The 144,179-nt window shown below is 38.7% G+C and overlaps 1 protein-coding gene across 1 annotated transcript; it reads left to right on the top strand.

Moving 5' to 3' along the window:
- The first annotated feature begins 51,606 nt into the window (after window positions 1–51,606).
- Window positions 51,607–101,397, top strand: vstm2b (V-set and transmembrane domain containing 2B). The gene is made up of 5 exons (XM_020927471.2): window positions 51,607–51,688; window positions 52,082–52,269; window positions 54,514–54,543; window positions 56,633–57,092; window positions 101,309–101,397. Exons 1-5 carry the CDS (start codon window positions 51,619–51,621, stop codon window positions 101,395–101,397), a joined length of 837 nt encoding a protein of 278 aa, XP_020783130.1. The 5' UTR covers window positions 51,607–51,618.
- Window positions 101,398–144,179: the final 42,782 nt, after the last annotated feature.

Here is a 144,179-nt window from a genome sequence, read left to right as displayed (position 1 = left end):
CAATATGTCCCTGCATACGTATCACCCGGCTTCTATTACACTTACCAGCAGAAGAGAGGAGCAACGGCGCTATAAGATGTCTGTCAATACACATATCCGCGATGGTGCTTAAGGGGTGGATTTTTAGATTAGCATTTAGCCTCAGATTACAGTGCCGGCAAGTGAGTTAGCGCTAGCGTTGACCCCGCGAGCACTCTTTAAAAATTCTGTCAGCCAGCACCTCCGTCTTCATGATTCAAACTGTCAAGCTCATCCGTTTTCTGTGTAACTCAAACTCGCGCGCGGTAACAGAGCGGGTCTCAAGTTACCGTAGGAAAAAAAGAACAGAACGCCGGTGATGGGAAAGCAGTGACACGTACGAGATGATTACGATCTCAATCTGTGTGTCCTTTACTACAATTTTCTGCTTTAGTGGAAGTGGAATTTATGTCAGGTTGACATGTGGGAGTGTGAGCAACTGTTGATTATCTTCTCCGGGAAATAGCAGTAACCGTTTTATACAGTGTCATTTAAGGAAACAATGGTATGGACCAGTTATGCTAATTTGACACTTTTGTTTTATTTAACGCAATTCACTTCTTTATCATTATTTAAAGGGCCCATATTACACTAGTTTCTGATCTGTTACAATGACATTTTCTCACCAAAAACAGACCTGGAGTTGCATTTTGGTTCATTCACATGTTTAACACACAGACCCTACATATTTAGGCTGAGTTCTTCTCTCTAACAGAAAACACTTGTTCTACCTTCTGATGTCATGTAGTAATATAGGAAGTACTCCAGTGTGTTTTTAAACTCCATACACCTTCACTAGAATAATTTGTATAATTTCAACCCATTCTCTGCTGAACTAAAAGGTAGCTGTTTACTTGAAAACTATCACTACATGACATCACAAAGTAGAACAGACTGTTTTTGAGCTTTGGAGATATAGACAGACTAATAAACCAGGGTAACTCAAACATGTGTAAACTGCAACTGCAAGTAAAAGCTCACAATACATTCTGTGTACTATAGCAGCAGTCCCCTAGACTGATTGATCAGCTGGTTTCACTTCGTGGAAACTGTCTGACCTCACAGCATTAGGATTCGTTTGCTCAACAGTAGGTGGGTACTTTTAAAAAAAATTTAACCAGTCACTGCTATTTGGTCGTGACGTATGTAATGTGCCGGTAACGGGGCTAACTGGTATATTAAGCTTTTCCCAAATCACGTAGAAAGAAGGACAATAACGTCTTTCCCCTTGATAAAATTCACCAAACATTCTCTTTGTTCCACCTCCTCGATCTCGGGAATCGTTGCCAACACAGAATGTATATCTCTTTGCTGATTGGCTGGTGCTCAAACTCGCACTTCCAGGGTTCTTGCAAACCGTCTAGTGTATTTCGATTCCTGACCTAGTCACTGGAGAGAAACGAAATTGAGCGGAGGCACTATGTGGCACCAGCCTGGCTAGATCGTGACAAGGCAACCCCAAAAAAATCTCTTGCAACCCACCTGACGGTAGTGACCCAGTCTTTGGGAAACAATGGACTAAAAAACTAGGGTGACTCAAACATGTGTAAAATAAACTCAACTCCAAGCTGTTTTTGAGGAGGCAACATTATAACAGGGCTAAAAGCTCACAGTTGAATGTTGTGTACTATTGGTCTGGTGGAAAACCTGTATTTTTTTCTCAAGTATCTGAGCTAAATTTGTCTTGAACCAGTATAGACATAAGCAGCTTATGAGGTCAAAATAAGACTGCTGTGTGCTGTTTGCATCTGCTGTAATAAAAAAAAAAAAGATTTTAATGTCTGATAAGTTAGGCTACTTGTTTGCATTAATGTCATAGTAAAATGCTCTGTTTGTGAAAAGCGTTGAGAAATTCTTCATGGTGAATAATTAGGAATACACCTGGTAAGTCAGAAATTACTTTGGACCTCTGCAAATAGTTTAAAGTTCAGGTTTTTGTGTTTTTTTGTTTTGTTTTGTTTTGTTTTTTTAAACAGTAAATCATCATAACTTTTTACTTCACAATATTTGTATGACTTGAGGTGTCTTCCCCAGAACAACAATGTTACTTCCTTTATTTTACAGTAACTGTGCCAACAGTGAACACAGTTTTTTGATATGCCAACAGTAACCTCTTTGCATTGGCTACGCTATGATCATTTTTTACAATATATAATTCAGGTTAAAGTAAGGATTTGGGTTAGGTTTAAGAACAGCCTTTTATTTTGGGGGACCTGAGCGATCAACTGACACTTGGGAGAATTGTGTGAAGATAGCAAATCCTGTATATAGTGTGTATGCTTTTTGCTGAAAATAATCCCTCTTCACCATATACAAAGATCATAGGGATTGTATCACCATTTTGTCTTTAGTTTTATCAGTCTAGACCTTCCCTTCGAATAGATGAAGCAAACACTTGAGCTTGCTGATTGGACTACAGATAATCTATAGTAGGAAGCGGGTGGCAGAGTGGTTAGTGCTCCTGTCTCACAGCAAGCGGACCGTGGTTTTGATAATGATCTCTCTGTGTGGAGTCTGCATGTCCTCCCTGCATTTGCGGACCCTCCCCAGGAAAGGTGGTGAAGCAAGATGAATAAGTAATTCTACCTTAAAAGCACAAAAAAGCAAGAATAAAAGCTAGTGTTTTCTTAAATGTAGCACATGTTGGTCCAGGGCTAAACTGGTCTAATTTCTAATGAAAGAAAATAGCTTGATATTGTACTTGCCAGGTATCTTTCTTGTATGAGACAAAGAACGACCTTTCATTCATTAATACTGTGAGTGCCACCTGTTTGTCTCCATGAAGATATTTTTGTCAATGTATATGTAAGTTTAATTCCATATTGTGGAACATTCTATGCAAACCCTTCACCAGAATTTACTTAGTCTATTTTTTAAGAGCATGCATTCAATGTCTAGTTATTCAGTATTGCAATTTTAATGGACAATTATGCATTATTTGTGTTGTCTGCGTTTGAACACACTTTTGATTATCTTTGCTTTGGCATTTCATGTTTTATCTTCTGACGATCAGCACCAGATGCGCTCCCTGTGGAGAAAGAGAAGGAATTACAGTTCCCAACAACTACTAGGGTTAGCGATTTGACAGCAGAAATGCTAGAAATAGTCTGCCGATTATTTATTTACTTTAAAACTTTTAAAGCTTTTACCTGTGATGTAAAAATTCTGAGAAAATTTTAAGTTGTTACTCAGAGGATATGTTTTTTTAGATATAGGTGACTCACTAGGGATGAATGATAGTAATCTGATTCATCAGCTGGTTTCACTTCATGGAAACCGTCTGACCTCACAGCATTAGGGTTCGTTCGCTCAATGTTAGGCAGGTACTTTTTTTATTTAACCAATCGCTGCAATTTGGTAGTCACGTATGTAATGTGCCTCCAAGCTTTTCTCAAATCCTGCAGAACGAAGGGTAATAACATCTTTCTCCTTGATAAAATTCACCAAAACATTCTCTTTATTCCGGCTTTAAATCCTCGATCTTGGGAATCGCTGCCAACACAGAATGTTCGGCTCTTCGTTGACTGCCTGGTGCTCGAACTCCCATTTCCAGGGTTCTTGCAAATCGTCTAGTCTAGTGTATTCCGATTCCTGACCTAGTTGCTGGAGAGAAATTAAATTGAGCAGAGGCATTCGGTGGCATCAGCCTGGTTAGGTGATTACTATTCTTTTTGGAAAATAAATTCTGACCGTTTGACACCAGCTTTTTTCAGTCAGGTCTTGGTCAGGGTACATAGCTGAAGTGCAGTTTAAACGCCCAGGAACCATGTGCTGTGAAAAAAAAAAGTTCTAAAGTTCTAACCCCCTTATAACTCTTTTTGCTAATTGGGACTGAAAAAAGGTTGAGCTCTGAGCTTTCCAGATGAGAGGGGTTAGGTAATTTAGTGAGCCGAACTTGCTCAGAGTTGCAATGTGCTATTTAACAAAGTGTCACCCTATGATTTGCTGACCCTTATCCAGGATGAACCTTGCCTTAAGACCAAAGCGGCTTTCACCAAAACAGCCAGTAAGTGGAAGCAAATAGGTGCACACATATTATTACGACTGCATATTGAGTTTGCTTCAAATGGCCTTGAACAAATCATCTTGTTTTATTGCTGAACAGAGATCTCTACTGTAGCAACAGAGCAGCTGTGTTATGAACCCAGCCAGTGCGAAAATAATTACATTTGATGGAGCAGTCTTAAGAAAATAAAGGTGACAAATGTCAAAATACATAGTGCTGAAGTTGCGCGTGGCTCGGTGAGTGTGTTGACGGCTGTGTTTCTTATTTGCATGGCATTCAGCAGCTGCCAAGGCGAAGACACCTCTAGACCTTTTCACTGTAATGCCTGCTGTAATTATGTTTAACAGTCTTCGGAGTCTGCAGGCATCACAGCTTAATCGCCACGGAGACAAGTGCTAGGTATTTATATAAGAATTCTGCACACCAACGCAAATTCAAACAGACAACTGGCTGAACAATGACAATTTAGGTCCTATATTACGAGTTATCCCGAATTATTCACTTTTCACATTTAATAACTTGTATTTAACCATGTAAAAAAATTATTATAATGCAGCCCATAAATAAAAACTCAACATTGTTGCCAGCAGTGAGTGCATGGACCTAATCACCATAGAGTCAAGGGCTCGATTTTTATAAAAGACTCACTTATATATGACTCATGTGGTAACTGTCAATAGCACTAGACTAGATCTGCACACCAAGACAGATTCAAACAGTGGATATCTCACTGGACAATGATCATTTAGACCCTATACTGCAAACGATCCGGGTCTTTGATTACACAACCTAATACTTGTATGTAATAAAAAGTAGTTATTGTATTATATATTTCACAAAAGCCACCACTAGAGAAAGTAAACATATTGATGTTGGCGGCACAGGGGCTCAGGGGATAACACTCTCACCTCACAGTAAGAAGATTTCAGATTTCTGTGCAGAGTTGGCATGTTCTTCCCGTGTCTGGCTGGATCTTTGTAATTAGATAATTAGACAATTAGACCACTGTATTGTGTTTTTTAGTCTAATAAGACAAACAGTGTAACTGCTGGTCAGCTGATGCCTCTGATGTCCTACCACTGAAACATGTCAATTAAATAAGAAATATCTTTTGACATTATTTCTGTTTGATACAAAAATAAGATACATGTTTTAAATTTAAAATGATGTGTATTTCATTAATAGAATGTGCATGTAATGGTTTAAGAAAGAATTGTGATATCATAAAAACAGAATAGCGATTTACTTAATATTGCACCACTCAATACAAGACAATTCAGTTATTCTGAGTAATAAAAGCGATTCCATTTTAAATGACAATTGTGTAGGAGGAGGAAAATTTCATGCTGCAGATTTTGACAATGTTGACTTTGCTAATCGTATACAGAATTGGTTTGAAAGTCGGACCAATAATAGTCCAATTAATGTACTAGGCTGAAACTACGCTTTCAAAATGTGCTAAAAGGGACTACCTGCCGAGCAAGTGTACAAATGACTACAATTTCCTACAACAATTTTTCAAAAGTGACAAAGATTTCAATGTTATTAGACCAAATTCATAAGATGGAACTGGAAAAGGGCATTCAGTCCACCCATGTGTTAACACAATGTTAGGCGGCGAACAATAAGTGTTCATTTTCAATGCTTTTATATTGTTCACTGTGTGTCTAAATGGCCTTGGGAAACAGCACAAAGACACATGCTTCTGTAATAAAATGGTGCACCTATAGAGCTGTAATAATGAGAAATCACGGCATCAGCTGCAATGTAATAACCAACAAGTCCTACTGCATACAACTTATAATTTAAGCACTGCAAGTGCTTTGACAAAAAGAACACACTAACTCTATGGGCTCAGTGCTACAAATGCTCCGTCAAATGCTTTTCTCCGTAAAGATGATATTGCTTTGTCTCGAAATGTTTCACAGTATGATATTACATTTTTCTGTCTTCATAGAGACCAAAACAGACCAAGTTACAGGTCAGATCTGTGGAGAGGCAACCATGCACAGAGTCAGAAAGTCTGTTTTATCTTGGTATTTTTTGGAGCTTTTTAAACACAGATAATTTAATAAATGTAATGTAGAGCTGTTTAATGCCATACTGTGGAACATTCCAAGCAGAGCAGTCACATAACCATAGAAACAAGCAGGTGATGGACGATGATGTGATGTGTATTGTGTGTGTGTGTGTGTGTGTGTGTGAATCGATATTGAGTATCAAGTCTATTCTTTAGTATCAAAATCGAGTATACAAATATTTTGTGAAGAAGCTTGATTTTTTTTTTCTTAATTTTTACATTTTATTGTATATATGTCACAGGTAGCATTACAATTTAGGGATGTAACAATTTCCAAATCTCTCGATACAATATTCTCTCAATATGCATCTTAAAGTACGATATTTATTACAATATTTTGTGGAGGTCAAAAAAACTAAACAAAAGTGTGAATATGGTACTTTTTTCTTGTCGTAATCCAAAAAAATGTAGATTTAAAAGTGCTTAATAACAGCTATTCCAGCATGTGAATTGGACTGAAACAGAGCAAAGGATCATGGTCTATGTAGTTCTCACTGTTTTTTTAGCTGTTGCTGCATTATAACAGCGATTTTAAGCAAAGAGACTTGAGATTCGATATATTGTGATGGCCCACGATATTATTATGAGACTCTTGATGATACGATATTGCGATATTTGGATTACTGTTACATCCCTATTACAATTTAATACTGAGGACTACATTACCTGTTTCTCTCCAGGTACAACGTTAGATTATTTTAGAATTACTGTTTTAATTTCACAAACCACAGTTCTTTTATTCTTCTTCATCAAGTCTGTTTTGGATCAACAAATTCAGGTTGTGTCTAATAGTGTAATAGAATTTTTATTTCTTTGTGTATTTTTATTAAGTAATGAGTGTCTTTTAGCTGGCTGTCTGGAATGTCCTGATGCATTAAGCAGTGTCAACAATTATCCCATTGTCATTTTAATTTTAGTCAGTGGTTATAGCAATGATGGCAAACAACATTAGTATTATTAGTGAGTAAACAAGCAAAACAGAATGGCCCTTTTCATGTTTAAACCAGCAGCCCTCCCCTGGATCTATAAAGCAAACAAAGCTCCATTCATCCGTCACATAGCAACACCAGCCATACGCCATTGTTTTGGTGGTGTCTTGAACTCATTGGAATTATTAATAAAGCTGTTTCTGTCATTGGCATGCAAATTACAACCTGTGCCTAAGTGGTCTGCAGACCTCACAGCAGGAATTACTCTGCACTTTTTGACATTTCTGCCCTGGGAAAGACTGCATATGCTCATTTGAGAGTCTATACGGTGAGATTTTTTGAAACAAGTTTTCTGTTTTGGAAAATTGGTATGTAGTGGAAAAGGTTTTTGCGTGCGTATCTCTCAACCTAATTAAAGATGTCAGGCTTTTTAAACTGGGCTACATTTTATACCTTAGCCGTGGTGTTTCGCCTTGTATAAAAAGGAGAAATATTATGCATTCATGTGGCTTTAATTCCCATTTAAACATTCTCTTCATCACCTTGAGATTAGTAGTTTAGATTTTCTAATTAAAAATGTCATCTGCATTTGGAAAATTACATTTTGATAAATTTCATGTCCATCTCCAACATAGACTGTAAGTATAAAATGGGCACAGTTAACTCGTTAGCCACAGTGATCCAAATAGGAAGTGAGCATGGTGGCACATTCGACGCCATTGACTGTTTCCAATTGACTTTACATTGAAAAATCGTTGCCCCTCTCTCTGTAACTGCTCCTCATCATTTTGGTCTTAAAATATTTGTATTAACTTGCTACTTTTGGTATTTTCGTATTTTGTCCTTAAATAAATTACTAATATGGAATATTAATATGGAACTAGACTCCAAATTTGCCCATATAACCGCTAGCATCGTGAGCTTTAAGCTACATTTACACACAGCCGGGTATGTTGAGAAACGAATATTTCCCTCCCTTCATTTTCCAAAATAACATCGTGCACATGGCATCGTTTCAAAAAAGTTTTCGTTTTGCCATCAAGTGCCATCATAACTACACCAAGCCTCTGGGCATGCCTGGATTAGATTCAAACCTGTAGCATTTATTTCATTACAGTTTTAAGTATTACTCAAAAATACTTTGAAAACATTACTAAGCGGGGTTGCCTCTCCACAGATATGTCAAAGAAGTGGCAAATGGCTGACCTCCAAGCCTCATTTGTCTCTGGTCATGGATATGATACATCAGCTGTGTGTGCAAACGCAAACACATGAAGAAATGTGACTTCTACTACTACCATGATCATCATCAGAGTAAAAGGGAAACACTGGTTGCACTTTTAGTGCATCAGCTCCTAAAACTGTGTTTACCTCACTTTACACACAAACACAAAAGCATAGTTTTTCCAGAATCTCCACTCTAGTCAGAGTTTTTAGAAAGATTCTTTGTCAGAGGTAAATTCACCGTGTGCGTGTAAAAGATTTGTACAAACAAAGGGAAATGTCTCTCTTTTTAAAAATACCTGTGTACGTGTAAACATGGCCTCATTTGACTGGAGCTGAACGCTTTGGCTGATGTCACACTCACTCAGTCTACATCTTTATAAAAGTTTATGGTCTCCAATGAGGCATTTAGGCATTAGAGCTCCCCCTGCTGTCCTGAGAATGGACAATAAGAAAATAAGCAAGTGAAGCACACATGCCTCATGAATACTATGATGGCTTATGGTCTTAAAAACTGAGTCAAAGTCTAGATTTTTACCTATGATGCAACAATTCCAGCAAAATACAACATATCATATATTTTTCATTCCTCACAGGTTTCCTACAGAGTGCCCTGTAATTCAGTTAACCTTCTTTTCTAATGTGAAATTAATCCGAATACTGCCTGATAAGTGGTCTCTGTACCAAAGGGCTGTTTCTTGTAAGACAGAAATAAAGTCAGGCGGATTACCAATAGACAATGTCAACCAGTCAGGAGCGAGCGTTTCGATCTTCCCAGACAGAGATTATCTAAATAATGCTGGATTAGGCAAAACACAAATCCAGTTGTGTTTATCCAATATAAATTACATTATTATATTATTGTTGTCCAGAGCATTCAAATATTTTACATATCTGACTTCGCATGCCTATGGTTTACTCACCAGTTCACTGTCTTTTTTACAAGTCCAATCCATTCTGACCTCTCTGATTTATCTACACAACATCAAACATGCACTGTCCTTGTCTGTACATCTCACAATAATGTCCCTGTCTCTAAATCAAAACATACTTCTGCTCTATCCCCTCGTGTGCTTCTGGTTTTAAGATCAACATCACAACATTGGTCTGTGGGTTTGACTGAGATGGAGGCAAGATGGCTGTCCATTTGGTAGATTTCCTTGTATGGTTGGGATGTAATTGTTGCATAATGGACCTTGACACTAATAGGTCAGATATTTGTAGATTTTTTATTATTTATTCTTAAACCCAATTCTTTTTCCCATTTATTTGAGCACATTTTTTCTTACCCCAGTACAGATATATTGCATAAGCAGCCCTCAAGGTCGAAATAAGTCTGCGGTGTTTTATTGACTGATAATCAATCTGACAAATGTTATGAAAATGCTATATAGAAAATGATGTTTAATGGGTTTTTGAGTCTTCCCTTATTTTGCTGTCTATGCTAAGTTGCTGCCCCTTCAGAGCGCTGTCAGGACACAAACAGCATGCTTTAAACTGTCCACAATAACAGACAGAAGTTAAGTTACGTGAGGGAAGTATGAGTCACTGTGACCTTTAACAACAAGTAGAAATAGAGTTTGTTCATAATTTTGTGTCAAATGGCAAGGAACAAAATAACTAGATGAGTCAAGTCTGAGGAACAACAGTTTTGTTATAAGATTCAATTATACCACCGCTTTGTGACATTGAAGTACAAAAATAATGAAACACCATTTTTGACATAAAACACAGTGAGTATAGTTTTCACGATTTCATGACGCTCTCTACTCCCCTTGCGTCACTCCCCCTTCAGAGCGCTATCACAACACAATCAGTGTGCATTCCACTAATGGAACTACACCATTTTTATTTCTTTTTAGCTTTTTATCCAGTTGTTTCTGTCACTAACATCATTCAGAAAGCTAATCTGTTAGACTATGTGAATTGGTTTCAATAACCGTGGCTAATCATCAAATTGTTACACAATAATCAACACTAAAATTTTATATTCTGACATTCCTATTTTCAATATTATTTGATTTATTACGTAATCTTTTAAGATGTATATTTTCGCTCTTTGTGTATTTATTGACATATAGTTCAAGTGCATGCCACTATTTATGGTGCAATAAACGCATACTGCATTAAGTACTAAAAACTGATTTATACCCCACCAATATACCTAATAAAACTAGCCAAGCTACTTCTAACAATTCTTAATCATAGACGCAAAATTAGTACCATAACCGTAAACCTATACCGCTGAGTTTAATTGACTTATTGATGAGTCTCTATCCAAGAGAAACAATACAGATGGAGTGCACGGAGATGAACAGGCTTCTAGTGTACGGCTCCCATGATTCATAGATGTGAACACAATGAATTAAAGTACAAGCCCCAGCTGTCGGCGGGGAATTGGATCTCACTGAATCACAGCTCATAAATGAAATGCATGTCAGGTGCACTGCCGCGGCAAACACTCAGAGCAATAATCACGACTGTGACGCCAGGACAGCGGGACACACGGCAACGTGGGTGAGAGGGAAGGGCTTACTGGGGCAGGAGACGAGGCGCTCACAGTGAGGGGAGTGAAAAGAACAAGTCATGAACTGGGAGGAAGCAGTATTAGTGATGTCATGGACTAAAGGCATTAAAATGTACTGTCGGTTTGGAGTGATACGGTAACAGGGTAGTGACGACATAAGGGCTTATATTATGCAAATATCACTTTTAACCATGTGATAATGATGCACTGTCACAGAAAATATCTGTATTGTTGTGTTTTTTCACACATATATCAGTAAATGGTTCATACACACATATGCACATTCAAAGAGCTTCAAGGAACTACTAACCCATTTACACACATTCATACACAATAAAAGCAACAGCATATATAGCATAATAACTCTACGATATATACATATATATATATATATATATATATATATATATATATATATATATATATATATATATATATATATATATATATATATATATATATATATATATATATATATATATATATATATATATCATCAAACATCATTTGTTCATTGGTTGAGGGTCACTGGTGTGTGTGCGTGTGAATGGATGAGTAGTTCCGTGTTTGTGTGTGTTTGTATTTGTACATTGAATGAGACGTGTGTCGGTGTGTCCAAACCTTTGACTGTTGTGTATATGTGTATGATGTGCTTGTAGACATGGCTGTCTCTGTCAAATGGAATTGGTAAAAAGAGCATTTGTTCTTTATCAGTAAGACTGAATGTGTACAGCTGTAGCAGCTGATGTATGGACTATTGTATTAGTTTTAGAATATGCCAGTGGGATGTAAAATACTGTTTGTTGTTAAATATAGCACCTCGCTCACACCTTGGGGATAGTGCTTTGGGTAAACAAAAACAAACATTAAGTCATTAAGAAGGTATACAGTAGATTGCCATTTATATCAAAGCTGTGTAAAAATAGAATTTAATGAGCCTCAAAAACAACATGATGCAGAGAGCAGCCAATTAGGGTTTGGGTCTGGATGTGAACCTTCTTTTGAGGAGTTGAACTAGATAGGATTTGGTTATGACATGTTTCACTGGGAGAATAACACAAGCATGTAGCTAGCCTGCTGTGCGCTGACCCTCCCCTGCCCTCACTATCGATTTGTCTGGCAGGCATATGAGGGTTGTTAGCTAAGAGCAGTCACCTGCGGCTCCACAACCTTCACTCAGGACACCAGGACTTCACAGTCGTTTTAGCCTGTACAAAAACTAAACTGATGAGAGGTTTTCATGCTCAGAAGGAAGGGAGTGCATGGTCAGTGCTCATGCACCCACTGTGGCAGACAGTATATACAAAATGCTGTCAGGACTAATTGAAAAGTTAAAGTAACAGTGGCTCAGGTGTTTGAACTGTCATAGTATAACTATATATTGACAATTCGTGTTCCAATCCAGCGCTTTTATTTCAACCAGTTGTGTCCTTGGGCAAAACACTTACACCTACCCTGCACATGAGAGTGTGAAGCGTATAAATGACTGATGGTGGTCGAAAGAGCTGTCGGTGCATAGTGACAGTGCTGTTTCCTTCAGTGAGCACTGGAGCAGCTGTGACTGCACCAGCTTAATAACTGTACTAGCTTACTACCACAGTGTGGAATGAGAGCCAAGCTTTCAAAGCAATATAAATCAGTGTCATAATTACATCTATAGTACATTTATTATAACATATTCTCAAGAGTAAAAGAGAGAGAGAATCTATTAACAAGACTTATCAGATACTGTATAGTTTTATTATCTGAATGTATCTGAATTACAACCTTTTTGCCTTAAATGCTATGCAGCTGCAATATTTATGTGATTTAGGAAAATATTATTACTCTATTTTCTGGTGTTATAATGTTGTTTCCTCATAAAAAATGTACCTGGAGTTGTGTTTTGTTTCATTCACACATGTCACATATAATCTCATGTCTAGACCATGTTCTTTTCTCAAACTAAAATACTGTCATGTGGTAACAGGCATACAGGTATTTCTCCACTGTTTTAAAACTCCAGCCCTGGAATTGCCAGTCTCTACAGAACTAAAGGTAAAAGTTAGCTGTTACTTACTTCTAACATGGCTTAAAGCTCACAAAAGATTTTGCATAATTTAGAACTTATAGTGTCCAGGAGGAGAGCTCTTTTCTGCATTAAGGTGCATTGTGTTTCTTTTCAGGTGGGGAGTCTGTTTAATGCTTTTCTTCATGGAGATGTTATTGCTTTGTCTGGAATGTTTCACAGTAGGGCATTAAACCTTTCTATCTTCATGGAGACAAAACAAGACTAAGTTACAGGTCAGCTCTGTGGAGGGGCAAGCCGACTGGCAGTCAGAATGCTTGTTTTTCTAGGTATTTTTGAGTTATAAAATTGAATTGAATAATTGTAAGATAGATCTGTTTAATGTCATACTCTGGAACATTCTAGGCAGAGCAATGACATATCCATTCAAAACAAGCAGGTGAGGGACGCCCAACCAAAAAGTTACATCGCACAATCCGTATATCAATCATTCATTAGTTTTTCAGTATAAAACCAAAGTAAAAAATAACAGTTTTCTTCATTATTTGTCTCCAAAACCAAAATGAAAAAATGGATAACGATTAGTTTTTTCAGTTTTCGATTTTGTGTTTAAATGAAGAATGGCCGTTTCCTGTTTTAATGACTTCCGTGACTGCGATGCCAGACTTTTGCGCCGCATACAGACTGAACCAGGACTGAATCAGGACTAAAACAGTACTAAAACTGTTTCTAGTCCTGGTCTGGACCCGGCCTCAGTCTTGGTCTGGTCCCAGTCTGGTCCCGGTCCCAGTCCTGTTCCCGGTCTCATTCCTGGTCTCAGTTCTGGTCTGATCCCGGTCTCAGTCCCAGTCTCAGTCAAGGTCTCAGTCCCAGTCCTGGTCCTGGTATAAGTCCTGGTCTCAGTCCCAGTCTCAGGCCCAGTCTCAGGCCTGGTCTCAGTCCCAGTCTCAGTCCCAGTCTCAGTCCCAGTCTCAGGCCCGGTCTCAGTCCCAGTCTCAGGCCCGGTCTCAGTCCCAGTCTGGTCCCGGACCTGGTTTAGTCCGGGTTTAGTCCTTATTCAGTCCGTATGCGGCGCAAAAGTCCAGCATCGCAGTCACCGACGTCAAGCCATTCTTCATTTAAAAGCAAAATTGAAAACTGAAAAAACTGAATCGTTATCTGTTTTTTCATTTTAGTTTTGGAGACAAATAATGAAGAAAATAGCTGTTTTTTCCTTTTCTTATTTTTGGTTTTATACTGAAAAACGAATGAACGATTGATACACGGACTTCGCGCTTTCAGTTTTAATCAAGTTTCTCCCATCACATTACAGTATTGTTGTTACAGAATGATAAAATTAGTGCTGTCATGCGATTAAAAAAATTGAGAGATTAATTAATTATGATCTGTAATTAATTAATCTAATTAATTTCATTTTAATCTCACCTAAAAATTGCTGAGAAAAGCCTTCAATTTGAGGTATTTTCATTTAAATTCATTATTACATTATTGTGGCAGATCAAAAGACTGATACAGATTTAAAAAAAGTGACTTTATAAAGTCATTTATTGTTTAACAAATCTCTCCAAATTGGCTGTTGAGCCCAAGTCTCCATGAATAAGAAACTGTTTGTTGTAAAGTAGCAAAGACGAGGAAATCTGAACATAATAACTTTTGTCTACTTAAAGACAATAAAAAGTCCAGTCTTTCCTTAACCATATTAAAAATATTATTGATAGAGAAATGCTTTATATATGAGATCACTGGTTTTAGTCCTGGTTTAGACCTACTTTAGTCCTAGTTTAGTCCTGGAATGGATTAATCCTGGTTTTAGTCCTGGTGTTAGTTCTGGTTTAGTCCTGGTTTAGACCTGGTTTAGTCCTGGTGTTAGTCCTGGTGTTAGTCCTGGTTTAGTCCTGGTTTAGTCCTGGTTTAGTCCTGGTTTAGACCTGGTTTAGACCTGGTTTAGACCTGGTTTTAGTTCTGGTTTTAGTTCTGGTTTAGTCCTGGTTTAGTCCTGGACTGGGTTAGTCCTGGTTTTAGTCTTGGTGTTAGTTCTGGTTTAGAGGCGCACAGGAGGAAGTGCGGTTTACGCCGCGTACGCGAGAAAACACGATCCACACGCGGCTCACGGGAGGACAGCGATGTCCGTGCAGTGTCTACGGAAGGAAACGTGGTCCGCGCGTTCTCAGGTTGATGACGATGATGAAGGTGTGTGTTTGTGTGTGTTTGTGTGTGTTTGTGTGTGTGTGTGTTTGTGTGCGTGTCCCCTCATGTGGCAGGTCACTATAGGACAGTAGTGCAGACATCATGAGTCTATGCAGGTTGTTTTCAGGCGATATTATATTTGTTATTTTCTTTTATATTTCACGTCGGGAGAATAATTTCCAAGACACGAATGTGTTTTTACCTGTGCGCTGCTGCCTCTGTTCTACTGGCTCTTCGACCTCGTCCATTGTGACTGACGCCGCCAACGTGAACATGACGTTTACATCGCTCTTACTGCGCGCGTTTTGTGTGGGTTTCCGGCAATGAGTGGAAATTACCGAAATAAAAAAATGTATAAATGTGTTTTGTGTGTGTGTGTTGTTGTCCCAACAACACATAAAAACAGGTTTTATAATAAAGAAACTCACATACAGAAACACTAAAGTTAGAGATTAAAAATGAGATTAACGCGATTAAAAAACATAACGCGCTAAATATGACTGTAATTAATTAATCGCAATTAACGCGATAATTTGACACCCCTAGATAAAATATCTCATAAACTTCAATTGCTTATTTCATATTTACATTATATCGAGGACAACACTTTCTAGTATCTTCAAATCCCTACCTTGTCTCCTTCACTTTCCACCATAGTGTCCTCAGTTCTTCCCTTGGCCTCCATTCAAACAGAGCGTCTGGTGAAAGGGGTTTGTCTGGAGCTCTCCACCAAACAGCTTGTGGCTGAGGAGACGTCCCCTGATCATTACCATCAGCACCAAGCCTCACCTTTTCCGAGCAGCCCTGTTGAACCGAATACTTGTCTGTTCTGAGAGTATACTAGACTGTGGTGCTGTAGTGAGGATTGTAGAGGTCAACCGGCAGCTCTGACTCTTAAGAACGATGCTTGTGTTTGTCCTCTTGGAAGGCCAATACTAGTAATCAGGAACTGTTTGCACAAAACAAACAGAGCCTAGACTGGAATCTGGCAGCCCGCACATCCAATTGGATTACATTTGAAAATAGAAATACAATAGAAGTAGGCTATAGTAGTTTTATGTTTTGAAAAGATAAGAAAGCTTAAAAGGCCCATATTACGATGTTTTCTGACCTTTTTTTAAATGTTAAATACTTGGAGTTGTGTTTTGTTTTATTCACACGTTTAACACACAAACCCTTCATATTTATCCTGAGTTCTTCTCCCAAACAGAAAATGCCCTGCTCCACCATGATGAAGCACGTCATGTGGTAATACCAGAAATGCTCCACTGTGTTTTTAAACTCTACACACCTTCACCAGAATCATTTGGATAATTTCGGACCTGGAATTGCCAATCTCTGCTCAACAAAAGATAAAAAATAGCTGTTATATTAAAAACTACAGCTTCACAAGGTGGAACAGAGTAATTTGAGTTTTGAAGATATAGACAGACAAATAATAAAAGGTTATTCAAACATATGTGAATGAAACAAAACACAACTCTACTTATGTTTTTGATAAAGCAACAATTTTGTGTAATTTGGGACCTTTAAAGTATTTGACAGATATACATATTTTTCTAATCATTATTTGGTTTAGTGGCATAGTACCCAAGGTAAAAACTACAGTCAAGAGGCAATTTGTGAAGAAAAGTAGAAAACAAAAAGTTGGAAAGTGCAGGAAGAAGCAGCGAGTTTTTAACTGGAATCACTCTTACTGATATCATCATTTACAACCAAAATGCAGACAGTTTTTCCACAAAGAAAGTATTTTTCTGACTGTTTAAACACAGATTTAACAGAATTAAGAAATTTTATAAAGAGTTTTAATGGAATCGAATGATGTTAACTATGGTTGTGTGAACTGAGTAGTATAAGTTCAGACAAACATTACGAGAATTCAATCAGTTAATCAAACTTTATTGATAAAGCGCTTTTCATACAAAAATGTAACACCACATGCTTTACAGTGATTAAAAACAATGCCACATTTCCCTCCAACCACTCACCCAGACCCGACAGCTGCCTGACCCCACACAACCAAATAACCCAGACAGTCACACACAATAACATGATAAAATACAGGAAACCACACTTAGTAAAAAGTGAGACTGAATACAGGGGAACCAGTTGAGAAAGCACCATCAGAGGAGCCGTCTACACCAGGAGCAGAGAGTTGTCCACCACCACCAGGAACCATCACGGGGCCCAGGGGAGAGATGAAGCCCAAGCACCACCCCTCCATCAGAACACAGGGCCCAGGGGAGAGATGAGGCCCAACTACCATCCCCCCACCAGGAGCCCAACGGACAGACCCTGTCAGCCACAGCCGATCACCGCTCCTGGTGCAGAGGAAACACTGGAAATCCTAAAAATGAAAAAGGAATATGAGTTAAAATTAACAGTGCCTAAAATAAATAAATACAGTAAAATGTGTTTAATAAAAACAAGTCAAAGTATAAAATTTAAATTAAAAGCTAAGATAAAAAGCTGGGTCTTGAGCCTACTCTTAAAAACATGAACATTCTCAGTTCAGTTCCATAGATGAGGGCCGTAGTACTGGAAAGACGCCTCTCTGTGAGTGTGTGTCCTGACTTTGGGAATGGCCAGGAGCCTGCTGCCGGAGGAGGGCAGGGTCCGCAAGGGTTCAGGTAAAAGCAAAAGGTAAAAGCAGTTCTGAAAGATAAGAAGGACCATTAAGATATTTAAATACCAGTAAAAGAACTTTAAAATCAATCCTGAAACTCACAGGGAGCCAATGCAGTGATTTTAAAACCGGTGTAATGTGGTCCCGTCCTCTGTTTTTGCATGTTTGTTTGCATTTTGAGCTTGGGAGATGTAGATAGACTAATAATAAAGGATTCCTCAGCATGTGAATGAAACAAAACACAACCCCGGGTATGAAGAATTGCAGCCTTTGTGATTTGATAGTTGTGGCCATCCAAATAGCAGTTTCGATTGGAGAGTTGTTTTTGTTTCATCAATAAATGTACATTCTTTGTGTTTTATAATGCATGCATCCGCTTGAGCCCATTTTATTGTCTCACTCTTGATGTATGCTTGAACTGTATGTATATACGGCATAATCAGTGAAGTATAAAATTGCTTTGAGCCAAGAACAGATGGCTCCTGCATTTATGTAAGTGTAAAAATAGCACATTTGTATAGAGTGTACCTGCATTTCTAGTAAACCAGATTCAGCCTAATCCTAAAGATTGGTGCTAGTTTCTTCTTGTCTGACTGTGACTATATTATCTTTCTGGAACCTTTGAATTTTTTACAATCAATCAATTTGATCTCAGATATATTATTTTTTAGAAACCAAACAAAACAGTGAGTTATATATTTGTAAGAATACATTTAAACAGATACTTCAGCATTGCAGTGAATAAGCTGTTTAAATCTCTGCATCTCCATCTGAACAGACTGAGGTGCTTGTTCCAAGAAGAGTTGAGGCATAAGTTGTAAAGCAGCTAGAAATAGACTATATCGGCCACTATATTTTAACTCAAGATCATATCAGCTATGAGCCATAAAGGTTCAGCCAAATAATTTTGGCCTAACCACCTGACAAAAGAATATATATATAACTTATATAAATAAAGCACTGTGGATGTTGAAAATATATATACATTCGTGGAAATACTTGTTTTCTTATTATATATGTGGTGCAGTGCACAAACAATAACTGAGATTATAGTTACGTGGCAGAGCTAGTGTGTAACTGCTTATGCTGGATTCTCAAAATCATAGTATGAAAGAACCTATACTGGTCAATCACTAATGACAGCATCACCTATGTGTGATACAGGGAAGATAGTCTGAAGACAAAGATTGCTTGTGACTGACAGACATTGAAAGACATTGAAAGACAAGCACTGGGTTCATATATATATATATATATTTAGGCTGAGTTCTTCTCTCAAACTGAACACACTCCGTTTCATCTTGTGTGATGTCATGTGGTAATACAGGAATGTAGACTAATTATTCAAACATATGTGGATGAAAACATGTGGATGTTTTTGTTGAGGTAACAGCATTATAACATGACTTCATGACTTGAAGAGTCAATTTGGCATAAGTAATTGAAAATATTATATTGGTTTGTCAAAACGTTACACAATATCTGTTTACTACAATTAATAAAAACAGTAAAGGACCCAGCACTGAGCCTTGGGGTACCCCATAAAAATGTTTTGATCAAATCAAAATCATGTTGTCTTTTATTTGCTTTGCTTTTACCATGTAGAAGAGTACATGGTTGCCAGTTTGGCTGATAATGACTTCATTGCTTGATTTTGTGTTTTTTCAAGGGAATATGACAAAATGTAATTACTTATAAGCAGCAATTGACCCTGAGGCACTCCACTCACATGGCTCATACAAACATGCATTCACTGCTGAATACAGAGCACATCTGAGCTCCTCTCCACTCTGCATTATAATGACTATTGCTTCTCCTTCGAGAAGGAGAAGCAAGAAGGATCTGTGAATATCATTTATACTGACGCTAAGCCAGGGGTTGTAGAAGACAGCTGGCAGAGTATGCTCTGGAGTGAAACAAAAATGTATTAAGACAAGCTGTTTTTGTCACGATACAGTCTAGTGTATGTCATAAGCGGATTTAGAGTAACTTGCACTAAACGTTCACTCGTCTAGATAAGCCAGTTCATTGTTACATGCTTGGCAATGGTCACTCCAAGAATATACCGGAGATTTAAAAATAAGACAGCCTTGTGCAGTGGACCAGCTGAGAGCTTGTGTGACTTATCGTTCAATAAATGGAAGCTGGAAAAATCTATTTTGGGGCTCAATACTTTTCCTGGATACATTTTCTTTGCAATATTGAGAAGATTGTTTAATTATTTATTTATTTATTTATTATAATACAACAAAATGTGGGTTAAATAAGTGACTTCTATAACTAATTATTTCTTACTAGCCCATATTACATGAGTTTCTGATATATCTTATAATGTTGCTTCCTCATCAAAAACATACCTGGAGTTGTGTTTTGTTCCACTTTGTGATGTCATGTTATAATACAGAAATTGCTCCACTGTGTTTTTAAACTCCGTACACCTTCACTAGATTCATTTGGATGATTTTAAGACCTGGAATTGCCAATCTTTACTGAACAAAATGTAAAAGGCACCTGTTAACTACCACTAGATGACATCACAAGGCGGAACAGAGCATTTTGAGCTTTGGAGATGTAGACAGACTAATAATAAAGGGTTACTCAAACGTGTGTGACTGAAACAAACTCCAGGCACGTTTCTGATGAGGTAACTACTTTAAGGTTTAAAGTTCACAAGAGTCAATTTAACGTAATGCGGGACCTTTAATGATTCTGTCTATTTTAAAAAATGGTTCACTGGGAATCTCTTGCTTTATTGTTATTGTGTCAGTTTCATAAAGTTGTTGCAGGATTAATCTTTATCGCAATATTTATCTGTTGCAATACATTATGCTTCAAAATTTGTTATTGTTACAGGCCTAGTAAGAATGACGTGATCTTGATTTGCAGACAGTTCATGCAAGTACTGAAAAAGGAGGAAGAAAGACAGAATCCCCGGCAGGTGGGAGAGGAACAGTGAACAGTCGCCTTCTGTGAGGTCTTGAATAATCAGCACAAGCACCCCTCAAACTGTGTCTTTCTTGTAGGCTCTTAAATTTTAAAATTTTGACTTGATTTCGATACAAAGGAATACACATAATTCTCAATGCCGATTTTGAAACCACGATGAAAAGAAAAAACACTCTTGTCCAGGTGCATTATTTCAATTACAGGTAGTTTTACAGCTCAGAAATGCCTAGAAAAACTGGCCATTCTGACTGAGTGGGGTCACCTCTCCACAGATCTGACCTGTAGCTTGGTCTGGTTTGGTCTCCATGAAGATAGAAAGATTTAATACCATACTGTTAAACATTCTAGACGAAGCAATAACATCTCCATGAAGAAAAGCATTTGATGGACCCTCCACCAGAAAAGTTACACAATGCACCTTTATATACAAGCTCAAATGAGTATCTGATTTCGATACTAGTTTTAGTATTTAATTATCAATACGTTTGACAGTCCTACTACCAATACGCTCTCTTACACACGTGCAGAGTAGCCAGTGTAAATTCAAACCACATGTGGGAACATATGCAGGTTTCAACATCCAATTATATGCGGCATCAAGGACTCCTACCAATTCAACAGCTATAATAATGTGGTTTATATTAAGTATTTTTCATTCTATCATTCTGAAACCCTCACATACATGAGGTCCTATAGGCGATAAGAGAATGGAGGGCTGGTTATAGTTAAGGAATGTTTGGCATTTTACATTCATAATAATAATATTCAGCATTTTAGACCAAGATTTTTTTTCTTAGAATACCACTTAATTGTGTCCTTTATACCTGAAAATGCACATACATTTTCATAAAAGACAATATTAATAGTTATAAAAAATCTGAAAATAATTTGTTGATTTGGAACATGAGATTATAATTTATTTTAATACAAGACATTTGTATAGTATTGGGTCAAAGTAACTGAAATAACACATAATGCATTCTTGTGGCTTTAATGCTCTTTTAAACATGCTTTTGGTCATATTGGGCTTAGTATTTCCCTTTATTTTTAATTTTAAGTGATGTTTGCATTTGGACTTAATGTCCCTTTCTAATCAGACATAGGCGTCGGAGTGTTTTAATAGTATTATCTACTAGAGGCGGCAGTAGCTCAGCTGGCAAGAGCTGGTCTGAATCCCGCTCTCGACATAAAACAAAACAAAAAAAGCATCAGTGGTTGAGTGGTTAGATCCACTGACCCACAGGTTGGCGGTCCAATACTAGCTCCCACAGATGAATGCTGTTGTTGTGTTCTTGGGCAAGACACTTAACCCACCTTGCCCCCAGTGTCTGCGTACAGTAGTGTTTGAATGTGTGTGATTCCTTGTTGGAGAAGAGCTATATAAAAATGTGACCATTTACTGTTTCTATTCATTTTGGGAACTTTAGTACAAGCTAATTCCTTTCTGGTCAAGGCCTAAATCTACTAGTAAATTGCGCTGCCTTCAGTGCCCTCTGTAGTTGGTGACATCACAAAATACTGCCCTGCTTTCAACCTGGTGATTCTGATGACATACACATGGCTAAAGGGCAGAGTTTGAAGTGTGGAAATGTGTGATTAGACCAACCAAATCAGTTTCTCATACATCCAGACCTCGCCCCTCCTCTTGATAAAGAGTACACATTGTGATTAACCAAGCTTAAAGCTAGAGAGGGCTCTCTTAGTCTATAGGATCTAAATGTATCAAATAAAAATGGGACCATCTAAACCAGGCATGACCAAACTATGGCCCGTGGGCCAAATGCAGCCCTCAGACAAATTTTTCTTGGCCCTCAGGCTTCTAGGAGAATTGGCCCAAATTACCTTGCATCAATGAAAAATTTACTTTTTTTTATATTTACCTTGATAAAGCCAATATTTAATATTTAGTGTGTGGTTTTAAGGATCTTAGTGTAAATAAAGACTGATGGCTCATTCTAACATGTTAAACATGCACATATTTCAATTATTCACTGTACTGAGCACCAGTCTATGGCCCTCGATTGGCCCTCTGCTTCATCTGTGTTTAGATATGTGACCCTTGATGAAAAAAGTCTGGACACCCCTGATCTAAACCATAATATTAAACCATTCAATACAATGTTATGTACACATGGCCACTATGCCCAAAGTAGAATTGAAAGAGTTCTATATTACACAAGCTTGACTCTTGTGACCGTTAAGCCATGTTATAATGCTGTTTCCTCATCAAAAACATACACGGAGTTGTGTTTTGTTTCATTCACATGTTTGAGTATTCCTGTATTCTTAGTCTGTTTATCTAAACTCTCAAATGATGTTATGCAGTTATGCAGCGGTAGCTTTCAATTTAACAGCTGCCTTTTACCTTTTGTTCAGAAGTGACTGGCAATTCCAGGGCTGAAATTATTCAAATGATTCTAGTGAATGTGCATGGGGTTTAAAAACACAGTGGAGTACTTCTTGTATTACCACATGACATCACAAGGTTGAACAGAGTTTTCAGTTTGACAGAAGAACTCAGCCTAAATCTGATGTGTGAATGAAACAAAACTCCAGGTATGTTTTTAATGAGGAAACAACCTAACATAGATCAGAAAAAAAGTGTAATATAGGCCCTTTAATTTTCTCATCTTTTCACAGACACAGGAGGCTAAGAGAAGGGACACATTTTTGTTTTAGACACTTTTTATTCTCTCTTTTTATTCTGACAATAGACCCAGGAATGACCAGTATATTAATGTTTTATTCTCTAAAGGCACTGGACAAAATGAAAGCTCTGAATGCATTTTTTTATTTTTTTATCTCTTGCAGCCTGGATTATAAATACTAGTATATCACTGTTGGTTTTAGGGTTTATCTTTTGTGTTTGGGTTTTATATGGTTTATTTGGTTATAGTTCTTTTTATTGGGGGACTTTAAGAACGCTTATGTTAATTTTACATCCCTCTGGGTTTTAATGGTTTTACCCAGTGGTATAATAAGGGGCTTTTTTCAACCATTCATTGTTCTGCTGCTGGAGAAGATCTGCCTCTGTCCTCCAATGCACTTTATCTGCACTGCACTTTTGCACTATTTTGGAAATTGAAAATTTAAAAAATAGAAGTGGACCACACCAAACCTGCTACAGTCTTCATTCTAACATGTATCTGTGAGCCGGCTTGCATCTCCACAAACTTGACTGTTATTTGGCTCTTATCTCCATGGAAATGTTCTTTGGGCTATAATCTTCCAGTATGGTACAAAACATATCTACCTCAATGGAGAATGTTCCAGTGTATGGCTTTAACTTTCTATTTCCATGGAATCATGCAGGTAATGTGCCACCTACAGCAGCGGTCCCCAACTCCCTGGTTGGTACTGGGCACAAAAATCCACAATTCTGGCCCATGGCACAATAAAGGTTGGACCCGCTGACCTACAGAATGTCACATAGTGTACTTTTTAACTAAAATATTGCTAATATATTGAAATGTTATGAGGTATAATGACAAAAAAGAAAAGTATTATCAGCTTGGATTTTGAAATGCATTGGAATCTTACAACTGGTATTATAAGTACTTTATTGGACTATAAGTCACACTTTTTCATGGTTTGGGTGGCCCTGCGACTTATACTCCGGTGTGACTTATATATTAAAATTTTCACAATGACAGCCACAAGAGGACACTCTAGCCTTGTGTGCCAGTACCTGCTACTCTTATTACTCATGTACCACTGTCACTTTGCCCTCTACTGGGCACGTCTCCTGCAGAAAAAGCCGCTGTCCTGCTGCAAGTAGTGAAATATGCAGCCGAAAATGGTAATCAAGCAGTAGAAAGAAAGTTTGGAGTGAGCAAGAAACTTGTGAGGGACTGGAGGAAAGCAGGGATGGAGAACACAACTTCACTGCAACCGGGAGGGTGCACTAGGCAACTTTCCTGTAAGTCACTGGATGAATCGACAAAGCCTGAACTTCAGTGACAACTGAAACCATCCTGTCGGGAATCAGAAAGGCCGAAATAATTCTAACTGGAGCTGATGATGAGTCTGAGACAGCTACATAGAAGAGGAAGCTGCACTCTGTTTACCTCCAGATGTCACAGAGTTGCTCAGAAGTGACACCGAGGATGAAGAATTCAATGGATTTTGTGATTTGGAGTGAGATGGTAAACATATGTTCTATTGTTTATGCTATAGTTATCTGAAGAACTGTTCATAGCCTGTTGTTCTCTGTTCTATTGCTATTACTATAACTTGTCTTTCAAGATGAAACGCCGATTCCTGGTCTCTGATTTTATAAAATAAATTTCCCCCTAGAAGTGCGACTTATAGTCCGGTGAACACTTAAATATGGTACTAGTATATATAATATGTTTCTCATTATGTGGTGCAATTCCTTTGACTACAAATGCAGACAGCTATGACTCATGAAATCAAATTAAAGCCACAGCAAAAAATAAAGTAAAGGAGAGGAAATAGCACTTGTTTTTATTTAAGCGATGTGCCGCCTCCGGAATATCACATAGTGTACCTTTTAACTAAAATATTTCATGTTATGTTATATGGTAGAATGACAAAAACAAAAGTATTATCAGAGTCGATTTAGAAATGCATTGGGATCTTACAACAAAACAATGAATAGCATTTGTGCAAGATACCGAGTCCTGCTTTCATTTGTATTCATCATTTTCAGTCAGTTTGGGCATGGAGGGCAGAATTAGAAGCCATAATTGTAGTTTTACCCAAGAATGCCCTGTGAGTCAACTCGAGTTTAGCCCTTTGCCCAATTGCGATACTCATAAATTCCCAATCACAACCAATGTCACAACACATTGATTCAATCATCAAACTTAATGTGGCAAGCCAGTGTTCCTATTATTTGATTGCAGTTTGATTGTCTATGTAATAAAATTGTCAGGAGGTCCTCTACTGAGCCCCATAGACACAAATCAGGAGCCTGCTGGGAGGACGCGAATCAACTCTGAGGACAATAATTCATTTGGGAGTGAGCTTTCCTTTTCAAACTAATCAGCCCCATCAACACTTCACTCATGACATGTTTTTATCATTTGACGTGAGGCATATTAGCTTGGCACACACACACAAATGCGATGTCTGTTTACCTATTACCTTCATTGGGAGGTTCTAGAGATAATCCCTCATCAAAATTACACCTGTAGTAGCAAGTCATTTCATTCCTGCATATTTAAAGGAACATACATTAGGTAAAACTGACGTTTTGACCTTTTAACCTTGTTATATTGTTGTCCCCTCATCAAAAACATGCCTGGAGGTTTTAGATGTCATTCATGTATGTTTCAGTAGTTAAGTCGTAGTTGATTTCTCCAAGGCCCTATACATGCATCACGAATTTCAGACTTCTGGTCATCGCGCAATGAATACTGGGAAGGATCCTCTGAAAAAGTGAGCATCAAACTGCCAAGTTTGATTTCTCTATTGTCAAAGCCAAACTTTTCAAGTCTTTTGAACCATATCGTTTTTGTTTCTGGTTCTGATATTGTCATATTTTAGTTATGGGATTCAGACATTGTAATTGTGTGGTTGTTGGATGTCCTAACAGCAGAAAACGTCTCGAGAAATGGGATTTGGAAGTTTGTGAACTCTATAAATGCAAAAGAGATCATATCTGTGTGACTGCAAACCTCCATTCATACTCTTTCCCTTCCCAACAGAATTTAAAAATAGTGAAAGGTGAAGGCGATGGGCAGGACTGATACACAGGAAGGACGAAAAAGGAAACCTTTGGCTGCCTAAGAAATTATCCCAAATTTGCAGCGAACATTTTGTATGTGGACGCCATCAAAGCAGGATTCCGATCCCTTGCTCAACCTTGGTTACGATTTTAAAAAGTCAACGCCAAAACGAAAGGCACCAGCTGTTCGCCAAGAAACACCTTCCACTGAAAGTGACCAAGATGTGATTTTAGCTGTAAAGCCAGTCAAACAAGGAAGTGCGAGATCGACCTGCTTGTCTTCTGCACCGTTCACTTTGTTGGCGGTCCACATACAAAATGCAAACTCGGGATTATTTCTTAGGCAGCCAAAGGTTAGCTTTTTCATCCTTCCTGTGTATCAATACTTCCCATCGCCTTCGCCTTTCACTATTTTTCCATTTTGTTCGGAAGGGAAACAATTTGGACGGAGGTTTGCAGCCACACAGATCTGATTCCCTTTTGCAGTTATGAAGTTTGCAAACTTCCAATGCCTGTTTTCTGCTGTTAGGACATCCAAAACCACACAATTATGATGTCCAAATCCCATAACTAAAATATGACAATATATAATATAACAAATGTGATATGTTTCGAAAGACTTGTAAATATCGGCTTTGACAATAGACGCATCCCACTGGGAAATCAAACATGACGATTTTTTCGGAGGATCTTTCCTAGTATGCATTGTGTGACGACCGGAAGTCTCAAATTCGGGATGCATGCATTCGAACCCTCTTTATGGTTAGCTGTAAGATTCTGCCTACTTCATCCATGTTTGGTCACAAAAAATCTCCATAATTTTACAAAAGCATGATACAGAACAGTACACAACAACTTGCCAAACCTGATGCGATGTGCAGTAGTTTCATTAGTAGTCTGCACGCTGATTGTGTTGTGGTAGCAATCTGAAGGGGGACTGACTTAGGGCGGAGAGCAAAAGTAGGTTGGGCTCAGGAGGTTGGAAAAATGAAAAGTATTATAAAATATGTTACTGATGTTTTCCCTGACTAGTAATCTTCTTATCTCGGTTTGCACACTTTCTTTCACTCTTGTCATTCATTCTTATTCAAGTAAATCACATCAAACTATCTTTACAGTGGGGATTCCTTAAGCATTTATATATACTTAGAAATGGGTCGTGGATGATTGCATTGTCAGAGTTCTAACAAGAGCAGAAATGACAGTAATAAAAAAAAATCTGTATGTATAAAGAGGCAGGAAAAGTTCAAAGTCATATTAATGTTGTATAGAGAACCTGTGTCTGCTTTGCACAAAAAAAATGGATGAATAAAACTAATGATAACTCAGAACTGCACAAAAAACATAAAAATTTAACTAACGGAACCAAGGTGTTTGATTCTGCATATTTCCACTTTCAAAACACTAAATTGCTCATTGGTTATAAAACAAAACATGGACTCCCTCACTGATTTGTTTACATGGACTAACACAATGTCAGGAGTTCTTATATTATAGGCTACTATAAAATATATACATTTTTTGGTCTAGGATTTTGTATCATTTCATGTTCAGTCCTTACAATTACATGAAAGTCCCTATATTACACATAAGTGACTCTTGTTTGTGTTATCTTGTCTAAAAACACACACCTTTACATATGTTTGAGTAAGCCTTTATTATTAGTCTATTCACATTTCTCAATCTGAAAATGCTTTCTTCAACTGCTTTCAAATTTTGCATTTGAAAGAAGTAAATGTACAGAGTTTGTGTGTTCAATGTGTGAATGAAACAAAACACAACTCCAAGTATGTTTTAAATGAGGTGTTACGACCCAGCTCGCTAGGATCAGGAAAGCAACAAAAAAACAAAGTGGAAAATTGTATAAATGAAGTAGTGTTTAATTAACAAGAATGTAAAAAGGTAGATTAACAAAACATGCACACGACAATGCTCCTGGACTTTTTTGTTGTGCATTGAAAAAAATTTGCATCCACACAGGTGTCAGGTCAATACATATTCACATCCACAAGTGAAAACGATGTAACACCTATATGTGTTAGGTGAGGGGTTCCATGCTTTGTTTTATATATGGTGCTGTAAACAGGATAGAGCCAGAGCCACTGGACATACAATACTACAAAGAGAGCATGCGCATAAAGTCCTTCCTGCAAGGGGTTCTCTTCTGGTCACATGGCGATGACGGGCTTGTGACGTCATTGTTTTCCAAAAGCTGCTGTGTCCACACAACAATGCAACGCCGGTGTTCTCAGTATAAAAACTTCACTGTTTCAACTGAAAAACGCTGTCATGTGGACACCACCTAAGAAACAAAATAACAGGATTAACATATAACGAGTTTTGTGCCAAAAACAGGTGATGTAGGCTTCTACAAATATTAGTGATTAAACTAAGGGACACGCAACAAAACTAAATCACAAGTGCCCCAAAGTAAAACCACATAAACCCACAAACAGAATCTAGTGACAAAACAAAAAGGCACAAAACAGAGTGTTTCAACACACACAAAGTCAGACACATACTAGTACAAACAAAGTGCTGACACTAAATAGACACAGACACACACAAAATGGCAGAGTGGCAATCTCCTTAAGTAGGGGGAGGTGTCTGCAGGTGAGGTGGGCGTAGACAAGCCCCACCAATTAGGAACCAGAATCCAACAGCCACCCAAGACCAGTCAGAAGAGCAGTCCACCAATCAGCTGCAAGGGCTCTCACAGCAGAAATGAACGCTGCATTCAATTATCTTCCAACTCCCACTTGGACATCCGAGCTTGAAGTGTATTATTATGTTTTGCTTGTCAGATGTAATTTGAATGTAATGTAATTGAATGTAATTTGATTTTGATTTCTCTTCCGTTAACAAACTTAGCCTGTTAAATCAAGTATTTGTTCAATATTGGCCTCACCACAACACCGACTACCATTCCCACAGGCAGTGATACGGACGAGGTAAGGTACTGCAGTAATACAAGTGGCTGAAATTGTCATTCAAACCACCAAAGTGTCCAAACACAATGAAAACACTTCATATTTACACATCATAGTGGGCAGAGCCAGCTGGGATTCTGACTCGGAATCCTTGCTCGGTCTACTTTTTCCGACACCGAGGTCTGAGTTGTGCCGTCCCAGGAAAAGGGGCGTGTCACGTGTGTCACTTGGCAACTACCTCAGAAAAACAAATCGGATGGATAATCGAATGCAGCCAGCAAAAGAAATGAAAACACACAAAACAAGTCAGAACTGGAGTTACTGTTAGAGCTTTTCCCAAATACTTCCAACTCTAACTTAATACTTTTACTTGAGTAGTATGAATTTGAAGTAACACAATAGCAATTTCTGAAGTCACCATTTTCTGTTCAATCATCAAGTTCCAAAATAAAACGGCACATCAAAATTGTACAAATAATAATTATAATACCGACTGATTGCACCAAATGTACTATGCAAATTAACAATAGGGGAACAATGCATCTTATATAATAACCGTAATGAATAATTTTGCAACCGCTTTCACATCCCTATTGTAGTGGAACAGTCAAGGTTATTCCCGCTCTCCTTCTGTAGCTGCTCCTGTTGTTTTTCTCTCCATATTGAATACGCTCCGTCACTTTGTAGTTTACCCAAAAGAAATCTGCTGTACCTCAAACGCGGAGAGTGTCAACCAGTGCAGTCCGAAGCAAATATATTGTCTTTGGCTCGTCCGCGGTTTGAATACGTAATGACATAAAGAACGCACAGATGAACCGAGACAAGGCTGAGGAGATGTAGTTTGACATTTCTAACAGAATGACTTGAGATTCTTTTATAGGGGCTCTGGCTTCCCATTTGATAGGAAATGACTTTTTCTATAGTATAGTAGCATGCGTTTTTGCTGGCAGTCTCTCTCAATAGAAGTGATTAAGATTGAGGGCTGATTTGCCGCTGGGGAAGGGAGAGAAAGGAGAGAACACTTTTTGCTAAATGATTCGGAGCACTTATATGTCGCGCACAAGGTCACCAGCATTTTAAACTGATTACGCAACGCGGCCTCTAATAAAGATGCATTGTGTAGATCGGCATAGTGTACACTTGAATAAATGAAAGCGATCAGCCAGTGTTTTCAAAAGGGTATGAGAATGCCAAATAATATGCTGTGCTGCTGTATAAGTTTTAAGATATATTTATCCGTGCAGTATGTAACTTTTCTAGTGGAGGGCCTGGCAGGTGGTAGCCTGAAATGTTCCACAGTATGGCATTAGACTAACACAGACTGCAAGAGCAGTGTGGTTCAGCACTCACACAGGTCTTGCAAGACTTAAAGCCTTTAAAATCAATGTGCTCTGTACGCTGACCTCAGCAGAGTGAGGGTGCGGCTCTGGGTGAGGCACTGGTTTGCAGAAAGAAGTCTATTTTCCCCAGACACCGCATCTGGCTGGTGCAGTTTTCTTGCCTGACCAACCAGTCACTTCTACATTCTGTACCAATCCAAGAAGATCTGGAATTGGACCCTGGTGTGTGAAAACCCTCCTTTGTATCTCTCAAATGCGGAAAACATCTCTTCTTGAAAATTCTCGTAACATTCAGAACAAAATATTTAACTTACTTTACCTGGTGCTTCCTTTGTTGATTCTTAGATTAGAAAATCCATGTCCTTTGTGTTGGTTTTTCACCCTTTTTATGTGCAAGCAGCCATGTTTGTTTTTGACACAGGCAGAGCATCCATCTCTGATTGGTTAATCCACGTGTCAATCACGTTCTCTGAAATCAAAAACACAGGATATGGCTTCAGATCCACTCTTCTTTGTAAACTTTTGTCAAAGCGCGTGGTTCTGACTGGACGGGTAAGCACTTTTAATGTCATTAGATGTGTGTTTTTACATGAAGCCACAGGAAAACCCACTGCCTCAGCCAAATACATAAAGCAGTACACTGTATTTGGTGTAACAGGCAATCTGCAGGAAAGCTGTTCAATGTACTGAAGCTCTGTGTGGATGACACATGCTTTAAAGATACTTTTGTGAATATGAATATGTGTGAAAGGGCTTTAGTTTGAAGAGCCCAGCTATTCTGGGGCAATGGCAATCTGCACCAAATGAGCCATTTTATGTCACTCATTCACTCATTTATGCTCAGGCACCACGGTGATGTGTCTTGCCCAAGGACACGAAAGATCAAAACAACAACCATCCTGATGTAAGACTACCACTCTACCACTCTCCCACCAGAGCTACTACAGTATGTAGTTAGCTGGAATCATCATAATACAATCAGAGTAGGTAATTTCATGAAGTAAAGACACAGCATGCATCATGTTGTTGAATTGACTGCACTTTTACAGCCTTTTACATCCCATTATCTGTAGGGTCTCAAGCCATTATTCTCCAGGCTATATTTATACAATCTTCACTCTGAAAATCACATTCATTCATAAAGACCTTTGACTTGAAATTGCGGCTGCCATTTAAATTAGCACACACTTAAATGTTGATTCTTTTGACCAGAAAGCTTCAGAGTGACCTAGTTTGTGCTGAAATTGCCAAAAAGTAATTAGGAAAAGTAGATAATGCTAAAACACCATATACACAGTTTAGTAGTCAAAAAAGTTGGATTTAGTGTTTTGTTCCACTTTAAACTCTTATGCTCCATTTCCACCACAGCAGTCAAACCACCAGCCTCCTCATCTTTGCCAGCTTCACTAGAGGACTAGGACTCGCTTCACAGGTTTGGGGTTCTTTTCATTGGAAACTTTCCTACCAGAGCTATACCCATTATACTAGCAGTACATTGAGGAAATTATTTCAGGTACGTATTGAAAAGGACACATCATGCGTCATGTTCTTGAACTGATGTATTTGTGTTCAATGACGTTACATAGAATATCGTACTCCACACAAGAATCTACTCTGAGTAAGGTGTTTTACCCCGAAACAATTAAAGCCAAGAGCACTTGAAAAGATCTCCAGTTTTTGCATTTTCCTAGAATGAGTCACTTATGTTAGTCATTTCATTCAAGTGTTGGCATAAAGAGTAAAGTATGTACATTTTCTTTACTGAAACTAGGTCTACATGTTTATCTCTACTTTAAAAAAAAAAAAAGAAAAAAAAAAAAAGATGTAAATGAAAAATAAAACATATTTGAAAAGAGTTACACTGAAAGCAGAAGGAGTTCATATTTTATTTATGTACCAGGAAGAGCTTTGGGATTAAGGGTTCAAGCTACAGTACAAAATAAATAATTATCTCTTTTCTGAATATGTGCTAATTTGATGACTTTGACTGCTGGATTTTCAAATCAATTTGAATTGTTGAAAAAATATTCTTTACAATGAGATTAATTATTTAACTAGAACTACAGATATATACAATACATTAAGTATTTATGTTTTTTTTTTGTGTTTTTTTTTAAGTTTCTTGCCTTTCCTTAAAAAATATGTATATATTTTGCTACAAGATCAAATTTGTCTACATCATACCGCAGGACTGATAATAGTAACTACTGATTGCATTGCTTTTCTGTCCTATGCCAGCCTTGTCATCTTATTTTACATCATTAGAGATATAATACTCCCTACAGTGGAAGCATAGCCAGACTGTACTGTACTACACTGGAATGGACAACACTACTGCAATGTTGTGAAGGTTCATGCCTCTGGGTGTTTGGTTCAGTACTGATGGTGTATAAATTTCTCATGTGCCTCGTGCCTCTTCTTCTGACTCTCGGACTATTTCCATTTATTCTACATCACCCATCAAGCAGTTTCTCCCCCCTCATCAAGATCCACATCTCCACTCAGAAACACCAGCCTCTTCAGCCTTGCCATCTTCACCACCAATAGTGCTTTAGACCCTGGAGGTGATTTTACATATATAAACAGGTGAGTGGTTTGTCTCTTTTCAAGGATTTCATTCTTTTGTAGCAGCCTCCAATGAAGATCCCACTGTCATGACTGCCAAACGGTTGTTAGGCTTTTATTATGAGTAATTTATTGCCATTAAAATGCAATTTTTGATCACATTTACACAATCAGAAAGATTTGCAAAAAACACAAACCGTCTAAGCCAGTTTGTGCGCCATAGGAACACATTGAGAACCCATAAAAACATGTCTCTGCTCTCAAAGTGAAACTGGTCAAAGTATGTTCACAGTGTACTCTTTGCATCTAATTATAAAGTGTTAATTAGCGTAAGATAAGTGGGGAACAATTTAACAGTTTAAAATGAACTAGCTCTGTTTGTCATGTAAAGCACCTTTAAAACCTTTCAAGTATAGATACAGATTCCTGGCGTGTCTTTTTCCCTTGGATCAACTCTTGCTGACGGAGCCGAGGAAGTGATGAGGCCCAGGAATAAATCAATTGCAAACAGCTTGTTGAGATTCAGCACCGAGGCATACAAAAGCAATGAGGGAAAACATCACACTCATATTCTTTTTACATCTCTATATGAAAAGCATAGGTGCAAATAGTATTATTGACAATGGCTTCGCCTCAACAAGTGTTTGGGTGTATATACATGTTTGTCATTCTGGAAATAATGTGACTTTACATATTACGAGATTGCATATTTGTCCATGGCTTTAAGGAATTCATGATAGAATTAAGTAGTTGCAGTATTTGTCAGAACACTTCATTTTCTTCTACATAGCATTAAAAACTTTTGTGACCTTTTACCGTTGTCTTCTCATCAAAAACATACCTGGATTATTTTGTTTCATTCACACTTGCTTCATTAACTCATTACTCCAAAGTCATCTTCTCTGAGCACTCACAGATGCTCGGTTCGATTTTGTTGGGTCATAGATAAAACTCCAGAGTTCTCTTCCGTAGTTTCCAAACCCATAAAACATCACCGGACTCATTCTGCGCAGTAGTTGTACTAGCCCAGTATTCACAGGGGACAAGATCTTCAACTGTTTACTTTGTAGGGCTGTAAACATTAATGTGTTAAAGTATGTGATTAATCAAAACAAATTGATACATTGTCCATGAATTAATGGAGATTAATCACACAGTCTGTTTGATCAATCACACAAGTATGTTGGTCTGGAGTCTTTACCTGACACACTGTGCTCAGGAGCTGTGCGGAATCGACAGATACATTAGATGTGTTTAAGATGAGGAAGGCAGTGAAGGTGGCAACATGTGAACCGCCCCACGCCATCACTACATAGGCACCGCCAATATTGTGAGATCAGGAAAAAAGACAACTGCAGCTGCTTTCACCCACCTTCATGGACTACAAACACATGATGGGAAATGCAGCGCTGTCACACATGTGCACTCATGGCTGACTGACAGCTGACTGGGCTCGATATGTTTTGATAAAATGTGACACCCTTGCAGGAGCACCCCTCATCCTCTTTCTTCATCTCACATCAATCTACTCTTATATCAACACAGATGCTTAAAATCAGACAAGTAAAAAGCCCGGGTGTTGTACAACACAGACACATGAGTGATCTATGATCTTCATGAGCTAAAAGTCATTTTCACCACAGATCAGGCCAAAGCATGTGGACTTTATAGTGAGCTCTGTGTTCTTTGGTCAGGTGATGTGGTGTCAGGCCATAGGGAGTGGGGAAACAGGAAAATGCATTCAAAAAGTTTTATGTAGTTTTATTCAGTGCAGCACTTCAAATGAGATCTGTCCTGTCATCGTGATCAGCCTGCCTGACTGTTCCCAGGTTTGTGGAGTGTCCAAGATGATTTCAGCCTTTTTCCTCCTCCCCTTGGCTGCAGCCGCCTACTCTCACAGACGATCCAGGCGAGGATGTCGGCATCTTAAACACACCTATTTACAGTCCATCCATCCTCACATGGACAAGCATAGATTGGTTGGTGGCTGTTTATGAGCGCAGAGTGAGACACATGGTACAGCGCTGCTCGTACAGATGTTGAGTAAAACAGGCTTTCCGTGAGGAAACAGGTCACATGTGAGCGCTAAAACAAGTAAAATGGGCCAAATATTTCATCAACTACTGTTACAGAAAACTGGAAGATGCCATGCCACCTCTTACAGCTTGTATCTGTCCCCATAAGAGACAGTTACCCCCGCAAGCAGCAATGAAGGGCCTTTATCACCAATAAACCTTTTGCGTGGTCATGAACATTAACATGCAATGGATTGTCAAAAAATCCCATGAGAAAAATAAGTGAAATGGTAAATCAGGACCTTTGTGGTCTTCTTGAGCAACTCAAGGAATCAGCTGTGAAGAAAAAGGAGAAAATGGGAGAGATTATTTACAACTGTGCTGAACATCAAACAAGACCAGAAACCCATGTAAGCAAGATATTCTTCAGCATTCTGGTGCACAGACTGGCTCATTACGTGTGCAGCAGGAGAGAGGAGGCCAGTCTCACAGGGGAAACAGGGCCAGTGGGTGAAGTTGGAGGAGGTAGCTCTCATAGGAGGAGTGGTGGGGAATGGGCGCTTATTGATCCAGCTTCCTTATTTGATCAGTATATGATGGTTTTCCATCTCCAACTAACCTCCATCAGTGGTATGGAGAGGACCCTACATGTGCACTGTGTCCTTCTCTAGCCAGCCTAAAGCATGTCTTGGTTGGTTGCAAGACAAGCTTGTCACAAGGTAGATGCACATGGTGACACAACCAGGTGCTAAAGCTAGCTTGGGAACCAAATAAACAGCTACAAACTCCTTACCACTGGTGCCTGGCAAGCACACAGCCACAATAGCGTTTGTCTATGCAGATGCAACGCAAAAGATGCCTCAGGTATCCGACCACATCTTGGCATGTTCAGTGAAGCATGGGCCTGGAAGCTACTGGTCTTAACCAGTGCTTGTCCTTCCCTGCTGAGATTGCAACAACAAATCTAAGACCTGATCTCATGTTCTGGTCCTCCTGTGCACAGCCTTCTGAATTGATCTGACAGTGCCATGGGAGGATTCAGTGGAGGAGGCCCACGAATGGAAGAGCTTAAAATACTCTGAACTGGCAGCTGATGTGGAACAACATGGGTGAAAGGTTTGGGTCTACCCAGCAGAAGTTGGCTACAGAGGGTTTGTGAGCCGTTTATCAGTAAAACTCCCGAAGGACCTGGGCATATGAGGACAAGTTTTGCAACGACCAGTCAAGTCTCTCTAGGGTGCTGCAGAGGAGTCCAGTCGATGGCTCCGGATTGAGAGAAGGGACTCCTCAGGAACTCTTAGGGATTGTACCATTTAGTCCTTTTTTCAGAGGTATCTTTTTTTGCAAATTAGAAAGTTTAAATTATAACATTAAAATCAGTACACAATGTGATTAAACATGATTAATCATATTTCAAAAGTATGATTAATCTAATGATTAATCTGATTCATTCATCAACAGCTCTACTACTTTCTAAATGTTAATTTCCTGTTGCTGACTACAGAGGGAGCTACAGCGCCTCAATGACTCATTGGAAACAAAGGTGAAGTACAGAAGAAAGCAAATTCCGTTATGCAGACATTATTTTACAGACATTTAAAAAAAATGTGAAATACTTATCCAAAAAATGACCAAAAGCATGCTTATAAGAGAAGAATTAAAGAATGCCTAATGTGTTGTTTAACCTATCCATTATCTATGATTATTATCTATTATATCTATTATAGTATCTATCATTTCTTCAGTTACCTGTTGGTGCCTCACAGTGTCACCGGCTTGTCTCCATGGAGATAGGTTTAAAGCCATTATGTGAAACATTTCAAGCCATGCCACATTCTCAACATCCATGTTAGAAAATGGATTTGCTTGGATGTTTTGCCGCATTAGATCAGTGAGTGCAGATGTTCACCCAAAAATCTTAAATGCCATGTATTGTTAAGTATGTATATGACTTCTTTAATACAGCATTGGTGTTTGTATGCACCAATGTTGTTGAATACACAAATCCATTTAAATACGGCTAAAATACATGATTAGAAGAGCAGTGGAGAGCATCTGAGCATGGCAATGAATTGAACAGGTTGAGTGATATACAGACTTTAAAAACACACACACACAAAAAGTCCTGTGGAGAAATGACCATCCCATGACATCAGCATGTGGAGAAGGGTGTTTTGATTTCTTAAGGAAGAGGTGGACATCCAAGATAAGGATATGTTTATTGCACTGAAAAACATAGCAAAACTCTGAGCAAGCTTACCATTCCACAAATCTGACTCTCCAGTGTAAATGTTGTTCCTTTGGCTAGAATATTCCACAATATGGCATAAAACATGTTTCAATGACACATTTAATCCTGCATATTTAGGCTGAGTGAACACCTTGTGATGTCATGTGGCACTCAGCATCCAAGAAATGCTTTACTATGTTTTTAAACTCCATACACCTTCACTAGAATGAATAAATTGCAGCCCTTGATTTGGTCCTGAACAAAATGTGAATGTGACTATTCATTTGAGAACTACCACTTCATGACATTACAAGGTGGAACAGAGTATTTTGAGCATTGAAGATGAAGATTAAAAATAAAGGGTTACTCAAGCATGTGTGAAAAAAACAAAACACAACTCTGGGTGTGTTTTTGAGGAGGAAACAGCATTCTAACATAGCTTAAAGCTGAGAAAAATCTTTTTTTTTTTTTTTTTTTGTAATGAGGATAAATAAATAAAATGAATCAACTTAAGCATGAGGGACCTTTAAGCCATTCATAGTTGTGGAACAGTGCGTGTATGTAGTGTGTGTGTGGTGTGTGTGTGGTGTGTGTGTGCGTGTGTGCCTGTGTGTATATATGTTTAGGGTTTGCTTTTTTTTTCAAGACCATATTTAGAATCAGTCCCTATTGTGTTGCTTCTGTCCAAACTAGGAATGTGCTGACTGTTCAGTAGGAGATGAATTGGCTATCCATTACCCAAGGAGGAACGCATCCTTTTAATGGAGTCCCATGAATGTTTTATACGTTTAATTAATCTGAACCTGCCTTGTTCTTCCCCTGTCTTCCATTAGGGGTCATCGAGAGAAGTCGGATAGTATTCTAACCACCGTCGCCTACGGCGGGATGCGATTTGGACAATGACCTGTTAGTGGCACTGACAGACAATTATTCACTCTACGCACTGGGCCGCTATGGGCAATTTACACTGACCAGCTCACCTATAGTCCACAGGCATGTCCAGAATGGTAAGAGGAAGCTGTAATCCCAAGGAGAAAGCATAGACATGGACAACGGAATCCATTATAGAATTTTCCTTGCAGTCAATGTAAATACCATCCACAGACTATGTGTTGCAAGTACATATATTAGTCATACTTGTGCTTGTGTCTGCTATATAGCTATAACCTATGGCATCTCTGGATCATTATGTTATAATTTCAGTATTTTTAGTCACATGTAATATAAAAACATGTAATAATTCCACGTTAGAAAAATGCTTTGACCACTGGTAGCTGGCGTCGCCGTAAAGGTCATCACAACAAAGAGATGGCACCTCCATTGGATAGCTGCAGATCACGCTAGCGAGCAGTGATTATTATTATTATTACTATTATTATAATTTTTTTTTTTTTTTTTCATTTGTACCAAGATGGCTACACAACACTAGCCAGGCTGGCGTCACCTAGTGCCTCTGCTCAATTTCATTTCTCTCCAGCAACTAGGTCAGGAATCAGAATATACCAGACGGACTGCGAGAACCACAGAAGTTGTAGAACCACAGAAGTTGTAGAACCACAGAAGTTGTAGAACCACAGAAGTTGTAGAACCACAGAAGTTGTAGACTGCGCACCAGCCAGTCAGGGAAGAGCTGTGAAGCCATGACGTCAAACTCAAGCGCCTGTCTGGGTCCCTTTTGTGGTGCAGCACAACAGTAAACAAAGCGGTCGAGATGGATGTAGACGAAGCTGTACATTCTCGAGATCGAGGATTTAAAGCCGAAACAAAGAGAATGTTTGGTGAATTTTATCAAGGGGAAAGACGTTATTGTCCTTCTTCCTATGGGATTTGGTGCATTGCATACTATGACCAAATAGCAGCACAATACCCGCCCTACCATCGAGTGAAAGAATCCTAATGCTGCGAGGTCAGACGGTTTCCACAAAGTGACACCGGCTGATGAATCAGGCTAACACAACGCCGCCGAATCCTGTGCATATCACTGATTAAGAAAATAAAACTGGAGAGCGAAGTAAGTATGGAGCAATGAGTGTGTGCCGGTGATGGTGGAAACAGGTTGATGTGCAATATGGTGTCTTGAAAATAAGTAATTAAATTGCTTAGAATGCTCAAACATGCACGAATCACTCCGAATATAACTTCAGGAGAATAAATGATGAGCGTAAACAACTATAACACGATAAAAGCTCTAAAACGCAGCCATATACTTAAAAAAAGATATCCAAAATATATACGCAGCTCTTAAGGTCAAACTACTGTGAGCTGTCCGCGTCTAATTGGAAAGCCTTTTAATGTCCAATCAGGAAATGCATGTTAGCTTGCCAGTTGTTGTTAGTGTTACCATTGCAGTAAAACTCCGCACTGGTCTGTGAGAGTTTTGAAAATCTCTTACAAACTTATCACTATGAATAATTTGGACGTCCAGAATGCATAAGATAAGAAATAACCTTGGATCACTGCAAACGGTTTAAAATCAACAAGTTCAGTTTTTCTTGTTTTTAAAAAGTAAAAATTATCTACAGCAAGGTCATTGAAATAAATACTGCTTGTTAAATGTGTGAAATATTGTATGTAGAATGTATAATGGGCTATGGGAGGCTTAGTTATATGGAAACTTGCACGCTGTGTCTCCTGGGAAACCTCATCTGAGCAAACTTGTGTTCAGAGTAATAAGTACTGGACTGGAGGCATGCCCGGCTTATTTTGAGCATGAAGAAGGAGCCCAACCTCCTACACCGAAAATGTTGCTAGAGGAGGTTGGGAGGGTGAAGGGCGAAGCAGTGACTGAGCCACCGGATAGTTTTTGTTTGTACTTGTTGACAACTGTTTAAATATATTTTGTTACCTCAAATGGTAAAAGAAAATGGAATTCTGTCAACTGGACGAAAGTTGTTTTTTTTTTAAAGGGCCCATATTATGCTATTTTCTGATCTATGTTATAATATTGTTTGCTCATCACAAACATAGCTGGAGTTGTTTCGTTTCATTCACACATTTAACACACAAACCTGCATATTTAGTTTTTTTCTCAATTAGAATTCTTCTCTCAAAAATAAAACACTCTGTTCTACCTTGTGTGTTTTTAAAATTCATAGGACTTCGGTAGAGTTATGTGGATCCCTGGAATTGTCAATCTCTACTCAACAAAAGGTAAAACGTACACAGCAAAAACTGGAGGGTTAAAATTTTAGGGTAAAATATTTCAGAGTTGTTTTTAACACCAAAAGTGTTATTTTAACCATTTGAAAGTTATTTGGGGGTTTGAGTTGGGGTTATTTGCCAGAGTTGATGTGGTTGAGGTTATTCAACTTCCTCTAGTGTTAATTCAACTTCTCTTTGTGTTAATTTGGCTTCTCCCATTCACCACTTCAAACTCTTGTGAGAGAAGACCAGTTTGAACCAGTTTTGTACATAATGTCATCTTAAATGAACTAAAATAAAGTAAAAAATAAAATAAAACACCTCTGTGTGTTGTTTAGTTAAATCAGGATAACTCTACATAGTGTTATCTGTTTACCCTCAAAATGTTAATATAACTCTGGATTTCGGGGTTAAACAGGAACTTTAGTCCAGTGTTACTTAATTAACATTTCCAAAAATGTTAAATTAACTCTAGAACAGATTGGAATCGTATAAAATCTGAGAAAATGTTAAAATTGATTCTATGAGAGTCAATTTTAACACTCCACTTTTTGCTGTGTAGCTGTCAACTTCAAAACGACCACTACATGATATCACAAGTTGGAACAGAGCACCTTGAGATTTGGAGATGAAACAAAACACAACTTCAGGTCTGTTTTTGATCAGGTAAAGTTCATAAGAGTTAATTTTGTGTAAAGGTCAATAGGTTTGGCTGCTCATCAAAGTAGCTTCATCACTTGTTCACTTCTTTCAAATAACTGCTTTATATCTGCATGAAAGAAGGAGTTACAATTAAACTAACACACCCTAGTTAGTGAAGTCCATTGAATTGCTTTAGGTGTGAACTGTCACTTGGGCTCATTTTGCATAACTGTTCCTGCCCCAAATGGATGATCTACCTCATATTAGCATACTCTGAGTAATACTGCTTTTTTTGTTTAGCAATAGGGACAAAAAAGTTATGTTATTCCATTTTCTTTGAGCATTTACACTGTCTTGAATGTTGTTCCTCACTGTTTTTGTCTTGTTTTCATTCTGTTCCATTTTTATATTAAATTTATGAAAAAATAAAAAAAATTAATCACTAGATACAAAATAATGATCACAGCCATACCAGGGGCACCTCCAGTTCAGTCCTTGTTGACTACTCTTGGCAGTTAACTCTATCTAAACACACCTACCACACCATAACCCTAACCCTCTCCACAGATCTGCTCTGGTTTGGTCTCCATGAAGATAGAAAGGTTTAATACCTAACTGCAAAGCATTCTAGACAAAGCAATAACATTTCAAGCATTTGAGCAACCCTCCACCAGAAAAGTTGCACAAGGAATCTTCAAATTTAACAAGGTGTTGAAAGTATTACACTTTTATTGTTTAGAAAAAGCTTCATTTGCCAGTTTCAGTTTCATTTTTGATGCCTTTCCAGTCACAACACAACCAGGTCACATTCTGCCAATGACTGCACATCGCATCAGGTTTGTGAAGCTGTAGACTATTGTTTTGTGTCTTGCTTTTGTATATTTATGGAAAATTGTCATATGGGAGCAGAGGTGGCTTGTAGACTGAACATTGAACAGAAAGAAAAATTCGAATAGTGCCTGAGAGAGATTGCTAGTAGAGGTCTGCGCGGGACAAAATTTTCAGTTCCGCCCCTGCCCGCTTCACACTGTATAGTCCTGCTCCCACCCGCTCCTGCAAAGAATTGTAATTTTTAGTCCTGCTCCCGCCTGCATATGTGATATTTTATCCCGCGTCCGCCCACAAGTCCCGTAGGATGGGAACCTTTGCTTTCGTAATCTCTATCAAACACGGAGAAGCAAAAGGAATTGGGCTGTTTATGGGACTAGCTGAATGGCTAAATCCTATTTTAGTCTGCGCAGCATACGGGACATCACGCATTGTACGAGACGGGGGAACGGTCTGTGAGGCATATGAAAGGGGGGACTCTCCACGCGGCATACGGGACAGGGGACGGTCTACTGCTTAAAATGTTTTTATTAATGCCAAATAAAATATCCAGCACAAATTATGCATGACATGCTTATATTCATCATTTGTATATTTTACTTTACACTCATATTTAGTTTGCAGGCCTGCAGTTTATCATCACACCTGCCCATTGTGCGTTCTGCAGTCTCGCTCCCACCCGCTTCTGCAGTGAGTTTTCAAAATGTGTCCCACGCCACACTGTTTTGCGTCAAGTCCCGTGGGTCCTGCAGGGCTTTAATTGCTAGATTACCCAAATATCCATCGATTTTTGGATTCACATTAAATCACTTAAGTCATGTTTTTGATGAGGGAACTTTGTAACACGGTCAGTAGTTTCAAAGTGTCAATTTGACATAGTACCTCCTCTTTAAATTGAAAAATAAAAGCTGTCAAAATATGAAATAGTACAAAAAAACCAAAACGATCAGATAGAATATTTTCCTCACTGCACCTCCTTTTGTGTCTGTTTTTACGGTGACTGAATATACAAGTCTGCCTCACACATTCAATATCCAATGCAATGATGTTTAATTAAATGGACCATGCAGCACAAGGCCACCTTTCTATTATTCACCAAGAGAGAGCAGCAGATAGAATCACACATAACATGTCCAAGCACATGTACGTCTTTGTATGCGCATAGTCATGATAGATGAAACTGTTTTGTTCTATATGCTGCGTGATTCTAAAATAACACGTACATTGGTCTACTGTACAGACCAACTTTTCCTTCATTCCGCCAGAAAAAGCAACAATTCTTTACCTTTATATTTGTCCCTGTTTTTTATAACTATTAGTAAAGGTTCAGTTCTAACTTTTCTGGTGAATAGTCTACTACCTGCCTGTCTCTCTCCATGGGGATGCTATCGCTATGCCTGGAATGTTCCACGGTATGGCATTAAACTAATCTAATAGAGTTTATTTAATTGCGTGTGTTTTTTCAAAAATACCTTGAAAACATTAATTCTTACTGTGAGCAAGGTGGCCTCTCCACAGATCTGACCTGTGTATTGGCCTTTAATGTCATGTTTTATAAAGAAAGTGAAATCTGATTTGAGACAGTGTTCTGTTCATGAAAATGTTAATTTGTTAATACTTTCTGTGTGTGTGTGTGTGTGTGTGTGTGTGTGCGCGTGTGTGTGCATGTGTGTGTGTGCGTGCATGTGTGTGTGTGCGTGTGTGTGTGCATGTGTGCGTGTGTGTGTGTGTGCGCGCGTGTGTGTGTGTGTGTTTATCAGTCTGAAAAAACACTGAAAAACTTGTGTCCTTGTGTGAGTGAGCTTGTATCTCCACAAACTGGACTCTAAATTTGGCCTAGAGGGAAGACTCCGCCTGCTTGTCTCCAAGGAAATGTTGTTCCTCTGGCTAAAATCTTCCACAGTAGGCATAAAAGTCTCCATGGAAAATGTTCCAAACTTTCTAGGTGATGTGCCACCTCCAGAAAGTTACATACTGTATCTTTAAAGGGACAGTCCGGAATTTTGGACATAGGGCCTCATTAATGCTAGACTGTCGATGTAAATGTTTGTTTCAATAAAATAATGTTTGAAATAAAACTAACCTTGCATCGCATGAATCGCTGCATGTTGAGGGACTATTTTCTCAGCAGAAGCGGAATTTTACTTTGCTGGAAAGATAGGTGTTAGGTGATATCAGTCTACCGCTGCCAAGCTTTTCTATCAGGAAGTATAACTTGCTGCTGCTGCTCAGACATAAATCCTTCAAATGCAAGGTTGGTTTTACTTCTCCAACACTCTGGCTCACTAGGAAATGAGGCCTTATGTCTAAAATTTGGGACTGTCCCTTTAAAGAGAATGTATTGTGCAAAATTATCTTGGAATCTTGGAGCTTTCTACCATGTTATAACTTTGCTGTCAAAAACATGCCTGGAAAGAGTTTAGATGTCAACCATGCACGTTTGAGTGTTTCAGCGATCCAAAGCCCACAAGCCTATGTCATCCATGCTCCCACAACAAGACAGCAGAAAACTGTACACAGCGGCTTGACAAACTTGATGCAATGTGCAGTAGTTTCATTAGCGGGACGCACGCTGATTGTGTTAGTGCTCTGTACGGGGAGTGACTTAGTGCGGGAAGCAAAGGGAGGGAGACTCAAGCTTCACAAAGGAAAACTTGTTAAAACATGTTGATACAGTATTTTTGACAAATATATAATTTTTAATCAAAACAATAAAAGGCAAATGCTGTTCTAAATAAGTTATGTGTAAGCCAGGGGCCACCAAACGTTTTTTTATTTTATTTAGTCATAGGTCATAGGGCGTGGAGGGCCAGAGTCGGACCGCAAGCCTTAGTTTGATGACCCCTGGTGTAAGGAGATAATACCCCATGAAAGTAAAATACCTCTTTAAAGAAAATGAATATGGACAAGTAATACATTTTAATCATTATAGCTGATCTAGTAAATGTTAATGTTCTAGAATGCATTTTATATTGGCAAGTGACAATGGTGCTGTATCGTACGTACTAATAAAAACTGATTACAATATTTTTAAAGATTATTTTCTGCCTCTTCAAAATCAAGGCGAGGTTCTGACATTATTACATAAGTTTTAAAGATACGATATTGTAAGTATTTTAACTTTCCCCCTTTATGCTTGTGTTTTTATAGTAAAGAAGCAGTTGCTGTTCCTTGATATTTCATTTTTGGCAGGCAGCTGTGTTTCGCCGGCATGTTTGACTTTTGTGACAAGCCGAGGGGTTGCTTAAGTGGTGCAGTTATTTGGACCACTTCCTTTCCCTAAAATGCCTCTAAAAGCGTGCTATACTTACCTGACCCACATCTTACCGCTCTGGTGAAGGAAAAAAAAATATATAAAATGCCTCGAGATATCTGAATATAGTATGCAGAATACTGTGAGCCCTCAGTCTGCAGAGGGCTAAGTACACTGGAGCTGTCCGTGGTGCTGAAGTCCCATTTCCCTGCATGGCTGCCGAACAGTGAAAAAAAAAAAAAAAAAAGCAAATAGTTAAAAGGCATCAGCATTAGAGTCTGGTCAGTGGCTTTCTTTAATGCTCTTTGGGGTTTATTCCGATGTTGACTTATCTTCCAAAGCTGTATTGTGCACACTCATGTATGCTTAAGGGATCACTAGACATTTGCTCCCTTTCATCTGCTCATCAGTAAGCCCGTCTTATCTGTGCGCATGCTGCAAAATTAGCTATTAATTTTGCAACTGTACATGCGTTTATAGCGTCAATTAAGCAAATATCTTCTGAAGTCCCTATACTAAGGCACTGGGTATAATATTATAGCACACGTATCAACCTAAAGGGCCTATATTGCACTATTTTTTATGTGCAGTATGTTATAATGTTGTGTTTTGTTTTTTTCACACGTTTAAAGGGACAGTCCGGAATTTTGGACATAGGACCTCATTTCATAGTGAGCCAGAGTGTTAGAGACGTGTGGAGACAATTTAAAATATTCCATCTAGTACTTGTATTTGCAGAGGTCGCTGGGGCTAGGCTAGTGCATGTCAATAGCCATAGTTAGCCTGTCACTAAAAACAGTCTTACCCGAAGCAAATCTATTATTACTCCAGAATGTCAATTTGAATGTGTGTGCTGATAGAATAATTTTAGAAGTAAAACCAACCTTGCATTTGAAGGGTTTATGTCTGAGTAGTAGAAGCGAGTTGTACTTCCTGATTGAAAGCTTGGCAGTGGCAGACTGATATATATGAAAATAGTCCCTCAACATTCATTCACTCAACAATTCATGCGATGCAAGGTCAGTTTTATTTCAAACGTTATTCTATTAACACAGACATTCACATTGACAGTCTGGTGTAATAATAGATTTACTTTGGGTGTTTTGTGGAGTGGGTAAGACTGTTTTTAGTGGCAGGCTAACTATGGCCATTGACATGCACTAGCCTAGCACCAGTGACCTCTGCAAATACAAGGACTGGATGGAATATTTTAAAAAAGTGTCTCCCCACGTCTCCAACACTGGTCCTATGAGGTCCTATGTCCAAAATTCCAGACTGTCATATAAATCTTGGATATATCAGCTTTCTCAGACTGAAAACACTCTGCCTCCAACTTATGATGTCATTAAGTGGTAATAAAATGCTTTATTTTTTTATCTTATTTTAACCTCATTAAAACGAGTGATCAGCAGATATCAGGGACTTTCTATTGACAATCTTAACTGCACAAAAGTATTGGTAAAAATACTCAAAAATAAAAACAAGAACAAGGTTATCCTTGAGTACTGAAGAGTAAAACTGTTCAGTTGAGGCTAAAAATAGCATTGAATGGCATCACAAGGTGAAACTGACCATTTTGAGTTTCGAGGATGCAGACAGTCTAAGCTAGGATTACTCAAACGTGTGAATGAAACAAAACACAACTCACACAACAAGGTATTGTTTCGATGAGGTAATACTGTAATTCCTCAACTTTTTTTTTTAAAGTCGCTTTACTCCCACTCCCACCAATCACTCACAACACACCTACATCTCTCTCTCTCATTAACAAAATGAATGGTTATGAACAAATTGAACCTCAAGTACAGGTAAAGTACACTATGTAGCTTTTCATTGTCACTTTCTGGAGAAGAGTTTTCAATTTGCCTGGAATATTCCAAAGTATTGCATTAAACAAGTGTCATATCTTACATATATTCAATTATACATGTTTTATCACTGAAAAACTATGATAAGATTTGACCTGCATTTTGGTTATGGAGTTCTAAAAGTTTAATTGATACTTGGCAGCTGATATCATAAACATTACCGGGGGTTGTGTGTAGGCACTGCTCTGTCTGATGCTTTGTTAGTCTTTAATTTAGGCTTTATTTTATCACAATCTTAAAAAATAATAATAATAGGTTGTGTTTGCTAATGTGTGCATTGTGTCACCTTGGTAGCTAACGAACATTTTGCCATAGACATACATGCAGAACACCCCCAGCATGATCTCACTGCAGGGTATCAATACTATAACTACCAAGCACATTTTTTTTCCACACAGACATTCAACATATCCCTATAGCCTCGTCATATTACTTCCCATTTACAATAACACGACATATAGGTGCTTTTATATACCCACACGGACAGGGGGCTTGGTTTCCAGGCCGTCCTTGACTGTTTTGTTCGCGTGCTCGGTTCCTGACAGCGGTGCCCGGAGAAGGAGTTTGACACGCACACACGAGCAGCCACATCACACAGACCATAAAGCAGGACACCTCTCCACTCGACGCTAAACGCTTTTCATCCCGCACCGCTTGGTTCCGCCGGGCTTTAATCAGAATTAAGCCTCGGGGAATGTCTGAGGCACTCTGCGCTGTGGTGATGCCTTCCATTTGAAGTACAGGCTGCACTGCTGACACGGTGGGAGAGAGGACATGAGATCGTTTTTATTAGGATAATCATCTAGAGTCCATATAGTCGTAATTAATGGCTTCTATAATCATTTAACAGAAACTACAGCAATATGGAAAATGATGCTATATTTCAGTTTTATTAAACTTCTCGTCCAACCTAATGCTTTTGTCTGACCATAGTGGCAAAAGAGTGACGTCTTATTTGCAAATGCAGTCTAATTGTTTTTCTCTGCTCACATCTAATTTAGAGATGACAGTAGATTAAGTGTTCACATGCTTTATGATTTGTGTGCTCGCGTAGCCCATTAGTTTAATATTTATTCATAGAGTAATTTAATTCTGGTTTGCTCCAAGATGATGTTAGCTATCACTGTCCAGACATGTACACAAAGATGAGCAGTAGCAGCCCATTCACAAAGAAAAGACACTTGCCTGTGCTATGTTTTCATTTCCTTCAGCCTATAGTGTTGTGTTATGTTTTCCTTTCCTTCAGCCTATAGTGTTGTGTTATGTTTTCCTTTCCTTCAGCCTATAGTGTTGTGCTATGTTTTCATTTCCTTCAGCCTATAGTGTTGTGTTATGTTTTCCTTTCCTTCAGCCTATAGTGTTGTGCTATGTTTTCATTTCCTTCAGCCTATAGTGTTGTGTTATGTTTTCCTTTCCTTCAGCCTATAGTGTTGTGTTATGTTTTCCTTTCCTTCAGCCTATAGTGTTGTGTTATGTTTTCGTTTCCTTCAGCCTATAGTGTTGTGCTATGTTTTCGTTTCCTTCAGCCTATAGTGTTGTGTTATGTTTTCGTTTCCTTCAGCCTATAGTGTTGTGCTATGTTTTCGTTTCCTTCAGCCTATAGTGTTGTGTTATGTTTTTGTTTCCTTTTGCCTAAAGGTTTGTGCTATGTTTTCATTTCCTTCAGCCTATAGGTTTGTGCTCAAAATATTTATACAGCTATAGATCGTGACAGACTTCTTGGCAATATCAAGGGTGGCACATTGGCTGAGTGGCTTTCTGTGGGCCTTTCTGTGCAGAGTTTGCCGTCCTTGTGTGTGTCGTGCGTTTCCTCCAGACACTTCAGTTTCCCCCATCAACCCAAAGCATGCACCATATGTAAAGTCACTCAAGATGGGGTGAAAAGTTGTCCAGCTAAGGTGGTCCTGACCGACTCTATAGCTCAAGATCATGGAAATGGGTCCCTGGGCGCTGTACGGCAGTATCTCACTGCTCCTGACAGGTTGCCCCAGTGGCACGGGTTGAAGGATGGGTCAAATGCAGAGAATGAATGTCCCTCTCATGGGATCAATAAAGTACAGACTATCTTACCTTATATGTTGATACAGGGATAATTGTGATAATTTAGGTCTATTACACTTAAACAAGCTTAGCTGCATACTGCATTAAGGCTTACTACGAGGTTCTTGGCAAAACCCAGCCCTATTTTATAGACTAAGCTATAACAGTCACCAGTGATTCTTACACATTTCACAACAAGTACACCCATATCAAAATTAGCTTTCAGAGCAAGCCTACCAAATTAACAAGACTAAATCCTGTCTAATCATTAACGAGACTAAACTTCTAAAGAAAGATTGATATAGCTGGGTCTAAAATTGGAATAAACCAGATGAAACTACACCAGATCCAAACAAGGACTAGCTTAAAAGATAACTAAAAATGTAATTAAGTAAAATCAAAGAGAATAGACGATAACTGCAGTGGACCCTGAGGCTACAACTAGAAAAAGCTCAAGCCTAGGCCCACTAGCATCCCCACTGTATTAACCATAACTAAAACCTTTCTAGAGTGACCAGATTTTCAAAATTAAAAACTGGGACACACCCGGGTTGGGATGGTAGGTATAAATAAAATTGTGAAAAAATCGTGTAGCATGGCCCATTCTCGACTCACGTGTGGGTTAGTGTGTAACCTGAAAGACAAAATACAGAAGCACGGTCGTGTATATTTTGGCTCAACAAATGGAATTTATGATCCTCTGGTTTAGACCTGGATTAGAATTGATATAGTACTGTTTTACCCTTGGTTTAGACCTGATATAGCCCTGGTTTAGACCTGGTTTAGCCCTTGTTTAGACCTGAAATTGACCTGATATAGACCTGAAATAGTCTTGGTTTAGACCTCAAATAGATCTGATATAGTCTTGGTTTAGACCTGGTTTGAACCTGAAATAGACCTGATATAATCCTGTTTAGCCCTGGATTAGACCTGATATAGATCTGATATAGTCCTGGTTTAGACCTGAAACAGACCTGATATAATCCTGATTTAGACTTGGATTAGACTTGAAATAGATTTGATATAGTCTTGGTGTAGACCTGGTTTAGCCCTAGTTTAGCCCTGGTTTAGACCTGATATAGCCCTAATTTAGACCTGATATAGTCCTGGTTTAGACCTAGACCTGAAATAGACCTGATATAGTCCTAGTTTAGACCTGGTTTAGGCCTGAAACAGACCTGATATAGTACTGGTTTAGACCTGGATTATACCTAAAATGGGTCTGATATAGTCTTGGATTAGACCTGGTTTAGCCCTGGTTTAGACCTGACATAGTCCTGGTTTAGACTTAAACCTAAAATAGGCTTGATATACTCCTGGTTTAGACCTGAAATAGACCTGATATAGTCCTGTTAACAATTGTTTAGACATAGATTAGACCTGAAATAGACTTGTTATAGACCTGGTTTAGACCTGAAACAGACCTGATAGTCCTGATTTTAGTCCTGGTTTAGATCAAACTGGTCCAAAATAGACACCTAGGACATGTCTTGTATAAAACTGTGACAAATCATTGTTTTTGTATAAATCTGATGGGACAGGGGACACAGGGCTCAAAACTGGGACTGTCCCGGGTAAACAGGGACGTCTGGTCACCCTAAACCTAAAACTATTTTTTATTATCACGCTTAATTAAAATCTATTCCTTCCTTCCATGTCTGCGCTGTGTCATAAAATCCATCTTTTAGCCCTCACTTTGCAGCATTAGCACTGACGCACACGCACGCACGCACACACATAGACTACATACGTACACAGGAGAGATGGAGGAGCGCGCGCGGGGAGAGAGAGAGAGCGCGAGCGGCGGGAAGAGGAGGGAGGGGGGGCTCGCGAGGGACCTCTGCCGCTCGCTCGCGCCTCCTCGCGCCTCCTCGCTCGCGACGCACATCAAACGGCGGGAAGGCTCCGTGTCGGTGACAGCAGCCAGACGAGTGGAAGAAGACGGAATAAACGCAGCAGCCACAGTGAAGAGAGAGAGTTAAAAAAAAAAAAAAAAAAAAAGAAAAAGAAAAGCTCCGGTAGGTTTTTCTCCCCAGCGAGCGGCGGCCAGGCAGTTGTCGAGACGCGGCTAGAAGTTGTTTGGCGGTCGGTGTGCTGCTGGCTTGGCTTGGCTCGGCTGGCTGCTGCTGCTGTCGGTGCTGCGTGTGGGGCTTGCTCTCTCGCTGCTTTTTGCCCACCAGAGGAAACGCTTATGTGATGGGTTTTTGGAGCGGAGCCCAGCACTGCTCCCCTGCTTCGACCGGGAAACGGGCTAACGGCGAAGTTTGCCTCGAAAACAGCGGGGAAATAAAGGGAGACGACTTTGACTTGGATTAAAAACCACTTCTTGGACTTGTCTTTCTTCTTTTTTCCGTGGTCTGAAACATGCTAGCGCTCACGTACGGATTGTACATGTTGCCTGGCTGATGGCTTTACTTGTGGATTGTGCTTCTCCTCTTTTGCCGTATTTGGAGTTATTTGCTCCACATTTAGGTCAAATGACCGTCTAATGTCCGAGCTGCGTGTGACGAGCCATACTGTGACATGGGTAAAACCGGACTCTACAGCCTCCTCTACTTCATCCTCCACTCACCTTTTATCATCTGTGCACATGGTAAGTAATTAACAAAGATTACCCAGTTATTTTGATGGGTAAACGTGAGCTATTCTTAAATGCATGGCGTTGGTTTTATCGTGGTTGAAGGTCATAAAACTGTGGCAAATTGCTTTCGAAATTAAGCTCGAATCTAATGATAGGTCACACGTGTTGTAATAAAATCATTACTTCACCAAAATCCCCCTAAATCACTCAAAATGGGGTGGGAAGCTCCAAAATCGAAAAAAAAAAAAGACGAGTATTTTCTGACAACTGCAGACTGATCCAAAGCAACAGTTTCACATTGGCTCATCCCTGCTGCTGCTGTCTCTCTCTCCCCTCATCTCTCTCGCTCTCTTCCTCTTCTTTTTTCCTCTCCCTCTCTCTATCTCTCATACATATGCACTGAAGCCGCATTTACCGAGGTCCCTAAAGATGTGAGCGTGGGGGAGGGTGAGGACGTGGAGATGCCCTGCGCCTTCAAGGCTGTCAGCGCGGCACCGATGGCTCTGGAGATCCAGTGGTGGTACCTGAAGGAGGAGCAGCCGGAGGAACTGCCTGAAGAGCTGCAGATCAGTTCACCGGCCAGCAGAGCCAAGGTAACCGCAAGGCTCATTCAACGTCAAGGCAGGGGAAAAAGTGCAAATTTATCGATTTTTGATCGAAACAAGCCCCCTCTGTGTAGAAATGAGTGCTCTAGGATTCTTGCATCAAACATAACTGACCTTTAGATAATTCTATATGTCACTGATCTACATTCCCTGAAAAATAGATGAACACGATTTCTATTTGAAAGATTTGAACGGATTTTTGCGATTAGTCACATGAAACACGATGAAAATAAATGTGTTTTGACAGAGTGAGCTTTAAAAAGTACCAAGTAAATGTTAAAAAATGTTTCTTTTGAAAATCTGCAGCAAATAAATCACTCTACTGCACAAAATTCAACATGGCATTACACAATATTGTTACACTACTTGTGCAAAACAATGTAAGACAATACATACAAATGTGAGTGTGTTTTTTCTTTGTGTTTTGCTCTATGACAGGTACATTGAAATCCAATATTACCAGGGCATAGCTTATAACTTATGCATAGAAGACATCACATTATGCAAAATATACATGCAAAAAGATGAAACCAATATGATGACCACGCTACATGCTCCATCATAATGCCACAAACATGTATACATTTTATAACGCTGTAAATAATGATGCTTTTGAGAGAGATTCATCAAAATGGGCCAGTTGGTGAGCCAAAATATTGTTTAGAATCACAGAGATGTGATACCTCTCCCTTTTATGACCCCCCCACCTCCTACTAACACACACTCACACATAATATTATAACGTAAAGTTTAATATCTCGTATGAATGTTCATTTAAAAACATTTTAGGCTTAAATATTTCACATATTTAGTTGTTGAATTATTTATTTTAGAAAATTCTAAATACACAATACAACCAACATGTTACATAAAAAGCCACAATGACCCCAGGCCCTTTTCGGTACAAACAATGAATTATTTTTGGTGAGTCATGAAGCGATTTGATCAAGTCAGCCAGTGGGAGGTCTTTAAAAAACACGGCAAGTAAAACAAACACCAAAACCCATAATATTAAATACCCCCCTCTCAAAGTTAGTAGAGACGAGACCTTCATAAGAAAACTCATGGAATTATTTGTATTCACTGAAAATGGAAGGTTTTTGGTTAGTCATAAAATTCCAATTCAGTTATTTAACATGGGCATACAGAGTTCAGCAGTGCCCTTCAACAATCAGGTACTTTCTGTGGCTGGAATAGTCAGTGCATAGTGCCTTGCCCAAAAACACAACAGCCCTAAGACACAACAACAGTATAGTCTTAGGCAAGTTTCAAACTGGTTACCCTGTTGTTAGTTGTTAAATACTTTACATACTGTGCCACCTCTGTGCCTTTAATTGGTATTGGTGCAACTGTTTTTAAGGAGACTGGTATTCTTATAAGGATTGTGAACAGTTAGAAACTATCATGTTGTATATCAGTGAAGAATTACAGTGTTGCAACAGCATGATTAAAATATAAAAGGTAAATGAGATATTAAATATATCCTTGAACTAAAGAAACATGTTTGCCCTACTCAATAATAATATGCACTTATTCCAAAGGGGCTCAGACCTGTTGCATTGAGATTATTAGTTCTAATCACATACATGAATTCCAGACATTTGCCAACAATTGATTCAGAAACACCGGCGTTTATCCGCTCGTCATCGCACCCCACCGATATGTATCTGACCTTGTGTGCTGTTTTGTTTGTCATTACAATCAGGCATACGCAGCCGAGAGTGCGTGTTGGGTGAGGAGGGCTGAGCGTAGCGGGGCAGGGGGTGGGCGGGGGTACGTGTCAGCGCCACTGCAGAGAGGGCACTTGTTGGTTGGTTATCAACACCATTACATTCCTCTCAGCTCCCTCTGCCTAACACCGCCATGATAGGATACTGTGGCAGGACGCGCTGGGAATTAGTTTTCCCTTCAGCATGACAAATCAGCCCCGAGTCCTTTTTCCCAGTCATCGCCGGAGTCGGGGACAATCACATCTGCGGCGTTTCCTCAGCGGGTTTAAGCACATTAAAACATGCAGCGGGGGAGAGGAGAGAGGGGCGGTATAGGGGGGTAAGGGGGGGTGGAGGGTTATCAATGGTGCCTTTGAGAGAATGCGTGGTACCATCTCTCTTTGCTGCCGTCTGCCTCTGACTGATTGAGGGAGAAAAAAAGCACGTCGTCTCATTGCTAGGGTTATATAACAGCTGATATCTTGTTGCATCTGTGTCATTTCAAACTGTTTTCTTTTTGCAGATTGTTCCAAGGGAGGCCACGAAAATAAGTGTAAGTGCTCACTTTCCTGTTTGCTCACATCTTTTGCTTTACACCAAGTGTAGTAGATTCCTAGAGTTTAAAACAACAAAATCATTCATACAGAATATGTGTCTGCTGCTTGCACACTATCAGAAGGTGGGATGTTATCTATACTGGAGATAGAGCGGGCTTTCATCATCGCAGAGCATTCTGTACTGCTTGCTCTCTAGGTATCCCGGAATTTGCCTAGACTATTTGTTTTCCTCATTGCTGTGAAATAGCAGTGCAATTTGGCCCTGACAGTGAAGTTTAACTCCTGTTCTGTAGGCATATTTCTCTTGCCTCACGCGGACCTTTACTGCAGTGCCATTGTTAAACATGTTTTGACAGGTTTTGCTCTGATAATATGTTACGTTTAAGCCGATAAAGGGCGCCCTTATTAGGGGAAATGGAGGCCGCGTGAACTAATGTGCTGGCCTGCTGGGCAGCTAATACAGTGTCAGCAGCCCATGCTTTTTGATGCCAGAACCTCTGGCTTCAGTCATAAAACATGATCTTGACCTTGTTGGGTTCACACAGCATGCCGGACTCTGCTCATCTCAATGTCTTTCATTCCTTGTTTTTCCATTGCAGCATTTATTATTCAAGAGCACTCTTATTTGTTTGATTTCAGATGTTTGTGTCTGTGTTTGATCTTAGCTTGTATTTGCCTGCACCCAGTCAGCTATAGTTGTTCCAAAGAGAAATGCAACATTTTGTAAATGAGAGACTTGTTGATCTAAACTATTCCCAACAGTAGGCTGTGTGCAATTGGAGAAACAAACAGCAACACCACAGAGACTAAATTGGTTACTGTGTTAAAGAGGGTCAGGCGATATCAATTAAACACTGATCTAAAGCTTACACTACCTCCCTCACTGTTCTGTCCACTGAGGTTTGAGTGACATATGTTGCAAAAAATGACCCAGATTTTGGTTCAGAAGGCCACATTAAATCCTCACTAATGAATTAGCCTGGCCAGCCTGTTTTACTGTAAAAAAGAAAAGTAAACTGTCCCTCATCCGTTTTAGTTTGATTACCAGGGGCCTTGAACAAATGGACTCAGGTTTAATGTCTTCTCATAAAATTTTTGACTGGGTAGAATCAAGGCCCATACTCATGCAGGTCATTTTCATAAAGGACTTACTTCTAAAAATGAGAGTTAGTCTTCGTTAGCTGGACAACATGCAGTTTGCGTGAAACATGCACATACAAATGTTATACACACTGTAGGATAAAATGAGTTTTTAAAGTTACCCAAGCCTTCTTAAGTGAAAATTGTTTTCTTTTAAGACTCAAATACAGATCCTACTGTTTGCCCAGTCAGCCTTTTATACTACGGTGTAGTGTACTAATTTCACACCATAAGCTATTGTTCCAAATCCCTAACACTAACACAATGCAAATAAGCCCCAGGGTTTCCAGAACAATATTTAGGACTGGTGTCAAACTAGTTCTGTGTGACTTTGAATAAACTTGAACTTCTCATTGTTAGTCTATATTTTCTAGTCTGTTGTAGAAGCATACACAGAAGAGGCAGTAAATAATCTTCCACTTTATGATTTACATTGCATTTTTAGAGTTGTATTTAAATCTATTAAAATGTGTATAGCTTATATTTGATATGCACTTTTTTAACAAGGCACTATTATTATCACAGTAATTGCTAAAATATCTTAACAGATTTTCAGTTTTTGTTTGCTGTCCTAATTTTAGTCACAAAAATCTAACTGAACTGATAATAAACTACCCAATAAAAATATTTTGAAACAAAACAGCAATAATGTTTTTATTATTTTGATATAGTAATTTTTTTCTCCTGTCAGCCCTTCTGTCTGTGCATAGATTCAACTTTACTCATATTGTGACTTCTAAAATCCTTCTATAAATGACCTATTCATTTTTAAATGGATCCATCCTGACATCCCCATTTCTATACCAGGGTAAAAAAAAAAAAATCAACAAAACAACAATTTGCCCATGTCACTCAAACAGCACAAGCTTAAAAGATATGATATGATAACCAATAGTATGAGCATTAAGGAACATGGAGTTAAACTGAACTGATGATATTTTCCAGACGGTGCGCGTCCAGGGTAATGCCATCTCGCACCGCCTCAGTCTGTCCAAAGTGAAGAAGGAGGACGAAGGGATCTACGAGTGCCGCGTGTCTGACCTGTGGGCCGACGAGACTCAGGAATTTACCGTGCACGCCACGCTCCGAGTCACCCGCGCAGACGCCATGGTGGCAGAGGAGGCCGTGTCCCACATCCAGAACCGCTGGCCCCTCCGGAATACCAACGCGGGGCTGGGAGCAGGGGGAGGAGTAAGCGGAGGTGGAGCGGGCAGGGCCACATCGGAACCTAGCCCGGGAGGACCTGGAGGGCAGAGGGCAGGAGGGGCCAGGGGCAAAGGGCCACAACAGGCGCAACCGGGCCTCCTGCCCTCCATCTCCTCCACCACTGCCTCCGCAGGGGTGAAGTCGGCCGCTGCCTCTCCTCTGCCAGGTTCTGCAGCACTCTGGCAGCAGCTCGGAGTCGGTGAGTCTCTTCCTGACCCTCAATCAATATCAACATTTTACATCGATTAGACCTAAGCATGGAGGAGCCTACAAGTTTGAGTAGGATGCTGAGTAGACAAAATAGTTATTAACAGAAATCCATTATTGCGTTCACTTCTCCAGACATTATTCAGGATTAAGCCCAACTAAAAGACATGGCTCTGTTTGATTGTGTCATGTTCTGTCAGTGTCACTGATATAATTACAAGGCACGGTTTAAGGTTATTGGTTTTTTACCCAGTGATAGAATTGTATTATTTGCTTGAATGGCATATTAAATTATTTTTGGATTTGTTGTCTAAGGCCAACATGAATTACAAGGAGTGCTACCCATAATGATCCTACAAATTGAAATAATTGTCTTTGAAAATACAGGAAATACAGCTCACAGTTTTGGTTAATAGAATGCCCTTGTGAGAGAAGTGCACATCTGGCTTCATTTTACTACTTAAAATGTTTTTTTTTTATTTTTTTATTTTTTTTTTTATTTTGCAATGCTTTATGCTTTCACCTTAATACAGCTTCCTTCTGGATGATGAAAAGAATATAAAGTCTAAAAAAAAGACTTTGCACTAAAAATCATTTCACTTTTCCTCCTTTCCCTGCAGTGGAGCTAAGATGGATCCCTGCTTCTGCTTTCTACCCTTTCCCCTATTTACTAGCAGCATCGTATTTTCTTCCATCCTAATAAACCTGTGTACGCCTGGTTCTATTTTCAGTTTGTGCCTCCGAATGAAAGATGAATCATTTACCACTGCTCACTGCTAATGACTTCACGTGTTACTAACTGCCACGGACGTGCTAGCAGCAGCGCCTGTCACCACTGCTGCATATAGGAGGGGGTCCGTATTAGCACCATGACCAGTATGGAGAAGTGGGGGCTGAAATATGCCTTATTTTTCACTATGATTCAGCCATTCTAATAGGCCTTTTAAATCTTTCCCACTCATATTTCTCAGCATCACAGCCTTGGAATGCAGGGTATAGAGCCACAGTGACCCCTAGTGGCGTCTAAGAGAATGATGTCTGGTTTCTCTACTGCTCTGCATGCTGCATGTGTCTGGTCACTGGTCGGTATCTGTCTCAAGGTTCTTCTGTCTTAGCGGATCATATCGTGTAGCTTCTGACAGGCTGTTTATCTTTCCCTTGTAGACATTTTTTACTATGTGGCAGTCTCTCTTGTAGCTGTCTCCAAAATCTGATGTTGCTGGCGTGTTTTCAGATGTTCCACCATTTGAAAGTCTCGTCTCAGCACATTCTATATATCTGCAGTTTCTAGTGATTTTTTTCTTTTGGGAGTAGATGCCTATTATTTTAAAAGCCATTATATAATTGTGTTTCTTTTCACAGTGTGGAAAATAAATTGAGGCAGTTTCCACTATTGATTTTTGCTTCACTTATGATTCCTGGCTGTGGATGTCTGCATTATGGCAGATCTGGGGCTAGGGAAAGCTATCAGCAAAGATCAAGTGAAAGGAACACGAGGGAGTGTAGCTGCCAATCAGGTTTTTACATTCATAATTCAGATGTTTAATAGTGCAGAAACTGAGCAACTGTTCACTTGTCAAGAAAAGTAGGACTCAACTCCAGGGAGAATTAAAGTTCGAAACTAGTTATGATTTTGTGTTGCAATTGTAACTGGAAGAGATGAGTTTGTGTGTTGCTTCCACTAAGTGTGAGTTGTTTGCATACAGAAATAGTTTAATAAAAGTGATCCAATATTCTTGAGTACATATCACTTACTGTAATTACTTACTATATTGCTTACACAGCTAGCGTGAAGAGAATTAAAACAGTACAATGCTATAGATACACATTTCTTAGAGACAAATTTTATTATTATTCAAGTACATAGTATCTTTATACACTGCGATAACTAAAGCCAAGCTGCTTCACAAAATGTACACTCACTCTGATTGGTCGAATCCACCTGTTACTCACAAGCTAATGGTGGCTGACCAGTAGGAGGTTTGGGAAAGTGTCTGTGTGCTGTAGAGATCAGGTCATTTGTTTTTAGTGTCAGATTTTTTTGCTACAGCTGTGTACAAAATCAGAAATTGTACCATTCAATGCGTTGGTCATTTCAGGGGCTTTTCCAGCAGGTGAAGCAGAGCTTGCATCAGACAATTGCCACTGATTGCAGGGCAAACAATGTACGCTGACAGACAACCACTCATTTTCATCCACTACGGGAGCTTAGAGTTATTATCCGCTTGTATTTCTGTGAAAAGAGATAGTGAAAGTGCCCAGATAGGATCTAATAACTGCATTTTATGACAGCAGTGAGGAAGTAAAGTAGAAGATGCTTTTGTTATGAAGGTGAGATTTTGGCTTTGAGAGGAGCATGCATATTTCTGCTTCATCCATAGAGGATGCGTCCTTTGATGGCTGAAATGACTGAAACATGACGGAGCCGCTGCATATTCATTGTGTATTCATCTGCTGAGCCACACCTCTGTCACTGGTGCCATCTCTTTTGATCAGGGAGCACTTTGGTTGACTTGTGTATGAACGTGGAACAGGGACTTATTAGTGCCTGTACCAGCAGGTTGCCAGATGGTGCAGCGAAGGAAGGGAGCGAGACGAAGGGAGGGCGCATGCAGAGTTGTAATCTACCTTCTCCCTGCGCCTCTGCCTGCCCCAGTTCTGTTCAATGAAGCATACTTGTGAATAATTAAAACTCATCGAAGACTAGTGGAGCTGTTGCCTGTGCTGAGAGCAGTCATTGAGGCTCATATGCTGCACGGCAGATGCTGCGAGGAGAACTGAGACATGCAAACACAATGTGTTGCTATAAAGGGCCTGTACTTAGCACTCCTCAGCCATGTGTTTGCATTATAGTCGGCATAAGTGCTGGGCTATTCACTCTCCCAAGGGTTTGCCAGAGAAACACGTCTGAATTCAGTGCATCGGATTCTGAAGCACAAACTATGAAGCAGAAATGAAGGCTGTAAATCAGGACTAAGTGTTTCTGATTAATGCTTCATCATAGTGACCTAAAGGTGCACTATGAAACTTTTCTGGTGGGGCGACATCACCGGCTTGTCTGGAGATGTTATTTCTTTGCCCAGAATGTTCCTCATTATGGCAATAACGCATCTGTATTACATTTAATGTATTTCTTTTTGTTTGTCTCCATGGAAATAGACACATTTAGTACCATAAAGTCAAACATAAAGGTGGCGGGCCCTCAAGGGCACATCATTATTAATAAAATATGATTTAACCAGCAATATTTGAATTGTCAAAAGGGAGAAAAAAGGATACATATTTTGTGATTAAAATAACTGCCACTACAAAATATATACCCTTGCATTGTTTAAGTAAGTATCTTTTTATTGTAAGTTTTGTTTTTTTCTTAGTCCCCTGTCTTTACAGAGTTCATCTAAGACTAAAATCTGTCTGAAACTAAGCATTTTGAAATCTTTGGTTGTTGTTTGAGAAAATCTTTAGAGAATTAAATTGAGGCTTAGTAGAAAGGTCAAAAGTTATGTTTAAAAACATTACAACTCACAGAATCACAAAGGCACTCCAGATTTGACTTCAAAACTCTAAAGGCCACCTGCCACATCCACTTGGACAAAAAAAAACTATAATTTGCCCATGAAATGAGCACACTTTCTGATCTTTTACTTGCTATCATTATCAGAAGGAGTCAAGAATAAAAGCCTGATTGATTTGCCATTCACTGGGATTAGACTGAATTCTTGCCTTCACTCAACAGGCTGTTGAGGGACAAAATGTCGGCTCTAAGTGATAGGTGCTTGTGGAGGTGATGGAGGTATTACAGTTGCTCTGATATGTGCTGTTCTTGGTGGGTGAGCTGTAGAATTTGAGGCGAGCGTTAAGCTTCTGTTCTCAGGGCTTTGATCACTCTTTCAAAGGCGCCTCACATGGGCCAGGGAGAAGACTTTATCAGAGCTGAATGAGACTCTTTTCTCACTCCAGCCCCTGCAGTCTGCCTGTCAGGGGATCATCAGGTTGCCTATTAAAGCCATCACGTCAAAGCTGCAACTCAGATCTGAGAATGATTGACACTTTGATGTTTATTTGTGTACGTGTCATTTGGATAATGCTCGCACAATATAGGCAGTGAATTCATTTTATAGGGCTCATGCCTATTTGTAAAGGTGCTAGATTAGACTAGCAAGACTTACGCTGCTTCGTAACAAATCTGGAGTTGTTATTTTGTTTGTTTGTTTCAATCTGGAAAATTCCAGTGTGAAAACTGAGAGAGAATTCCTCTACGTTGTAAAGTCCACTCAGCTTCCTCGCAGTTGAAAATTTGTCAAATTTACTTCACTACGGTGCACCTCACTCTTGAAGTTGTTTTTAATTTTCCTTTGAACTACCGCACTTCTTAGTGCACAAGCAGTAATAAAGTCCATGCAAATAGTTTATTGAGGATAGAAGTATTTTGATTCACTCTGCAGTCTGCTGTGGCTAACAGTAGGTGTGCAGGTAGGTTTTACAGCCTAGAAACATTTGATTTTGTTAAACAGCTATTGCAGTTTATCTTTTATCAATAACCAAACAAAAGCAAGCATTTGTTGAGTAATACCCCTTCCGTGTAGCATTGAATAAAAAGTCTGTTAAGAAAGTATATTGTATTTCAATAACAGTTATATTCTAGTGAGTATGGGATTTTGCTCTCCCTTCATGAAATATAAAAATGTGATATTTGAGTCTGTTCTCGTTCCCAGTAGACAATTTATACTGACACAGGTTTGGTCAATACAGCTTGTGCTGAACATGACCTTTAGCCACACATCCTTATAGTATTTCTTGATGCATGCGTGATTTATGAAGCAGGCATTTCTCTAGGCCATGAGCATATTCTATAGGAGTCCAAAACATATTCTTCCTGACATTTTTGCATTGCCTATAGTTTGTTCTGTTCCTCAGAAACATGAATACAAATGTACTGATTGAGAATTATGAAGAGCATTTTGGTGAATTTTCAACAATTTGTTATTGTTTATTTACAACAGTATGATCTTGTAAATTATATTCCAGACACTAACCCTTCCTTTTATGCAGAACCCAGGATCTAAATATTTGCCCTGGATCAAAATATCAGAAAATAAATTAAGTCAACCTTTTATTTTTCTGTTGGTAAATGTTTAAAAAGTTTCTGATTACATCCTTGAAGTTTTCTCAGTTTGTCAGGCAATTCAATTAAAAACTGTCTAGCCTCTGAATCCCTTTTTGCGTTTATTTTTCCAGCTCTAACAGAAAAGTCCTCAAAACAAATGTTGAGTTGATTTAGCGTGCAAACATCTCATTATGTCATTTCAGATGCTTGCGTTTGCCATGTTCTGTTTAATTGGGACAGGTTTAGAACAAATAGAACTCTTTTGGAGGCATCTGTTCTGATCAGCTTAAACGATTGTAATGATGCAGCCCCTGAAGAAAACCTAGGCTTGGGGGGAGGGGAAATGAAAAGTAAGGATTGCAATTGGTCAAAAGAACACCATGTAAAAATGCAGCAAGTAGAGACTTGGCAACAGCTTAAGCCTCACTAGACATATGTAGTACATTCTGTATTCCTCTGTAAGCCCTAGGATTTGTAATTAAAACCACATTCTCATTAGTGATTAGCAACAAAGTTTTCAAGTTACGTGTTCACTGCTCATTTATGTAACTTGCATCTGTGCTGCTGTGGTGATTAATGATGGAGCACATGCAACATCAGCGGTTAATACTGTGCTGCTCTTAGGCCTACTACACAATTCACATTGATTCCCTTTTTCAATTGTTTCAACTACATTTTTAGGTACATGGCACAAACTCCAATTGAGTAAAAACAACTCCTTCACAGTGAGTTTTAAACCCAAATGCTGTAAACGAAATGTTGTTTATGCACTTGTCTTTCAGATTGGTTTTATTCAAATGAGATTGGTTTGTGTTAGTGTGAATGTACCATGAACTGCACATCGCAAATGAGAGTGCCTATTTTCATTTCATTTAGAATAACAGCTATAAAAAAATATATTTTTTACCAGCTTTCAGAAAGTTATGTGTATATTTCAAACTAGTTTGTAGTAAAATAGATTTGTGTACTTGCAACCTGTTAACATAAGACAATCCAGTTAAGAGTATGTGTTAATGTGTATTTTAATGTATTTTTAGCAGTGTATTGATGGTTTTTAGATTCTAGGTGAATATGTCATGCTCCAAAATGAGGGGAAAGAGACAGATTTTCCTATTGATTACATTGCACTTTCCTATGAAATATCTACGAGGTAAATTCACAAATGTTGAACCTGATCATTTTGATTAGTGACTAGACCCAAGAACTCACTGTATTGCAACAAATATCTGCATTTTAACAATATCAATTTCAGCTGCTCCCATCTGTATTAAATATTATAGGCCTATGGAATGTTGTGATGTCGTCTGAAACCCAGCAATAGTTTTCAATTGATATATTACTCAATTTCACGCAAAATGCTGCTCAGCCCTTCTCCAAGAATATTATAAAGTCCTATAGTAAAGCATACAAGCTAACCACTCTGCAAACATGCTCCCTTAATCCAGTTATGTTATAGACATATGATCCAATTTAAACCTATAGCTCCTGAAATAGAACGTAGGGCTAAACCTCCGGGACATTTGATATGAACCTTTGAATACAAATTACCAGGCTTCTTTATATTCACCACTTTTATGAACTTGGCAGGATGTCCCCTGGCTGCTACATTAAGCTTGAACTGTTTAGTCACAACACATTTCTAATTTCAGCCCAATTAATTACACAGCCGTCCGGTGGAGAGCTTCCCCCTCTTCCCAAATTCACTTTAATCCATTTCATGAAGCAGCTAACAACGGGATCATCCAATTTCCGAGTCACATAGGGGTGCCAACATGCCGTCCGGATTAAAGTGCTGCATTGTAATCATTCCATTCTTGACACTGTTTTAGCTGACTAGACGACCCCAGATAACATGCTTGCCAGCGCAGTCAGCGTGTATTCATCTCCCCTTTTCCATCCCTGGTGGAATGACTTACACAGAGCACACATACTGTCTTTACTTGACTGAACTCGGTAGAATTTGCAAATCAGTAGCAGATTATCTTCTCTGCGGTAAATCTTTGAAAATCTAGTTTCCACAAGGTCCCTAAGAGACCCTGTGTCACAGTTTGCAGCGAAAGTATTATTTGATGCCGTATAAATGATACATTCCTAGTGCACAAAATGGAGACTAATATATAGCAAGCAAGCAGCACAAAGACAGAATGGTGGGCCGGGCTTATATAGGCTTTTATTAAAGGCAAGGATGCGTCGTGATTCTTAAAGGGCTAACTTAATTCGGTGTCCATGGTGTAATGCTATGGCTAACATCTGTCATCTGACCTGGCATTATCTTTAACCTTTACAAATGCAGCGGCCTTTCTGCGGATACCCCGCGCAAGGCATTAGCATACATTAGCGGCTCTTGATGCAAATGGAAAGGTACAGCGCCATATAGTTGAATTAGGCTTTGAAATGTGAAATGCTGAAGGTGCACAGAGGGAGGGTGCCCGAAGAACCGCGGTGAAGGAGAGGAAAGTGTTTTTGTCCGTCCTAATCCGAGAGTCCAAAGGAGTTTCAACAAGAGGGTTTTTCTTGTAGACCACATGGCCGACCCTTCACTCAAACACGGTCCCATTAGGGCATGATGGTATGGGGATTTTCTGCATGTGTGGTTTTTCAATTACGCTGCTGACTGTATCTCAAGCCTCAGAGTACAACTGCGCCATTTGATTCCCACATCTGCATAAACAAAAGCTATGTTTCGCTGGAAGTTTTGGCATTTCAAAACCCCAGCTGAATTTGTTCAGGTGATTTTTCTTGTGCACCACCTACGTCAAAATACAAGAAACAACATTTTCCCTGTGCAAATACAAGAGGACTAATAGAAGGTTTGTTGCTTGTATTTACTTTTGCGTATTAGCCCCTGGTAGAATCGTTTTGAGGTAAACTTTAGACAACATTGTGCTGCTCCCAATCACAGAATCCCCCACCATTTCCACGAGATGAGACACGAGATTGGGTCCATGAGAATAAGACAAGTAAATTGTGCAGTTCAGTTCGCAATTTTGACATTACCATTTTGATTTATTTTATTCATTTTTTTGCTGTTATGGTAGCGCTGCTTTTTGGAACCACACCTTCTCAAGAAATGTAACTTCTCAGGACTCAAAGGTGCATTGCGCAACTTTTCTGGTGGAGTGTCTGTCACCTGTTTGTCTTTTTGTCTAGATGTTATTGCTTTGTCTATAATGTTCCACGACAGAGATTAAACTAATCTTTCTCAAGGGAGACACCTATGGGCTACATTACAGGTCAGGTCTGTGGAGGGGGCAAACCTATGCACAGACAGAATTATTGTATTTTTGAGCAATAGAAACCCACCCTAATGAATAACTGCTAGATAGATGTGTTTAATGTTATGGAACAGTCCTGGAAAAGCAATAAGATGTCCATGGAGACAAACAGGTGATGGACCCTCCTCCTGAAAAGTTGCGTAATGCACCTTTAATCCCTTTTTTGTCCATGGGAAATTCTTGTGGAAACTTTGTCTTGCAAGATCTTGTCACATCAACAGCTTTTAGTTAATATTTTTGCATCATGTGGCAATTTTCAGAAACCTTGTTGTGGATATTGAACACTACTGTATTTTCTTGGACTATAAGTCGCTCCAGAGTATAAGTTGCACCAGCCAAAAAATGCATAATGAAGAAGAAAAAAACATATATAAGTCACCCCAGAGTATAAGTCACACTTTTTGGGGTAAATTTATTTTAGTCCAGGGCATTTCATCTTGAAAGACAAGTTATAGTAATAACAATAGAACAGAGAACAATACAGTAGGCTGTTAACGTCACATATGAACAGTTCTTCAGATCCAGAATCTTCTGCGTAGCTGTTGTCAGACTCAGCATCAGTTCCAGTTAGAATTATTCCAGCCTTTCTGAATTCGTACAGGATGGTTTCGGTTGTCACTGAAGTTCAGGCTCTGTCGATCCATTCAATGACTTCCAGGAAAGTTGCATGATGCTCCCTTCCGGTTGTCACAAGTTTCTGACTCACTCCAAACTTTCTTTCAGCTTTCTTAATTACATGTTTTGGCTGCATATTTCACTACTTGCAGTTTGTCATTTTCAAAACATGATTTTCGTTTTGGGGGCTTTGTATTCAGTCTTCTCAGTTGTCTCAGTTCGTACAGAAGTAATGGTACGATCGACTGACATGACTCTAGACAGGAAAACGGCTCTTTCTGCAGGAGACATGTGCAGTAGGGCCAAGTGACAGTGGTACAGGACTAACAGGAGCAGCAGATACTGGCACACAAGCCTAGAGCGCCTTTTCGCAGCTGTCAGTATGAACGTTTTAATATATAAATCACACAAGAGTATAAGTTGCAGGACCACCCAAACCATGAAAAAAGTGTGACTTATAGTCCGAAAAATATGGTACTAGATTTCAAATGAAAGGTTGGGGCAAAGTTATAAAAAAATCAGCAAAGAAGTGTCTGAGAGAGCGCTCACACCTGTCACTTTTGGTTACGTTAAAATTACTCAGGGATGTACGCTTGAATATGTCAGAAAGCTGTCATCAAAAACTCTGCATCCAGTGTGCTCTTCCAAATAAACTCTGGCCTCAATCAATTAAAATGTAAATGCTGCACTGACCAGAAACATTCAAATGGGCCAAGTTGAGATGAGCGCTACAACATGACTGGGAAACGGTCCAAATAATGAGTACAGGCCAAATGAGAAGCCATAAATAGGTAACATGCTTATTAGTATCGGCTCCAAGCACATATATAACAACCATATTTACATAGCTGCCAGATGCAGATCCAAAATAGATAATATATCTTTTTAGCCACTTAAAGGAAATATGAGTGAAAACTTTGAACATTCCCTTAGAATTTTGTTGGGTGTTTCTAAAATCACCCAGAAAACAACCTGATGCAGCAATAATAATGCTCATTTAAAGAAGGGATATTATGCAAAACATTTTCTATCATGTTATAACAAAATGCTTTAAGTGATTTTATGTGTCATGTATGCATGTTTGAGTATTTTTGCGACCTCTCCTAGGTACTGTTCAAACCCTTCTTACAGTTAGCAGTACTATCCTGTCCAAGTCTCAGCCGACAAGCCTATATAACCCATGCTCCCGCACAACAATTTTCCATAAAATGCAAAAGAGAGAGAGAGAGGTACTTCCCTGATCCAGAGGGAATTTAAAGTTTTGCTGCAGCAAACTGTTGCAGTTGAGAGGAAGAGTCAAATGTGTCACTCCTCTGTGTTCTGCACACTGGGCCTCAGCAGCGTCCAGGGGGAGCCAGGTAAACACAACAGAAAGGCCTTGTTCTTACTCCACTCTAGTGTTTCAGTTAGTGATGAAATGATGAAAATGATGAAAGGCATGATTCAAAACAACACACTACAACTTCACAAACCTGATGCAATGTGCAGTAATTAATGTTACTACTATTACTGTAATACTCCCCTTTAAAAGATATAATGTGGTATAAATGAAGGCTATTGACAAATTATAGTGATGTTTGCTTTTGCATATCACATCTCCATTTGGTTGAAAAAGTTACTTTTATCCTTGAACTATACACATAGCAGCAGGTGATAATTTAGAATTTACAATATTACAATACGTGACCACTTTGTTACAGTGTTTATTAAAAACACACATGCATACATTTCATGAATACTACCTCTAACCCTCTCGCTATTAACTTGATCTGATTAGTGCATCACTTTTAGAAGTATTTGAATGAATCCCTAGAACAACTGTAGCAATGGTTTTTATGTGTATATATCCAAAATAAGGGAAGCAGAGGTCATGTGTAAAACTCCCACTAATTAGTTTGTCACTCTTTTCCTTTCACCTTGAATATTTTATATTTTTTACCCTTCAGTGGAGCTATAGCTTTGTTGCATACTCCATACTATCCTGTGTTACCAGAAGCAATAGTGACCTCTGACTCTGCCTTGAATTGCGCTTAAAAAAATCTGTCTTTCCGAGGTGTAGTTTCAGTAGTTGTCAAGTTTGATATTCAAGGTTTCTTTTTCTCCGGGACAAAAACAGGCTGCATAAGATGAGTTTGACTTTAGTGGCCCACAGCCATTTTCACATCTCATATCTGAACGGGGCCTGATTAATATTGCCATGGTGTGTGCACTGATATTTTCACATTTGAGTCCTTGAGTGGACTGTCAAGCGGGCAGCCTGCTCATATCTGCTCCCCACTAAATCAAATGGAGCTTAAGAGGCTCACTGACACTTTCACTATTGACAGAAAAACCCAGAGGAATCCATCCCTGAGTTCAAACATTCTCCCCCGTTTCGAATGAGGTGAATCTGCCCAAAGTATTCGACAACAGTTGAAGGTTAAAAAGCGTGGCGAAATTGAAAGATTACCTCTCATGCACGCGCCCGCTCCAGCGCCTTATCCACTGCAATAACAAGCAACGGCGTTGGTGAGCGGAGGGGAGGAGAGCTTGGAAAACGCCGGCATCTGTCACTTTTTTCCCCGCAATGTCATCTGACTGAGTGGCAGAAACAATTAATATGGCCGGGGGAGGGGGCCGATAAGGTGGCAGGTGTCTGGAATTGCCTCTCGTATTTTCATTTCTCATCTGTAGTATTGGTGGCCTCGCCTGGTTATAGATAAACGGGTCCCCTATCCTCCTCGCTGTCCGTCACAGAGGCGAGCTTTATGCACAAATCGCCTCGCATCCGTCAAGAGTGCAGAGCGGGAAAGCTAGCTATCACATGACCAAGCGAAGTGTACAGGAGTTAGCTCCAGCATAGCCATCAGTCATTGTCACTTCAAATTATTCACTGAATGCGGCTGAAAAGTTAAGGAAGCTATAGAGGGGAAAATACTGGAAAAGCTCCAAGGGAATCGAGTTAAAAATAGGTTACATACATTGACTATATTTTCAAGGGCCCACGTAATGCAACACGGATTTTTTAAATGATGTAGGTGACATACTGGAGGTTTTTTCTCAGATTGATCAATTCTTTTTTCCCCTTTCAGGTTAAAAATAAGAACGTTTATCTCATGAAGCACAACAGACTTCATCAGTGCCTTTTAACAATTAAAAAAGAAAAATCTATTCATACCTCTGAAGACCTCCTGCTTAAAAATGGTCCAAGCTAATTGACTATTAATTATTTTTAGCCCTTGTACTGCCTGTTAGCAACAGTGATGTTTTGTTGCCTCACCAGCCAGTCCCTTCTATATTCTGTAAGTCTGGAATCAGATCATAGGGCGTGAAAATCTTCTGCCCAAACTTGAGACGATCCAACCACAGCTGCTAGTTTGTAACACGTCTCTCAAAGGAAGACATCTCCACTTGAAAATTCTCATAACTTTCAGAACAAAATATATAACTTCTTTTGCCTGATATAAGTAATAGTGTGGTGTTTCAAATGTTGACTCTGCAAAAATCTGTTGTTTCTCAGTCCTTTTATGCAGTCCTTTTTGGCATACATGTTTGTTTTTGACACAAACAGAGCATGCATCTCTTTGATTGGTTAATCCACCTGTCAATCACGCCCTCTGAAATCAGGGAGACGGATACGGCTCTAGATCCACTCATGTTTGTAAAGTTTTTTCAAAGCATGTGGTTTTAACCAGCACACATAAATAAAAGCTGAAATACTAGTTTTCTTGTTTTTTTTACTAATACATTATTGCAAGATATAAAACACTTGAAATCCCAAAGCTTAGGTGGTAGTAGTAAAAAAAAACAAAAAAAAAAATATAACATCTAATAATGTATTTTTTCAAACATTGCATTCACATTCACAATCTCTTAATCCTTGGTACTTTCACAATCCCTTAAAGGCTTGATATATTTAAAATAAAATAACTGTGTTTTTACTACATACATAACCTCAGGCTCACGGCAGATTGATATGAATGCCACTCTGAATAGAGTTCTACATGTTATCAATCTGGGTGGGCTCTTGCTGAAAGCGATAGGAAAACATGGAACGCTATGATGATTATTTTAATCTGATTGGTCGAAGCGCCACAGCACGCCAAAAAATCCAAAACTTTTGTTACATCCAGTAGTGAGAAAAGCACAGACATCTCCCTGTCCACAAATACAAAGCAGTTAAATACATCTGTGTCACCATGTTTGCTTTGGCTCTTTTGGGTGCTTGGCCAAACCTCAATGCCCACCCTGTCCACCCGCCTGATTAACTTTACAGCGTGTCTCTCAAGATGGATTCTCGTGAGTCTGTAAACTCACATATATCACAAGAATCAATTTTGCTGTGCAAGGTTACAATATACATACCCCACAAATAATGATGTTCACGAAAAGTCACTTTAGCGTAGTACACGTGTTTCTAACCTATTCAAAAATAAACTACTTCTCAGAAACTTTCTAAAATGTATATATTCCGCACACTTATTACACTGACATTACAGTTTAAGGTCAGCAGGATAACATTGTGATATGTGAATGGCAGCCCGTAATGTCTGGGACAGCTGTGCCCTGCAGATAAAGATACTATGGAGCTTCATACACCAGTGGTTCAGACAGCCATTCCTTGCTCACCAAGTCTTGTTTATGGCTTTCTGTAGATGGAATTACATTTTCATTCAACTTCAATGATGCAGCGATAAAGACCTTCTCACTATATCTGAAAACATAATAAAAGATAATATTGCCATTTGCAAATAGATTTTAAATGCTTGCATTGTGAGGCAGGAAGCGTTGGAGGTACTGAAGTGTGGAATGAAAGCTGATTTTGTCTTATGATGTCATTTGGCTAAATTGCTATTTTTACCTTTGCAGTTAAATCATATGTCCCTAAATGAACCACCTACAGCTGTTAGGACAATGGCAGCTGAGATTAATATGACATCTGTTCAAAGTGTATTTTGTGGTTAAGATCAAGTATAATGAAATTGTCTTCCAGATTACACAAGTGGATAGAATTAGAGGTGGATGGCTTTGGTTAATCTGTCTATAGCTGTGAGTGTTTGAAGATCATTTATTTTAAATATTGAGTCCACATCACAAAAGCCTCTGATTGCACATGTTTGTGGTAATTACACATAGATTAAAGCACATTAACCACCTGTCATTTTGATTAATGCAAACAAGTGCATAGCCATGCCTTATGTTCCACATTAAATTACTGTAAACAGCCATCATGAACAAGACGTGGATCATTACACAAGCACTTCATCTGTTGCTGTGTCAGCTAAAGTTTCCTAATGCTAGCTAGGGAAATTTGAGCTAATCTGTACATAAGCATTCTATCCTAGGCCTGCCAGGCTACATGTGCTGAGACACTCAATATACACAGATATATTCAGTGCAGCATAATTAAAGTACAATAAAATTCTGTGTTTAGTTTATATCATTTACACAAGCAGTGCTCATGGTCTTGGCAAGATGACATGTCCCTGAAAACCAAATGAACTTAATGTCACCTACTTTTAAAATAAACTCTCAAAAGCTCCTCTTGATGTTTGGGATAAGAGACCTCAGTGAATGAGCTCTTCTCCTTCATGATGGAGCGTCTACAAACATTGAATTTGAATACCAGCTGTGATGACCAGGCACACTTTAGTCCAGAGGGGTTTTGCTTTCCTCAAGCTGCCATCCCTCCTGTTATTATTATATTCTATTTATTCTTGTGTTTTAACTGCTTAGTGTGCTTGAACTGCCCCTAGCTGGTAAATAATATTACTTTTATTAGTAGACTTTTACTAAACATACCAAAATTACGTTCTTTTCACCCCCACAGTAAAATTCTCCCTTCTAAAATGCTCTGAGCCTGCCTTTGTGGAGTCAGTAAGATGAGAAAAAGCTTATACTGTATGTCATATTTATGTAGTATTTATGAATGTATTATGCCCCAACATCATTAAAACAGTTGTGGTGTGGTGGTTTTTAATCCACCCAGTGTCACTATCAACTATAGGACTATCATAGGCTCTGCAATAAAGGGACACTGGATTTTTGCCCCTATTAACTGATATCAACTTTAGCTTAATGTTCTTCCATGCTGAAGAAGATGACTGTCTTATTAAGTGTACTTTTAATATCCTTCATGTTTGTTAAATGGCTATTAATCATATATCCGGGAGCGGTAGGGGCACTGAAGGGATAAAATAGAACATAATTACATAATTAGCATGGGGCAGATTGACGCAGACAGGAGCTGGCGCATCAAATCAAGTGGATTTCTCCCCCTGTCATGCCTGCATATCTGTGGTGCTGAACTGAACTGGATGGTGTGTGGTGCTCTGTCGGTAAAGATTGGACCGGTTCATTCTAGATTGCTGATTGTAGTGGTGTGGTATGTGGTTAGATGGCATCTACTGTGCAGCTGATTATGTTCATTTTAGGCATTATAAATGACTGGCTTGCACAAGCACTCCGGTAGGCTTAGAAAGAGAAAGAAATGAACACAAAGGAGAAAAAAAAAACATAAGCTTAGTATACAATGGGTTCAATAATCAGCATTCATTTGCACTTTAAAAGTTATGATTATAAAATGGTAGAAATGAATGAAATCTCTGCTCAAACACAAAGAAAATGTGTTTTGTAATAAATAAAAAAAGTATATATACATGACTACTGCTCCTACTAGAGATTAATGAATATGTGTATGTTTTTGTTCAGAATTTTGAGTGACCACTGATGAGTATTTTTGGGCAGATTTTTTCCTTAGATTGTTTAAACAAACTCACACATGGGCTTATTTTACTACAAACTCGATTAGAGAGCAGTGCAGTGTAGTCACATTTTTGCAATACCTTTTTTTAGATGGATAAAGCTTTATGCATATATTGTTCATCATGAATATGCAGACAGCTTGTCGGCCAAACAAAATACTGGCCTCTGCTAAACTGTGCAAATATCAGCTTGATATATCACCAAATTGATATATTGGTCTATCTAACTACCACCAGTTTGTTTTACGGTTGCTGTTTTTTTTTATTTTGGATAGCCCCTTTTGAAAGCACTATATTTTCTGAAAGGACGTAAGTAAAATAAATGCTAGTATTACTGTAATGGGTCCTTCAGAAGTACCCCTCACTATTGAACTCTTCACAAAGGGAATGCAATGCACAGTTTACGGCCTGAAGAGTAAAGGGCAAATAAGTCCAAACTGAATTCAAACTACACCATACTGTCTCTCTCCTATAGAAATGGCAGCATTGCGAGTGTGTATTTTTGGAAACGGCATTTATTTCTCACAATTTGCCATGGCTCCACAAGCCTTTGGAGAGTTGCAGAGGAGGCTTATGAAAAGGGCAGGAGGAAGACAAAATCTACTGAGACAAAGTGAGACAGTGAGACTGACTGACGCCGGCCTGGGCATGAGAAAAGCCCGTTCCTGTGGGAATGAGCCCTGACAGCTGCTGCACCGCTGTGTCCACACCAATGTGCGTTTGAGGGCTCCCAACTCCAAGACATACTATACAAGTTAAATCACAAGGGCAGAAGAGATTAGTATGCCCATTGGTCAAGGGCAGCAGATAAAGATTATTTTGGTAAAATTCCATTGGTAATTTTCTGGATAAATTGATTAATAATTGTCCAACAGCAAAGTTTGTCCATTATTGACGGGGATTGTCAGATGGATCGAAAAATTTACATTCACGGAGCAGAACTGAACCTTTCCTGAATATGTTTAGAATAGAACTGTATCAGAACAAGAACCAGTGTAAGAGCACATAGACTAGTGTACGCCCATGGAACCACGGGACCACTGAGGGATTACGTAGATATAAGACACCAAATGGGAATAATGTACAAAATTGCATTCTATTGTATAAAGAAAGAGTGCTTTTAATTATAATTATGGCATTGGAATCAGTATTGAGTCTATTCCGTAGTACTGAAATCGACACCGAAATAACACTACTATTGACAACATATTAGGAATATAACAATATCCAAATCTCTCTGTACGATGTTGTCACGATATGCATCTCACGGTACGATATTTATTGCGATATTTTGGAGAGGCTAATGTAATTGTAGATAGGACGCATTTTGATGTGAATTATTTCCATCATAATCCCAAGAATTCAGGTAAAAAACATATTTCTTCATGTTGTCTGCACTGAAATGAATCATGGGATATGTTGTTCCTAGAGATGTAACAGTAACTGACATATTGTGATGAATATTGTGTACTGATATTGTATCATCAAAGTTCTCACAATAATTACAAGTCTCTTTGCTTAAATTAAGAGTTATGGTGCAGCAATAGCTAAAAAAAAGATAGAGGGAACTACATAGACCATGATCCTTTGCTCCATTTCAGTGTAGACTCAGTTCTAAGCACTTTTAAGTCTGAGTTCTTTGGATTAAGTCTTGTCAAGGCAAGAGGAAAAAGCATATTCAATTTTGTTAGCATCCACAAAATATCGCAGTAAATATCGTACCGTGAGATGTTTATCGTGAAAATATTGTATCATGAGACTTGGATATCATTACAACCCTAGTAGTTCACTATGTTTATAAGCTGTTACTACTATAAAACCATGCATTTAAGCAAAGAAACTTCTATATTGTGACAGCCCAAGATATTATTGTGAGACTCTTGACGATACAGTATCACGGTATTTCAGTTACTGTTAAATCCCTACAAAATATACTTGCAATATTTCTTGACTATCAGTCTGAAACGTATCTTTAATGCTTGTGGTTGAGGTTGCACAATACGGATTGTAATGGATTGTAATGTTGACCACAAAAATGCAGAAATATCTCAATAAATATTTGAAAGAAAAAAGAAATTACAAATATGATGTGCCATGTGCTTTTTTTTTAACAGCCTTTATTATTTCTATTATTATTGTACTGCTTGGTTTAGAATTTGATGCAGGATGGCCACTACAATTACAATATCGAGCGGAGCACTTAGCTTCACTGCAGTAAACCCAAATTGGCATTAAAGGGGAATGTGGGAGGGTTGACTGATTTTTTGGCATGCTCCCTAAATCTGAAGACGTTTTCTGCCGGTCCTGATAAATGAGGGAGACCACATTTGATTTACAAAACAATTCCAAATCCCAAGTCAGACTGATTTGTCTGTGTGCTCACTGAGATTTTTTGGGGGGGTTGTGCATTCTTTTCAACGTACTGCATTCAAAAATACCAGTTCAGTAAAATCTACCTTTTGTTTTTGGTTTGTATGGCTAGATGATAAAACACATTTGTATATTTTTGCATTGCAGTCATTTATTGTTCTGTAGTATGGTGCAGGTAAGATAATGCAATGATTTTTTTTTTTTTCTTTCTTTCTTGCCAGTAAACAAATTATGAGAGTGCGTGCTAGTCCAAGGCTGAGTGTGAGAATGAGAGTGTGACCATCTGGCTGTGGTGCGGTCTTCATGCCAGGTTACATCAGTGTCAACACACACTTTCTGTTTACTTCTTTCACCGAGCGAAACCCACACGTCCTTTTAATTATTGTCTTTGAACCATACAAAAGTTTTGGGACGGGGGGTTGTCAAAAGTATCGTAAAATCATATACTAATTGGTACTAAAGTCAGATCACAATTGTTGAACTTGAAGAAAGCACTATTGTTTTGAGCTTAAAATTACATTCTATTGTCCAAGTGTTTGTTTGTTTTAAAAATTAATTAAGAGCTTTAAAAGGCCCACGTTACATTGACCTATGCTATAATCTTTCTTCTTCAAAAACATAAGTGGAGTTGTGTTTTGTTTCATTCACACATGTTTAACACATAAATATTTATGATGATAATTGGATAATTTCAGCTCTGGAATTTCCAATCTCTACTGAACTAAAAGTAGAAGGTAGCTGTTAGGGACGGGCATTCGATTACATTTTCTTAATCGATCGTCGAGAGAATTAGCGCTCGATTTTTGATTAATCATTAATGTTTTTATATTAAAATTATCAGCATTATTATTACTATAACTAATCTGCATAAATAAACTCAACTTTACAACATATAAACCATAACCACTATAGAGCCACATCAGCTCGTTTGATAATATAATGTGTTTAATGCAGCTTTACACACATTTGTTTTACGTTTTGCAGAAACGAAATTTAAAACCACATGGCTCATTTGCAAAAACTATATGCAATGAAAAAAACAGCTCTTTCCTTGTGTGCTGATGTGGTCAGCTTCTGTCAGACCAAAGGACAGAGGGATGTTGGTGAGGATGATGGTGAGTCTGTTCTGTGTGTGTCGCATTGGAGATGGTTCATGTTTTCAGAGATCAGACGTGTGCAGGTTTAGCGCAGCTCTTTATTTAACAGTCACTTTATGGTCACTTTGTTTTTTTGGCTACTCTTGAGATGAAACGACTGGGCCATGCACACTCAACTTTATGTTGCAGTAACCAGGATACTGTTTATACATGCACCATAACGAAACCGGGATACTGAAAAAACATGATCATAACCTGGGCACTGATGTGCATGTAAACCATGGGTCTGATGTTTACACACTCATTGAGTGGTGCAGTGATCTCTAAGGAGGTGTGCCATAGCCGAAACGTGGGACTGTGAGGCAGCAGCTCCAGTGTTTGTGTTGTCAGACACAGTCTCGTCTCCTTCCGCTATGCACAGCAACCTACATTTGGTTTGTTCCTAATGATCAATTATCGATTATTCAACTAATCATGCACATCCCTAGTAGCTGTTCATATTTGAGCTTTGGAGATGTAGACTAACTAATAATAAAGGCTTACTTAAACGTGAGAATGAAACAAAACACAACTCTAGGTATGTTTTTGATGAGGTAACAATATTATAACATGGCTAAACATGCACAAAAGTCAATTTTTGCATAATATAGGACCTTTAGTTAAATTAGTTTTTGTTATAGTCCTTAACAAAGAGCACTTAGTAGTCTTCCGTCAAATTAAGATGTAATAGGCTTATAAATGAATCAAAGTACATTGATTTCATTCATCATCTGTGATCTGGTTCAAGGCCAGTGACTAAGCTCTCAGCGCTTCAGTTCAACCACACTAACATTACCACGACTCATTACCACCGTTTTCGTCTTCTTATTCCTAATATGAATTCATCTTGAACTTTTTGACTCCACTTAGCCCTGTTTCATTATCTGTCCATTACATAACTGTAAGTTTTAAATTGAATGTGGTTAATTGAGCGTGGATTTAGTTATCTATTATTGCTCCAATAAGAAATGTTGACAAAAGCGATCAAATGCCTTAAAAAGTAACTCGGCCATTTCATGAGGTCATTTTAATTTGGCTTTGCTGAACTACTGCTACGTGTAACATTGAATGGCACTAGGATCTGCACTAAAATGATGGGACAAAAAAATTAATTAATTAACTAGAAAAACATTTAGTGAATGCGAATTTACATCAAAATGAAAATTAAGAGCGAAGGTTATATGCAAAACTAGTTACCTCTTACTGGTAAAAAGAAGAGCTGAAGAAACAGTATGTCCAGAATTGCAGCACTTGAGTTGCTGGTGTGGACCTTTCTATACAGTGTACACGTAAAGCTGCAGTGGACAATATGATCCAATGTCCATCATTGTTAAAACATGATAAAAAGCGCATTATTATTACATTTCTATACAATATTTTAACATATTTACATTTACATTACATTATTGGCCGCTGTATTAAAACAAATTACAGCTATGGCAAAAGGTACAATTCATAACAAACTCATTACATTGGCTATAAAAATATTTATTATGGTATGCATTGCTGGTAATGGGAATCTAACCTCCAGTCTTAGGTTAATCCAAATCTACTTATTGATCTTGCATATAGTTGCACAAAAGTTTATATGTTGAGGAAAGGCAAGGCAAAGTATGTTAGTATGGTGGACAGGTGCTCTAACCAATGCCCCAGTGTTTTATGAGCCACACCAAGGCCTGCCACGATAACAAAGTTTGAAGCACGATATATTGTGAAATATTGTGATAAATTATAATATTGAAACTAAGACTAAGAAAGTTTATTTTGGGATATTTTTAACATAAATATATTTATTTTATTTTTTAAATATAGAGATTGTAGAACAGCAGGATATATAGTATAATTTGGATGCATTTATGTTTTTCTATGCCTTATTTCATGTTAAAAGTATATTTTATTCATTTTATGTTTTATACATATCATCGCAAAACTGCTCTAAGGTTCATATTTGTAGCCTGTATTTATTTTCAATTTGAAAGTTTTGCATGAATTGTCAATAACAAAGTGTTTGGGTTTTATTTGAGAGAGAGAGAGAAATGCTGAATATATGTATCGTGTAACTAAAAATAATCATTTGAATAATTGTGATTTCAATATTGACCAAAATAATCGTGATAATGATTTTTTCCATCGTCGAGCAGACCTAATTGAAACTATTTTATGTCGCTGACACAAAGCAAGACAATCGCAGTTTTAAAATACTAGACAGTATAAAAGGCCTGAGCTGTAACAAACATACAGCAGAATGAACCAAGATTTAGTCACAGAAGTGATTTATCCTACCTCCTACAGATCAAATCTTTGTTATTACATGAAGATGGCAAAAATCTCCCCCCTCTTGTGAAGAAATTGTACACACAATACATTTTGAACTCTAAAATATATTGCTCCATCTGTCAGATATTGAACGATAAGTCAGTAGTAATTATCGTGACAGGCCCCAGCCACACCAACAAAATAACACTCTGATTTGTTTTTATTTTTTTCTGAAATGATCTATTTTTCAAAGAAACAAAGCTTTTCATATTTTACACAGAGTGCCCAACTTTATCCTACCTCCCCACCACTACCTCTTAATGAAGTCGCTCTGTTCCTGTGTTTCCAATAAAGAGCTTTAAAGCGTATTTTATCACAACAGACCGTGACAGCTGAGACCACTGGTGTAAATCCCCTGTTTTTATAGAAGGAGGTTTATATGACTTAATTACAGCTGGCAGACCTATAAACGTGTAATTTATTTGTAGACAGTTTCATATTGATTTTTTTGCCCAAAGTGAGAGAGAGTTATGTTTCTTGTTCAAAGTCTGGAGGCTGGAGATGGCATTTTGGCTGAACCCAGAGCGCGGAGAATTACAATAATCCTGACCTGACAAGATGTAAGCATGGATGACTTTAAGATCGGCTGCAGATAAAATAAATGTAAGGTCCCACTGGCTGCGTTCCTTTATCTCTTCGCTACCCATTTCAGCGCGCGCTCCTCCATCACATAAAGCCTTGGAGAGAATGGCATCTTGATTGTTTTCACTATTACATCAATGAGTAAACAGCACTCAATCACGTGTGAGGTCTTAGTTACCATAGAAACTGACTTTAAACTGAGTGCAGTCATAGGTATAGGTATGCAAACTACAATTAAAACAGCCTCTTGTTATTAAATGCATAGATAAGTGGGGCATAGCTAGGAGGCCGAAGGATACAACATTCAATTTCCCTACGGGTTCAATAATGTCTACCATGTCATTACCGCAGCTTAAAGGCAATCAGTTGTTCTAGGGCTGCAACAACTAATCACATTAATTGAAGACTAATCGATTGAAATAACCAACATCGTATCGCTAATCACCATGTGGGCTAGAACGATGTCATAATCTCAGAAGGGAAGCGATTTTTTCCCTATTGATTAGGTTGTACTTTCAGAGGGAATAAGTAAAAAGAAAAATTCAATTGCCGAACCTGATCATTTCTATTAGTGATTAAAAATGTCAAAATCTATACTCAATACTACGGAATAGGCGCAATGATCATTAAAAAGACTTTCTTTAGACTATAGAATGCCATTTTCAACATTTAATCATAGTACTTTCATTCCTATTCACGTAAATCTGTGTAATACTTCAGTCGTCAGGAAAGGTTCATTTCGATCCTGTGAATGTGATTTTAGTATTGAGGGTCTAATTTCGATTGTAGTTTTAGTATGGATTAGAATCCGTGTATCATTCGTTCATTCGTTTTTCAATATAAAACCAAAAATAAGAAGATGAAAAAACAACAATTTTCTTCATTATTTGTCTCCAAAACCAAAATGAAAAAACGGATAATGATTTGTTTTTTCAGTTTTCGATTTTGTGTTTAAATGAATCATGGAAAAAACGGATAATGGCAGTTTCCTGTTTCCGTGACTTAAATTGTGAAGCTGGACTTTTGCACCGCATATGGACTGAACCAGAACTAAACCAGGACTAAAACATGACTAAAACAGGACTAAACCAGAACTGAACTAGGACTAAACCAAGACTGAGATCAGGACTGAGATTGGGACCAGACTGGGACTGAGACCAGTATCAGACTGGCACTGAGACCAGGACTGAGACCAGGACCAGACCGGAATTGAGACTGGGGCTGAGACTGGGACCAGACTGGGACCAGACCTGGTTCAGTCCTGGTCCAGTCATGGAAATAGGAAACGGTCGTTATTTGTTTTTTCCATTGTTCATTTAACCCTCTCCAGGCAGGCGTTGCAGATTTGCATCTGCTAAATTCCAATTACCTACTTACTCCACATCCATATTATATGAGCTTTTTTTAATCAGGAGCCTTTTCTCCCATCCATGCTGATAAATGTGGGCGATGCAGACTGTGCAAGAATGGCTACACACAAACGGCCTGCCAGAATTGCAAAATACTTTTTTTTTTTCCCAAAGGATAAAAAAGTCAGAATTGTATATTACTACCCCATATTATAATTTTCCCCAAATATCAGATTTTTCCTGATACTAAAAATTAATTTGAGCCTGAGAGGGTTAAAAATGGAGCCCGACCGATATATCGGCTGGCCGATATTATCGGCTAATATGGGCACCTGGAGACATATCGGCTATCGGCATGTTATACCTCGTTATAAAGCTTAGACTCTCTACATTATGTTCATTTAATCCAATTTACAGACAGATAAATGTCCTAATATGTGGCTCCGCATATAAATACTATAATAATATTTATATGCGGTGTAATTTGTCTGTGTCCGTACTGTCCCTGAACACACCACCAGAGTGACGTCACTTCACTCACGTGTGTTTGTTTACACCCGCAGCCGTGCGCAACATTGAGATTATATTCTTCGGTTTGAGTCTGGATTAAAAGGACATTTATTAGTGCAGACTTGTGATGTGAGGAGGAGCCTGTGTGAGCGGTGAGTGTTGGAAATACATCGACTTTGAAGCTAGTTTAGGTTTTGTTAGCGGTTAGCTGCTGTAGCTCCCACACATAAACAGGCTGTTTTCTATTGGTCTATTGTAAAGTGACTATATTGGCCGTATATTTGTTACTGGACCTGCATTGATATGTAAATGAGCTGTGAATAGACGTGTGAATGATCCACATTTATGCATATAATTAACTACCGCGGTGCGCAGCATTTAGGCTAATAGCGATAGTTTACTAGCTAGGAGTTATGGGTCGGTCGCGATCGAAGCGGCTCTTTGAAGCGAACAACGGGAGCCTGCTTCTTATTGGGAGCCGTGTTTTCTCTTTTTCTCACTTTTTCTCTTCATGCCGCATGTAGACCCGTAGTTTGACAGCAGCAGCGGCTGAAAACAAAACTTTCAGAAATCTGCGTGTGCATAGGATAAAAAAAAAAAAAGTGCATATTTGGCTGCAGTTCAGCATAAAATGAATAAACCAGGACTAATCTTGGGCTCGAGTGCAGGAGAGAGATAGAAACCGAGTCCCGACACTCAGTCCTGGTTCAGTTCTGGTTTAGTCCTGCTTGCAACAAAACAATCTCAAGAGTCGCTTGAGAGCCGAAAGAGCCAGCTGCTTTAGTGAGCCGAGCCAAAAGAGCCGGTTCTCCAAAAAAAAAAAAAAAAAACTGGAATCCCCATCACTGGTAGCTAGAATGTGATGCAAAAATGCCATTAGGCCAATCTACTGTATGTAAATATGATGTAAAGAGTCAAAATAACAATAAATGTTGCCTAAATAAACCCAATTTAGAATCCACTAGAGCCAAACCTAAGTTTTTTAATCAATTCAAGATTTACAGTGAATTTTTACATCACTAAATATATCGGTGATTATATCGGCTATCGGCAGATCCAACTCCCATTATATCGGTTTCATATCGGCCACAACAAAATCCATATCGGTCGGGCTCTAGTTAAAAACAAAATCGAAAACTGAAAAAATGAATCGTTATTGTATGAATCGTCGAATCTGGAGACAATTAATGAAGAAAAATGTTGTTTTTTTCATTTTCTTATTTTTGGTTTTATTTTGAAAAACGAATGAACAAATGATACACAGATTGATTAGTATCTGATTTTCAGTACTTTTACCCCAAAGCTTACTACATTGCAACAAAATCTGAATTTAAACAACATCCATTTTAGCTACTACCAATCTGTCTATCTTAAATATTAGCCTATAGTATGCTTTCATTAATACACAAGTTCTAAAACACATGATTTCCTTTTTGTACAAATATGCTTTACCAAGAACACAATCGTTATTAGTTTTGTTATTAAAATAATACAAATTAAATGTTTGTTTTTGTGTTAGGTGACTCCTGTTGCTCATTCTAAATTCAGTGTCAGTGTGTGCCCATTGTTTAATTTAAATATCACGTTTCTTCATAAAACTTCTTAATCCCTGTAAGGGATTCTGGCTTTATATCTCTATTATATCTAGCATAGGTCGATATTTTATTTTGGCCAACCAGCTGCATAAAGCTTTATTTTACTCTTCAAGTAAAGCGTGACTACACTGCTCTCTTATTTAAAAAGGCTGTGGGTGTGAGTTTGTATAAATTTAAATTGCATAGTTTGAGGAAAATAATCAAAACCTGCCATCCATATTCTAAACAATCCATATTGGCATTGGGTGTAAAAAAAAAAACTTACACACAGGGTTTCTGGTTTTCATCGTTGAAGGGGGACTATGCAACTTTTCTGGTATTATTGCTTTTCATGAAAAATTCCCAAGCATGGCATTAAACTTAGGTTTCATGCCATGCTACTGAACACTCCTGGCAAATGAATTCACAGTTCTTGGAGACAAGCAGGTGATGGAAAGCCTGATTCATTAGCTGGTTTCACGTCGTGGAAACCGTCTGACCTTGCAGCATTAGGATTTGTTTGCTCGACTGTAGGCAGGTACTTTTTTAATTTAACCCAATGCTGCTATTTGGTTGTGACTTAAAGGTTGTATGGAGGATTTTTTTTGTTTCAAATTGTCAATGATAGCATTATAGAGGTGCAGTAGCCTTGTAATTATGATGACCAAAAAAAAGAGAATAAAAATTCATCAACTCTGGACGTGGTGGGGCCAGCTAAACATTTGCCAATAGATAATGACACTGCCTCATTATCTGTTAGCTGACAGGCTGTCAATCAAACTCCCTACGTTTCTAGCGTAACTGACTTGACTGCGCGCTGCCGTTACGTGGTTTACGTACGCCTGTCACGCAGTCCACAGACGCAAGACGCACAGACGCTGTTTACTCCACCAACGCAACAGTTCTTAGCGGCTTTTTTTTACCTATATCTTCCTCGCAGTTAGCACAAAGTTTGTTGCAATGGCAGACAAGAATCCAGGAGCAGTTCGCCGCAAAAGAAAGTCCGTTTTTGAGATTGCTGAAAGAAGAAGACAAGGGGAAAAGCAGCGAAGCCAAACTAAGGTGATTCTTGAAGATTCATTCCAGCGATGGCGCAACTGAAGCAGACGCAGGGTCTAAAGACTGACGCATTGGTCGCCAAATTACTCCTGGACAGGTAACTTCTGCTTATTATGAAAACGTACTTTATTTCCAAGAGCTAGACAAACGTTTTTCAGGACATGATAGCGATATCCTATGTCTGAAAACGTAATTTTCAAGGCAAAGAAAGAGTCAGCTTGCTGCTGCGTGTTGTAGCTAGTTCATTCGCACTGAATCTCCGTGCAACCTTCTCTGCACCCCTTTCCTGCTCCTGTCCCCGCTGCCCGTTTCGCTCTTCTCCCTGCTCCTCACTTCTCCGGGCACGGAATCTCCGCTCACTTCTCGTCCGCCGCACACCTCCTCCCCCCGGTCCTCACTTCTCCACCTTGCCTAACCAACACTGTAGTTAGTTGTTTACAAGTCATGTGCAGCGCACCGGCTGTAAACAAACCTGTTTCTGGCGTAAGGAGGAGGCGGGAGGAGGCGTTTCTACGTAGGGAGCTGTAGGGGAGGGGGGGTGGTTTCACGCATGCGCAACATTTGAAAAAGGACAAACAGTCGCTGGATTTCTCGTTCCTTGGAAAATCCTCTATACAACCTTTAAGTAATGGTCCAAATCCCATGGGAAGAATGTTGTCGAAGTTTTCATCAGCTTGTCCAAGAAAGGGTGGAAGTAAAAGGTTGTAGACCAACTGAATGTCTTACGCAAGAGACAAAAAAGTGAACATAGTATGATTTCAAAAGTAAACATAGTATGATCTTTGACTGTTCAATCCCCTTGACTATGCTTCCAAAGGAGGAGGTTTATAAAGCAAGAGTGGTGAGATTATGAAGGCCAGTAGTCACCAATCAGACAGCAATATGCCACAATTTAGATAATGGTATGCCATTGGTATGTCAAGTGAAGATCATGGTGTAAATGTAGCTTTTGTGAGTCAGTGTTAAAATGAGATGTACATGGAAGATATTGTACTTAAATTCTTTTACAAAGTGGCAATAATGTCTTTCCCGTTGATAAAAATCACCAAACTCTCTTTGTTCCAGCTTTAAATCCTCAATCTCGGGAATCTTTATCAACACAGAATGTATGGCTTCATCTACATCCATCTCTTTGTTTACTGTTGTGCCACAAAAGGGACCCAGACAGGCGCTTGAGTTTGACCTCATGGCTGCGCAGCTCTTTGCTGATTGGTTCGCAGTCTACAACTTCCGTAGTTCTTGCAAATCGTCTAGTGTATTCAGATTTTTGACCTAGTCGCTGGAAAGAAATGAAATTGAGCGTAGGCACAAGGTGGCGACAGCCTGGCTAGGTGACGGACCCTCCACCTGAATAGTTTCTCAGTACCTTTAAGTGAACAACTAAAGGGAATTATTTAAACAAATCCATGAAAATACTACTACAAATATTGCAAACAACATTGCGGCATGGTTAAAAGCTCTAAAAAGTCAATTTAGCATAACATGTCTATACGCTTGACTGGCTGATAGCTGTGTCATCTCTTTGATCTACTCTCAAAGAACTAGTCTGAATGTGTTGAGTATCATATCACCTTAAGATGTACAGCTTATACAGATATATAGATATAGCAGGAGTGCAAGGTTGCTGTAAAGGGCTCTTGGTTATATTTCTGTAACTAAAGGAATAACAGTATAATGCTTAACAGTGTATCATTTATCATTCTTCCGCAACTTGTAATTTACTGCCAATGCCATATCATCATTTTAAGGTCAGTTTTGAAGTCATTTACATTCAGCTCTTCATTACTGTGTAACAAGTATATAAGAATATTAAATGCTAACTTTGTTCAATAACCAGGTGAAATTAATAAAAGCTCCTCTCATGTTATATACTGCTCACTGGGAGAGGTCTTAAAGCCCCTTCATGCTAATGTGCTAATGGTAAATGAGATTGCATTTTTCATTCAAGCCTTCCCGGGGGAAATTAAACTCATTACACGGGACACAGGAGAGGAAATACAGTAAATGAGCCCATTTGAAGCTGTCTGACATGGCAGTGCACGCAGATCATTTCTCCTGGATTCGGTTAAATACTTATTTATCCCCACTCTGATGTTGGAGCTGCCTCGATTGTTTGTCTGCACTGGTGGAAAATGGATGTATTCATCAAAAGGAAATGCAGTCTTTTCAGAAGGGAAGGAGCCAGTGCTTTGAATGCCATTCCAGGATTATACCTTTTACCAAGTAAGCATAATATATAAGCCTCCACCGCATCAGCCAGGAGCATCACTTAACACATATGAGTTTATCCTTGGCTGCTCTCTGTGATGCTAGCATTAGATTATAAGGACTGTGTTGTCATCGTCAGTCAGAGGATTGGCCTATACCCTCTGTCAAATCCTCTGCATTTATTTTGTCCATTAGTTGGTTTGTTTTTCCAGAGTGTGCAAATGGATAGCAACAAAGCAATAAATGCATTAGCCACGAGGGGAATTCAGTGAACATGACTCAGCAAAATATCCCTTTACTCTTCTTCCATCTTGGTATATTCTAAAATTTGCTCCCGGTGGTAACATATCACAGACATTTAAGTAGAAAAGGATTCGATGTCCTCTGCTGGCCAAAGACGGAGGGAGGCTTTCTCTATTTAATTAACTTGACTTAAAGGATTTTGATTGCAACGAATGACTTACATTAAAATAAAAAAGAGGTAACTGGTCAGTAGTATCAGATGTGAAATTGAGAGGATTATCCAGTCAGATGGCAGAATGAATCCTCTCTGTCTAAATCCCAGCGCCTGCAGCCAATCATGAGTCAGTGCTTGTGCAGCCTCTGCAGCTCAGTGAGTGAATTGTGGAGGTTCTGGCCTTTCATATGAGTCATGGCTTGTCCAGAAGCTGAGTATGGAAAGTATGTATGTGTCCTCTATATGCAGATTAAGGCAAACCAAGCCAAGTTTAGTTCCTTTAAAGTGTTTAGCAGAACTGTTATTCTATTCTATTAAAGTTTCTATTAAAAGTAGGATATGAGTATGTATGCACGTTGATTGCTGTGTGGTCACATTCTTTTCCTAAATTGGCCAGCTTCACCGAGTTGCTCTTTGGCCAGTGTACTAAAAAAGCTGATTGTCCAAATCATGTGCCTAATCATCATTGTTTGAATTAATGAAACTTGGTAAAATGTGTCGGCTACTCTGCAATTACGTGCCTGTCATTTGGAAACAAATTATTTTAGTCACAGCATTCACTTTTATTGTTAAGAATAATAAACAATGAACTATTGCAGATACTTAGCCACTAAAAACACATCACTGTTCTTTGATGCAGAACCTGTGAATCAACCTTCAAAGTCTGGTGAACACAAAGCATAAAACAAACAGGCACTGGCAGATAAAGCATTGTGGGCATCTAATTAAAAAGCAAATGATAGACCAAATATACATCAGAGATAATCAACAGAGATAGGGTTTTATTAAGGAAGGAATCAACATTTGGTTGACTGATCATTTGACTCTTACTAACGAAGCATGGCATGTTTGTGCGATGTAGAGTTTGCTGCTGAAAGGAAAGTTGCTACTCCACATGTTGCACAAGTTTACACCCTGTTTTCATTATTTACAACTTGCATAAACCTGTAGTTCAATCTTTTTGTAAACTGATCTAACATATGAAGACACAACACCACAGTTTGCCACGATGTTGTATTTGTATTGCCATTCCAACCACAGTATATTCTGCGTACTCCTTATGAGCTACTTCCCTTTCCTTCATTGTCTGTAACTAATTATAACAGTAACTTTGGGGTGGCACATTCACTCCTAACATACAGGTTGATGGTTTAATCCCAGCTCTAATCTGTACATAGTGTTATTGTGAATTTGGGCAAGAGTCTTTACCCACGTTGCCTATATATGAATCTTGTGGGTCAGTGAATACTTGGTCGTGGCCTGAGGGCGGCTGTGACTTTTGAGTGTGCAGAATACATCTTAAATTTATTTGTTAACACATAACATATTTAAATCATCATGCTACCTTTTATTAGCCGGTTAGGTCAGGAATCAACATACAATAGACGGTTTGCAAAAACCCCGTAAGTGCAAGTTCGGACACCAGCCAATCAGCGAAGAGTCATATATTCAGTGTTGTCAACAATTCCCGAGATCAAGGATTTAAAGCCTGAATAAAGAGAATGTTTGGTGAATTTCATCAAGGGGAAAGACGTTATTGTTCTTCTTTCTATGGGATTTGGGAAAAGCTTAATATACCAGTTAGCCCAGCGCATTGCATATGTCACAACCAAATAACAGTGATTGGTTAAATGATAAGAAGTACCCGCCTACCGTCAAGTGAACGAAATCTAAAGGCTTCGAGGTCAGACGGTTTGTACGAAGTGAAATGAAATGAAATAATAGCGGCTGATGAATTGGGCTAACCTTTTACTGTTTTGAAAATAGTATATTTGGAATAAAAAACATTGAATTAATAAGTTTCACTTGCGATTTAGACGCACTAAGTCTCCTGTAACTTTGCTCCCTGTGCTAATTCACTTCCCCTTCAGGGTTCTATCACAACACAATCAGTGTGCATCCCGCTAATGAAACTATTGCACATCGCTTCAGGTTTGTGAAGTTGTAGTGTATTGTTTTGTATTGTGTTTGTAAAATTGCCATATTCAAGTGTTCAAATAGGGCCTGGGAGAGATTGCAAGATTACTTAAACATGCATTGAAGACATATAAAATAATATAAAACCTCTTCAGGCATGATTTTGGTAATATTATAACATGGTAGAAAGCTCAAAAAAAGTTTTAGAAAATACCCACTCTTTAAACAAAGTCGGTCAAACTATTTTTCTATATATTGTCTGTGAAGAGGTCATTTTTGGTTTGACTTTAGCAGGGGCCAAAACACACTGTATTTCAGAAGAAGCACATAATCTTAATACGTTAGCCACCTACTGCTATCGTAACCTATTCACCCCTCATGTGGCTATAAGCAGTCCAACTCCTTTATTGGCGCTCTCCTAATGTCAGCGATAACAGCGGGCTTCCAAATAACCCAATATACCATAGACCCAAGACATTTTCATTCCTGGATGCCATTTACCGCCGTCTGAATATTCTTTACTTCACATGTGCCGCTCTCCTCCCCACTCCTCTCATGTTATAGATGCCGAGGTCTATTTTTGCCCCAATAATTTATGTCCCTGAAGCGTGAAATATACTTGACTTGTGCACATCCAAGCATACAAAGAGGCACAAGAGAAGGCAGAGTCAGAGAAGTGAGAACGCCGCGGCACCCAAACTGCTTAAGGATGCTGCGGGTGCCGTTAAGTAATGACTGGGGTTGTTTCCGTGGATGCGAGTGCGGGAGAGAGAGTGCATTAGCATAAACAAGGCCACCAGTGAATGCGCCGCTAACATGTTCTCCTTCTAGGGCTTTTAGTTCATTAGACGAGGACAGGACAAATGCAGTTGTTCAAGGTGCCACAAAACATGTACTCAGATGCGTCATCTTCTCACTTTCAGACTTATTCATTAACTTAACTCGTCATCTGCATCAATGGGCAGGGATTTTCCTAAGTGCAAGCTAAAATCAATCGCTAACACATCCAAATAGATTGTCTTTCTGGTTATGAGTACCTCTGCTTTAGAATTTTATGATTTAGAAACAGACTCAGTATACTTGGCTGGTGCAGCTTGCCATCTATTGGTGGCAGAGGGAATCACCACAGCGCAAACAATTAACAAACAATTAAACTAGGAAATGGCAAACATGTCTGGACATGTAAATATAAGCATGCAGTAGTAACAAATGCAAACTGAGCAGGATTTCTATCTATCATATCAGTCACAGGACTTTAACACTGAGTAAAGGACTTTTTTAGAGGATTGCTGAAACCAGTGTGAATGATGTGAAATACAACTCCAGGTATGTTTTTAATGAGGGAGCAAAATCCTAACATGGTTAAGAGCTCCAAAAATAATAAGTTTGCATAATATGTATTCTTTAAAGGTTTACTGATGAGGGTTCCACCGCCTGCTTTCCTGACATTATCACTTTGCCTGTGTCCACTATGGCATTCAGCTTCTCTTTAATTCAAGTAATTACAAAAGAATATCTTGAGAAACATGCATTCTAACTGGTTACATCTGTATTAGGTCTGGGTATCATCAAGAAGTTGCCGATACAATACATATTTCGATAAATAGGTCACGAGACGATACATATCTCGATAAATAGAACATAATGCGATACGTATCTCGATAAATAGATCCTAATACGATACATATATCGATACAGTGCACTTTAGATTCAGTAAAAAATAAAGGCTAAATCATGGCTGTGATACTAAAAGTCTTTGTTAAACCACTTCTTGTGCAAAGTGAATATGAAACAAGTTTAGTCATCAAAACAGTGAATATGTCAAATGTGTCACATAAATGAGTTTCCTTCCTCTTAACCAGACATGTCAAAACTCAGGCCCGGGGGCCAAATTTGGCCCACGATATAATTATATTTGGCCCGTGAGATCATATCAAATATTTATTAGAGCTATTTTATATTATGTTTCTTCTGGATTCAGTGTTTAAGCAAAACTATTATTAAACATATATTTTAATAAGAAAAGGTTTAACATTACATATCTTGAAAGAAGAGAAAACATGCAGATATTGTTGAAATTTTCAATAAATATTTAGTTTGGCCCATGACTTAGTCACAGTTTTTTTTTTTTTTTTGCCCTCTGTGAATTTGAGTTTGACACAAGCCCCCAGGTTCCAAAATGGCCGCCCATTCAAGTCAATGGGCTGAGCTCAATGGCGCATGATCCCAGATTAGCCTAGCCCGGCTAGGTACTTCCGGTGGCTGTGGGCCGACCGAGCATGCGCAGTAGTGCTCTTTTCTCCCACGGGCACACGCGAATGCACGCGACCACACGCACGGAGCGCGGGCTCGTGTATCACGTGATCGCTTTGACCAATCAGAGCGAGAGGAACGAGTGCGGAGCAGAGCGGAGCCGGAGCTAACGAATATAAAGCGTTTTTTTAAGACAACTGAAGGATTTTGAGCGAGAAAAAGTTTATGATCTAAAAATAGGTAAAAATCGCCACAAAATCCGACATTTTTGAAAGTTGTAGGTGCCCTGTCAGCCGAACACGAGCAGGTTGTGATTACATTGCGCTCTATGAGAAAAATCTTCTCTCGGCCCAAGGGATTTTTTCGACTGTAGTACCACTGAGTGGCCACTACGTCAACTCGAGGCAGCTACAAGCTAGCAATACTGTATCCAGTTATTTTAATAGATCCATGGTTTGACACCCTTGCTCTAAACAAAAAACAAAAGTGTAGCACTGTAACAAAATAATTAGTAAAATATACAAAAAAATGCTCTTGGTGGTATATTGATATAGCATCCCACGATATCAATACTGTATCATCACATTAAACGATACTATATATGGATATTTTTATATTTTTGCACACCCCTAATCTCTCTAATCTCTTTTTGTGTAAAGCTTTACAACAGTACAATTTTCTTATTTAAGGTGCCTGACCTCCTCCGGTGGCAAGAGTCAGAATTGAAACATGTTGAAATGACAGGTTAGGTGCATGGCTGCTATCGACACCATACCAGTTTCAAGTGGTTGATGTACCTCACCAAATGTAACATGAATGAAACTGCTCTCTGTATGTTACTGAGGTGCCGGTATGCTAGCAGAATGTATTTCCTTGTATCATCCAAATAACTGAGCAGATTTTAATTTTACATTCTGTGTGCTGTGAACTGTCAAATGGCCAAGGTTCGATCGCACAAATTCATGTAAATAATTCAGGCTTTTGACTAACTTGGTGACCTTGAGAAAATACATTTGAGGCTTATTATTCTGTGCATCCATTCAATATTTTTGTGGTTTGTATCAGTTGTAACATACAGTTCAGAATCCAGAGGGTGAACATTGCACCACCTGTGAAAGAAAGAATATAACGAAAGTAGGACATCTTCTACATGATTCTTAAAGGGCAAAATTTATGTTGTGTATCCACTTCGTTTTCACCAGCGCAAGAGACTGATATGTCCTGGTTTCAGACTGGAGTAAATGCCACAAAATAAGACACAAAACATCAAAAATGCACCTAGTATAAGACTCACTTTTGCACATTTGTAAACAAGTGAAAAAAGGGAGACTGCAAAGGGCATATATTAAGCTCATATATTATTCAAGCTATTTTGCACGCAGTGGCATTGGTATTTTATGGCTTATAACTTAAAGTTGAACTAAACACTAAATCATTTTGGGCAATTTTAAGGCAAACTACATAGATTTGCAGCTTTATGGTCCAAAATAATGCTAAACAAGCAAGACATGCTTAAGTACTGAAGGATATTTGGCATTGAATGGGCTGAAACACGCCTGTTGTGAATAAAGGCATCATCATTATGGCAATAGGAGAGGCTTGAGCTTTTGAAAAGGTGACAACCAAATGTCATGTAACCAAATGTACGGAACAAAATGTATACCGTATTTTTCGAACTATAAGTCACACTTCTTTCATGGTTTGGGTGGTCCTGTGACTTATACTCCGGTGCGATTTATATATTAACATTTTCAGACTGACAGCTGCAAGAGGGTGCTCTAGGCTTGTGTACCACTGTCAATTTGTATTCTACTGCGCATGCCTCCTGTACAAAAAGCCGTTGTTCTGCTGCAAATAGTGCAATATGCAGCAGAAAACGGTAATCGAGCAGCAGAAAGAAAGTTTGGAGTGAGCGAGAAACATGTGAGGGACTGGCGGAAAGCGGGGATGGAGAGAACATGGCTTCATTGCAACCGGGCGGGTGCACCATGCAACTTTCGTGGAAGTCACTGGATGAGTCGACAAAGCCTGAACTTCAGTGACAAACAAAACCATCTTGTTGGGATTCAGAAAGGCCGGAATAATTTTAACTGGAGCTGATGCTGAGTTTGACGACAGCGATGCAGAAAAGGAAGTGGCGCTCCGTTTACCTCATGGATCTATGGTTTATCTCTGGAGGTCGCACAGAAGTGACACCAATAAAGAATGGATTTAGTGATTTGGAGTGAAATCGTGAGTTTGGTAAACTTATGTTCTGTTGTTTATGCTATAATTATCTGAACAACTATTCATATGTTACGTTAACATATTAACTCCTGTTCAGCCTGTTGTTCTCTATTCTATTGTTATTACTATAACTTGCCTTTCAAGAAGAACTGTCTCTTCTTTTATAAAAATACTTTTCCCCAAAAAGTGCGATTTAAAGTTCGGTGCAACTTATATATGTTTTTTTTCTTCTTCATTACGCATTTTTTTGGCTGGTGTGACTTATACTCCAGAGTGACTTATAGTCCGGAAAATACGGTAATAAGCATTAAAATATGGTTTAAAGCTCAGAATTTGAATTTTACTTCTGTGGGAGTGTAGTGGCTTTATAATTGTCATGTGTCATTTCCAGTTTGTCCTCAGTGCATCAGATTTGTCGTTTTATTAATTAAATTTTTTAATATTATTACTTTTTTTTTTTTTTAAATCAAGTTATTTTTTAATGTATTTATTTATCAGGTCAAGTTATTAAATCCAAGCAATGTACAGAAAAAGTTTTTTTTATTCTTATTTTTTAAATATATATATATAAAACAACAACAAGACAAATATCGGTATCGGCTACAAAGATCCATATTGGACAACCTCTAATGGTGTTGGTGCCGGAATAAGACGTGTCAAATTTGGAACCCTGCACACGTGTTTTTGTTTTGTTTTGCGTGAGATTTGTGTTGGATAAATGTGGAGTCCCAGGGAGAGTCTAATGAGATGGCGTGTTACTGGCTCCAGTTTATTTATTCCCAAAGCGCAGCCGAGAGGATTTGCGAGCGCGAGGAGCAGGTGTGCCGAGGTGACCAGATGTGAACGGGGTTGTCCAATTTACAATGCCCGACGCGCTAAACCTCTCAACTATGTTTACGGAGAAACAAAATACAAAAGCCAAATGCGGCGCCTCCCTTCATCCTTGCACAGTTCTGTCTACGCCTTATTCAAGCAAGCTACAAATTTTAGGTCTGATATCACTGAACTGCATAAATTACTTGAGAGAAAGATGTTACGTATTTATTTATTTGTTATTTTGTATTTTTTGGAAAAGCTTTGACATTTGAAAATATCATTTATTTGCAAAAGCGGTAGTTTGAGTCATTAGATGGTCATTATAAAGTACACGCTGTTATTTTTTAAATGCCATCTTTGAAAATTAGGAAATTGTGAAATAATTTTAATTTGAATATTTTTTTTGTTTGTTTTTTGTTTTGTTTTTTTAGGCTAGACAAACAACAAAAAGCAAATAATTTACCATCCATTATTCAACTAAGGAATATTAAATTTGGCAGTCTATGTTTGGAGTCTATGACGGTTGTTACTTCTGTAAAAGCAGAACATTCTGACAATATCCTCTGCTTTTATGACACAATTATATATATTAAGTATAAGTATATTTAATTAGTATTGTCATAATACTACAATTTCAAACCTGATTTCGAGACTAATAAATAAACACGATACTGAATACAGATTGCAATACCACGATGATGAACACTCTTTCTTTATACATGATTTTCAACATTAAGTTTTAGTTTTATAATACAGTGTGATGTTATATCTGTGAATTCCTTCAATGGTCCAGGTACGTTCCATAGTTGTACATGGACGTATACTAGTCTTACACCGTATTTTTCAGACTATAAGGTGCACTTAAAATCCCTTAATTTTCTCAAAAAATCAACAGTGTGCCTTATAATCCGGTGTGCCTTATGCATTAATTATGGTTGTGCTTACTGACCTCGAACCGATTTTCACAAATATTCCACTGAGTCATGCCCTTTTGTCCAACAGAAGCTGACCTCATTAGCAGCACAAGGAGCAAGCTGTTTTTTTAATCGTTTATTGTTTATGCCAATGAGACATGTGGTTTTAAGTTTTGTTTCTGTAAAACGTAAACAAATGTGCGCAAAGCTGCATTAAACACATCAGTGTATATTTGAGTCCTCCTCATAGAAAAAAAAAAAAAACGTTAATTATCTATCCACAATCACATTCATAATACACATTCACCAAGACAGCGAGGCAATGCTGGACGAGTTATGCCTATCCAGACTGGTGTCAATTAGTGCCTCCACTCAGTTTCATTGCTCACCAGCACCTAGGTCAGGAATCGAATACACTAGACGGTTTGCAAGAACCCCGGAAGTTGTAGACCGCGCATCGGCCAATCAGCGAAGAGCTGTGAAGCCATGACGTCAAACTCAAGCGCCTGTCCGGGTCCCTTTTGTGGTACAGAACAACAGTAAACAAAGTGGTCAAGACGGATGTAGATGAAGCCAGAGATTCTGTGTTGGCAACGATTCCTAAGATTGAGGATTTAAAGTCAGAACAAAGAGAATGTTTGGTGAATTTTATCAAGGGGAAAGACGCTATTGCCCTTCTTCTTACGGGATTTGGAACATCAGGAATGACCAAAAAGCAGGGATTGGTTAAAATAAAAAAGTACCCACTAGGGATGGGCATGATTAGTCGATTAATCGATAATTGATCATTAAGAATTTCATCGATTACATTCATTTTAATCGACAAACCAAATGTAGGTTGCTGTGCGTAGCGTAGAGTGACCAAATAGGGTCAGTACGTGTAGCTCTCTGCACTCAGAAGGAGCGAGACACAAACAGTCGGTCAGTCTGCAGCGTACTGAAGTGCAAATGCGAATGATGTGCAACGATGACTTGTACAAGAAAGTCCACGCTTTCCGTTCGGGACAAGTGTGAGGCCATGTGCACAGTGTATAAAGCAGCAAATATGTTTCGGTGTCCAGTGGGAAAAAGCTTTGCCAGGTGAGAGTCGCGCAATGTCGATGACGAGTTCCCACCCCCCGTACGGTGTCCTGGTTTTGACAAACACAAATATGGTCACACTAATCTGTATTCCACTGAGTCATGTCTTTTAATCCGACAGAAATTGACCGCATCAGCGACACAAGAGCTGTAGTTTTATCTTCGCTGAGTTGATGCAAATTAGCGATGCGGTTTTAAGTTTCGTTTCTGTGAGAGTTGCACAAAACTGGATTAAACACATAATAATCTCAAACGGATTGATGTGGCTCTAGAGTCGTTACGGTTTATATGTCGTAAAGTTGAATTTATTTATGCAGATTGGTAGTGCAGATAGTAATAATAATGATGATAATTTTAATATAAAAACGTTAATGATTAATCGATAATCGATTGTTAATTCTTCCGACGATCGATTAAGAAAATTTCACCGAATGCCCATTGCTAGTACCCACCTAGCGTCAAGTGAATGAATTCTAATGCTGCGAGGTCAGATAGTTTCCATGAAGTGAAACTGGCTGATGAATCAGGCTAAGTTATGCCACAATCTGCCAGGGGATCGTGGATGCCTGGGCTAAGGGATCAGTCTCAAGTGTCGTCCAGTTGTTTCTCTTAATGCGCCTTGTAATCTGGCGTGCTTTATGTATGAAAATAGACAAGAGAATTCAACATTATTGATACTGTGTCTTATGATCTGGTGCTCCTCATAGTCCGAAAAATACGGTACTTGTTCTGATACAGCTCAAGATCATTCTAAAGCTATTCAGGATAGGTTCATTTCTGTCCTGTGAATGTGACTAGTACTTATACCATTTTCAATACTTTTGAAAATACTTACCAAAAAATACTGACCATTTGTTTTAAAGAGAAATCACTATAGGACAGAAAATATATGTATTTAATTTATCATTTCAGGCTAGGGCTTTAGAATCATCATGCATCGATGCACTACGATACATTTAGATTCTAAAGCCAAATGCCATTTTGCTTTGCTTGACCCTTACCTTTCGCCACCACTGTTATCACGTAAAAAAAGTGCCAAGGAAATAACAGCTCGAAAAAACAGTCCTGCCCTTTGTCTCCCCCTCCCTCTCTCTGATCCAGCTGCAGCTCCTCACCTTTTCTCCTTTCTCTCCTCTGGTGCTTCTTATCTTTATAATACAAGGTGCGGAAAGTAAACGACTATTTTCTCACCGTTTAGGCAAACTCATTCCGAACTTTTAATGTGTGTTTCTCCGGATTTATTGCTCCTATCAACACAAAATAAAAACTGTAGTGATCCTGACACCCTGCCCTCTATATCTGAAGTCCACCTGTTTATGTTTTCAATAAGACAAGATTGAAACAGGACGAAAATACGGAAAAAAAAGAATAATGTTGTTCCTCATATAGCCCAACCCTACTTGTCAGTTTTTATCACCAAAGTTGAATTGATTACATTATTTTTTTGCATCATGGGTAGATTTCTGAATTGTTACACCCCTATTCCACGCCCAGTTTTCTCTACTTTTCTCTAACTAATATTTATTTTTCTATATTTTTTTATTTTTTATAGATCATTAGCGCTTCAATCAGGAGAGAAGAAACAGTTTGAAAAAAACAGTAGGTGCACTTTAAAACCATAAACTTGGACCCAGCTGAGACTCTTGACTGGAAGAGTGACCGTGATGTGCTTATGCAAAAGAAATGACAATTCTCACCTAGAGCTCACACTCCGGCAGTCAGTGAAGAGGAGGAGAGGAAGAGGCTGAGGTAGTGGATGGTTGTGGTTGGTTTAGGGCTGGACAATGTGGTCCTGTAACAGTTTTTGAGTTTCTGGCATTATTGTAGCGTGATTCAGTGCTTTTCTGTGTAATGTGGCTCGATGCTCAGAGTCAGACACTCGCTCTCCTCTTATTGGTCAGCCTATGCCATGCCTATGAGTGAGTGACAGGTGGATTAACCAATCACTAGTGATGGTGAGATGAAGCCCCATGAAGCACTGAAGCGTTCCAGCCATTTGCTCGACTCTTGAGCCGATTCTTCAAGGTGCTTCATTTGCTCCACTGTGCCATCAAGAGGCCAAAAAATTTATAACAGGCAGAGTGATAATAGAACAATCAATATGATCATCGAGGTTCTGATGGAAAGATTTATACTGAATAAATGAATGATTAAATATTTGAATGTTTGTGATTTCAACATAAAGTGTGAATGTATTAACCTGGAGTCTGTGTTCATGATATAAAGGTCGGGTTAAAAGAAAAAGTAGGAACAAATTGGAGATCAGGATGTAATGTGACTGTGCTTGTGTTTCTACTTTATGTCTGTGCTTATGCCACAATAAGGATGGCAAAATATGGTCATTTTATTCATTTTTATATAAAAATATCAATTTCTCCACAGTATTTGGACTCAGACGGTTTCTTTTTTTTTTACAGAGAATTTCCCCTGCTTTTGAAAAAAAAAAAACTTTCACAGCGCACAGATGAAACAGGTGTGCTCCATCGCAAAAAAAAAAAAAAAAGAATCTCAAATAGAATGTACCAAACTCGCAATAACCCTAAACCACAAAATGTTTTGGGTGAATCCGTTGCGTTTCACTTATGTTTCGAATTGCGCGAAATCCGTGAACCACTTCCTGAATCAGTCATGTGGTTCGGGCGGTTCAGGAGGCTTCGAACGTCACCACTTATATCACCGATATGAGCCTTGATACGCGCTTCACCAAAGACTTCCTGGATTACTCAACACACGCTTCGAAGCCTCAGCACATCTCGTAACATCACTACCAATCACAATGAAATGAACTCTCAAAAGAAGCATATAACAAAGTACCTCGAAGTAACGTTGCACGATTTGGGGAAAAAATATGTCATTGTGATTTTTATGACAAGCAATGATTTTAAATATACCCAGAAGAATTGTAAAAAAAAACCACTAACTTATACAAGAATGAAGAATTTCTCAACAGTTTGTTATAAATCTAAATCTAGGGTTGCATAATAAAGCAGAATATTTCATTGGTGTGAAGAAAATTATGGTTCTTTGTTTAATTAAGGTAAATTGCAGTCTTTGCTATTTGCTAATTGCATCAGTTCAATTCGCTTTGATTAATCTTGCAGCCTTAGCATAAGTGTACATTGTAATAAAATATATAATCATAGAGATTGACCGATTCTTTTTTTCATGATGTAGTTTTTCTGATATAGTTTAGTATCCAAAGAGACCAATAGCAATGATAAATTCTGCTGATATTTTTAGGCAGATTTTAATTGTTTTTTCCAAATTACATAATTTGACTGACTAAAAACTCATTCACAGCCCTGTAGTCACACTTTGTTCACTTTGTTACCCTCTTTACTCTGATGTCTTCAAATAAAGCTGTAAGTGTATTCTTTAGGCAGGTCTGTGCTGGAGATTTAAAGGGCCCATATTATGCTCTTTTCTGATTTCTGTTATAATGTTGTTTCCTCATCACAAACAGACCTAGAGTTGTGTTTGGTTCATTCACACATGTTTAACACACAAATGCTGTATATTTTTATAGTTCTTCTCTCAAACAGAAAACACCTGGTTCTACCTTGTGATATTTGATAATAAGTGCTTCACTGTGTTTTTAAACTCCATACACCTTCTCTAGAATCATTTGGATAATTTCAGCCCCCATGTCTACTGAACAAAGGGTAACTATCACTTCATGCAAAAAAACCTGAAACATCTATGTATATATCGTATCATTTAATGCAGTGTTTCCCAAACTTTTTTTCTGGGGACCCATATTTTAGAATGTCACAAACCTTCTCGAACCAACTCCAGACATTATTCTTAAACCACAAAATACATTTCTGACCATTATTGAACATTAATGAGGATATTTTATTGTTGACTGAATGACTGAGTGACTCATGTCTCTCTGAGTAATTAGTTTTACTCCAGTTTTAAACAGTGAAAAACAGTAATCAGTGTTTCCCACAGAAAAATAGTAAGGCAAGGCGGTGCTGGCTGCTGAAAAAGTGGGGAGCAGAGAGGGGTGCGCGGAGATTTATGTAGATGTATGTTGCAGACCTACATGCAGATTGTGACAATGTGATCCCAAAAAAACCCTTTTGTGACCCGCCTGCGACCAATGATTGATTTAATGTGATGATTAGGGATGGGCATGATTAGTCGATTAATCGATAATTGATCATTAAGAATTGCATCGATCACGTTCATTTTAATCGACAAACTGAATGTAGGTTGCTGTGCGTAGCGTGACCAAACAGGGGTCCGTACATGTAGCTCTCTGCACTCAGAAGGAGCGAGCAAACACAAACAGTTGTTCAGTCTGCAACGTGCCAAAGCACAAATGCACATGTAACTCTGACTTGTACAAGAAATTATATGTTTTCAGTTCCAGTCAGGACAAGTGGGAGGCCATGTGCACAGTGTACAAAGCCGCACACATGTTTTGGTGTCCAGTGGGAAAAAGCTCACCAGAACACCGAAAACATGAAAAAGCTTTGCCAGGTGAGAGTAGCGCAACATTGATGGCCCCACCTCCCACCCCCCGTACGGTGTCCTGGTTTTGACAAACGCAAATATGGTCACACTCACCTGTATTCCTTGAGTTGTGTCTTTCAATCCAACACAAGTTGACCGCATCAGCACACAAGAGCAGTTTTTTTGTTTGCTTAGTTTATGCAAATTAGCGATGCGGTTTTAAGTTTCGTTTCTGTGAGACTTGCGCAAAACTGAATTAAACACATTATAATGTCAAACGGGCTGATGTGGCTCTAGAGTGGTTACAGTTTGTATGTCGTAAAGTAGAATTTATTTATGCAGATTAGTAGTGCAGATAGTAATAATAATGATGATCATTTTAATATAAAAAAAACGTTAATGATTAATTGATAATCGATCGTTAATTCTCCCAACGATTGATTAAGAAAATTTTATCGAATGCCCATCCTTGATACATTATCAATATCGTGCTGCTGTATTGATATATCGCCAAGAGTATTTTTTGGTATATTTTACTAAATTATTTTGTTACAGCACTGCAGTTTTGTTGCTTGTTCAGAGGAAGCAAAGTCATTTATGCGACACATTTGACATTTGCACTATTTTAATGATGTGTGTGTTTCATAGGAACTTTGCACAAGAAGAGATTTAATAAAGACTTTTATTGTCACAGCCATGATTTAGCCTTTATTTTTTTATTGAACTGTATGAAATCGATTTGAAATATATCACATCGAACCAAAAGTACACTCTATCAAAATATGTATCGTATCGTGGCTTATGTATCATATCGGCAACTTCTTAATGATACCCAGCTCTATTCATGACATCACAAGGTGGAACTGAGCCTTTTGAGATTTGGAGATGTAGACAGACTTATAATAAAGGGTTACTCAAACGTGTAGATGAAACAAAACACAACTCCAGGTATGTTTTTGATGAGGTATCACCACTATAACATGGCGTAAAGCTGACAAGAGGGAATTTGGCGTAATATACTTTTTATTATAATTATTATTTTTTTGGCATGGTGCCCATCACAAGATTGTATTTATATGATTTGCTGCTTGTAAGATGGATTGGTTGAGAGACTGTTGTAGAAGGCTCTGAGGTGACTGGAGGAATAGGGAACACAGTCTCCTCGGTTGAATTTTATACTTTGAAAGCATTATATTCTCCCTTTTCCATCTAATATATTCGTGTCTTGTGCTCCCTCCAGGCTGCAGCATCCTGAGCTCAGTGGACCCCCTGCTGTGCATCGCCCTCCTGCTCCTGCATAACCTGCTCCCGTTCCTGTTGGCCCACTGAAGACATTTCAACCAAAATCCAACCCACAACCTACCTGCCCGACTACCACTCTCTCACTCTCTCAAAAAACCAAAATACCAAACGAGCAGCCGGTGGGGTCAGGGGGAAATCGGGTTTCACATCTTATATACTCGCCACACATCACCGCAGGGAGTGACGGCGATGCAACCGGCAACCGAGGACTTCAAGAGGAGGTAAAAATTACAGAAAGGACTTTGCTAAAGATCGAACACTGACTTTTTGGACTCTATAGGAGCTCGTGCGGACGTTTTGGGGGAAAGAATACAAAAAAAAAGCAGGATTACGGGATGCACATTGGCCAGGCGGAGCGCTGCCTCTACTCTGCATAGCACCCGCTTCACGCATGGCCCTCGTCATATTACTACGTCACCGCCATGTTTGTTTCTTTTATGGAAGCATCTCCACTGTGAATCCTGCTTTTAACCAACACCAGTCACTTTAATAATGTGAGCCCTTCAGTTGGTTCCAGACATCTGTTTATTGAGAAAAAAAAAAGTGTGATCTCAGTGTTACGTTTTTGCTTTTAACGGAGAGGAGATTTTGGAACATTCGCATTATACGGGAGGTGAAATGATTCAGGCTGTGTTGGTCTAATGTACTTTTTGTCCAGATGAAAACGGACAGTGGAAGAATAGTGGGGCCGTGAGTGGGAAGTGTGAAAAGGCTTGAGCAAAAATAAAGATCTGTGTTGAAAGAGAGAAGTTTAATTGGACACATTTCAACAGGAAAGGAGACTTGCTCAGTAATACGCAGATGGGTAGGGGGAAAAACATTTATCCAAGATGGCATTTTTCCAGGGTTGAAAAAAATACTGATTTGTGTACAAACTGTTACGGCAACTGATACTGAACTTTGAGCCCTGTGGTCATTATGGTATTAAAATTTAAAGAACAAAATAACATACAATGGAGTAATTATTAATATCAAATAAAGTTACAGAGAAGGTCACATCTGTGGTCATCTGGACACTGATTTTGCATTTAAGATGTTTCATTTCTCCCATCCAGAAGCCATTTTCAATCCTACTCTGAGTTAACCAAGTCCAGAGTGAAACCGGTGACATTTTTATACAGCGCTTTTCCACCTTCAAAGTGCTTTACATCAAGGAACCACTCACCCATTCACACACACACACACTCCATCACCAGTGTACGCAGACTCTGGGCCAATGTGGGTTAAGTGTCTTGCCCAAGGACATAACAACAGAACTCATTTATGGCAGCTGGAATCGCGCCAACAACCTGTGGGTCAGTGGATCTGTTCGCTCAGCCGATGATGTTTATGTTGATTCTAATATGAACAGTATGTAACAACTGTCTCGTCTTCATCAGATTGGTCTTTGATTGACTTGTGTGGTTTTGTTCCACGTTTGAGAATGTGGAAATGTTTTGATTGTGAAAACAGTGTCCAGATGATCACCGCTGAAACCTTCTCTACATTAAATAAAGTTATTTAGTGAGTGACAATGGAATAGTGGCTTGGGTTTTCCCACCAACAGAAGAGCCAGAGGGTCAAACCTCGCCATAGGCCTGCTAGACACTTTACCCACATTGTTGGAAGCATCTGGAAGGGCCATCTGGCTCACAATAAAATATATGTACACATCATAGACTGTATATAGAAATGGAAATAGCTAACGTGCTAGTCAGAGCGTTCCAAATCGGACGTTTGCGTGTGGCTCTTCCTACTTACTCTGCCTCCCATTGACTTCCATTGGAATATGGTGGCCCCTCTCTCTGTAACCGCTGCGATGAGCCTCGTCATTTTAGTCTTAAAATGTTTGTCTACTGGTTCCTGTTTTATTTTTTTTTTCCTATTCATAATATAGAGTTTGGCTCCGAATTCGCTCCTGATACTCTTAGCATCCCGAGCTTCATTTGAGTGGAGCTGAACTCTACAGGTGACATCACACTCACTTAGTCCACTTTTTTATACAGTCTATGGTGCACAAATATATTATATATGATTTATTTAAACAGTAATTAATAAATAACATATGATCAATGAAAATGTATTTGAACTGCAGAACTGAATTCAAGTCTAAATTTCCATTGTGATTCTAGTGTTGCGTCCACACAGGGGAACACTGTATGTTTAAAAGAGAAAGCCAATGCCTTGGTGGTGGTCCACACTTTCTGAGCAAGTCTTAATCTGCACTGCTCCAGTGGAAAAGCACCTCTCTGGTAAATACTCATGTTTTAATCTACTGTAAACTTCAACTGCCTATTTTTATACGGGTTTGATTTAATCTTACTACTAAATTAAGATTTTTTTGTCTTTGCTGAGTGCAACATTTTGTAACTCTTTCTTTTAAAATATATAGCCTCAAAGTCTTTTGCATGATTCCTTGATATATATACCAAAAAAAAGAAAACAGTCCAGTTGCCACTTAAAAACTTCAGTATGTAACTTAAAGTGTGCAATCTTGAAACAAAAGTTTATGTCCTTCTCATTTACTTTTTTTCATATGAATAGAGTTACACAATGTTGCTCTGAGAATAGACCTACTGTTTTAATGAAGATACTCCTGATTTCAAACTTTATAACTGACCACAAGTCATGATCTTTTGTCGTAAATGAACTGGTGAGGAGTCCACTATTGTTCCACTGTCCCTGTCCACTCCACGGAGCCGCGTTTGTCTCATGGCTGTGTTCCATCATGTAAACACTGAATAAGCTGATCTATTTTGATTAAGATAAGGCACATTTCACCATTGTTGTTGTTTATCACCTCCAATGATGTTTATTTTTATTAAATCAATGGTGATCAAAGTGAAGACATTTCATTTCTATCAGACAAATAGATTTATTGGTATCTCGCCAGCTGCGGTTCAGATGAAGGTTTATTGTTTTTGTAATAAAAGTTAGATTTGAAAAGGTGGCACGTGTGTATCTGTGTCTTTCTTATAACTGCTCAAGTTTGGGCTTTTTAAAGAGGGGGTGTTATTCTAGAGCTTTGTTAGACCTTTACCATGTTATAACATTGGTCTCTCATCAAAAACACGGTCCCATATGACACAAAATTGATTCTTGTGATGAGGAAATATTAAAACAGATCAGAAAAAAGCGTGATATGAGCTTTTTAATCATTTGTGTACGTTTGAGTGATCTTATTTTCTCTCCTTGATTCTATTCAAATCCTCCTTTCAGTTAAGTGTACGAGACTCCACCTACAAGCCTACGCGACCAGGAAGCTCTCTGAAAGCTCCGCCCATGCTCCCACCATACTAAGCGGCATCGAAAACAAAACTGAAACAAACACAATTTTTAACACATTCTTTCCGGCAATTACAACATTTTCAAAACAAAGAAAAAGATAATATGGTGACCTAAATATGTTGCGGTCCATGTACCATTTGTTCTTTTGAATTTCAGTTAAGAACGAAAAACAATAAAATGGGAAAACAGTTTGATATTTCATTATTTTGTTTTAGCACAAAAAATAATCATTCATTTAAAGTTTATTTCAAATAACACCAATCAAAAAATAATCTAGGTGACTATTTTAAATTTGATATTTTATTCTCTGGTTTCTGGTGGTTCTCTTTCCTTCCTGTTTGTTGTCATACAATTCCACAATGACTTTCTAAGACGCGAAAGTAAACGTGTCATTATAAAAGAAGATGACATGTTTGTCCACAAAATTGCAACGATTTTCAAGTAAGTCCTTCTAGCAGCAGAACTTCATATAAACCAGACAGAATAAAATCAAAACTCAAAATTAAAATAGGCATAACTTTAAATTAAATATTAGAAATAGAGGTCGAAATCTGTTTTTTTTTGTTTTGTTTTGTTTTGGGGTTTTTTTTGTTTACACTAAAACGGAATAATGAAATAACAAACTGTTTTCCCATTTTATTGTTTTTCATTCTTAATTGAAATTCAAAAGAACAAATGGTACACGGACCTGTTATGTGTCATAGAAGTGTAATACCCCTTCTTTAAATACTTCCATGGTTTGTCCTATTTTTAATAACTTGTACCTGATTTATATTTGTTCTAGTTCGAGGAAATGCCCTTTAAGTCATACAGTCTAATGGAGTCGTTTGTGACAAAAGTGAGACTAAAGGATATCATCTATTCATTTAAACGAACATTTTGTTGGATGAGAATCAATTGGAAGCAAAAGACACATTTGTCCAGTCGGGCATGTTGCTGTCATTACTGATACTCTGCAGCTGATGTCATCAACATTCCCTGGGGTTGTGAGGCTAACTGAATGCACTCCTCTGTTTGAATTTACTCACGTTATTAGATTTAATCTGAGCCGAGTCTGACCATAAAGAGCTGACTTGGTTGGAATTATAAGAGGTGAGATGATTTGTGCACTAAAAAAGTCTCTCATGCATAAAATTATAATCACAAGCTTGAATTAACCAACAGCTTTTCAGTTAGTCACTCTTACATTTTAGTTTTTTTTGTTTTTTGTTGAAATTCAAACACTTAAACAGGACGAAAACTGCTTCTATTCATCACAAGCTTCTGAAAATCTTCAAACTTTTGCCACTTTAGGATCACCACTGGCTGAACATTCCATCATTAGATATGGATGTGGAACACCCCCATGGTTCAGCATCAGCGAGAGAAGGGACTAAGTGCACAGCAAAAAGTGGACTGTTAAAATTGACTCTCACAGAATCAACTTTAACATTTTCTCAGAGTTTATATGAGTCCAATCTGTTCTAGAGTTAATTTAACATTTTTTTTAAATGTTAATCAAGTAACACTGGACCACAGTTTCTGTTTAACCCCGAAATCCAGAGTTATATGAACGTTTTGAGAGTAAACAGATTAGACTTTGTAGAGTTATTCTGATTTATCTGAACAACACACAGAGGTGTTTTATTTTATTTTTACTTTATTTTAGTTAATTTAAGATGAAATTATGTACAAAACTGGTTCAAACTGGTCTTCTCTCATAAGAGTTTGAAGTGGTGAATAGGAGGAGCCAAATTAACACTAAGAAAAGTTGAATTAACACTAAGGGAAGTTGAATTAACCTCAACCACATCAACTCTGACAAATAACCCCAACTCAAACCCCCATTTAACTTTCAAATATAAATAAATAAATAACACTTTTGGGGTTAAAAACAACTCTGAAAAATTTTACCCTAAAATTTTAACCCTCCAGTTTTTGCTGTGTGGGCGGAGCTAACAGTCCAAACAGAAACTTCTTTTTCACGTACGGTTGAAAACAAGGTATGAGTTCTACAATGTAAAATTTCTGTACATGCACTTTCAGTTTTTCAAAAAACACTTTTTTTGGTGACTGTTGTCTGACGCCCTCTGCTGGAAAGTGTAGAAAGTGAAAAGGAAAGTTACATAGTGCACCTTTAATTCTCGTCAGTGCTGAAACACACTCAAATTCAATGTAGTATTCTCATTTTAATTGATGTGTTTATTTTGGACGATATGCAATTAACTTTTCTTTCTTTTTTTTTCTTTTTTTTTTTTACAATGGAACAGAGAATAATAACAACAAAAATGATTTAAGTTTTCTTCTTCTCACTTCCCACCCACTTCTCAGAGACTCTCCGTGGGTTTCAGAAAGTTGAAAAATTAGGACTGTTACCATAGCAATTAAGGTTAAGGTATACTTACATTGATCGTATATTGATCCCTTGAGTAGAAAATGTATTCGTTGCATTTGATCCATCCTTCAGTCATCTACCTAAGCTGGAGGATTTTACCTACTAGTATATGGTGTATGTTTTGCGTTAATTGGAGAAATCTTATGGTGTTTTAGCGGAGGTAACTCATCTAGACACAGGGAGAAACATGGAAACTCCACCTAGAAATCAAACCCACTTGAGCCCACTGTTTTTGTTAAAAACGTTAAAAAGTTGACCTTGTTTTACTCTAAAGACAAGCCCAAATCCTTTTCCTAACCTTAACCGTTAGAGATTTGCGCCGAATCAGCAGAGGTGGGACCAAGTCGTTGTTTTGCAAATCTCAAGTAAGTCTCATCTTTTTGACCTCAAGTCCGAGTCAAGCTCCAAGTCAAAAACAAGCAAGTCCAAGTCGAGTCCCGAGTCAGTGGCCCATAAGTCCAAGTCAAGTCCAAGTCCTCTGCTTTGAACTTCAAGTCATTTCAAGTCTTTAAACCAAAATACCAAATGTAGGATAGATTTTTGCAATTTATATGAATTTCAAACTAAATTGTACTTTTAAAAGTCATGGTATATGTCAGAATTTAGAAATATAAGGCTGCGTTCAGACTGCAACCTGAATAGACCCAAATCCGATTTTTTGGCCTCTATGTTACTTGTATCTGATCTTTTAATGACAGTCTGAACGACACAGATCAGATTTTTTCAAATGCGACATAGGCCACTTGGATATGTGGTCCTGAAACCGATACATATCCGATCTTTTGACATGCGACTTCAGTGTGAACAGCCAAAGCACATGAATCCGACCTACACATTATCAACAAGCCACAAACGTCACTATTCTGCGCTGAAGTAGGCGAAAATTGTTACTGAACTTCGTGTCACTGAAGCGAAGCACATCGCCACTCACCACTCTTGTCTCCACATCCACACGTTCCTTTCAACAGACGTCGCTGCCGCTGTCCCACAAAATGCCACGACCAAAAACCTTGTCCTTCTCCTTCTAAATCTCCTCCTTAAAACAAGTAAGCTGTTCATGTTCTGGCTTCAGTACGAGAGGAACTTTAAAATCTCCAGGTGCTCAATGCTCGAGTCCATGTTTGGACAACTTCCATAAACACAGAGCACGCTCGCTGCGGTTGACGTCATCGTGTCTCCAGTGCACATGCGGGACACTTTCGGCCCGTTTAATGTTCACACTGGAGTCACATACAAGTCACATTTAATTGGAAATGTGAACGACCTCGCAAAAACATCGAATTTCACAAAAAAATCTGAATTGAGCATTAAGCCCTGCAGTCTGAATATTTCCTTTTTAAATGTCTTTACAAGATCTGAGTGTAAATCATTACAATCAGAACAGAAAGAATTCAGATTTAAAAAATGCTAAATAACAGCTATTTTTTCATAGTCTGCAGTGAAATGGAAGGATCCTGTTTTATGTAGTTTCCTCTGTTTTACTGTGTTGTACTGTATATTACTGTATTGTACTGTGTATTACTGAATATTACTGTAGTACATTTCAGGATACCATGTCACAGTGGGAGGACATGTTCCAGTTTGTTTCTCTAATATTCAGCAACACATTTATCAGCTGCAAAGAGAAACGTATTTTCTAAAAAACATATCTTTTTTTAGGAGAAGCATCAAGTCTTCACAAGTCACAGGCCTCAAGTCTGAGTCAAGTCCCAAGTCACTGACCTTTGCGCTTTTTGTTGCATTTTTGTCTGAAAAGCACTCTATAAATAAAGTTTGATTGATTGATTGATTGACCTTCAAGACCAAGTTGAGTCCCAACTCTCAGTCCATTTAATCAAGTCAAGTCTCAAGTCCTAAAAATAGTGACTAGAGTCCAAGTCATGACTTACAGGTCCCCATCTCTGCTAATCAGACACAGCCATTTTTGTGAGGGAATGGGCTGCTACAGGGCCCATGTTATTTGTGTTATTTGTATGTTTAATTATGTTAATTTCTCTAAGCAAGCAGAGTAGAGCAGAGACAACTTAAAGATACTTTTAATAAGTGCAAACACTGAAATGAGTTTTTAATCACATTTAGTAGCAAAATAAGCAAAAACTGAAGAAAAAAACTGTAATTAATTTGTTTATAAGAGTGAACGAAACATGAAAATGATGAGGGACAAGTGGGTGGAGGTGCGTCCTGGTGGAGGTCTGCGGGATTGGGTCTTTGCTGAGTGCAACATTTTGTAACTCTTTCTTTTAAAGTATATAGCCTCAAAGTCTTTTGCATGATTCCTTGATATATATACCAAAAAAAAAAAAAAAAAAAAAAAAGAAAACAGTGCAGTTGCCACTTAAAAACTTCAGTATGTAACTTAAAGTGTCTTGAAACAAAAGTTTATGTCCTTCTCATTTACTTTTTTTTTCATATGAATAGAGTTACACAATGCTGCTCTGAGAATAGACCTACAGTTTCCTGATTTCAAACTTTATAACTGACCACAAGTCATGATCTTTTGTCGTAAATGAACTGGTGAGGAGTCCACTATTGTTCCACTGTCCCTGTCCACTCCACGGAGCCGCGTTTGTCTCATGGCTGTGTTCCATCATGTAAACACTGAATAAGCTGATCTATTTTGATTAAGATAAGGCACATTGTTATTGTTTATCACCTCTTAATAAGTGCAAACTCTGAAATTAGTTTTTAATCACATTTAGTAGCAAAATAAGCAAAAGCTGAAGAAAAAAAAGTAATAAATTTGTTTATAAAGAGTAAACGAAAAATAAAAATGACGAGGGACAAGTGGGTGGAGGTGCGTCCTGGTGGAGGTCTGCGGGGTCGGGTCCTCTGGATTGAGCCACGCTGCCGCCGATTAACAATCTGAAACAAAATTCTAGGTCTATATCTTTTGATCGGTGAATAGTCGTGAAAAAATGTCACACTTAACAGAAAGCTGAAGCCTGTAAACGTGTCTGTCTCCTGTGAATATGACGGGCTGGTGGATTAAACCAATCAATTGTGAACTCGGAGAAGAAGCAGTTATCTTTTCAAATTTTAGCCCAGCATGTAAATTAGAAGTTAAAACTACAAGCAAACGGAAAAAGGGTTTATCTGCATTAATACGTCCAGGCTAACAAAGAGAGGAGTTGCTCTGACAAAAGACTTATATTAGCTCCCTGGGTAAACAGTAGCTTTGTGCGGCGCTGTTCAGGAAGGTATCTTTTTGTACAAAGGGATTTAAATGTAAGGTTTGATGTCAGGACTAAATTATGGCTCTTTGATGAACACAATTATCCTCCCCAGACGACAGGGCTTTCATGTGCGCCGAGCCTGGGTGAGCTCAGATATCTCAACCCTCAGGACTGAATCCACATCTGAGGCAACACAACTATCACACAATCCATCCAGGAAAATCACTATGTGCAGCCTTTTATCATTGCAAGTGGATTTTAAACAGTATCATTATTTAGGTAATGATAGATTAAGAGATTAGATTTGCTCAGCGTGAGGTGTTCAAGGGACTACTCAAAAGTACACCTGATTTTTGCTGTTAAAAACACACAAAAAATACTTATTAGTGACTCGTAGTTAGTCTGCACAAGTTGCGTACACACTGTTCCTCATACATCTAGAGTTTAGGTGTTTATTCCCAGTACATTTTATAACAACGGTCAATCATCTCACCTTCCTCTCGTCTCCTTCGGCTCGGACAGACCCCAGGAGAAGACAGTCCCGTCATCCTGCCTGCAGACTTCAAGTACGACCGGCTCCTGGCAAAGATCTGGGTGAGTTTCAAGGACTTCCATTATCCCCGGACCATCAGCCACCTCCTGTGTGCCCACCTGGTGACCGAAGGGTTTGGGATGGTCCTGCACAACCAGCTGGCAGTGGTGGGAAAGGCGAGAGCAGTGGGGTAGATGTGAGACACATTAAGGCTAGGTTTATATGATGCTGAACAGAAGACGCAAAAGTGGTGTCGCATCTTCGCTTTTTATTCCCCCATTTAGACGAGGAAATCTATGTGCATACAGTGATGCAAAAGGGTGTGGAATTCGATCTGGTATACATGCCATCTGACATGTTTGTTTCTGTTTACTTTATGTATGTGACGTAAACACGTACATAATGTGAGCAGATCTGACCAGAGTTTTGCGTCTTGGGCAGTGTAGATGGAAACACTCCACTCTGGAGGGCAGTTTCAGATTTTTGCCTTTTTTAAGACCCCACAACGCCGTCACCATCTAAACCAGGGGTGTCAAACTCATTTTGTTCCGGGGGCCGTATCCAACCTACTTTGATCCCAAAGGGGCCGGATCAGAAAACTCATGGCATATATACCTCAAAAATAACAATACGTTTAAATATTTGTGCAGAGAAACACAAATCTATTACAAAAATCTTTTTTAATTGATGAACTCTTTCTTTTACAAAATTTTATAATATGAACAACCTGAAACTTTAAGAAAAAAACAATTTCAACACAATGTTTTAACATGAACTTGTATGCAAACAGGAATAAGTCAATTTTTCTTGGAAAATCCTGCACTCGGCTCCACTTTTCTCATGTTGGACATTTTGTTGATGAGGGTGTCATGGTCAACAGTCAAAACGATCGTCCTTTAAGAGCGTTTGGAAAGAGACAAGTCTTCATTTGTGCTGCTCTGGTGGGAGGGGCCACGTACAGAGACGCTGGAGACGCTGCTGTGATAAACACCACAGAAAATTAACAATATTTTAATAGAAAATAGAATTAAAATATTTTAGTAGAAAGTCAGCTGAGGGCCAGATTAAAGGTCTTGGAGGGCCGGATCTGGCCCCCGGGCCTTATGTTTGACACCTGTGGTCTAAACAAAAGGCACTTCCAATAAAATATTTTGTCATTTTTACTCACAAGCGTTCTCGTGTAAACAGGCCCTAAGAGCTGCAAGATTAATTGAAATCAATTGACATCATGATGGGGTTGTTTTACACAATGCACATACTTGTGATCGATAAAAGTGTCCATGGTCCTGTTTAGGTGTTTGATTTTCCATGTAAAGGTTGACTAGTTGTCTTGTGGCCATTGTAGTTCCAACTAAATCAGTTATTTCTGGTTACATTATGTTAAAATAAAGATCAGATTAAAGTCCAACAAGCCTCAGACAGAACATATCAGATAGCATCACATGTTGATGACACAGCTACAAAGTATCAAAAACAAAATATCCTGTTTTCTTCTGCATATTAATGGTTAAATGTAGTTTAAATCTGTACCTGAATATATCTGAAATCTGATTCTTGTATTAGTTTGCGAGTTCATATTTCAGTCTTTTTGTCAGTTCTTCTGAATATGTTTAATATGTGAACCTTGAACTAAGTCCTATTATTAAAATATAATTTGCTCATGGCTATGGTTGCCATTAAAATCGCTATTAGATATTTTCATTAAATGGTTCAGCCTTATATACACTGGTTTGGTCTGGTTTGGTTTCCCTTCAGCTGCTCTTCCCTTTATCTGCTTCACCATCACATCAGCACCAAGGCCAGGGCGCAGCTCATCTGTGAATGTACCATGTTTGATAAGGTCAGAATACAATGCCAAACAGTGTAAAAAGGTAGCAAAAAATTTTTTCACATGTAAAAAATATATATATAGTTATGTTTTTGTGCACTATTATTCACATCCCCAAAGACCTGTTGCAAATTTTAGCACCTTATAGTTTTGTCATTCAAAAATATTTTGTATTTTGTCAACTCCCCCCTGACCTGTTTTGAGCAGAGTTTTCCAAGGAGCCACTTTCAGATTGCTGTATCTAAAAAACTGTTTAAGGTCGGTCCTTCAAATTTTCAAGAGTTAAAATTTGGTTCTGGGGGCTTGAATTTACTTGAAAATTCTACTCTTCAGATATGAGGGCATCTTTGAAGGACTGTGGAAAGTGCACTTTCAAAGACAGAGGTTTGATAGTGAACATACACCTTCCCACACATGCTGAGTACTTTGCATTTTAAATCTGACCCTCTGTGATGAACGTTCTAGAAGATATTAAGTGTTAAAAATGGAAAAAATAAATTTGGTGCCATCTTTACTATGTTATACCAAAAAATAGCACCAGAGCACATACAGTAGCTATAAGGAGTTGGGAGCTCAGATTTGTGATTTTCCTATTGGAAAGTATGTGAACCTCCTATAATTTTTTCAGTCAAATCTGTGATGGTCGAGCGGGGGCATTCAGAGATTTGGTGTGGAATGATCCCAAAGGCACAATGGCAGTATGCAATACCTGTAGTTATATATTCACTGATTGACTTCAGTATACTAAGCAAGAATAAAATGAGGTATTTTCTGCATTCTCCATTAGGGAAGTTCAACTATCACAAAAGAACCATGACAGCCACATCAGACTGTCATTATAATCAAAACACGAAGGTGCAGCCAGCAATTACTGAAAAGTAACTCTATTAATCCTTTCAATTGCTCTTCATAAGGTTGAGTCTTTGTTGAATATATATTGCTATTAAGCTCTTGAGCAAGACACTGCACTCACTTTATTCAGACAGGGCAATTTAAAGGTCCTAAATTACACAGAATGGACTCTTGTACGCTGCACTTGAGGACAAAATATGTCTCGCTCGCACTGTCTGCAGCTAATTATAAAGCTTTTTATTGTCATGTAGTACACATTAGCATCCTAGTTGTTGTTAATGTTACTATGACAACAAAACTACACTCTGGTCGCTGAAATTTGTGAAAAGTTAAGACTGTCTTTAGTGAAATGGGTGGTCTATTTTAAACCTATGTAATGTTCAACTGAAAGCCAGCAGGAAATATCAGTGTGAGTGTGACTGTGCTGGATTAAAACTTATTTATCAAGAATACCATATGTGGGCACACTGAATATTACAGACTTGTTTTCCACAATATCAAGTTTGCAAATACTGGGAAGAGACCAAATACTTCATCTAAACATTGGATCTGCAAAGAGCTGCCAACCGAGAGCCCTGACCTCTCACTACACTGGCTCAATATTGACTCAGTATAACCAACACTTTTTAAAATGCATGGAAAGTCCAACTCGAATTGCTATAATTTGTGTTTCAAATTGTTATAATTTGAATTTCAATCATACTGACAAATTTATGCTGTTGCCTCTGGCCAAGTTTCTTAGTTGGGTGTTTTGGTCTCTGGTGAGTTAAAAGGTTAAAAGAAATAACACAATTTAAAATTGCTGTTCCTGATTTTCGAAGAAGTCTGAATACTAATACATAGACAAAGTTGTCCCACATTCAAGTTTATTAGATTTGACCGAGACAAGGGTTTGTTCATGAAGTCCGTGCTCTCTTCATGCTGGTTCCCCAATTTAGTACTTCTGCCTCGAGTTTGACCTAAAATAAATTACTAGCAAGATACACTTTTCCTTAAGATCTTGTTTTCTAGCCAGACTCGTGCCACCCAGTGCCCCTCTCAATTTCATTTCTCTCCAGTGACTAGGTCAGGAATCAGAATACAATAGATGGTTTGCAAGAACCCTGGAAATGCGAGTTCGGGCACCAGCCAATCAGTGAAGAGTCATATGTTCTGTGTTGGGAGCGATTCACGGGATCAAGGATTTAAAGCCTGAACAAAGAGAATGTTTGGTGAATTTTATCAGGGGGAAAAACGTTATTGCCCTTCTTTCTACGGGATTTGGAAAAAGCTTAATATACCAGTTACCCCTGTTATCGGCGCATTACATATGTCACGACCAAATAGCAGCGACTGGTTAAATAAAAAAAGTACCCGTCTAACGTAATGCTGCGAGGTCAGACTGTTTCCACGAAGTGATGAAACAGGCTACTTGTTTTTTTCTTGCCTTTAAGTTTTCAGACTCACCTGTATGGCTCCTGTTGATCCGTTCAAGTCCACACAACTTTTGGCACAGAGCAGAAAATTTACCACAAGGTAACAAAAGTTAAAATAACAGCTGGTGTGACACATATTAAAGGTCTTATGTTACACAAAATGAACTTGTGAGCTTTTAACCATGATTATTTATGATATTGCTACCTTGTCAAAAACATATCTGGAGTTGTCTTTTATTCCATTCACACATGTTTGAGTAACTCTTTTATTATTATTAGTCTCGTTTACATTTCCAAACACTCAGAATGCTCTGTTCCACCTCGTGATGTCATGAAGTAGTAGTTTTTATGTCAATGACTAAATTTAACCTTTAGTTCAGTAGAGATTGGCAATTCCAGCACTAAAATTATCCAGATGATTCTAATCTAAGTGTATGGAGTTTAACCCTAGAACACTTTCGCTATAAAAAAGTTACACCATCACTTTTGCCGGGTGATTTTTACCCGATATAATATACCCAACAAAAGGTACTTGTCATAAAAAATAGATCAAAATATGACAACACTTGATAAATTAGAGTGGTTTTCTTTTTATTTTCAACTGTGGTATGTTTAACAAAATGGAAAATAAAAACATAGGAAGATCCTACAAACATGCTTGAAAATTACTAAAAAATTTGGAATTTGAGAACAAAAAATTCCTAAAAAAAAAAAATAATGATAGAGGAAACTTGGTCTTTGGTCCACCCATTCCTGAGACATGTGAGACTTCCCTGGTGAAGGCACAGACTCCTTGGCACGCAAACAGCTACAGGAGAGAGGAACAAAAAATAGTATTTTTTCAGTGTGTAAAAATGACCACTTGATTAAAATATTGTTTTCACCATAAGAATTCACTTTGAAATCACCACTTTGTGATATATATTCATAACCACTGCACTAAATAAGGCTAGCATACACATTCCAAGAACATTCTTACTTACCTATTCCTTACATGCAGTCAGTACACGCAGGGTAGTAATGGCGTGGACACACCGGTCGACGGCAGACATGGCACCTGTGCCGTGTCTTCCTGTCCGAGCCTGCGGGGCAGTCAGCACACCTCACTAAGGGACTTTTGCTTTCTGCTGCCACTGGTCCTGCCTCATTCGCAAGAGTGCCAGAGGTAGGGATGTCAAGCACACTACAGATCAGGACTCTGAGTTGACATGACAGATTTGAAGAGGACAGTCTCTGCTCTGCCCATGGTTTTGATGAGTGCCAGTGCCAAAGCCTGCATATAAGGCCTCCTCTGCATTTGGTTGTCACCTCTCCATCGCATTCTCATTGTATGCCTCACCTGTTCAGCCAAACTTTCAGTTGAGTTGCTGTGCTGGATTAAAATTTATCCCATATGTGGCACACTGAATATTAGACTTGTTTTCCAGTTTGCTCTGGAAGGCCACTTTCTTTGGATTGCAAAGTGAACCGAAGGTGACTACATGAATGACTCCCAGCACTTTTTACAGTGGAAAGTCAACTCGAATTGTTAATTTGTTTTCAAATGTTTAATTTATTTCTCATGAGCAAATTTATGTGCCATGGCCAAGTTTTTCTTGGGTGTTGGTCTCATGAGGGTAAAAGAAAATAACACATGCTAAAGAAGTTTAAATTCATAGACAAATTGTCCCACACAAGTTTATTAGATTGACCGAGACAAGGGTTTGTTCATGAAGTCCGTGCTCTCTTCATGCTGTTCCCCAATTTAGTACTTCTGTCGAGTTTGACCTAAAATAAATTACTAGCAAGATACACTTTTTCTTAAGATCTTGTTTTCTAGCCAGACTCGTGCCACCCAGTGCCCCTCTCAATTTCATTTCTCTCCAGTGACTAGGTCAGGAATCAGAATACAATAGATGGTTTGCAAGAACCCTGGAAATGCGAGTTCGGGCACCAGCCAATCAGTGAAGAGTCATATGTTCTGTGTTGGGAGCGATTCACGGGATCAAGGATTTAAAGCCTGAACAAAGAGAATGTTTGGTGAATTTTATCAGGGGGAAAAACGTTATTGCCCTTCTTCCTACGGGATTTGGAAAAAGCTTGATACACCAGTTAGCCCTGTTAGCGGCGCATTACATATGTCACGACCAAATAGCAGCGACTGGTTAAATAAAAAAGTACCCGTCTAACGTAATGCTGCGAGGTCAGACTGTTTCCACGAAGTGATGAAACAGGCTACTTGTTTTTTTCTTGCCTTTAAGTTTTCAGACTCACCTGTATAGCTCCTGTTGATCCGTTCAAGTCCACACAACTTTTGGCACAGAGCAGAACATTTGCCAAAAGATAACAAAAGTTAAAATAACAGCTGATGTGACACATATTAAAGGTCTTATGTTACACAAAATGAACTTGTGAGCTTTTAACCATGATTATTTATGATATTGCTACCTTGTCAAAAACATATCTGGAGTTGTCTTTTAATCCATTCACACATGTTTGAGTAACTCTTTATTATTATTAGTCTCTTTACATTTCCAAACACTCAGAATGCTCTGTTCCACCTCGTGATGTCATGAAGTAGTAGTTTTTATGTCAATGACTAACTTTAACCTTTAGTTCAGTAGAGATTGGCAATTCCAGCACTAAAATTATCCATCTGATTCTAATCTAAGTGTATGGAGTTTAAAAACACAGTGGAGCTCTTCCTGTAATACCGGATGACATCACAAGGTGGACCAGAGTGTTTTCTATTTGAGAGAAGAACTAAATATGCAGGATTTGTGTGAATAAAATGATGCACAACTCTATGTTTATATGTAATGTGATGGGGAAACAACATTATAACATAGATTAGAAAATCTGAAACTTTAGTGTTTAGTTGTTTAGGTCATTGCCTTCTTGATTGAAATTCCTTAGAAGTGTAAAACCTGAAAACCTACTCTAAAAAGGGCTGAAATTAGCACAAAAATGATGGACGTGTGTCAAAAATGTTGTCGCCTGCTGCACGTATAAACCTAAAATTTAAATTACAATTTGTATTTCATCATATTTTACCCAGTAATGTAACATTTTGAAAATTCACTTCTACCCACTAGTAAGGAGGCTAACATTTTAATTCCCGAAAAGTGATGAGACTTTCCTGAACGTCACAGCTGAAGAACTGAGCCTCCCTGGTCGTGTTTGAGAGCCCATTAGAGCGGCGGTCCCGGAGAGGCTGACGTTTCATTATGCACAACCCAGCACTCTGCAAAGCACCTCGGGCTCAGCGCAGGGGCCCACACTGGAGCCCGCCGCTGACGCCTGAGCCTTAAGTAATGGGTTAGCTGACCTCGAACTGAGAAAATCGTGACTGGCACCGTCCTCACTCTGTTCTGTCGGGGAAAGTGTTTGTCCACCGATCCGAAGGTTGACAGTTCGAACCCCGACTCTCGACGCGAACGTCATCGGTTGAGCGGTCGGATGCGGTGACCCACAGGTCGGCGGCGTGATTCCAGCTCCCACAGATGAATGCTGTTGTTGTGTCCTTTGGCAAGACACTTAACCCACCTAGCCCCTAGCGTCTTGTGTGCGAAATGGTGAGTGGTTCTTTGATGTGAAGTGCTTTGAGTGCCTTGAATGTGAAAATACGTTATGTAAAAATGTGACCTGACCTAGTGTGTTTTTTTTTTTTTTTTTAAGTGATTCTGTCTCGGCTCGGGGGGGAAAAGGCTAAAATGAAGCAAAATTTGGGAAAAACCGTGACGTGCCAGTCAGATGAAGTACAAAGAGTACATTCAAGTTTTATGTGTTAAAGGCGCACTCTGTAACTTTATGGTTAGGGGTCCATCACCTGTTTGTTTCTATAAATATGTCATTATCCTGCCTGGAATATTATAAAGTATGGTGTTATACAGCTCCAAATGTAGAAAACCCATCGCACGCACTGAACCTCGCAAGCAAATGTGCTTTAGAGATCCCACCTGCAGCTAGAATCTGCACACGTAAACCCACATCACATCACACCCTCTCCACACCTTCAACTCAACATAAAGGAGCATGTAAAGTGACTGGTGAATGAGATTTCCCTAAACATGAGCCGATAATCAGTGGGTTTGACCCAAGCCCCCAGGTTCTAAAATGGCCGACCATTCAAGTCAATGGGTCGAGCTCAATGGCACATGATCCCAGATTAGCCTAGCCCGGCTAGGTACTTCTGGTGGCTGTGGGCCGACCAAGCATGCGCAGTAGTGCTCTTTTCTCCCGCGGGCACACGCGAATGCACGCGAACGCACGCATGGAGCGCAGGCTCATGTATCACGTGATCGCTTTGACAAATCAGAGCGAGCGGAGCATAGCCGAAACGAATGATTATAAAGCGTTTTTTAAGACAAGTGAAGGATTTTGAGCTGAGAAAGAGTGAATGATCTAAAAATAGGTAAAAATCTCCACAAAATCTGACATTTTTGAAAGTTGTAAGTGCCCTGTCAGCCAAACACGAGCAGTTTGTGATTATATTGCGCTCTATGAGAAAAATCTTCTCTCGGCCCATGGGACTTTTTTCGCAGCTACAAGCTATCGATACTGTATCCAGTTATTTTAATACATCCATGGTTTGACCGAGATATGCGGGACATTGAGGGAGGGGGACGCTCCACGCAACACCACGTGGTCACGTCAAAGGCTTAAACAAGGTTTTACAAATAAATACAAAACTAAAAGTGACAACAACGACTCATCTGTTCATTTCATAATATTTCATAGTATTTAGGCAGCACATCTTTAGCCAGGCTGGCACCACCTAGTGCCTCCACTCAATTTCATTTCTCTCCAGCGACTAGGTCAGGAATCAAAATACATTAGACTGTTCACAAAAACCCCAGAAGTGCAAGTTCGGGCACTAGCCAATCAGTGAAGAGCCATATATTCAGTGTTGTCAAAAATTCCCGAGATTGAGGATTTAAAGCCGGAACAAAGAGAATGTTTGGTGAATTTCATCAAAGCGTTATTGTCCTTCTTCCTACAGGATTTGGGAAAAGCTTAATATACCAGTTAGCCCTGTTAGCGGCGCATTACATACGTCACGACCAAAATGATAAAAAGTACCCACCTACTGTCGAGTGAACAAATTCCAACGCTGTGAGGTCAGATGGTTTTTACGAAGTGAAACTGGCTGATGAATCAGGCTGGCACATCTTTGCAGTAAAGCTGAATTGTTTTCTCGCTGTTTCAAGAGTTATATCGCTGTATTTTTAAGAATGCCTATGATGTGTGTGTGGTGTCTGGCCTTGTTTATACACCTATACTAGTAGATACGTGCACGCGGGGGTCGGAGTGCTCAAAGAAGGGAGCTATGAGTGCGTCCGAGAAATTCAGATGTCCTTGCTGGGAGAGCAAAAGGAGCAAGGGAGGGATACATGGACCAGCGGCAAGGAGACGAGTGGGTCAGCAGACAAAACATACATTTGGCATGTAACACTCAATCTCCAGACTTTATGTAGAGTTTACAGCAGGTCCCGAGCTGCTGTAGAGATAAGCAAAGCACTTAGGAGTTTCATAAATCCCGCGGTTGATATAAAGAGTGCCTACGTAAGGATTCGTGCGTAAATGAGCTTTATAAATGAGGCTCCTGACCTGTAACTTGTCTGGTTTGGTCTCCATGATGTTATAAAACGGTTTAATATCACACTGTGAAACATTCCAGACAAAGCAATAACATCTTCATGGACAAAAGCATTTGACAGACTCTCCACCAGGAAATGGAAATGGTGTGACGTCACGATTTCCAACCAGGAAGCACAATTTGAAACCTACAAATTGACCAAACCGTGAAAAAAATAATAACATTTCATCTTAAATCTTAAATATAATGATTTTAAGTGTGATTCGGTCAAATAAATGGTCCAACGTGTCAGAGGCACTTTAAGTAATGGGTTAGCCTGACCTCGAACTGAGAAAATCATGGCTGGTACGGTACTCACACAGTTTTTTGTTTTTTTTCCCGCCTTAGCTTGGGGTGAAAAAGGTTAAAATGTCTGTGAATTTGGGAAAAGCAGGAGGCGCCAGTCAGACGAAGTATAAAGGGAACAAGAGGCCACTAGAGGTCAGAGGGAGCGAGAAGTGGATGGTGAAGAAATGGAGATCATGTTGTGAAGTAAAAGGTTGTTTTTTTTGTGTGTATCTTATGTGACGAAGAAAACTGGAAAACAAACTTAAAAGGGTGTTACGCAAAATTGACTTTTTGTACCTTTCCAACCATCTTATAACGTTCCCTCATCAGATGTCATCCATGCATGTTTGAGTAATCTAGCGATCTCTTCCAGGACCTATTCGAACCCTATTCGAAAGATTCTGTACAATTCACCCACAAGATTATGTCACCCATGATCCCACACGACAATTCTATATAGCCTTCTGGAGCAGTTTAAGCAGGGACTTCCCTCACCCCAGACACTTCCTCCAGCTCCTCAAGGCATCCTAACTACTGAACTGAAACTAACACATTTTAATATGTAGTTTTTGACAACATATACATAGATCTCAGCCTAAATATGTTATATACAGACCTGAAAAAATTAGAACATCATGAAAAAGTAAAAAAAAAAATTTGTCACTAATTTTTTAACTAAGCCCTGGCGAAGCCCAGTCAAGGTCGAAACATGTTGGCTTTGTCCATTTAAATAAAGGCCTTTTAACTAGACTTTTCCTCGTGCGACTTTTACTTTATTGGAGTGCTTGGATGTCGTTCTGTCTAAAATTTTTGGTCACTTATTTCAGAAAGTCAAACTCATATATTATGTTGACACGTGGCACATTGAGTGAAGCTTTCAAGCCTTTATTTCTTGACATTTTGATGATTATGGCTTACAGATAATGAAAACCCCAAATCCAGTGTCTCAGAAAATTGAAATATTACATAAGACCAGTGGACCAACACAGTGGACCAGCAGACTGTGGAAACTTCACACTGGAAGTCAAAAATCCGTGTATCATTCGTTTTGTTCTTCGATATAAAACCAAAAAAAAAAAAAACAACTATTTTCTTCATTATTTGTCTCCAAAACCAAAATGAAAAAAATGGATAACGATTAGTTTTTTCAGTTTTCGATTTTATGTTTAAATGAATAACTGAAAAAACCTGATAAAGCCCGTTTCCTGTTTCCGTGACTTAAACTGCGATGCCGGACTTTTGCGCCTCATATGGACTGAACCAGGACTGAACCAGGACTGAACCAGGACTTAAACAAGACTAACCCAGAACTAAACCGTTTTCAGTCCTGGTCTGGTCCTAGTCTCAGTCTTTGTCTGGTCCTGGTCTGGTCCCGGCCTAAGTCCTGATCTCAGTCCCGATCCGGTTCCGGTCTGATTCCGGACCTGTTTTAGTCCTGGTTTGGTCCTGGTTTTGTCCGTATGCAGCGCAAAAATCCGGCATCGCAGTTTAAGTCATGAAAACGGGAAACGGCCGTTATCTGTTTTTTTTCCATTATTCATTTAAACACGAAAAAACAAATTGTTATCTGTTTTTTCATTTTGGTTTTGGAGACAAATAATGAAGAAAATAATTTTTTTTTTTTTTTTTTTTTATCTTGAAAAACGAATAAACAAATGATACACAGATTTTCAAACAATGTGGATTCCGTGCTGCTGTTCACTCTTCTTCCAGACTCTGGGACCTTGATTTCCAAAAGATATACAAAATGTACTTTCACGTGAAAAGAAGACTTTGGACCACTGAGCAACAGTCCAGTTCTTTTTCTCCACAGCTCAGGTAAGACACTTCTGACATTGTCTCGTTATACAAGTTTTGTGTGTATTGAAAAAAAAAGGGCTTTATTGGCGAGCTGTAGCATGGAACGGGGCGAGAGAGTGTAGAGACATTCAGTAAATGATCAGAAACAACCACATATCATCCAAATTTATACCCCTGCGCGCGCTCTGAGGTCCGAGGTCCAGCTCAGGGGCGCCTAAGACGAGACTTAAAACCAGAGGGGACAGGGCTTTCTCTGTGGTCGGCCCTAAACTCTGGAACGATCTGCCGCTTCACGTTCGAGCAGCTCCACAGTGGAGAGTTTTAAATCTCGTCTGAAGACCCACTTTTATTCTCTGGCTTTTAACACCGCGTGAGTTGTGTGGTCCTCTGTGTATCTTTTATTTATTTTTATGTGTTTTTATTGGTTTTACTGATTTTATTTATTTCTATTCTATGATTTATTTTTTATTTTTATTTTACTGGTTTTATTTTATTTTACTGGTTTTACTATTTTAAGACTAGTATTATTTTAGTTGTTTATTTATCATCTTATTGTTGTTATTTTTATGTATTTGTGCAGCACTTTGGAAACAGTTTGTTTGTGAAATGTGCTATAGAAATAAAGTGGATTGGATTGGACATATGTACAGCGACTGCAGCGCTGCCGAGCACAGCCAGGCTATTGGTTAATGAGAAATCCTGGGCCTAGAAAACATTTGGGCTAATGATACACGGCATTGAAGGGATGATGACAGATGGCACAGAAGAGAGTTGGGTTTGGTTATCAGAGCATGTAGAGTTTCCAGGTTTTCCCACTGCTCTTGGTAGCTCAGCCCGGTGGTACTGTGGGATCATCATGGGAATAATTAAACCTAAATACCTTAAAGGGCCCATATTACTGTATTATCTGATGTATGTAATAATGTTGTTTCCTCATCAAAACAGACCTGGAGTTGTGTTTTGTTTCATTCACACAAGTTTAAAGCACTGACCCTGTATATTTAGGCTGAGTTCTTCTTTCAAGCAGAAAACACTACATCTCCAAAACTCAAAACGCGCTGTTCCACCTTGTGATGTCATGTGGTAATACAGGAAGTGAGCCACTGTGTTGTTAAACTCCTTACACCTTCACCAGAATAGTTTTCAATCAAGTTTTTATCTTGGAATTGCCACTTGGAGCTTTGGAGATGTAAACAGACTAGCAGAGGTGGGACCAAGTTGTCGTTTTGCAAGTCTCAAGTAAGTCTCAAGTCTTTGACCTCAAGTCCGAGTCAAGTCCCAAGTCAAATACAGGTAAGTCCAAGTCGAGTCTTGAGTCATTGGGCCATAAGTCCAAGTCAAGTCCAAGGCGTCTGCTTTGAGCTTCAAGTCATTTCAAGTCTTCAAACCAAAGAATCAAATATAGCTTAGATTTTTTGTAATTTATATGAATTTTAAGATAAATTTTACTTTAAAAAAATCATAGTATATTTATGTATGAGTATTTATTGAGTGTATTCTAGTTGCAGAAATTAATTGAGTTTTTTTTTTTTCTTTTTAAATGTCTTGATAAGATCTTAATGTGAATCATTACAGTCAGAATAGAAAGAATTCAGATTTAAGTGTTTTTCAGGTCTTCTCAAGTCACAGGCTTCATGTCTGAGTCAAGTCCCAAGTCACTGACCTTCAAGTCCAAGTTGAGTCCCAAATCTTAATCCATTTTATCAAGTCAAGTCTCAAGTTCTAAAATTAGTGACTCAAGTCTGACTCGACTCCAAGTCACGGCTTGCAAGTCCTCACCTCTGCAGACTAATAATAAAGAATTACTCAAACATGTGAATGAAACAAAACACAACTCCAGGTCTGTTTTTGATGAGGTAACAGCGTTATAACATGACTTAAAGCTCACAAGTGTTAATTTTGAATAATATAGGATCTTTAACTACAGTGCATTAGTTAAAATGACATTACTAAAAAGTTATACTACATAAATAAATAAATCAATAATCTAAAAGTTGGCAGTGACAGCTCAACTTCTTGGTGCATTTTGGGTTCTTGTTTCAAACTTTACATTTTTCCTGTGACCTTTTCAAATGCAGAAACTTCATCTTTACACCAGAGAGGTTCCTCAAACAAGCAAAGGTTAGCTTAGACATTGAGTGAATCCGTAAGAGCTCTATATTCAGCATTGTTCGGGCTTTTTAACTTCTTTTGGATGTTGGTCTTTCACATTGTATAACCTACAAAGTCTGTGTAAAAGTGGGAGAAACCAATGCCACTGTAACACTATCATTTAAAGGTGCACTGTGTAACTTTTCATGTGGAGGGTCTGACAAAAAATACCTCGGCATTCTGACTGTGAGCGGGGTTGTCTCTCCACAGATCTGACCTGTAACTTGTTCTGGTTTGGTCTCCATAAAGAAAGAACAGTTTAATGCCATACTGTGAAACATATCAGGCAGAGCAATAACATCTCCATGGAGAAAAGTATTTGATAGAGACCCTACCAAAAATGTTACACAATGCACCTTTAATTAGTCTTACTATAGCACTTAATTCATATTGAACAAAATTTTTGCTAAAAATGGTTCAGGCTTAGTAACTAGGCTACTTGACACCCTAAGTCTAACTCCTAACCTGTAATTATTGTAAGTCTTACCAGTGTCACGTTACATGTAATAATAATAATAATAATAATAATAATAATAATAATAATAATAATAATAATAATAATAATAATAATAATAATTCATCCGTTTTATATAGTGCTTTTCTGGACACTCAAAGACACTTTCCAGAGCATTATTCATTCAGTCCATACCCGGTGGTGGTAAACTACTGACAGAAGCAGACCATCAGTCCCTCTGATCACCACCAACACTCACGCGCACACCACTTTCATGGCAATATGGGTGAAGTGTCTTGCCTAAGGACACAACCACAGTTTGTGCGATTGGTACCTGATTTTCCCAGTGATCTACCATCCAAGTACTAACCAGACCCAGCTTTGCATAGTGTCTGAGATCTGACGGGATCAGGCTTTGACAAGCTGGTATGGCCACCCGTTTCACACTTTCACTTTAACACTAGTCAAAGTGAAAGCAAAACTGTCAAAATGGAGAAAAAACTGATTACTCAAAAATTCACAAATGAAGAAGAGGTATATTTATATATTTATTTATATTTATTTATTCTTTTTTTATGTACAACCTTAAAGTGGAACTAAGTAAGTAAGTAAGTCTTTATTTGTATAGTGATTTTCACAGACATAAGTCACAAAGACGCTTTACAGAGCATTTTGTTTTTTATAGATTCATTATTCTTTTTCTCCACACCCGGTGGTGGTAAGGTACTATTGTAGTCACTGCTGTCCTGGGGCATACTGATGAAAGCGCGGCTGCCATGCCTTTCGGCGCCATCGGTCCCTCCGTCCACCACCATCACTCACACACACACATCAGTTTCATACTAGGCAATGTGGGTGAAGTGTCTTGCCTAAAGACACAACGAGAGTTACTGCCACTTGCCTCACTGTGGCACCTGATTTTCCCAGTGATCTCCCATCCAAGTATTAACCAGGCCCGGCCTTGCTGAGCTTCTGAGATCTGACGGGATCAGGCTTTGACAAGCCAATATGGCCACTAAACACTAAATGAACCATTCTTGTTTCTAAATTGTGTATATGGTTTGTTATTAGTACTGTGTAAGGAATAAATTTGATACTCAGTACCTATTCTGATGCCTCTGTGATAATTAAAAACACTTTCTTTACACAACAGAATGTGATTTTCAACATTAAGTCCTAGCAATTTCTTTTATACTGCCAAGTGGTGTTATATTTGTGTAATCCCTCAGTGGTGCAGGTAGGTTTTACAGTGGTCCATAGGTGTATACTAGTGTATGTGCTCTACTCGTTCTGATACAGCTCAGGCTATTCAGGAAAGGTTCATTTCTGACTATGACTTTAGTACCGATATCTGCTCATATTTTTATCTAGTTTCGATACTAGTTGAAGTATCAATTAGTATCTGATGTTTAATACTTTTGACAACTCTAGTTCCTTGTACTTTTTAGCACATAATCGGTGTATTTGCAGCTTTTTGGTCAAACTAAAGGTCTGCTGCCTCCAGTGGCTACTGTCATTTCAAGTACTACAAGACATCACACAGGACTGCTGATTACAGAAAGATGTTTCTGATCTCAAATACCTGCCTGCAGAAATGGAGTTTGAAATGTGGATATCTCCTCTAGTCCACCAGGTAGTGCCCAGTTTAGCAAGGAATTTAACAATTTGCAATATAGTTGTATAAGGAGTTAGTGAAATGTTTCTGTTTTCCATAAGAGTTAACAACAAAATTAGAATAGCTATTTTTCATGTAGTTAAAAATCTAAACTTTCTCATTGTGATTATGTCATTGTAAAATTAAACTGAACACACAAGAAGTCTGTGGTACTGCTTTATTATGAGAGAACAAGTTGGTCTATTACAAATCCCATATAGGACTGGATGAATATTAACCAAAATGTCTCAACTTTGCCCCGAGCCTTGACGAAGACGTGCAGAATAAATAGAGATCTTGTTGCTCCCCCACACAATGTCACTCAAAATCCGTTCTGAGAAATCCAGAGACGCACCGAAATAATTACGAGGGGCTAAAACACAAATTAAAAAGTGCGTGTCTCGTAGAGTTACACTAAATTCCCCGAAGATAATAAGTGGAGATGATTGTACGTCGGCGAGCAGATGTCATGAGAGAGACAGACAGCCCTGGCACCGTCCATGGAATTAATCAGAGCAAAATAAAAAGAAGAATGGACTTACATAAGCAGCAAGATGTCCGCCAAAATATCGTACAAAAGTCACATTTGAAGATTCCGTATCAACAGGTGGTGCAACGTATTTAAAATGTAATCTCTGACACAAGCTAGTAATGAGAAATTTCAGAGGAAATTGGGCTTCCCAGTGGATTTGTATAATATTTTGATGCCTACACAATGTATGTTTGAGTCCCTGTTGTGCTTTATTCAGGCTTGTCTGAAATAGATTAAGAGACTTGGACTGCGTAGTGTTGTCACAATACTAACATTTCAAACTCCATTTTGATACTAAGGAAGTCATTCAATACAATACCACAGTGAGGATAAAAAATGTAAACTTTTTAGTATTTTCATGCAAATATGTTTCTTTATGTTACCATGAGTTCTTACACTAGTTCTGATAAAGCTCAAAATCATACTAAAGCTGTTCATGAAAGCTCAAATTACCATTAATGTGATTTTTTTGCTTAAATGAGTGTCTACTCTTGATATTAGTTTTAGTATCGATTATTATCTTATTTTCATATCCTTTGATAACTCCAGTACTGCACTTTTTGGTGAGGAGGCTTATTACCTATTTTGTCTCCATGGAGGTGTTGTGCATTAGCCAGGCTGGCGCCACCTAGTGCCTCCACTCAATTTCATTTCTCTCCAGCGACTAGGTCATGAATCAGAATACACTAGACTGTTTACAAGAACCCCAGAAGTTGTAGACTGCGCATTGGCCAATCAGCAAAGAGCTGTGAAGCCATGATGTCAATCTCAAGCACCTGTCTGGGTCCCTTTTGTGGTACAGAACAACAGTAAACAAAGTGGTCAAGATGAACGTAGATGAAGACAGACATACTGTGTTGGCAACGATTCCTGAGATCGAGGATTTAAAGCCGGAACAAAGAGAATGTTTGGTGAATTTTATCAAGGGGAAAAACGTTATTGCCCTTCTTCCCACGGGATTTGGGAAAAGCTTAATATACCAGTTAGCCTCATTAGTGGCACATCACATATGTAATAAACGTAACAAATAGCAGCAATTGGTTAAATTTTAAAAAGTACCCGCCCACCATCGAGCGAACAAATTCTAATGCTACGAGGTCAGACGAATTCTACGTTTTTTGTTGTTGTTGTTGTTGTTATTGTACCCTAAAAATATGCATTTTTGTTGTGAGCAGGGTAGCCTTTCCACAGCTCTGACTTGTAACTTGGCCCGATGGCACCACCTGCTTGTCTCCATTGTAGTCAAGTACCTGTAAGAGTAGCGCTACTTCAAAATGATATAACAAGAAGTACAAAGTAGGAGTCCAAGAAATTATTCAATTAAGAGTAAAAAAATAAAAAATTGGGAAAAAATTCAAGTAAAAATAACTTAAAGAGTAACTGTTGGAACATAACATCTGATTTAGAATTTGAAATGAATGCAATTGAATCTATATCGTTTTTCAAAGGATAGAATGAAAAAATGAGAAAAACTACATTATATCTGAAGGAGCAGTGCAAGAAACACAAATGTTCAAATTATTTCATATTGTCAACATAAAGAATTGTCACCTGTAGAGTTACTCACAGTGGGAAGAGTAACCAAAACTATTACTCAAGAAAGAGTAGTGTTACTTAAATCAAAATATTACTCAAAAAATAGTCAATGTATGCTGCTACAAAAGGACTATAAAAAGTATTCAAGTAAATGTAACTGAGTACTACCCGCCACCACATCAAAATTGGGACTAAAGTGGAACTAAACCTGAAACTAAACCTGCACTAGACCAGGACTAGAATGGGACCAAATGGACTCTACATTAGGACTCAAAGTGGGTCAAAACCTGGACCAAACCAGGACAAGTGTGAACGCACCCTGATGTGTAATGTTGTGCCCTTGTTTTATTCACATTTGGATTGTATTATGGAGTTTGAGATGTAGGCCATTGGAACATCACACAGCCCTGGCCCACATACAGAGACACCCACACAATGGACAATACAGACACAGAAGCCATTTTGTACACGTTCCAAACAGGAATGAAACAAAATCGCACAAAAGAAATGCTTCAAATAGAATGTCTTTATTTCAAGTGTTGCCTGCGGGCTCTTTATTCAGTTACTGTATGGTTGCAACATCCAGAGATTTTCAAACGAGCTGTAATAATCTGCCAGTATGTTTATTTAAGAGCATAAAAACTCCACAAAACAAAGTGTCAGTAACTGTGTAAATGAGCTACTGCAACTAAATAATTTCCTGAAAAGTGTATATAATCTTATCTAATCTAGTCAAGGTATTCAAAAGTCTACATGCACTGGATATAGAACATTGTTTTTCAAAGACTGGGTCGCGATCCCCAAGTCGGTCACAAGAGATTTTGTTTTGGGTCACCTTGTCACGATCTGACATATTTTTTGTGTGCAATTTTGCATGCATTTTTTATTTAATTTAAATTTTTTTTACAGCATATGAACACGCATTGTGTTCCTCCCCCTGCGTCCTGATTGGCTAAGGGATTGTAGACCGCTGTCAATCAGTCTCCTCCGTGCCGTGTCTCCTGTACAGTACAGAATGCGTTCTGCTGCCAAATTTACATAAATGTTCAATCACTTGCAGTGTGATTCTGAAGTTAGCAGTGTATATTTGCAAGTTTTCTCCCTGATAAAACCCACAATGTTGATGAAATGTTCTGCATAAACAAAGGCAGAGGAAGATGCAAACCATCGCACAAAAAGTTGGACTTCTGGACACGCTGAAAGAAGGTAGAAGTTACTCTCTGTAGCAGAGTCCTGCACCGGGTACCTGATGGGTACGGGCACATAGTTGCTGAAATGGGCGGGTTTTAACGTTCTGGAATTTTACGGGATGGATATACGGGTGGGTAGCAATTACACACGAGTGGGTCAGTACTAAACCAGAACTAAACCAGGACTAATCTTGGACTTAAGAGAGAGAATTCTGAGCCCAGTGCAGGATGTCCACAAAGCACGACTGGGTGACTGTGCAGGACTCTGCTCTATAGGGCTCCATTACGGAATAAATGAATCTTCAGTTCGTTACATAAAGAAGGAGGAAAATTATTTAGTCCGACAGAAGTTGACCGCATTAGTGCACAAGGAGCAAGCTGTTTTCTGTTTATTTTTTATCACTTATAGTTTATGCAAATGAGCCATGTGGTTTTAAATTTTATTTCTGTAAAACATAAACAAATGTGTGCAAAGCTGCATTAAACACAATATTACTCAATCTATATTCCTCCTCATAGGAAATAAAGTCTCAAGTGTTGCGCCTTATAATCTGGTGCGCTTTATGTATGAAAATAGACAAGAGAATTCAACATTATTGATATTGCGCCTCATAATCAGGTGTGCCTTATAGTCCAAAAAATACGGTAATACTAATTGTTCAGAAAGACACAATCACTTAGCCTGATTCATCAGCCGGTTTCACTTCGTAGAAACCATCTTTTTATCATTTAACCAATCGCTGCTATTTGGTCGTGATGTATGTAATGCACCGCTAACGGGGCTAACTGGTATATTAAGCTTTTCCCAAATCCCGTAGGAAGAAGAGCAATAACGTCTTTCCCCTTGATAAAATTCACAAACATTCTCTTTGTTCCAGCTTTAAATCCTCGATCTCGGGAATCGCTGACAACACTGAATGTCTGGCTCTGGATTGGCTGGTGCCCGGACTCGCACTGGTGGCTCCAGCCTGGCTAACACTCACTCAGTCAACAATAAAATATCCTCATTAATGTTCAATAATGGTCACAGATTTATTTTGTGATTTACGAATAATGTCTATTGACTTGTAGTGAAGATTTATGACTCCCCAGAAAAAAATATGAGAAACACTGATATAAAAGAGCAAAGCCTCAAAGTCTGTTGACCTGCATATATTCAGTCAATACGCCTCTCTGCTCTATGTCAGAATATTTTATTAATGCATAAACGTCCCTCATTTTTACTCTTGCACACACAGAAGACATGTGCCAGGGCTCAGATTTAGCATTTACTCATTAGCTGTCATTGTTAAAATGTGATACAAAAGATTATCTTCTTCGCTGCACTTGCAGATAAAGTCGCTTATCTGCAAGTGCCCTGCTGTTATTGTCATATGACCAGCTACAGTGTCCTACTTAGTAAATACATAATACTGGACCTGGAAACAAAGAAAGTGAGATTTATTCTATGCTGTGAGTTGGCATTGATGCACAAACAGCATCTTTTTCAGTGCTTTTTCCACTAGGTTTATACTGGTTAGTCTATTTACTATTTTTGGTTCTGCCCTATTTCTTCTTATCAGGCTTACCTGGTGTTTAAAAAGAAAATCCTGAAGAAGGCCTTGCAGACCCAAACTCGTTGGTGTCCCTTGCTCTAAAATAAAGGACTTTTTTTATATGAGAGTGCCTGAGGTTTTACACCCTCACACTGACACACTACTAAGAATATTTTTGTCTTTTAAATAGCTCATTTTCATGTCTCTGCGGAGCCCTGAGTTTTTTACTATTTGTGTATTTCCGGACCCAGAAGCACTTCCAAGTATCGTTTGTATCAGTGTCTGTCTGCGGAGACGTCTGAGGTGGTCTCTCTTTAGTCTAATGGATCGTAGCTGATTAGCTCGCATTTAGGAACAGCTAACAATCTTAACGATGATGCATCAATAACAGGACTGCAGTCAGTGTTGTTTAGAAAGTTGCAGTTTCTATCATGCAATAAAGTTGTGTTTATGAGCAGAGACAGAGCCAGTGTACTGGAGAAGAGTTAAAACAGTGCTGAGCAGCTGCAGTGAACATCTGGCTCGGAGAGTGTGGAGGGGGATCTGACACAACGGACGGGCCTGAAGCCATCACGCACACATAAACACACGCACAAAACACACACATGCAAATCTGATTGTGTCCCGGTTAAACAAGGTCGGAACACAATGTAGACCAACGTGTCCACGACGAGCTAATCCACGGTACGCTATTAAGACGAAAGAACTGGACCTGCCACAAAACAATATCATGTGCAGTAGAGTTCCGTAGAGAGAGCGGGCAGCTAAGGTCATACTAACGCGAATGTTGTTTTTGTTGTTGTTTCTGAGTCTCTTCTTCAGTGCGGTCCCCTGTGTACGCGCCCAGACGTGACTCATCAGAGCTTTTGCTTTGCTCTTGACATTGAACGAGGCTAGATTATAGTCGGCCTACTCAGAACTGGAGCACAGCGCAAAGATAATCTCAAGAAGTAACGTGACACTGCACCAGAAGGATAAGGAGGCGACATGAATTTGAGTGAGTGAAAGAACGAGGTTAATGTTAAATGTTTAGTGATTGTCATGTGCCTCACATGTCTGCAGGTACACTTTTCATGTATGGAACTCCCCAGATGGTTTACCTGGGCCTCAGAGTTTTGTACACTGTGACAAGTCTTTTGCGTGACATTTACACTGCAGATTATAGAGTTAGTATTTAAAACCAATCAAGACAAGAGTATTACAGTTGTGTATTATAATCTACTGTCTGTATACACTCAAAAGTGAACTGTAGATCTGAAATAAATGTATTATACCTCTTGTTTTTAAAAATAAATATCTATGTCAAATAAATGTAAGATTTTTTTTTTTTATTTCAAATATGCTTATTGCACTGAAAAACGTATTTGACTCTTATTTGGCTCGGGGGAAGGGCCTCCTCCTGCTTGTTTCCATGGAAATGTTGTTCCTTTGGCTATAATCCCCACAGTATGGCATAAATCTAAATTGAGAATGTTACTACGTATAATTTTAACTCTCCATTTCCATGCAATCATGCAGATAACATGCCACATCCAGCAAGTTACATACTGTACCTTTAACTTATAATCAATGACGATTTGCTTTAGATCAACATAAAATAAGTACAGGGGAAAAGGACATATTTATTTAGAGTCCATATTTCAGTTTTAGTGGTAGTGCATCTTACATGGTATCAAGCTGATCTTTTACTAGGGATGTAATGTAATAATAACTGAAATATCGACATATCGTATCGTCAAAGTTCTCACAATAATATCATGTACCATCAAAATATATCGAATTATAAGTCTTTTTGCTTAAATGAAGAGTTATGGTGCAGCAATAGATAAAAAAAAAATACAGAGAGAACTACATAGACCATGATCCTCCATTTCAGTGCAGACTACATGAAAAAATAACAGTTCTGAGCACTTTTAAGTCTTAGTTCTTTGGATTAAATCTTGTGAAGGCATTAACAGTTTTGTTAGCCTCCACAAAATATCGCAATAAATATTGTATCGTGAGATGTATATTGTGAAAATATTGTAGATATTTGGATATTGTTACATCTCTAATCGTGAGTCTTCACATCATATCATGAGCTTTCCCACGATATCGCAATAAATATCATATCGTGAGGTTCATACCGTGACAATATTGTATCATGAGACTTGGATATCGTTACACTCCTCTTTTACTGTTGGAATGTCACTAAATCTTCATGAATAATCCCTATTTCTTTAACAAGTACAAGATCATGTTAAGGTAAATTCAAAGATGGTGAAAAGCAGGATTCACATTTGTTTGAGTCAGATACATGTATATTTAAAAAGAGATATGATTATTTCAGTGCTTGTGCTGTTAGCATGAGCAGGCTAGTACTAATGGAGCACTCAGTGTCAGAGGTGGTGTCTGTTCAGCCTGCAGGATTTACCACTGCAGATCACTCAGCTCACTGCTTTAATCTGCTGATGTTTGTCGTCTCATGGCGGCCTCAGGAAAGACGATGTCATCAACTTAATTATAGAGGTGGATCCAGAATACCAGCTAAAACCCATACAGTTCTTATTCTTATTTCTTCTTCTTTCTTCTCCGCAACTTTTCTAGTGGAGGGTTTGCTGCCTACTTGTCTCCATTAATGTTACTGCTTTCCCTACAATGTTCCATGGTATAAAATTAAACATACACATCTAGCATCTATTCATCATGGGTGTTTCCGTTGCTCAAAAATACTATAATTACTTCTGTGAATAGTGACGACTCTCCACAGATCTGAACTATAATGTAGCATAGTGCTGTAACCTGCCTGTCTCCCTTGTGAGAGATTTAGGTTTAATCTATACTGTGGAATATTCTAGACAAAGCATTAACATTTCCATGGAGACAAGCAGGTAGCGGTAGCCTGATTCACTTTGTGGAAACAGTCTGACCTCGCAGTGGTACATTTTTTATTTAACCAATTGCTGCTATTTGGTTGTGACATATGTAATGCTCCTCTAATGGGTTAACTGGTATATTAATCTTTTCCCAAATCTCGTAGGAAGAAGGACAATAATGTCTTTCCCTTTGATAAAATTCACCAAACATTCTTTTTGTTCCAGCTTAAAATCCTCGATCTCGGGAATTGCTGCCAACACAGAATGTCTGGCTTCATCTACATCCATCTCAACCGCTTTGTTTACTGTTGTGCTATACCACAAAAGGAACCCAGACAGGCGGGACGAGTTTGACATCATGACTTCACAGCTCTTCACTCATTGGCCGGTGTGTGATCTACAACTGTAAACTGTCTAGTGTATTCCGTTTCCTGACCTAGTCACTGGGGAAAAATGGAATTAAGCGGAGGCACTAGGTGATGCCAGCCTGGCTAAGGTAGCGGACCCTCCACCAGAAAAGTTACACAATGCACATATTATGCATTACCTTAAATTGCCATATATATACTTTTGGTCACCTTGGCGTTTTCTAACTTAAAATAATGCGTTCATTTGGAGGTAAAACACTATAAACTACACTTCCTTTTTCCAATTTGGCATTTAAGTGTTAGGGCTCCCTCTGCTGTCAGTAAGTGGAATGAACAATGACCAAATGAAGATCTAGCATCACATAAATGTTAAACTAATACACCATTTGACCACAGAATGAGTCCGGTGATGGTGTATGGTCTTTAAAACTGCAGGAGAAATCTGGATTTTTACCTGTGACACAACAATTCAGGCAATTCTAATTATAATGGTGGATTTAAAGTCAAAAGAACCAGCAAAATGGTGGGTAATCATGGCCAAAAATCAAAACTGTAGAAAATAGAACATTTATCTGAAAGGGAATCATTTGTTTAGAATTAAAGCACAAGCATTTTCATAATGATCACTTTTTACGTCACCTGTATATCTCTGCTAATATGAACAATGCAGTTTATGTATGCAGTTTTACTCACTGCACCAAAGCCTGTTGTATTTAGTTACCAAAAGGAAAGTCTATTGAAATACTTGGCTAAAATCAACCAGTACCAATTCCAAAATTTGCATATGAATGATCCACTAAAGTACACACATCCACTAAAGTACACACATTACAGTGCTCTAATTGGCCTAATTTAGCAAAATATTGTGAAATCATCTACCAAAAACAGTTTTCCCCCCAAAACTTGGCACCACCTCACTTTTTTTTTTTTTTTTTTTTTTTTTTTTTTAGATTCACCACTTTCCCTATTTCTCTGTATTTATTATCACAATTACTGGCTTTGCACCTGCTGACGTGTGTAACTCTGAGTTGTGCTTGTCATATTTAGGAACATTTGTGCAAAATAAGTAAAAATAGCTACATTTTGCATAGTGTATTTATGAAACTAGCTTGAGCGGTGCAGATTGTAGCGTTTGTGTGGGCGGCTCGAGTGCCACCGCCAAAGTCAATGTCATGGAAGCCGCCAGAGCAGAGAGCAGGCAAACACCCACTCAGACCTGCACTGTATTTACCCAGAGGTAACACAAGAGCAGCCCATCTCTACTGTACAAACCATGATGTACAGAATGTGGAGCCACTGGCATCATTAGTATTTACCCTTATGATTAATCTGAAGTTAAAGGTCCACTGCAAAATTGACTCTTGCAAGCTTTAAACCATGTGAGATTGTTGATACGTCATCAAAAACATGCCATACACACAGTCCAATGAGGTTAATTTGCCTTTCCAATAATTTATGTTATTAGGTTCTTTTTTCAGACCAAGAGTTTGTTTTCATACCTGACAGTTTCGACTGCTCACTAGCGGTTTTCCTCAGGGTGGTCACGTGATGTTGCTATGATGTGTCCGGTCAGTTGATTTAAGCAGGTTTTGGCGCTGTCTTTCTACCAGTGGAGGCAGGACGACAGCGCCATCTGCAGTCCGATTTCCTCAGGACATGAAAACAAACTCTTGGTCTGAAAAAAAGAATCTACTAACATATATGCGATACACATGTTTGAATAACCCTTTATTATTAGTCTGTCTACATCTCCAAAGCTCAAAATGATCTGTTCTACTTTTGATATCACAAAGCGATAGTTTTCAAGTTAACAGATACTTTTTGCCAATCCAGATCAGCAATCCAGGGTTGAAATGATCCAAAATTATTCTTCTAAAGGTGTGTGGAGTTTAGAAACACAGAGAAGTGCTTTCTGTCTTTATCACAAGGAGGAGTGTTTTCTGTTTGAGAAAAGAACTCAGCCTAAATACGAAGGAGTTGTGTTTAAATCAGAAATAGTGTAATACAGGGCCTCTGTATTCAGTATTTGAAAAGGGAACTTCCACATTCTAAAGAACAGACTATAAAAAAATGGAACTGAATAACAAAACAATTTGAAAAAGACACTGAATGTAAGCAAAACATATCTTGCTCTAAACCAGTGCTTCTCAATTTCACACACTGTGCTCACCTGCGTCATGAGGAGGTCTGCTCCTGTGTCCTCCTCGTCCTCCTCGTGTTGATGTCCATGTTATAGTTCAAGGGACCTGCGTTATCCAACATGACAGAAATCATGTCTAATGCTGCAGCAGTATCAGTTCCTCTGCTGTTTGGTACACCACCTTACATGCTTGGTTTACTGAAGTTGGAGATATTCAGCACATTTTCTCTGAAAAAAACTTAAGCGGTGTAATGTCTTTAATTGACGCCGTAAATTATTTGGTTTCATGCTGTCCACCTCCCAGCATCTGAAGGATTTATGTCTGAGCAGCAGCAGTGAGTTGTACTTCCTGATAGAAAGCTTGGCAGCGGCGGACTGATATCACCTAACACCTATCTTAAATTCTGCTGCTGCTGAGAAAATAGTCCCTCAACATGCGACGATTCATGCGATGCAAGGTTAGTTTTATTTCAAACATTATTCTATCAACACAGACATTCACATCAACAGTCTGGTGTAATAATAGATTTGCTTCGGGTGTTTTGTGGAGTGGACAAGACTGTTTTTAGTGGCAGGCTAACTGTGGCCATTGACATGCACTAGCCTAGCACCAGTGACCTCTGCAAATACAAGGACTGGAAGGAATATTTACACTCTGGCGAACTAAGAAATAAGGGTCTATGTCCAAAATTCCGGACTGTCCCTTTAATAGAGCCAGTTCCTCTGTGAAATTAATGTGCTAACCTGCATGCCTTATATGGGAAATTTGTACAAACTAAGGATAATGCTGACAGTAACAAACACTACTAAAAGCTAATGAACTTTTCTTAAAATCTTACACACATACCTGGACATTTGTTTCATTCACACAGGTTTAGCACACAAATATTGACTCTAAATAAGTGAACATATAAACAACATCTAAATTAATGTTATTCATTTTGTAGCCTCGTTAAAATGCATGGGATATGTTTTCAGTACTAAGCTGTGTGCACAACTCAAGTAAATATGTCACATGTGAGTGGAGGGGTCAGCTCTATGATCATGCCACACTGAATATCATCACACAACATTTCCATGTACAACTGAGGCAGGGCCAGGTTAAATTACTGTTATTAACCAGATTCTGATGTGTGGTTGGATAAATATAGTGGGATTATGAGCCCTGCAACCAATGTAATTATAGACAGCACAAAGACTCTTAAAGCACATGATTTATACTGGATTCATGATTAAAGGTGCATTGTGTCACTTTTCTGGTGAAGGGTCCGTCAGATGCTTTTCTCCATGGAGATGTTAGTGCTTTGTCAGAAATGTTTCAGAATGTAGCTTTAAACCCTTCTATCACCATGGAGACTCAGGTTACGTTTACACTGAAACGAATCACTGTATCACCACATCACCATAGCAGAAACGATATGCATCCAGGCACGTCATTTCTGTGTCTGCAAGCTTTTCTTGTCAATATAGCTTTGCGCTCGTTTGTTTACATTTTACAGAAATGAAACTTAAAACCACATGGCTAATTTGCATAAACTAAGATCTCAAAAAAACAGCTTGTTCCTTGTGCCCTGATGCGGTTCAGCTTCTGTCGGAATTAAAAAGGACACGACTCACTGGAATATATGAATACTTTGTGACAGAGGGGTGTTCTGCTAATGGTGAGTCTGTTCTGTGCAAGTAGTTCTAATTATGCTGTTTCCCGTTTGTCTATGGTTTGTTTAAACTGTTTTCCGCAATAGCGTCACATGACCGATGCCACAAACCCAGCGAATCAGGAAGGCGCAAATCACAGTGACATGGTTCAATAAGGATGGCAACTAGAGCTCCTACATCAGCATATCAACGTTTTCAGGCGTCCACACAGTGCCAGATCAGATCTGTACTCGGATAAATTCGTGGGAGCTGGCGGCATCAGATCGTTCCGCCTCTGGAACGGTTTTCCATCGGATTAGTGTGGACGAACACTGCATCTGCAACGAAAACGACTCAAATACGTCCCAGTGTAAATGGGGCCTAAGGCGACCCCACACACAGTCAGAATGTTGTTTTTTTACCTGGGTATTTTGAGCAGTAAAACTACCTGTAATTGAATAAATGTAAGGTAGAACAGTTTAATGTCATACTGTAGAACATTCAAAGCAGAGCAATAATACCTCCACAGAAAACAAGCACTGAAAAGTTACATATTGCACCTTTAGATTGGTTGCATTCATGTTATAGAATTGCATTTAATAATTTCAGATGAAGGTGGGTGGCCTGTATAACCCTGAGAGATTTTATGATTTTGAAAGAAATCTCGAAACTTAAACAACTCAAATATGAAACCAAATTATTACAGTTGAAAAGTGGGTCCACAAACTTCACATACTGAACTTTTTAGCTTCAACTACTTTTCACACATCATTGCCCATTTCTTATTGTAGAGCTGCCACTTTTTAAAGCTATTGCAGCCATCCATTTTTGTCCAGCATTTGACAGTTAAAAGACAAATTCTACCTTGAAATACTGACCTGTATTCCACGCCAGCATTAAAAGTGCACTGTGTAACTTTTTTGGTGGAGTGTCCGTAATATGCTTTTCTTCATGGAGATGTCATCATCAAACCAGACCAAGTTACAGATCAGATCTGTGGAGAGGCAACCCTGCTCACAGTCAGAATACATGTTTTGAGCTATAAAACCATCTGTAATTGAATAAATGTAAGGTAGAGCTGTTTAATGTCATACTGTGGAACATTCCAGTCAAAGCAATAGCATATCCATAGACACAAGCAGGTGACGGACCCCCAACCAAAAACTTACATTGTGCACCTTTAAACTATGGTCATTTTTGAATGCTGTGAACTTGTGATCTTACGTAAGGATGTAATGGCCATTGTTCTTGATGTGGAGTTTAAACACACTAATTGTAGAACATTGTGTATTAGCTGTGTGTGGGTCTAGTTCTAATCTGAGCACAAGCTCAGTGTCACTATAATCACGGATCTGCTCCGTCCATTTATTATGCAAGAGACTTCAGTACAGGATCACACACTTTCTCTCACTAACAGTCTGTAATTGTGCGCTTAAAGGCACACTGCATAACTTTCTAGTAAAGGGTCCACCATCTGCTTGTCTTCATGGAAGCTTTATTGCTTTGTCTACAGTGTCTCGCAGTATGGCAGTATGGCATTACACATGTAACTAAATAAATACTACATAGATGAGTGTAAGATGAGTTTAAAGGGACAGTCTGGAATTTTGGACATAGGACCTCATTTCCTAGTAAGCCAGAGTGTTGGAGACGTGTGGAGACACTTTTAAAATATTCCACCCAGTTCTTGTATTTGCAGAGGTCATTGATGCTAGGCTAGTGCATGTCAGTGGCCATAGTTAGCCTGCCACTTAAAACAATCTTACCCACTATTACTATATATTACGGCAGACTGTCCATATAAATGTTTGTGTTGATAGAATAATGTTTGAAATAAAACTAACCTTGCATCGCATTAGTCGTCACATGTTGAGGGACTATTTTCTCAGCAGCAGCGGAATTTTACTTTGCTGGTAAGATAGGTGCTGGGTGATATCAGTCCGCCGCTGCCAGGCTTTCTATCAGGAAGTACAACTCGCTGCTGCTGCTGCTTAGACATAAATCCTTCAAATGCAAGGTTGATTTTACTTCTGAAATTATTCTATTGACACAGACATTTACATCGACAATCTAGTTTAATAATCGATTTGCTTCGGGTGTTTTAGTGTCAGGCTAACTATGGCCATTGACATGCACTAGCCTAGCACCAGCGACCTCTGCAAATACAAGGACTGGATGGAATATTTTAGAAAGTGTCTCCACATGTCTCCAACACTCTGGCTCACTAGAAATGAGGTCCTGTGTCCAAAATTCCAGACTGTTCCTTTAATAACATACAGTGAAACCTTTCAGACAAAGCAATGAGATCTCCATGGAAACAAGTTTGTAGCAGATCCCCCTCCCATAAAGGTTCACATATAGCACAGAAGAGGGTTTGCTTATGTGAGATCTCAACACACTGCATGGTACTGGGGAAGACTCAGTAGACAGTGAAAGTATTTCCTCAGTGGAATTTTTGGATTTGATTAAAATATATTGCAGGTTAGATGACTAATTTGACTAAAACAAAGTTAATATAATGGTATTAAAGGTTTTAGTAGTAGTAGTAGCAGTAATAGTAGTAGTGTTTATTCTATAATTTACGGCACTAGAAAAACTACAACCCCATTTGGGTCATGACGAAAGGGATTACTTGAAGTACTTATAATGCCAAACCCTGTTAAACAATAACAGAATTTCAAGAAATAAAAGAGCGTATGAACAGCAAGTTTGCATTTACAATTTCACTAAGGACTTACTGTATATACTGTACAACAGAAAAAAGATAAAAATAAAAACAATCAAAACTGAATGCATGGATCATTCCAGAGCTCTATAGCTTTTAAACCATATTGCTTTATATCCATTTTTAAAGGATTCTATAGTACTGGACTTTTTAAAATCATCTCTCTTTTTCTTAATTCTTATTGTAATGTTTTTTTTAAGATGTCTGTTCTTCTGAGGTTATACTGAAGCTGTCTCTGCTCAAATAACTCCTGTATATAATGAAGATTAAAAAAAAACTCTTTGTGAGAATTTTTTGGATCTGTTGGTGCAAAGTAATTCGCTTGATTAACAATACCTTTTGACCTTTTGGAGTACTTTTTTTTTTTTTTTAATATTCGATTTTTAAGTATTCCCCCACATTTACTAAAAAGAAAACTTAAAAAACAATTTTGTGAAGATTATAATTTTATTTCCTGGTTGGACACAGGCACTAGAAATGACATACATAGTGGTAATTCTATAAATGTTACTTTGCAATCTTTTACTTTTAACAAGAGTCTAAATTACGCAATGGTTATCTTTTGGATAAAATTTTCTGTTTTTTGATTACATTTTCTGTTTTAGAACTCACTGCTACTTCTTGTACTTTACACTTTTTTTGTACAAACTTAACTGATTTTAAAACTATATTTACCACTATCCCACCAAACCAAAATAAAAGTAATAATTAGAAATAGAAAAAACATGAAAATATGTCATATGCTACTCTTATCATTAGTTTTTGCATTAGGAACTGCACAGGAAACATTGCTAGCTGCAACTAAACTAGGGTGACCACATTTCCATATGTGAAAACCCGACACCTTACCGGGGGTGGGAGGTGGGGCCTCGATATTGGGCTACAGTCGTCCCTCACTATATCACGGTTCAACTTTTGCGGTCTCGGCGTTTCGCTGATTTTTTATTTATTTATTTATTCTTTCAATTTTGCATGTTTTTTTTGTTTTGTTTGTTTTTTTACACACGGGTGGGTCAAGACTAAACCAGGTCTAAACCAGGACTAATCTTGGACTTAAGAGAGAGAACGCCGAGCAGTTTGACTGCAAAGCGCGATTGGGCAATTGCCGTGTTTACCGTGAGGTGCGGAGCTCTCCATTGGTCCCTTTTCCTGCGGTCATCTCCGAGCCTGTCCCGACAGTGAGTCCTGTTTCAGTTCTGGTTTAGTCCTGGTTTACTCCTGTTGTTGTCCTGGTTCAGTCTGTGGCGTTGGCAGCGCAAAAGCTTGATATAATCACGGGTTAACGGGCAGGTGCGGTGTTGTACTGCAGGTCTCCAGAAATGGACCCGTGCAGGACTCTGTGCTGTAGGGCTCTATTACGGAATAAATTAATCTTGGGTTCGTTACATAAAGAAGTAGGAAAATAACAAACGGACAACAGTAGCAATAAGTTTTAAGAAGGATGCAAAAAGGGTTGTAACTGTCCTGTGTGAGAAAAATGTATAAAGTGTGTGCTGAGGGCTTTTCCAGCTTTAAAACAGATATAATAATTGTAAAATATAAAGTTGACCTCGCGGATTTCACCTATCGTGGGTTATTTTTAGAACGGAACCCCGCGATAAATGAGGGACCATTGCACTCTCACCTCGCAACCTGTGCACATGGCCTCCCACTTGTTCCGACCGGGATGGAAAACTGAAAAATTCCTTGTACAAGTCATTGTTAAATGGGCATTTACGCTTCGGTATGTTGCAAACTGACCGACTGTTTGTGTCTGCTCGCTCCTTCTGAGTCACAGACGCTACGAGAGACACTCAGGCTGCGTTCAGACTGCAGCCTGAAGTGACCCAAATCCGATTTTTTGGCTTCTATGTGACCTGTATCCGATCTTTTAATGACAGTCTGAACGGCACAGATCTGATTTTTTCAAATGCGACCCAGGCCACTTGGATATGTGGTCCTGAAACCGATACATATCCGATCTTTTCACATGCGACTTCAGTCTGAACGGCCAAAGCGCATCCATCCGACCTACACGTCCTCAACAAGTGACAAACGTCACTATTCTGCGCTGAAGCAGACAAAAACCGGAACTGTAAAATCACCAGGTGCTCAATGCTCGCGTCCATGTTTGGACAACTTCCGTAAACACAGAGCACGCTCGCTGCGGTTGACGCATGGGGTTGACATCATCGTGTCTCCAGTGCACATGCGGGACACTTTCGGGCCATTTACCATTCACACTGGAGTCACAGACAAGTCGCATTTAATTGGAAATGTGAATGACCTCGCATAAACATCAGATTGATTGTTCATTGATTACGGTAATGAAAACCCGGACATTTCCATCACTTAAAAAAAACAAAACCCCGGATGCCCAGGACAAGACACAAAATACGGACATGTCCGGGGAAAAACGGACGTTTAGCCAACCTAATCTAAACTCTTTTATTAAAACTGTAAATGGTGAATTATGGGAGTCCGGCAATCTAGTCTGTTTTTAAGTCAGTCCAGCTTTCAGACTAAATGTGTTACTGTAGCTTGAAGTAATGGGTAGTTTAACCAGCTTTTGCAACCTCCCTTCTACAGTAGAGCACTTCTCTTACGTCCTAATGTTTACCGTGGCACATGTAGCTTCACCTGGCCCTCCATTAGCCCCACTCATCTTTACTCTGCGGCAACGTGGACCTACAGCCAATGAAGAAGATCATAAGCCAGCAGCACCATTTTCAATATTGGATGTCCATAATTATATCTCGATGATTGGGTTTGTGCGGACAGTCAATAGGCCGTACAAAAGAAAAGCATTAGACTTTGACACTGCCTCCGTGTCCTGCCGCCTCCCGTCAAGGCCCCGCGGAATTACACCGCACTCCAAAAACGTTTTTCCGGGCTGCGCTAATTACATT

Source organism: Boleophthalmus pectinirostris, unplaced genomic scaffold, assembly GCF_026225935.1.
Source record: "Boleophthalmus pectinirostris isolate CB_2022bp ecotype Guang Dong unplaced genomic scaffold, ASM2622593v1 HiC_scaffold_19, whole genome shotgun sequence".
Taxonomy (NCBI): Eukaryota; Metazoa; Chordata; class Actinopteri; order Gobiiformes; family Gobiidae; genus Boleophthalmus; species Boleophthalmus pectinirostris.
The sequence above is the reverse complement of the archived record's forward strand: the minus strand, read 5'-3'. Positions and strand labels throughout refer to the sequence as shown.

What these genes read in the sequence shown, in the direction of transcription:
- vstm2b (XM_020927471.2), top strand. Translation starts at nt 51,619, where the DNA reads ATGGGTAAAACCGGACTCTACAGCCTCCTCTACTTCATCCTCCACTCA. An exon ending in CACCGGCCAGCAGAGCCAAG is followed by an intron (nt 52,270 to 54,513) that starts GTAACCGCAAGG and finishes TTCTTTTTGCAG; the next exon opens with ATTGTTCCAAGGGAGGCCAC. An exon ending in CTGGCAGCAGCTCGGAGTCG is followed by an intron (nt 57,093 to 101,308) that starts GTGAGTCTCTTC and finishes TGCTCCCTCCAG; the next exon opens with GCTGCAGCATCCTGAGCTCA.